Source organism: Urtica dioica, chromosome 4, assembly GCF_054948205.1.
Source record: "Urtica dioica subsp. dioica isolate 48M chromosome 4, U.dioica_male_clone48M_v1_H2, whole genome shotgun sequence".
Lineage (NCBI taxonomy): Eukaryota > Viridiplantae > Streptophyta > Magnoliopsida > Rosales > Urticaceae > Urtica > Urtica dioica.
The window spans coordinates 4,106,429-4,247,977 of NC_142759.1; the positions used below are offsets into that span (position 1 = coordinate 4,106,429).

General features: G+C 35.0%; 15 protein-coding genes, 1 long non-coding RNA gene and 2 pseudogenes across 17 annotated transcripts; 11 read left to right on the forward strand and 7 right to left on the reverse strand.

Moving 5' to 3' along the window:
- The first annotated feature begins 10,531 nt into the window (after nucleotides 1-10,531).
- Nucleotides 10,532-14,922, forward strand: LOC149399466 (protein DA1-related 1-like). 2 transcript variants are annotated; one of them, XM_089611255.1, is made up of 13 exons: nucleotides 10,533-10,643; nucleotides 10,926-11,074; nucleotides 11,587-11,738; nucleotides 11,834-11,921; nucleotides 12,003-12,264; nucleotides 12,540-12,660; nucleotides 12,774-12,857; nucleotides 12,945-13,064; nucleotides 13,259-13,471; nucleotides 13,568-13,630; nucleotides 13,725-13,843; nucleotides 13,929-13,987; nucleotides 14,317-14,922. In XM_089611255.1, exons 3-13 carry the CDS (start codon nucleotides 11,631-11,633, stop codon nucleotides 14,637-14,639), a joined length of 1,560 nt encoding a protein of 519 aa, XP_089467381.1. In that variant the 5' UTR covers nucleotides 10,533-10,643; nucleotides 10,926-11,074; nucleotides 11,587-11,630; the 3' UTR covers nucleotides 14,640-14,922. The 2 variants fall into 2 exon arrangements, with proteins under 2 accessions (XP_089467380.1, XP_089467381.1); XM_089611254.1 differs by having other exon boundaries at nucleotides 10,532-11,074.
- A 1,067-nt stretch (nucleotides 14,923-15,989) lies between these two features.
- LOC149399467 (Tetratricopeptide repeat (TPR)-like superfamily protein) lies at nucleotides 15,990-18,868 on the forward strand. Its single transcript, XM_089611253.1, has 2 exons — nucleotides 15,990-16,762; nucleotides 17,201-18,868. The coding sequence occupies exons 1-2, from the start codon at nucleotides 16,259-16,261 to the stop codon at nucleotides 18,647-18,649; spliced, it is 1,953 nt and encodes a 650-aa protein (XP_089467379.1). The 5' UTR covers nucleotides 15,990-16,258; the 3' UTR covers nucleotides 18,650-18,868.
- Nucleotides 18,869-19,565: 697 nt separating this feature from the next.
- LOC149399468 (transmembrane family 220 helix protein) lies at nucleotides 19,566-20,539 on the forward strand. Its single transcript, XM_089613117.1, has 3 exons — nucleotides 19,566-19,739; nucleotides 19,850-20,137; nucleotides 20,215-20,539. The coding sequence occupies exons 1-3, from the start codon at nucleotides 19,649-19,651 to the stop codon at nucleotides 20,292-20,294; spliced, it is 459 nt and encodes a 152-aa protein (XP_089469243.1). The 5' UTR covers nucleotides 19,566-19,648; the 3' UTR covers nucleotides 20,295-20,539.
- Nucleotides 20,540-20,560: 21 nt separating this feature from the next.
- Nucleotides 20,561-22,668, reverse strand: LYK4 (protein kinase family protein / peptidoglycan-binding LysM domain-containing protein). Its single transcript, XM_089613116.1, has one exon. It carries the CDS (start codon nucleotides 22,615-22,617, stop codon nucleotides 20,695-20,697), a length of 1,923 nt encoding a protein of 640 aa, XP_089469242.1. The 5' UTR covers nucleotides 22,618-22,668; the 3' UTR covers nucleotides 20,561-20,694.
- Nucleotides 22,669-25,287: 2,619 nt separating this feature from the next.
- LOC149399470 (cold-regulated 413 plasma membrane protein 4-like) lies at nucleotides 25,288-27,318 on the reverse strand. Its single transcript, XM_089612982.1, has 4 exons — nucleotides 26,884-27,318; nucleotides 26,228-26,338; nucleotides 26,095-26,165; nucleotides 25,288-26,017 (listed from the first exon to the last, which is right to left on the reverse strand). The coding sequence occupies exons 1-4, from the start codon at nucleotides 26,991-26,993 to the stop codon at nucleotides 25,788-25,790; spliced, it is 522 nt and encodes a 173-aa protein (XP_089469108.1). The 5' UTR covers nucleotides 26,994-27,318; the 3' UTR covers nucleotides 25,288-25,787.
- A 2,168-nt stretch (nucleotides 27,319-29,486) lies between these two features.
- CML41 (calmodulin-like 41) lies at nucleotides 29,487-30,418 on the reverse strand. The gene has a single exon (XM_089613650.1). It carries the CDS (start codon nucleotides 30,399-30,401, stop codon nucleotides 29,721-29,723), a length of 681 nt encoding a protein of 226 aa, XP_089469776.1. The 5' UTR covers nucleotides 30,402-30,418; the 3' UTR covers nucleotides 29,487-29,720.
- An 8,730-nt stretch (nucleotides 30,419-39,148) lies between these two features.
- LOC149399472 (PQ-loop repeat family protein / transmembrane family protein) lies at nucleotides 39,149-44,326 on the forward strand. The gene is made up of 12 exons (XM_089613874.1): nucleotides 39,149-39,577; nucleotides 39,673-39,715; nucleotides 39,905-39,931; nucleotides 41,103-41,204; nucleotides 41,308-41,447; nucleotides 42,164-42,341; nucleotides 42,779-42,883; nucleotides 42,963-43,061; nucleotides 43,200-43,220; nucleotides 43,346-43,404; nucleotides 43,854-43,944; nucleotides 44,042-44,326. Exons 1-12 carry the CDS (start codon nucleotides 39,354-39,356, stop codon nucleotides 44,147-44,149), a joined length of 1,197 nt encoding a protein of 398 aa, XP_089470000.1. The 5' UTR covers nucleotides 39,149-39,353; the 3' UTR covers nucleotides 44,150-44,326.
- Nucleotides 44,327-46,287: 1,961 nt separating this feature from the next.
- Nucleotides 46,288-61,356, forward strand: NRPC2 (nuclear RNA polymerase C2). The gene is made up of 38 exons (XM_089611583.1): nucleotides 46,288-46,500; nucleotides 46,586-46,679; nucleotides 46,789-46,910; nucleotides 47,040-47,132; nucleotides 47,280-47,352; nucleotides 47,431-47,521; nucleotides 47,641-47,693; nucleotides 47,866-47,930; nucleotides 48,163-48,271; nucleotides 48,538-48,648; nucleotides 49,278-49,337; nucleotides 50,662-50,700; nucleotides 50,826-50,876; nucleotides 50,956-51,054; nucleotides 51,809-51,868; nucleotides 51,946-52,038; nucleotides 52,990-53,091; nucleotides 53,955-54,065; nucleotides 54,221-54,346; nucleotides 54,777-54,893; nucleotides 56,114-56,194; nucleotides 56,300-56,404; nucleotides 56,480-56,560; nucleotides 56,645-56,776; nucleotides 56,881-56,925; nucleotides 57,112-57,189; nucleotides 57,263-57,402; nucleotides 57,539-57,629; nucleotides 57,747-57,865; nucleotides 57,948-58,083; nucleotides 58,201-58,331; nucleotides 59,002-59,127; nucleotides 59,221-59,276; nucleotides 59,822-59,892; nucleotides 60,288-60,372; nucleotides 60,479-60,582; nucleotides 60,722-60,850; nucleotides 61,023-61,356. Exons 1-38 carry the CDS (start codon nucleotides 46,469-46,471, stop codon nucleotides 61,071-61,073), a joined length of 3,462 nt encoding a protein of 1,153 aa, XP_089467709.1. The 5' UTR covers nucleotides 46,288-46,468; the 3' UTR covers nucleotides 61,074-61,356.
- Nucleotides 61,357-62,707: 1,351 nt separating this feature from the next.
- Nucleotides 62,708-63,261, reverse strand: LOC149399474 (small ribosomal subunit protein uS10y-like). Its single transcript, XM_089612790.1, has 3 exons — nucleotides 63,150-63,261; nucleotides 62,932-63,045; nucleotides 62,708-62,850 (listed from the first exon to the last, which is right to left on the reverse strand). The coding sequence occupies exons 1-3, from the start codon at nucleotides 63,259-63,261 to the stop codon at nucleotides 62,708-62,710; spliced, it is 369 nt and encodes a 122-aa protein (XP_089468916.1).
- Nucleotides 63,262-67,888: 4,627 nt separating this feature from the next.
- LOC149399475 (putative galacturonosyltransferase-like 2 pseudogene) lies at nucleotides 67,889-69,173 on the reverse strand (annotated as a pseudogene).
- Nucleotides 69,174-86,773: 17,600 nt separating this feature from the next.
- On the reverse strand, nucleotides 86,774-88,400 carry LOC149399476 (RING/U-box superfamily protein). The gene is made up of 2 exons (XM_089613520.1): nucleotides 88,156-88,400; nucleotides 86,774-87,740 (listed from the first exon to the last, which is right to left on the reverse strand). The coding sequence occupies exon 2, from the start codon at nucleotides 87,715-87,717 to the stop codon at nucleotides 87,016-87,018; it is 702 nt and encodes a 233-aa protein (XP_089469646.1). The 5' UTR covers nucleotides 87,718-87,740; nucleotides 88,156-88,400; the 3' UTR covers nucleotides 86,774-87,015.
- Nucleotides 88,401-90,456: 2,056 nt separating this feature from the next.
- On the forward strand, nucleotides 90,457-94,444 carry LOC149399477 (cysteine-rich receptor-like protein kinase 25). The gene is made up of 7 exons (XM_089613486.1): nucleotides 90,457-91,281; nucleotides 92,005-92,151; nucleotides 92,889-92,998; nucleotides 93,086-93,296; nucleotides 93,368-93,605; nucleotides 93,782-93,932; nucleotides 94,009-94,444. The coding sequence occupies exons 1-7, from the start codon at nucleotides 90,480-90,482 to the stop codon at nucleotides 94,315-94,317; spliced, it is 1,968 nt and encodes a 655-aa protein (XP_089469612.1). The 5' UTR covers nucleotides 90,457-90,479; the 3' UTR covers nucleotides 94,318-94,444.
- A 1,072-nt stretch (nucleotides 94,445-95,516) lies between these two features.
- LOC149399478 (cysteine-rich receptor-like protein kinase 25 pseudogene) lies at nucleotides 95,517-96,503 on the forward strand (annotated as a pseudogene).
- A 3,777-nt stretch (nucleotides 96,504-100,280) lies between these two features.
- Nucleotides 100,281-104,956, forward strand: LOC149399479 (cysteine-rich receptor-like protein kinase 25). The gene is made up of 8 exons (XM_089613568.1): nucleotides 100,281-100,675; nucleotides 100,762-102,212; nucleotides 102,730-102,879; nucleotides 103,224-103,333; nucleotides 103,422-103,632; nucleotides 103,705-103,942; nucleotides 104,119-104,269; nucleotides 104,348-104,956. The coding sequence occupies exons 2-8, from the start codon at nucleotides 101,480-101,482 to the stop codon at nucleotides 104,654-104,656; spliced, it is 1,902 nt and encodes a 633-aa protein (XP_089469694.1). The 5' UTR covers nucleotides 100,281-100,675; nucleotides 100,762-101,479; the 3' UTR covers nucleotides 104,657-104,956.
- Nucleotides 104,957-110,932: 5,976 nt separating this feature from the next.
- LOC149399480 (cysteine-rich receptor-like protein kinase 25) lies at nucleotides 110,933-114,794 on the forward strand. Its single transcript, XM_089611251.1, has 7 exons — nucleotides 110,933-111,935; nucleotides 112,450-112,599; nucleotides 113,192-113,301; nucleotides 113,391-113,601; nucleotides 113,673-113,910; nucleotides 114,087-114,237; nucleotides 114,314-114,794. The coding sequence occupies exons 1-7, from the start codon at nucleotides 111,038-111,040 to the stop codon at nucleotides 114,620-114,622; spliced, it is 2,067 nt and encodes a 688-aa protein (XP_089467377.1). The 5' UTR covers nucleotides 110,933-111,037; the 3' UTR covers nucleotides 114,623-114,794.
- A 2,069-nt stretch (nucleotides 114,795-116,863) lies between these two features.
- LOC149399481 (cysteine-rich receptor-like protein kinase 10) lies at nucleotides 116,864-120,107 on the forward strand. The gene is made up of 6 exons (XM_089611250.1): nucleotides 116,864-117,209; nucleotides 117,775-117,884; nucleotides 118,893-119,103; nucleotides 119,175-119,412; nucleotides 119,578-119,728; nucleotides 119,811-120,107. The coding sequence occupies exons 1-6, from the start codon at nucleotides 117,074-117,076 to the stop codon at nucleotides 120,105-120,107; spliced, it is 1,143 nt and encodes a 380-aa protein (XP_089467376.1). The 5' UTR covers nucleotides 116,864-117,073.
- Nucleotides 120,108-120,875: 768 nt separating this feature from the next.
- Nucleotides 120,876-126,404, forward strand: LOC149399482 (cysteine-rich receptor-like protein kinase 5). Its single transcript, XM_089611437.1, has 8 exons — nucleotides 120,876-121,558; nucleotides 122,268-122,794; nucleotides 123,731-123,877; nucleotides 124,066-124,175; nucleotides 124,814-125,024; nucleotides 125,105-125,342; nucleotides 125,772-125,922; nucleotides 126,038-126,404. Exons 1-8 carry the CDS (start codon nucleotides 121,518-121,520, stop codon nucleotides 126,344-126,346), a joined length of 1,734 nt encoding a protein of 577 aa, XP_089467563.1. The 5' UTR covers nucleotides 120,876-121,517; the 3' UTR covers nucleotides 126,347-126,404.
- A 4,378-nt stretch (nucleotides 126,405-130,782) lies between these two features.
- On the reverse strand, nucleotides 130,783-133,758 carry LOC149399483 (uncharacterized). The gene is made up of 3 exons (XR_016296447.1): nucleotides 133,368-133,758; nucleotides 132,538-132,651; nucleotides 130,783-131,100 (listed from the first exon to the last, which is right to left on the reverse strand). It is a non-coding gene; the product is annotated as an uncharacterized LOC149399483 (long non-coding RNA).
- Between the last annotated feature and the right edge of the window lie 7,791 nt (nucleotides 133,759-141,549).

Genomic DNA, 141,549 nt, shown 5'->3' on the forward strand with positions numbered 1-141,549 from the left:
TGGTTTTTTTTATTATATCAACAAATAGCCACGCCGTCAAATATAAACATTTCTCTGGGCAATGAAACACTCATATGGTCGGAGGATATCTTCTTTCGATAGAGTATGAATTATGATTAATTATAATAAATTTCTATTTCTAAAAAAAACATTTCTCACTTGGTTACGTTGGCCAATTATTGTTAGGATTCGACACACAAATTCAACCTGTAATCAGAAAATAAAATTCGCAAAAAACAAAAATAGCACACACGGATTTTTAGTGGTTAACTTTCAATGCGAAAGCTGTGTCCACTTTGTCGCTGCAGATTCTCACTAAAATCCAAATCGGAAAAAAATGTGTTAACAACTCTTTTGCGTTTTACAAATAACATCGACGCATAGGATATTTATAGATAAAACATTAGAGCTAACAGAAACCTGAAATTTCCAAAAATACTCTCAACTAATTAATAACCTCACAATATAATTTTTGCCTAACAAGCTCTATTCACTACGACCTTCAGGAATGGATTTTACCACCCTCTCTCCAACTCCATGTCAATCTGAACGAAGATCGATCCGCAAATTATCGTCGTTTTCAATCATCAGCTCGTCACTTCAACACCGATTAAGCTCCACATCTCTAACAATTATCGTGTCTATTCCATCAGATGATAATTGCTATTCGTTTATGAAGTGTTGCGACTCTATGCTATTTCTCCTGATGAACGGAAAATTTTCTGTATATAAACCCAATTAGGTTTGGGGAACTATTCACTTATTTATTTGAATATATATTCTTCGTAAATATATGTTTTTGTCTATAGCTAGGATTTCATGTTATCTTGTTGCTGTCCTATTTTTACATATCATATAGTATTCTTGTGTGTACACTATTACGAATATGAATATTAAAAGAGCGCACATATATGAAACTTAATGAGACTGAATGGAAATTTATTTACTGTTTACTCAATTTTGAAATATTAAAAATATAAATTAATAATCTATTATATAAAACATAACCACCGTGTCCCAAATGACTCACTAGAAGTGAAACGGGAATACTATTAGACGCGAGTCGCTTCTCGGTCACTTTTGGATAGTTAAAGAGCCCGTTTGGTTATGTTTTCTATCTCCGTTTTCTGTTTTCTGATTCTAAATTCTAGAAAACAGTTTTAGAAAAACTGTTTGGTTATAAATTCAGAAAACAGATTTAGAATCATGTTTCTGTTTTCTTTGAAATTTGTTTAGAAAACAGAAAACAATGAAAAGTTGTTTTCTATTTTATCTCTATACAATTGAATGAAAAACATAACCAAACAACATTTAAAATATTCTGAAACGTAATTCTAAATCTATTTTTTAAATTTAAAAATTAGAATCAGAAAACAGAATTTAAAAACAAAAAATGAGTTTAGAAAACTAAACCAAACGGCCCTAAGTTTTCAGTTGCTTCTAAAAGTTCGCTGATTTTAAACCTGACTTAAAACCGAATTTTAATATTTGAATAATTACACTATAATTTATTTTAATTGAGAGTAAGAATTTGACCATTTCAAACCGTTTTGGCGAGTGCCAATCTAGCTTTTATATATAATTATATTACTGCCAAACTGTACCGCTAAACTCAAGTAGTCATAAAATGTAAGATCTCTCAAAATGTGCTGTTACATCTTGTAGATAAACATGATCGCCATATTGAATCACTATTTATTCAAAACCTTAATTAATTAACACAGACACACAAACATAGTGTTTAAACCTACCACTGTTGGCGCAGTGAAAATGAGAGAGAGAGAGAGAGAGAGAGAGAGAGAGAGAGAGAGAGAGAGAGGCCCCACCTGCAAAACAAGAGTGAGGGTTTGATCAATCATGAACTCTCATTCATTCATTTCTTGATTCAGAAATCTGTTTGGACCACATTTTGCCAATCGGCCATCCAGTGAAGATAGAGAGATACGATAGTGGTGGTGGGTTAGTCACAAGCCACTTTGAGCTTTACATATATATATAATTATATATATATATATATATATATAAAGCTAATTTGTACATTTTTTTAATTGAAATGTGTTTGTGATAAAAAAAAAGCTATAATTTTGTTTCCTTGCATTATAAGCTGAAGCACAGTACTGTAATTATACAATTTTATTAATTTCACAAATGAAGAGAGTACTAAATGTTTAACGCATTTCTAATTTTGCCTATCATCTTTGTGTATATATTGGTAAGATGCATAAATTAACACTATTAGTCAAATCAAACTATACATCAGTATAAGATTTGTGCAGAATTATTGGAAAATTAATTTTCTAAATCCCTAACTTGATGCAGAAGAAAGAATTCTTATAAAAGATATATGAAAAGTGATAGGGAAAGTAAAAAAATTATATATATATATATATACAGGACGATTTAAAAAACTTAATCATATAGACACCCTGAGTAAATTACTTTCTGGAAATAAAAAGATTTTTTTTTCCTATTCTGGGAAATGAAATAGTGTGACAGTCAGTTATACTATGAATTGATTGAACTAGTCTTTCCACTGAAAGTATACAAAATCTCATAATGAATGAAAGGACTTTTTCTTGCTTTTTTACACAGATATCACTTATTTTAACATAATATATTGACCTAAGTCGTAGTGTTGCACAACAAACTGTGGATGAAATGAATATTGCCTTTTGAGGAGTCAATTCTCTTCTCTATATATAATGAAGTTGTACCAGATTGCATTTAAACACAACAAGTCTATTTCCAGTCCATCGCAGTGTCACTTATGCTTCACCGATCGAGGTTATTATATGGATAGTTGGAGATCCAAAGCAAATATATATTATATTTGTCTTGCGTGTGTGTATATATATATATATATATATATATATGCACATATACATATACCATGGAGAGAGGGACGTGAATGAGAGGGACTGAAGAAGCCCAGTGTAGTCTGTGTATGCTAAAAATGGGACGTACGTGTAAATGTGAGCATTTTCTAAAACTTGGCGTGCTTGGAATATTTGCATGAAACATTATGATCATGATAAATAAATTAAAATATTTAAATATAATAATATGTGCGAGCGAGACTAATACGGAACGGAGAACATGACATGTGAATCAAGTAATTGCTAGAGGGGTCGTCCGTATTTATTATTAAGGAACACTTGGGCGTGAAAAACATAGTTGTGTCAGTCTCAACATAGAGACAAAAACTGAGTTAAAAATTGTCTCTTAGCAGTTGAAGTTTTGATGAAGGAAAATTAGTAACGGTAAAGGAAAAGATTTTTTTTGGGTAAGATTACCAATTTGTAAATTGAAAAGTATGAGGAAATAGTTGATAATTGCATAATTTTTTTTTCCTACGAGCAGTAAATTGCATTCCGGTAGGTATTTTGGAAAATAAACAATAAAAAGATGGAATTTTCATAATGTATCTTAATCTTATGCTAAGACACAAAATTTATAACTGAATATAATTGATTGTTTATTGCATGATAAAAAAAAAAATATAAGGGTTGTCGACTGACAGACTCTTTTAATTCTAACGAGTTCACCCGTACCTATAGCCATATATAATCGGAGGATAAACTGATAACTAGTGAGTATTTGAGCTCTTGAACCAAAGTCCAAGCTATATTAATCTATTTCTAGTTAGTTTCTATGCAAATATTTCTTATTAAGAATAACCGACTGTTCATATCCAACATCTATTAGATTGGTCAGCGTTTACTTATTTGTTCTGTTGCTTCTTTTACTTCTTTCAGGTCTATTTAGTATGGGCCAAAACAAAATTTATTTTGGGCCTAAAGAAGAGAGTACAAGATATGTGGGCTTTGAATACGCTCTGCTATTAAGGGACATTACAAAAATAGCAGTTTTTAAGTATAACATTTCTAAAATAGCGACGATTTTAAGTCTTTCAAAATAGTTTTTTTTTTTTAAACAATTATATTTCTTATAAATTAAATTTACTTAGATCCCAAAATAAATACACAATATATATACATAAACGATAAAAATCAAGAAAAATAAATGTTTCACAACTTAAAAACGGCTATTTCCATAGAAAAACAAGTATACTATTTATGTGGTAAAGTACAAAAAATGGCTATTATAAGCAATTTTCACTTTGTTTGACGATATTACTATATGGGCGTATGTATAAGAGCGAGAGAAATTTCCCAAAATGAGAAAATCAGGTACTATTTTAAAAGTTCAACACTTCTATCCCAAATAGTTAGGTGTTTTAAATTCTTTAAAAAGTTTTTTTTTTTTTCAAATGGTTAAGTTATTTTCACGAAAACAGATAAATAAAGCCCAAGACACTAATAAATTCTAAAAAAAACTATATAATCATCAATAAAATTCATTAAAATTTTAAAACTATTTATGTGATAAAATTAGGCTAATTGTATATGCTACAGAAAAACAGTCCACCGCTATAAAGATGAAACCCTTTAAATGTGAAACAAACACACGTACGTATTTGCTACAAACTATAATGTTATTTTTATAAAATAATATTATAAAAAAAAAAAAAAAAAAAGACGAAACGGAGTATATCTACACATAGGGAAAGTATTACATATAAAATTGATAGTATCTCAAAATTTCAAAGTTTAAAATGGATGCTGACTCACTAGAACAAATATAGAGGCATCGTCCCACCCGATGCTCATAATGTCGCACCCGAAAGTTTTTCGGGTGTGACTTCGGGTGCGACATGTCACACTCAATGCCTGTTTAAGTGCGATTTTTAGGTACGATCGGATACCTTTCCGGAAAATAAAATTTGTAGTAGTGATTATAATTTTTAAGAAACTTAGATCATATTCTTTGGGAAGCCATTTATATATATAGGAATCTACACAAAAAAAAAAAAAAAACCCCCACACACACACAACAACTTCCCAACAAAAAATGTAACCGTATATATCATGGTTTCCAACTTTCAAGGAAGGAAACAACCAAAATAAAATTTGAAAAATTTATAAAATTATCAAAGCTGAAAACTTTAGTACTACGCATGGACTAACTAATCAAGATAAAAATAAAACAAAATAAAGTTACTGAGACGTACTACATACGTCATTAATTTTTTTTGCCTTTGCACATGACAAAAGACATCCAAGTCTTCTTCACAAAACATGAGGAATAACGAGCTAATTTGTTGTTGCTCTTCTTCTTCGTCAGAAGCTTTTTCATGGAAGCGATTCCCTTTCCGAAGCTACTCTCCTCTTTGGTCTCCACGGACGACGTGAAGGTATAGCTCGCCAGAACTTGCTTCCTCGAAGCTGCATAGTTTTCTCGGCTCGTACTTGCTCTCTCCGCCGCCAAATCTAACGACGATCGGAAATCTATCGTATCCATGAACGATGTCGTTTCGTTGCCGCAGAGACGATCGTGGAAGTAATCGAGTATTTAGATGCTTCTTCTACGTTGAATTTATTATTTGGACTCGAACTGTACGGGTTGAACTGGTAGAACAGAAGCATATATATGTTCTTATAGTAAAATACTATATGGGTATTATATATAATTCTGTTTTGTGCGTATTTAGTAACCCTAGCGCACTTAATTAGCAACCGTATAAAAAAGATCACTGTATATATATATATATATATATATATATATGTATATATTTTATTGTTACTGATTTTGTTGAAATAATCGGTTGAGATATAATACTTTAAAATCTAAATAAGCGGTTGATCATGAAAGAATTTTCTTACTTATTACTATTACGGGTAGTTACTGATACACTGAAGAGTAGCTGAGTATACTTTTTTTAAGTCTTTAATGGAAGAGCATTATTAATTTAATTATTTAATGGAGTTAATTTCGAGGGGAAAAAGTTAATCGTAGACCAAATAACGTGTATATGTATATTGAATATTTTTATATATAGATATATTAAATATTGATATTTATAGTTCTTGTTAATGCGATTTCTCGGATAACATTTGCGGGACACGTGTCGGGGTGTGAGCTTGCGACGTGCCTCGATCTTTTGTTGTCAGGGTCACGCTTCCTCGGCTCTCAAAAGGATTTGTGTTTTTTGAGGAACGAGTAGGGTGAATGAGGGGTGTGACCGTGCTCTTCGTGAGCTGCCTACGTACCCGCTTAGCGGGATCAGGTCATGACGTAGTTCAGGGCGAGTGTGTTTGCTATGTGAGTGGATTCTTGGATTTTTGTTTTTCTTCCTCCCGTCGAGAGGTGGCTCTCGGTATTTGTTTATGATCCGGGATAATTTTGAAGTTGAGAGAGTATTTGGCTGAGAGAATTCTGGGGTTGAGAGAATATTTTGAGTCGAGAGAATGACTTGAGAGTCAAGAGAATGACTTGAGAGTGAATTGAGTTTTGAGTTGAGAATGAATGAACTATTTATAGGAAAAAAATCGGTGCTTGGCGCTTGTCCCTTGTCCCTTGTCGCTTGTCGCTTGCGCTTGGCGCTTGTCGCTTGTCGCTTGCGCTTGGCGCTTGGCGCTTGGCGCTTGGCGCTTGTCGCTTGGCGCTTGTCGCTTGACGCTTGTCGTTTGGCGCTTGTCGCTTGGCGCTTGTCGTTTGGCGCTTGTCCCTTGTCGCTTGTCGCTTGGCGCTTGTCGTTTGGCACTTGTCGCTTGCGCTTGGTGCTTGTCGCTTGTTATGTCAATTTTTGCTATCCGGGTGTTACTTATACCATGTGAAAATAACGACATAACAGTTCTCGTTTCGGATCGTTATAACTTATAATATTTTCCAGACATACTCTATTTTCTATTGAGATTTTATATATATTTGTAAAAGTATTTATAACATATAACCAAAGATTTATTTATAGTTTTATACTACAAGTGACCCAAAAAATTGCTGACGGGCCTGAGGAGGCCCAGCTCTAAATTACAGGTTGGCCCTTCAGAGCTGATGGACGGACTTGGTCTGTATCCGAACTTAAAGGAGATTAGATTTGGTAATTGCCTATGATAGACGGGTGTTGTACTTTATTCCAAGAATAGCGTATTAAAAGGTTTTACTGCAACAATGCGTTTTTTAAGTTGTAAATTTTTGTTGATTTTTACAATTTTTTTTATTTTACTATTTTGATCTTTATTTAGCTTTAATTACTTTTTATAATTTCATAGAAGCTATATCCCCAAATTTTATCCCATAGAAGCTATTTTGCCACAAGATTCAAAATTGGTGACAGTATTTTCAGAATTGCATTTACGAAGACGTGCTTAAAAAAAGTTGGAATTTTGTGGCTAAACCCATACAAATATCAGCCACAAAAATATTTAGAAGCCAAACAACACGTATTTACAGTAGCTTTCTTGACCGACAATATTTTGCTAACCGCCAAATAAAGAGAAAATCCTACAAAATCTACAATAATTAATAAAATAAAATCATGATACATTTGAAGTTTCTCCCGAAATTGAAGAAATTTTAAATCAAGGCAGTCAATAGCTAAAAAGCGTTTTCCTATACATGATTTTTTTTTTTATTACCATCCAATTTGCTTTTTCCATTTCTTCATATTTATATAATATAAAAATAAAGAAATTCTTCCAAAATAGTTGTGTTTGGCATAACTTTGTTTTTTTTAAAAAAACGTTTTAGATTTTGATTTTGAGAAAAAAAGAACTGTTTTTTACAAAAGCTAACTTTTTTATTTTCTTCTATATTTTGCAAAAATATTTTTTAACTTTTATTAAAAACTACTTTTATCAAACACTTTTAAACTAAACAGGCTTAATAAACTAAACCAAACACAGCTAATGTTTGCCTTGTTCTTTCCCTACTTAAAAAATGTGATGTCCATAAAAAAAAACATACTTCAAGGATATTAGACTATGCCAAAAAAAAAAAATCAAAAGGTCAAACAAGTGCCCGAGGTAGTCATTGAGCTGATCTTCCGGCGGGATCCTCACTATACTTGGATCTTCGCCATCGTTGTGATCTTTCGTGCAATCTTCCACCGTTGCTTTCATCAACGATCTCCTCTTCAATAAAATGTAAGTCGTGTCTCACTGTGGCGAATTCAACGTTTATATTGTAGCAAAAATCTCCTTCATAAACAGGTAGAGCTTAACTCCTTTGATTGTTTGTTGTTGCAAACCTACAAACACATTTATAGAGTGCACTTAATCGGTAATCCTCAAAAATCCAATTTTTATAAAAAAAAAAAAAGACAATTTTTTGATAGAGTTCCCCTATAATATTTTTGTTTATAGGAAAAGTTGCGGACTTTATTAGCTCTCCTTGAGCATCTTAAAAAAAAGTCAATAATGCTTGTACTTTCCTTATAATATTAATAACTCAAATATTAGGGGATGAAACTGGATCTATTCGATTCGGGTTTTATCAAAATTTTGGACATAAATATAATTTTCTGGTTTCTAAAATCCAAAACCGAAATCGGTCAAGTTTGAGCTTAAACCGAATTTTGAAAAACCGATATTTTATGTTCAATTTCGGTTTTATTCAGTTATTAACCGACATATATGAATATAATTTAAATAACACTCAAAGTACTTGTTGGAACACCGGATGCTAGTAAAGTTTTTCTCAGCCGCCGCGTCCCAAGTCGAATCCCTTATAGATAAGCTTGTAACATATTTTAAAAATGGCGAGTAACTTAATAAAAATCAGTCGTTGCAGCCAAGAATCAAGCATGTAACACCTATGTGGATGTAGAATTGCTTACCGTGCTAAGCCAAAGACATTGTTATAAAATGGAAAAATCTCACGGATTAACCCACGTGAAACATTAGATTTGCAATCTAACCAATATTTTAAGCATGTTTAAAATCTAGCCATATTTGGTGACGTGGCCTCATTATTTAAATAACATTTTACATGATTGTCCCAATCATTTTTATACTTAAATTTTGGAAAATGGCTAATTTACCAAAATAAACGAAACGTTTGCTAGATAGCTATAGACACCTATAAAATCTGTATGGATAATATATATATATATATATATATATATATATATATATTTTGGTTCAGTTCGGTTAAAACCAAATTGAATATTTTTCAAACCGGTAATCAAATTTAAAATTTGACTTCCGTGAACCAAACCAAATGTTCAGTTGTTGACGTGGCACCAAAAATTATTTTCTGTTAGGCTATTCAATTATTGGTTTTTTTGTTCAGTCCTGCCAAATATACACAAATAAACATATAAAACAGTAGCAGTAGTAGCAACAACAACAACAACAATAATAGTCATAAATTATAACAACCTGAAAGGAACCGAGTATTAACCGAGCATTAGTCGATTGGTCTCAAAAATTCAATACACTAAACCAACTTTAAAAGTACCACCATATCAAAAAATTATAACTTAAACAATAAAACTACAGAAAACATAAATTACATAATTATTAATGATAAACGAATTCAATAAACATGTAAAACAAAAATGTGAAACAAAGAGAGAAATGGAGAGAGATAATAATTTGGTGAAGAGTGTAATGAAAAGATAATTAAGGGTAATTTCACGCGGCATTTAGGTGCGACAAGTCGTGACTAAATCATTTAATATGCGCGACTATAAAGTTTCAAAATGAAAATTAAAGCGGCAATTTAGGCTATTAATTCACTGAAAAATTCAGCCACGGCTTGTCTTTCGACTAATTAATTAGGCGTGACTTGTTGCATTTATTTTAATAATCTCAAAAGTCTAATTTGTTGTAGTACTTGGCCACATTGCCTCGGATCACGAGGGTCCGATCTCGGCCCATGAAGCTTAGATATGGAAGAGCAACTCCAACCTTAGACTTAGAAGGAGGACGTTGGCTTCAACTTCACGTATTTGGATTTGGATGACCGGTTCTCGCCTTGGATCAAGAGGTTCGACCCTAACCATCGACCACGACACTCGGCCCAGATCTTGGACATAGAAACCCGGCCCCGCTCTTGGATCTTGCTCATTTGATTTCCTCCATCTTCATCTTAGCTTTATGGCTCTTCCACAAGACTCTTTTTCAATGGCCACCAATAACTTCTCTCTTTTTTGACGAGTTAAGACCCTCACTTCATAGTTTAATCAAACTTATGTGGGGCGTCGAAATATGCATCGAGGAAACTTCTTCACACACGATAGTTTATCTTCTTTGTCCTTATAAAGATAAAGAGTTACAAATCACTTTTCGACGAGACAACAAGTACATAATAAAGATTGTTCTACCTTTTAGCTCACCTATGTTCAGCGGATTTTACCACATCGCTCTTAAGTGTTATGAAAGCGGTATCAAGTCAAAAATCATTTCAAAACCTGATAACAAGTGATTAAAATATTCGTAAGAGAAAAAAAAAATTAACGACGAGGCAGAATGCCATTTGTGGGTCGCGAAGCAAGAGAGTTCAGAAATCAGGAGTACTAAACAGTGTGATGAAAATAGTAACTCATAACTGCAACACTGACTTTGAGGTTCAGAATGGTAATGATAATATAATCTATCTTCATATGTCATTTTGTCAACCAGAAAGGGAAAGCTTTCATGGGTATTTTTTGACATTTAGTGAAAGTGCGGTTGATAAATTTGTTGATGACCCCACGTGAGAAAATAAATTAAAGTGGGAAGAGAAGAGTGTGAGAAGAGAACAATTGGTTACAGTGCTAAAAAGCCTTAAACACAACAACTCCAAAAACCAAAACTTGGGTAATTGTTATTCCCTTCCCTTCTATCTTCCAATCTCTTTTTATTCTATTTTTGGTGGCTTTAATATAACATTGATTAGGAAAAGAGAGCAATTTGATCAATATCAAAACCCAGGAAAAAAAGCATCTATCTTTTTTGGAGCTTTGGTCCTGGGTTTGCGTAGGATCCAAGTCCTTTACCATTATCTCTCTCTCTATAAATATTGATAACTATATATATAATTTATATTTATTTGTTTTCTTCTGCGCATTACCAAATGCTTACCTGAGATTTTTTGAAGAGAGAGAGAGAGAGGGGCGAGAAATTTTCAGGCTGATTCATGGAGGTGAATATATATACATGGGTTTTGGTTCTTGTGGGTTGACTATGAAGACATGGATTTTTGAGACTTTATCTGATCTGGGATTCATCCGATTCTCAATCTATTGCAGGTTTCTGACACTTTGCTCTTTTTAGTATTTATTATTTCTTCATCCGGTTTACAGTTCCTTATCATCAGTGAATTATATATATGTATATTATTGTATTATCTAGTTGGAATAATTGGGTTTGATGTCAATTTTTTGTGTTTTTTTTTTTCTTCTTTAGTATCATCAATTATGAAGGTAGGTGGGAGCTTTTTTTTTCTTTAATAATTTTATTCTTGTATACATGTTTGGGTTTGATGATATGTGAGTGATTCCCCAATAGGAGCTTTTTAAAATAAATTTTCAGTGAGTTAAGGAGAGAAAGTTGAAGCCTAATTGTCTGTGCCTGGGGTTGTGTGCTTACAATAAAGATTGCCTTTTGAGTTCGTTTTAGTCTTTAGACACACTTTTGATTCCAATTGAGTTTGAAGCTTCTGAAATTTAGATGGTCTACTTATTTTGTGACATCAAGAACATCCTTTTGAAGCAGTTTCAGCTTTCCATAGAGCTTATTTTTCTTGTTTCTTGATTTGCAGGAATAAATTGTGGAATTCGAGTTCGGGTAAAAATAGGTTGTTTCATGGGTTGGCTAACCAAGATCTTCAAAGGCACCAGCCATAGCTCACACGGCCACTACCACGAAAGGTACGGAGAGGATGGGTATTGGAGCGAGCATCGCAACTCCGTGGTAATTACTGTATTTCCTATTGTAGTCGATTTCAGGGGAAAAAAAAATATAGAGAGGATTTCTGAATAAGTTGATGTTTGTTGAACCTGAACCAGGACGAGCCGGATTTCGACAAAGAAGAAATCGATCATGCAATTGCGCTTTCCCTTTCCGAAGCGGATCACAAAGGGAAGAAAGTAGTGGGTAAGTTTTCTTGTCACGAAAAAAAAAGACCCTTCTCGAGATTGAGTTATCTGATCTTGTCATTCCGGTTCACTTTTTCAGAGGACGATAAACCCATATCCGAGTCTGATTCGGAAGAAGATGAATGTATTGTCGTGGTTGAATCGTCGGAGGAGGAAGAAGAAGAGGAAGAGCCGAGGAGAGTCGAGGCGGAGAAGGATGAGGAAGCTTCAAAGCTTCAGTTGGAGGAAGATGAAGAACTCGCGAGAGCTATTCAAGAGAGTCTAATCATAAACTCTCCTCCTCGGAATCCCAGCACCTCGTCTCAGCCTTATCCACTCATGAACCCTTCTTCTGGGTACAGGTAATCGAAGAACCAAACGAGTTTGCCATACGCAGCGATTGATTTCATTGTCCAAATCTGCATATCATTGCACAGTCATTGACATTTCGAGGAGTGTTTAGTTGTGATATACTTAATGTGCTAATTGGTTTCCAAGTACTGCCTTAAAGTGGCTTCATTTTGTAAAAGGAAGTTCCAACCAATATGGGAAACAAGTATAACACAACAAGACCTTGTTTGAAATGAAGTGCGAATTAATTAATCTTTTTTATTTATAATTTTTTTTATTGTTGCAGAACTTGTGCAGGGTGTCGCGCAGAGATTGGCCTCGGGAGATATCTGAGTTGCTTGAACGCAGTTTGGCACCCGGAATGTTTCCGCTGCAATGCCTGCAATCTTCCCATCACCGATTACGAGGTCAAAACAATCGGTTCAACTTCATTCACTTTTCTGCCCAAAATCACTATTTCTCTGAGAGAGTTTTTCTCTTCTTCTTCTTCTTCTTCTTCTTTTTTTTTTTTTGTTAACAGTTTTCCATGTCGGGCAATCGGCCTTACCACAAATCGTGCTACAAGGAGCAGAACCATCCGAGATGCGATGTTTGTAGTAGCTTTGTAAGTCTCGTCGTCATTTTGACTCTTTAAGTTACGGAAATGTGAGCTTTTTGAGGAGTTGTTTTTATTTTATTTTGTTCTACCCAGATTCCAACCAATTCAGCGGGCATGATCGAGTATAGGGCACACCCGTTCTGGCTACAAAAATATTGCCCCTCTCACGAGCGCGATCGTACTCCTCGCTGCTGTAGTTGTGAAAGAATGGAGGTCAGTTAAAGAAGAGAGAACCGGTTAACCAAAAACCAAAATTTATTATTTTTACCGGTTAACTGGATTTTAATGATTGGTTAAAAAATTGATTTCCCGATTAGCTTCAACTTTGGTTGATAAATCTCATCTTTAAGGTCAGTTGACGACAATAATTATAATTAAAAAAAAAAACATTTGGATGAAATTCTCAGGCTAGGGACACGAGGTATTTATTGCTTGACGATGGTCGAAAGCTTTGCCTCGAGTGTTTGGACTCTTCGATAATGGACACGCACGAGTGTCAACCTCTCTACCTTGAGATACAAGAATTCTACGAGGGTTTGAACATGAAAGTGGAGCAGCAAGTCCCGATGCTCTTGGTCGAGAGACAAGCTCTCAATGAGGCCATGGAAGGAGAAAAGAATGTATGTTAATTCTTCATATGATCCTCTCAACTTTGTACTATTCTCATTTTCGGGCTAGCTATAGTGTGAATAAGTAAATAAATAATTGTTTCTCAGGGTCATCATCACATGCCAGAGACCAGAGGACTCTGCTTATCAGAAGAGCAGACTGTTACTACTGTAAGAAAATTACTTCCCCTCCGAAAAAAGAAGTTGGAGAGTCTGTAATTTGGTATCGACGTGTTTGTAAAGCTCTTTTTCCATTTCTCAACAGATATCAAAGAGGCCAAAGATTGGAGCAGGATATCGGATCATCGACATGATAACTGAGCCTTATAGACTCATTCGCAGATGTGAAGTTACCGCGATTCTTATTTTGTATGGTCTTCCTAGGTAATTATTTCATTTCCAACCCTCTCATTGTTCATAAAGTAAAATATCATTCGAGAGGGTCTAATACTTAAAGCTTGTTATACAGATTGTTAACGGGCTCGATTCTTGCTCATGAAATGATGCACGCCTGGCTTAGGCTTACCGGTAAAATTCTCACACTTTTCCTCGTGTTATTTTTAGGCTATCTGGCATCCATGGTCGTGCTATTTTTTTTTCTTAGGCAATTTCTCCCGTAACTTGTAATTTTACAAATTGTAATTTAAGTTCTGTTTTACATGTGCGAGATATGAGTGAATTTAGTTTTTGTAGAAATATCAAAAACATAAAATTGAGTAGTACACGAACCAAGAATTCCAAATGTCCCATCACTTTTATCAAGATCTCGAATTTTAAAACATTCACAATGGTATGCTAATTATGTGTCGAATATTGCACTTATCTCCCGAATAATGCTTCTACGATGACACTGACAGGTTATCCGAATCTTAGTCCGGAGGTGGAAGAAGGTATTTGCCAAGTGTTGGCCCACATGTGGCTTGAAGCCGAGCTCTACTCCGGATCTTCCGGAAACGACGTCCCTTCCTCGTCATCTTCTTCTGCGGTCCCCGTTTCGTCCAAAAAAGGAAAGCGGTCCGATTTCGAGAAAAAGCTTGGTGATTTTTTTAAGCACCAAATCGAGTCGGACTCTTCGCCGGCGTACGGTGATGGGTTCAGGAAAGGCAACGAGGCCGTGCTCAAGTTCGGCCTCAGAAGGACGCTCGACCATATCCGCTTGACCGGGAACTTTCCGCTTTGACTTTTTTTTTTTCTTTATCCGCGGTGATATTTATACATGGACATAAAATTACTTGGTGACCTGAATATAGATACGTTAGGACCAAAAAGTGCGTTGTCAAGGGACACATGAAAGTTATATTATTACACACTAATATAAAAAAACGATTGAAATTGTTGATTCTGTGAGAATCACCAAGTACATGTTTGTAGCTCCATAAATGCACTCATTTGATATCGTACCTCTTCTGTCAGGGATATAATTTTACAGTGTTAAATTTTATCTGAGCACCTTTTATTTGGTAGTGTAATTCTACAGTAGCTATTTATTGAAACTAGGTTGAGTAAAGGCAACTTTGTTTCCCCTAACAATTGTACATTGGTTTGGGACATGGTTAGATTTTTAGAAGATAAATAATACAGAATTTCTCTGTGTGATAACTGATAAGTCCTCTAATTTGATTTATATGTCACTATTGTTCAAAATATTATGTTATTTTGACAAAAATACCCTTTAAAGCATATAAATCAAATTAAGATCTGTATGACAGTGTATAACTGCATACACTAAATTCTGACAGTATATGACCGCATCGTACAAAAAAATTACAAGTTGTAAGGGCGTTTTAGAAAAAATGCAAATCGTTTTGAAATTTCTCTATTAGAATGAAGGAATATTATTTTTTTACTGGGAAAATCAGATATTTACTTGATTAAGTACATTTTTTTTGTATGTGCCTCGAAACCTAGGAATAGGTGTTTACAAGTAAAAATAACGGTAGTTTTTAAGTGAATTTCTACCATTTACAAATGAAAAAGGAATTGAGTACAAAATAATAACTTCTAAAATGAAAAATGAGTATTAAATCCAAGTAAATTTAAATGAGTACATTTGGAACAAAAATTAAACTGTAAGTGGGTAGCAGGTTTATTTCTTAAATATTGATAAGTATCATGAGTTTCTTCTGAAACTCAATCAAAAATGAGAGAAAGAACACCCAAATACTCAATAAGTCCCCTAGTCTTTTTAAGACGCCCACTCAATATGGTGATTATGTATTGCAAAAAAAAAAGGTGATTATGTGAAATCATTCATCATCAAAATATCTCTTAGTAAAGTAATGAATGAGTGCAATAAAAAAATGGTACATCACTTTCAGCGTTCTTCATGATGGATCTTAGAAAAAGAACTCCAGACAAAATTTCACTTAGTCCAATAATACGTCATCTGAGTTCTGACCTTATGAAGGGAAGAATTTAGGCGCGCACACACAAAAAAAAAAAAAAAAAATTAACATTTACCATTTAACATTAAATCATGTCCATACGAAAAAAAAAAGTTTATTAATAGGAACTAAAATAACATTTACATTATCAACAAAAATAAAATTTAAAATTGACATTTACAAAATATATAGTGATTAGTGACATGATAGTCCGCTAAGAAAAAGTGGAATAAAATGCTACGTCACAATATTTTTAGCTGTGTATTAGATGGCATTATTTCCACGTCTATATAGCATATACTATTTTAAACCGCGAAAGTTTAAAAAGAAAATAAAAACACTCCGAGACAGTAAAACGGCCGTTATAGTTTATTATGCACACCAAGTGCTCGGCGTTTTGACTGAATGAGCACCAATGCGTTCCATCTCCAAACAGGTCTTCCTCGCACTGAACAAGCTCATCGAATCGCGAGCCTCGAAGCTCCATATCCGAACCTACGCTCGCAGCGAGAAGCCCTTTCCGAGCAAAGTAACGCACTACCTCCACCGAGCCAAGCTCATCGACTCGCTCCGTCTCGCTCTCCGCTCAAACCCCGACCCAAACACAAACGCCTCGCTCTCGCGCGTCCTCGCCGACCGATTCCTCGACGGCTTCGTCGTCTCCGCCGCGATCCGCTCGGCTCCCTCGGCCGACGCCGCTCTGTCCCTCCTCGGATCCCTCGAGAGGCTCACTCGATTCTCTCACAGCCAGCACACGGTTCACTCGCTCGCCACCGTCCTCGCCAAGTCCCGCCGGAGCGGCGAGCTCAAGGCATTGATCGCGGACGTCAATGGCGGGAAGTTCGGGAGAGTTCGCGTCAGTTACATGAATCTCATGCATTGGCACGCCGCTACCGGAGACCTCGATTCCGCTCTCCAGGTTGGTCTTCAAACTGTTTGATTTCGTGTGGCTTTTTTGGTTTGGGTCTTTGATGATGCGACTGATGTATAATTGGAATCCTTGTGGTTTAGAGCACAAGGCTCGATTCTTGTTGGCGATCACAGATCAAAAATATGAAGTGACCTAACAAAATTTATTGTCTCAAGACATTCAAGTCATGAGATACTTCTTATTGTTGCAAAATGATTTTGATATGGAACTCCATTATACTCGATAATTTTAATTATACCACAAAACACGGCTAAAATGGGTTCAAATTCGTATTTGAACGAGGTCCTTTCCGTAATACATATCAATTCAAACTCGATTAGAAATACACAAAAATGGGATGAGTATTTTAAACGTAATTTTTTTTTGTTTTGGAGTTTTGTACTTATTTATATGGTTTATCTTATACATATACACTTGTATCTATAGGTGTGGAATGAGTACAGAGTTTCAAGCGATCGTCGCGTTTGCACCGAGTCTTATAACCTCGTGATGCATCTCTACGCCAGAAATGGCAAAGACTCCGAAGCCCTGTCCACTTTCTATCGGATGATCGACGAAGGAGCGATCCCCAACAACAGAACGTACACGATCATGATCGAACACCTCGTGAGCTCTGGAATGTTGTCCCCGGCCATGGAGATTTTCACACTCCTTCCGTCGATGAGGATGAAGCGGACCTCTCGCCTGTACCTGGCGTTGGTCGAAGCGTTCGTCGCAGCAAGACAGTTCGACAAAGTCGGCGCTCTGCTCAAGGAAATGCAGACCGACGGGGTTTTGCCCGGTCGAGCGATGCGATTGTCGCTCGAGAAAATGAGCGAGGCGGGCTTCGTGGACGAGACCGCAGAGCTTCTCAGGGAAATGGTCCCCGACGAGCGGATCAAGGGCGTCGAGTATTGCAGCGAGGACGATGACGAGGACGAGGACGATGATGTCATTCGCCTGAAACCCTGGTTGGACCCGAGAGCATTGTATAGCGCCTTGTCTGAGTGGACCCCGGACGAGGTGTCGGCTCTAGAAGACGCCGGATTCGTGTGGACGAGCCGCTTGTTCTGCAAGATCGTGAGAAATTTCAAGTCGCCGGAGACGGCTTGGAAATTCTTCTGTTGGGTCGCCTGTCAGCCGGGATTCACACACGACATCTACACGGTGCAGAGGACGATGGCACTATTGGCCCGCCACGGCGAATCGGAGCTCGTCGAGAAGCTCGTGTCGAAGGTCCGGAGCGAGAGAATGACTCTCCCGTTCGCCACCGTCAGGCTGGTGATCGACTTCTTCGGCCTCTCGAAGAACGCCGACGCGGCGACGAAGATATTCCGACACGGAAGAGATCTCTGCGGGCCCGTGTCGGAGCTCAACGCGACGATTCTGTACTCGTCGCTCCTTCGCGCCCTGACCAAGTGCAACAAAGACTCGGAGGCCATGGAAGCGCTCGACGAGATGGTCTCGGAGGGGCTGAGACCCGACGTTCAGACCTTCACGGGGATGATGTGCCACTTTGCTTCACGAGGGGACATCGCGGCGGTCCAGAGGCTCTTTGCGTTGATGAGACGGAGCGGGGTCGAGCCCGACGGGTTCGTCTTCAAGGTTCTGATCGAGGCCTATTGCAAGTGCGAGAGGGCAGCGATTGCTCTGAGGGTCTTCGGCGAGCTGAGGGGCAGGGGATTGGTGCCCGACCCGGCCACGAAAGACCTTCTCGTCAACAGCCTTTGGAAGGAAGGGAAGCGGAGAGAGGCTGCTCTGGTGGAAGAGAGCTGTCTCGAGACGAGCACCGTTCTTCCGCTTCGACTCCGAGGACACGTTTGGTCGGTGAGCTCTGATGATCTCATCAAAGTTTTTACCGTCTATTCCAACAGCTTTAAATCAAATTCGGGTTGATAACGGATTGTTTTTTTACTCTACTTACGATTCAAAATACGAATGAGCACTGCATTTCATTTCCTTTTCAAACTCAGGTTTTGTTTCGTAATAATGCGAAGAAGATAAAAAATGATTTTGGATTTATTCGGAAATCTAGAGCCTGAAGCTTCCAAAAGCCCTGCACTTGACGATTTGGACTGCGTTGTTTGTCTCTATAGTTTAAAATTGGCTGTTGAAGTTTTTTTATCACGCGAATAAACAGAATAAACTCAGAAATCCTTGTGAGAACCTAACTAAAACCTTTGACTTAAATCATTTTATAAGCATTAGGTTTGGTATATTCCTGGCTCTTGTGCCGTCCCTAATTTTAATTTCTAATTTTAAACTGCCTCAAATGACTGGCAATTTGCACAATGAAAAACAGCAGTTTGATACAAAATACACGAAACCAGATATATTACAAATCTCAACTCATTGGTTCCGTTTTGAATGCAAAATTTTTATATTGGATTCTGAGAAGTCTAAATTTCTGATCAAACAAGGCAAGCTTCTTGCTGGGGTCTTGTAATATCCACAGGCTTGGATGGTCAGTGTACAAAGGCCGTGATTGATTTAATGGGTTAATTTTAGCACTGAAGAAGATGAAAGAAAACATTCAACCGGAGCTGAACATCTTGCAAAATTTCAATCATGGGAATCTAGCGAGCTTGCTAGGAATGTCTCTATAATACAAATTGGTCAAAAATAATACAAATTGGTCAAGAAATAATACAAATTGGTCAAGAAATAATACAAATTGGTGATACCAATTTGCGACCAAATTTACAAATAGTGCCAACCAATGGTACAATTGAATATCCCCCTGATGAAAAAAGCACTAATAGATCCAAAGAGATAAAAACTAAATTTTAAAAAGTGTCAGCTTCTAGAAGCCGTTGACTTTTTCACTTAATTTTCGAAGGAAAAAAAGAGAAAGTCCACATAATTCACAGCTCTGCTGAGAAAAGAACTCAAAATATGGCATCAAGAACGAAGACACACATCTTCTGCTCTCTGTTAATGTCTGTTCTTTTCGCTTACTCCGCATCCGTACAGTTGAATGACACTGGTATTCATACTTTACTCTCTTACCATATATATAACTTATTGAATATCTCAATAGTGATCGTTACAAGTTATATATATTATAATGAATCATAAACCACTCACACGAAATAGATTGGTACTTTTGGCTTCCACTCTACTCTGGTGCTTGTGCTGTGAATCTTCTTCTCGGCTCCAAGACAATCACAAGCATAGCCAAGGCCAATTTATGCCTCGGAGCTTTCCTCTTCGTCAAGGTCGTCCTTGAAGGTTTTGTGAATGGCGTCTCTGGATTTTGGTCGCTGGATATCAGCGAGAGAATCGTAAGAGAGAAGATCGGAAGCGGAATGGTCGTGGTGTCGATGGTTTTGCAGTTGATAGCGTCGAAGAACAAAGACAAGGTCCCAAGAATAGTTGAATGTGGTGAGAGTTTTAGAGCTTTTGTTTTGTTCATTCAATGAAAATATAGATCTTTTTAAGTTATATGTGTGATTTAACAGGAATGGTGATTTTGGTTGGTTTTAGTTTTGGGCTTCCATTTGTGTTCTTTGCGATCCAGAAAGGCCAAATGAAGTTTTGATCAAGCGCAGAGAGACAAGAAAAGCCTTCCTTGGCATTTAGGTGCAGATTTATCAGATTATCCCATATTTGTTTTTCACACACTAGCAGAATTTGGCATATGTGGCCATTTTGCTTATCGAAGAAATAGTTACCTCAAAAACAATTGGCTGTACCGAAATAATTATAGCTGAAAATGTTCATTAGCCACTACTTGTTCTTTAGGAAAAGTAGATCATTAGCAACTACTTGTCCAAAATTTTATTAGTGCAGAGACTTCACAATATATTCGATTGGAGGAAATTTATAATTAATCTACCGTAAAAGGAATACTATTACACTGCATGAAAATGGTACTTAAACATGCAAAAACCGTACGTTACAAATAATTTGGATTCACGCCTATGGAAAGAAACCAATGATCAGCCATGAGACGATTCCCAAGTGAGAGAGTTACTCAGAGTAATGGACAACGACTGAACAATCTCATCCATGGAAGGCCTAGCTTCCACATTTTTCTTCAAGCAACTATCTATGATTTTCACCACAAAGCCAACAATCTCACCGGGATATTTCTCCCCCAAAGAAACATCCACAAACCCCCCAAAATCACCACCGTACACGTCACCCAATTTCTTATTCTCCTCGTACAGTTCAGAGACCTCTTTCCCTGTGATCATCTCGAGCAAAACGACACCGAAAGCGTACACGTCAAGCTTTGTCGAGACCAGCCCGTGTTCCAGATACTCCGGAGCCATGTAGCCCACGGTCCCGACCACGTGCTTGGTCATCTCGAATTGACTATCTTGCCCCTCCGACGATGACCTGGCAAGCCCGAAGTTGGCGATCTTGGCCCTGAAGTCGGCGTCCAAGAGAACGTTGGAGCTCTTTATGTCCTTGTGCACGTGCGAGGGGTTCGAGAAGCTGTGCAGATAGTTGAGCCCCGTGGCGATATCTAAGGCGATCTGAATCCTCTGAGTCCAGGTCAGGGATCGGAGTTTGACCTCGCCGGAGCGGAAGAGATGATCGCTCAGCGGTCCGTTTGAGGCGTACTCGTAGACGAGGTACCAATGGCCGTCGTTGAAAGCCACTCCCGAGAGACGAATCACGTTGAAGTGGTTTATCTTCTGAAGCAGATTGAGCTCTTTGGAGATATCTCCGTCGAATCTCTTTACCGCCGCGGTGTCGCCGTTGATCGAGGCTCGGTAGACCGAGTTCTTGATCAGGCTTTTCGAGCTGAATCCGCTCGTGGCTTTGTTTAGATCCTCGAAGCTGTAAACCTTGATCGTCTGAGCTATGTCGGAAATGGCATCCAAGAAATCCCGGGAGTATTGCTCCTCTGTAGTTTTCTTAGACTCGAAACTCTCCGACGCGAGAATCGGATCGTTCCTCTCGTCGCCGAGCTTGTTCCTGTTGTTTCTCTTCTTCGGACTCAGGACTTTACAGTAAAGAACAAACACTAAAACAACCAGAAATGCGACTCCTCCGATAGCTCCGACGAGAGCATAAATCCATACCTTATTCTTGTTTTTGTTCTCATTTTCGTTCTCTGAAGAGCTCGGAGGACTCGGTTCCCTCGTCGGTGTAATCGGGACCGGAATTTCTAGGGTTTGGTTGCTCGTGGGAGGGTTTTCGAGCGGAATCAAAAGAGTCGTGAAGTCAATTATGGTGTCTGTCTCGGAGAGACTGTTGGCTTCGAGAACGGACTGAGCGCTCGCGCCGAACCTCGCGGCGATGGCGGAGACGGTATCTCCGACGGGGACCACGTAGCTCATCAAGTACTTGAAGCCGAGATCGGACTGTCTCTTCGTCGGACAAGCGCAGCGAAGAGGCACGGCGATTCTGCCGCCGACAATGAGCTCTGTCGCCGCGGGATTCCCGGGCTGGCGCTGGATCGCCTGACACGTGGACAGCCCCTGGAAAGTCCCGTTGGCGACGTTGTAGTACGTGTCTCCTTCGGCGATCGTGTACGACGCGTTGTGCTGGTAATTCCGGCCGCCGGAGCAGGAACAGGAAATCGGGACGAGGATGAGCCTGTTTGGCGGGAAAGTGGCGTCGGCGGCGACGGAGTTTGCGGCTGAGAGATCGGAGGCGTTGGAGGCGAGGAGGACGGAGATGGAGGCGACGGTGCGGTGGCGATCGGTGGGGCGGAATGTGAGGAAGGTTTGACACGTGGCGTTGAGGCCGTTGCAGAAGTAGCCGAGCGTTGAGGTTGAGTTGTGGTCGTTGGTGCAATCTGTTGTGGTCAGTCCCACGTAAGGCTGCTGTGCGACTGAGTTCCTAGGCGCGGAGATCAGGAACGCCATTATTGAGATGGCACTGATAAGGTTCAGAAGAGAAGCCATGGTTTTTTTTAGAGAGAGAGTTTTGTAATTTTGAACCTAATTTGTCTATATCTTCAATTCAATACTAATGGAATCGTTTATGGTTTGCGTGTTTTTGAGGGTTGACCGTTGACTTGGCTCAGTGCATTATTATTAAGCGGAAGAGTGGACTTTTCGCCGACGCGTAGAAGTTATTAATATTAAACGATTTGTTGCATTATCCTCAGTTTTCTTAGCTCCTCGATCGAGTTACATACAGTTGCGAATTTGTGTTCCTATTATTTGCTTCGTTCTATTGTTCCGCTTTGGATATTTATATTTAATAATAGGTTAATTGTTTGTTAAAATTATAAGTACATAAACTAATAATATCAAATGAAGGTTAAATCGTTTTATTTTATCATTTACAGAATAAAATACATATTATTTTTTAACCATGCTTATTATTTTTTAACCATTATCCCATAATTATTGTTTTTTATAACCAAAAGTCATAGATCAAAATATTCAAACCACAAACACCAAATTCGTCTAGGAAACTATTAACATTAATTATCACAACAATAACCATGGATTAATTTACTACTAACTGAGGCATAGAACTTAATTGATTTTTTTTTTTTTTTTTTAAGATGCCCAAAACTCACCAGTAAATTCAAAAAAAAAATTGCCAAAATTACGGAAGCAATTACATTATCAACATTTTTTTCAAATCTTGACGAATGTGCTCAATATCTGAAGATGAATACTTGGTCATTTTGGTTTGAAGCTCGAGTTTTTCACACACAAAAAAGTTGTCAAATTTTGTTAATATTGCCAAAATTTTCTATTATATAAACTATAGGCAATCAGTATCTCGAACATAAAAACCGGCGACAAATATGCACGGAATCGGTGAAATTATATCAAGGGGAACGATAAACATGATAATGAAAACCTTTCTTAAAACTCGTTGATTTTCCATGAATCTCAAACTTTGCACTCGTGTATTTTTTTTAATTAAAACAAGCACACGATGAAATTGTTCAATATTAAAATATAAATCAGCAGTAATTCATGAATATCAAACTTGAAATCAATGGTCTAAATGAATGAATTCAACGCAAAACAATAAATAAAATTTGAAGAATAATCTTTCATATGTCATAGATAAGGTCCATAATTTAGATAGGTGATATTCAGAATTTCAGACCTTACTCAATATACCATAACCTTTTGTCATTCATATAGTCTTGCGGGAACGTAGGTCAATTTGAAATGATCACTAAAATATTAAGGACAAGTCTTTGTGATACAGTTATTTTATGTTGCGTAAGATTATATTTCCAACGACTAGAAAATCACACATGTGATGTCAACAGTTATGACGCTAATTATACCTGGCAATACGTTAGAAGAACAAAAATATGTAATATTCTTTATGGTTTGTATTTACTATTCTTTCTTTTTTTTTTTTATAGGAGACAGAGACGTGTCTTTTATGAAATTCAAAGCCAGAAGCATGTCGCTGTACGCCATCTTTGACACGCTTTCCTTGTTTATAAATCATAATTTGTAAGCAGCCTATAATTGTATTATCCATCTTTTTTTATGATAAGAGAAGTATCATTCATAGTTCTTGCATTAGTCAATTATTGCATTCATACCTTACGTTTTCAAGCTTACCACAATCATAAATTTGTTTATTTTTTGTTAAATTTTCTCAGCTATTTTACTAATTTTTATAAACTTATTCTTTAATCAACATTTTAATTTACTTTAAGCATCTAAATTTACCAAAATTGACATAATAAAATAGTCACTATCAAAACAAATTTCTAACTAACTAAGCCCTTAAAAAATTTTGGATTGGTAAATAGCCAATTTTTCGTTAGTTATAGATAAATAGCCATTCGAATGATGCATCATCATTTGCACAATTCGAGTATTCCATATATATCATTTTATGTATTACGTAAATTTGGCCCTGTTAATAAAAATGCATTATTATTCACTTAAAATTAACGAAAAGTTGACTATATAACAATTTCATTGTGTTTATAAATCTAGCGAATTCCTATCAAAATTATTAAAATTTATCCATTAACTCAGACATTTTATTAAGTCTTGTTTGTTAATTTACCACAAATGAGTTCAATAAAGTTAGATATTATCATAATAAGTTAATTTAGCTTTGATCGGTTTGAATCTTCATTCTTAATCAACTTAACACAAGTAGTAACATGATATTGCATACTTTTTTTTTTTTTTTTGAAAGAAGATATTGCCTACTTTTACTTTACAAATCTTGGTAAACTGGCACACATCAACGGTTCATGTAAGTTCGTATTGGTTAAATCCGAATTAAATATATTTTGAAAACCGATAACCTAACCTTGGTTTGCTAACGTGGTACCGAATTTCGATTTCGAATCGGTAAAATTATCGGTAAAACCAAGTGTCGGTTAAATTTCGTACTCGCGTTGATACTGAGCCAGAACATGTCATTCAAATGATATCACCAATGCTTCAACAACCCATGCACCATTAACGTTGGCTCATTGTAATGAAACTGAAATGGGTACAAGCCTTTCCTAGGTGTTAGTATTATGCAAGAACCAGTACAATGGTTGAACTTGAACCGAGATGATTGATTTGTTTAAACTTATGGTTGGTCAAGAAGTATACTAAAGACAACTCAGAAAGAATATGAGATTAAGAAAGTGTATAAAAGCTCTTACAACAACAAGATCACCAATTCAACTTCAATAATACTTCGACTACGACAATGTGATGTGACTACTAACATTTTATCAAGACCACGACACACGCAAAAGAAAAAACCTTGTTTGTGGACCAACTCAAGGGCTTGATCGAAGTTTTCAAAAAAATAAAAAAAAAAGGGGGCTTGAGTGAAACCAATAGGTACAAGTAAGAGAGTCCTTCCAAGAGAAAAAAAGAAATAGCCACCAAAAAAAAAACATGAGCAAACAAACAAACAACTCTATCTCGAAACCATTTTTCTTTTTCTTTGTGGGTCAAGGATCTTCTAACTCTTACCTAATATCATGGAATATTGTTTCTCCCACGCAAATAAAAAGAACAGACAAGTGTGTTTCAGACAAGACCAGGCCAATCCAATAGATTTCACGGACTAACAAGCAAAGGAGAACGGTTTTCAATTGACCAAAACACTCCTTTCAATTTTCCTTTCATTCTAACCGCAATTCCATAATTGTGAAGTATATTAGAAATGCTATACATACATAGTAGCAAATGGAATGATTAATGTGCTCGTCATAGTGATCGTCGCAGATGAACCGTAACTTCAACAGCGCAAGTAAAACGCTGATCACAAGACAAAAGATCGCACCCGCTGAGGTGGTTCGGAGTCCCTTTGCGATCGAATTCGGAACCACGACAAACAGGACAAATCGCGCGACTATCGACATAACCAACACGAACTGATCAGAGCTATTGAAAACAACAATCATACTGAAGTTAAGAATATATTCGAACCTGGAACATCTTCGGGGAAGTAGAGATTGGCTCCGACCGCAATGAAGGACAACCATGAACCGAAAGCTCCTCTGACAATATAATGGCGATAAATTAGTGATATGCCATTTTTTTTAATACAAGGAAATCATACCTGACGAGATTGAACAATGCATTTGGTAGACTTGTGAAGATATAGAACACTAGAAGAGTAGTTTGCAGTGACAAACTTCGATTCGCAGTTCGATTTAGGATTAACAAAATCCTGCAGTGGAAAGAATGAGATATAACATAAATAAGCAAAACAGATGGCATTTCCGTAATATTTACTGGCATTGTTATAACCTGAATCAATTACGAAGAGCATATGAATCTTGAATCTGTAATAAATTACGCCTCAACTTACCTGTATTACTTAATTATTGAATTGTCATGTTTTATTGGTAAGAGTTTTCTTCTTAATTCGATTTTTTATGCCATTTGCCAAACTATGCATAATTGTTCTATCACTTAATCCGTATTGCTTCAACAAAAAATGAACATGAAAAATTCTGATTTTGTCCCCAAAAAGCACTTGCTCTAATATACCAATGCACAATTATATAAAGCATGTTAATTTGAAGTAATCTCGTCTGTTCATAATCTTCACAATACCATTACAAACCTAACTTTCTATCAAACGTAATTAGGCGTTGCAGTGAAGAAGAATAAATAATTTACAGAGTTCATACAGAAACTGTCAATGAGATATGGACGAAAGTGAGAGTAAAATTAAACATGAATAAAAACGAAAAATAGAAAAACTCTTACAAGGCAAAGGTTGTTGCACTCCATTGAAATCTGGTGCGAGAAATGTCGGTCAATGAACCCGTTTCTGCTTCATACCCCAAACTCGCTGATACGAACTCAGTGAGTCCCATTGACCTCTCTCGTCTATTAAGTACCGATCGTAATATCACTATTTCTGAGTTTTTTTTTTTATTTTTCTTCTCTCTTTTGTTCAATCAATCTCATAGAACTCTTTCCGTTAACCTCGTCTTCTCTATCAAAGACTCTTCGCTCGCAAGTTTGTTTACTTTTCTAGATTTATAATTTCTCTCACTAGCCAGCCACTACTACTAGAGCACCCACTTTTTGTTTTTGTTTTTCTCCCAAAACCTTTTTATTATTATTATTATAAACTACATTTGAAGAATTGCATGATCTAATGGAGGAGGAGTTCTGGCAATGACGTGGAGTACACGTGGCTGAACACCAACCCTTAGATTTTCTACGCATATAGGTTTATATGCAAACGTGGAGTTCCTCCGTAATTAATATCATCGTACTGAATTGTGACTTCGAAAATATAAATATTTGTGAGTAAGTAGGAATGTGGTACATGGGGACCCGCTTTTCCTAGATATATATTTTAAGGTTTTATTTAACTATTTTATTAAAGTTTTTTTTTTTTTTAAATCGCACTAAACATTGTAGTAGTATAGAACACGGCTGAAATGCTCGTAGATGCAAGTTTAGAACATTCAATATTTGGGATCAGATCTCATGTATTCTCATTTCCACTCTTTCATAAGCATTCCCAATTTGCAGAGAGGATGACTTATCCAAACAACTGCGGTCCGTTGATTATAACAAAATATATATATTTTTTTAATTTGTATAACAAATATTTAACTGTATTTTTATAACGGAATAATGATAGACGACTAATCCATTGTTAACAAAACAAAATATTCACTAAAATGTTGAAAAATGAAATACCCTTATGAAGAAAAATATAGACATCGACATTAATATGACAACTTAGAGGCATAAGTCATTAAATTTTTGCAGCATCGCCGACGGAGATCCACGTTGTAGAATCGTTGATGAAGACCCATGCTTCACCACCAATGACGATTTTTGCAGCACCAACGCAACAACAAGATTCTGTTTTTATTCCCATGCCGTCCCCGGCTACGTGGAGAAAAAAAAAGTACTATAAGGATGCATACATAATATAAGGTTAAAGTTTTATATTTAACTCATTAGAGAAGTTAATATGATGAGATTTAAAAAAAATTAATTAATTTCTGTATGCATATATGAATATGATCACTTCTTGTCCAAGTTATTTTTCTCGGTTTTCAGTTTGTCACTCCAAGTATTTTTGGAAAAATTGTACAAAATACCAATTTGAAACTTATTGATTAGCAAAATAATCAAAGTTTCAACTTTTCAGCAAAATAGCCAAATTTATGTTTTCCAAATTTTTTTGACAATCACGATTAAAATTTTTTACGATTATTATAAGCAATTTATCACTTTACAAAAAATTAATCTTGGTGTTAAATTTTTTTTTTAAACCAGATTGCTGCACATTTTTGTTATTTCACTAAATTAAGGTAAATTTTGACTATTTTACAAATTCATAATTTTAAATTGACTATTTAGCTACATCATCCTTCTTGAAAAGTATCACAAAATATGTATATCAACACAAACAAAATATATGTATCTTTTACCACACCAATGCTAGAAGTTTTGCTCGCAGAACTCATTGTCAGATTGATATGAAGCAATGCTAGTAATTTCTGTTGCCTGGAAATTGTTGGTCTTGTATTTGGCTTTTTTCTTTTCTTCTCTATACTTCAAATTGACGTCTGCAAGATATAATATGACTCACATGATATAATATGACACATGCGTGATGCGTCATACTTTTTTTTAATTATTGAATAATTAGGCGTGAGTCATGACCAATACAAATTGTATAACGCTCCTTTAAATTAACCTATTATCCTTGATTAAATTTATAGTCTAATTATTCAAATAAAAATACAGTTTAATTCATGTATAAGTCTCTCATTATTGATTAAGAAACCCAATTTCATAACTCTATGAGTCATATTTTCTCAAAATTTTCCATGGAAACTTACCTAACTAATATCAAGGTGGGTTACCAAATATATACGAAAACCCTTTAATTAACCGATGTTGCTAAGGTGGTGTATAAGTTCTCAAGATTTTCCTCCGGTAGATATCACGAGTCCCACAAACAACTCTTCGACGAATATATATATGCTTCTTTAATTTCCTTTTATTCACTTATTATTTATTTTATGTTAAAATGTACGTCGATGAATAATTTCAGCAAGATATATTCTTTATAATTAAGCTTTTCATGCTTAGCCTCTCAATGAGATAAAGTGTTTTATTCGTTTGTTAAAGAAACATTTCTTTATAAGTTGCCAACCGACTGACCAACAGGCGGTTTGAAAAATACGTCTGTCCTATTTTTTCCACTTTCCTTTCACTCTTTTTCTTCAAGCTTTCAAGCAAACGTAAATAAATGGGAGCTCTTATTTCAATTGTATTTAAGTAAATTTCATATACATATATAGTTGAGAATAAGATCGCCTAGTACACACTCATACACACATAAACGTAAACCATCAATTTCATTTTTCATATTGCAAATTTCATGCCGTGTTTTTTAGTACACACTCATATATTATAATGTTTTTTTTTTCTTTCTTTTTACACATATCACCAAACCAAGTGTTCTGTATGAATTTATACGTACTCCTCAAGTTTAATTTTCCCTAACCAAACTAGATCATATATCATATCAAATCATATTAATTACTTAGGTATGGTGATGAGGCTTAATTAGCGGTCATCATTTGGTGAAACTCGTCGAAATCAAGAACTCCATTACCGTCCTTATCGAACGCCCTTACCATGGCCTTGCACTCGAGGAACGATCTGGTGTCGCCGAGCCTACCGAGCATCCTCTGGACGCTCCTCGGAGTTATGCACCCATTTTCCAACTCGAACATCTCGAAAGCGCTCTTCAGATCACCGCTCTTATTAACATCGCGATCATCGTCCTTTTCTCTCTCCATGAGCTTCAGAAACTCCTGGAAGTCCAACGACTCGTCTCCGTCGGTGTCGAAATCTCCGATCACCGCTTTAGCGTGATCGTGAGACATGTACTCGCCGATGGACCCGAAGTACGATCGGAGCTCTATGGCTGATATTTTCCCGTCGTCGTTCGCGTCGAAACGGCGAAATACTTGCCTGAGCTCGTCTTCTTTGCTTCTTACGGTTTCCGAGCTCGGACTCGAGATCATCGGAGAGTTTATTGGAGAATTGAGCGCCGAAGAAGAAGAAGAAGATAACGAAGATGATGACCCTTTTGATTTTGTTCGGCGACGATTGTTGAGGCTTAGTTTGAGAGACTTGTTTGCGAACCATCTCGATATTGAAGATTTATTAGGCTCTACGTGGCTAGTATTATTGGCCATTATTTTACTTGAGAGTGTATCGGTCGATATGAATAACATGTAAGTGCACAATGTATTTATATACACACTGAATATAACAGTTTCTTTCTTTATTGGAGGAATAAATAATAGATACGTTATGTTCTATTGACACAGGGAGTTTCAATGAAGTTTCTATTTTTCTTTGGCTTTTGGCTATTTCTTTAAAATTTTCGTGTAGGAAATTGCTGTGTAGTTTCGTGGGGGACCCATAAAATTGACTGTGCAGCGTCTCTCTTTTGAAAATAACTTTGTAAAGTACTAAAATTAATAGCTTTATAATAACATATGAGGAAACTTGTTCCTTACAGATTCCTCACGAAGATAGGAATTTGACAAGAGGTTTACATTGTGTTTCTTCTAAATGATTTATAATTGCTCTAACTAAACTCGTCTTTGTCACGGTATCGGCAAGTGTGTGTATATATATATATATATATATATATATATATATACACTATATTAGGAGTTCAAAATAAATTTAGAGGGGTTAAAATGCAAAACTAAATTTTATAAGGGTCCTAGTAAAAAAATAGAGAGGAATGACCAAGCTAAATTTTATAAGGGTACAATTAAAAGAAAAATAGAGGGGTTCACTATGAATGTCTATTTTTTTTCCTCTACAATATATAGTTATAGAGAAATTTAAAGGAAAATCAGTTTAAGACTTTAAGCCATCTAGTTTATTTGGAAAATTACTTTATGTATAATTTTCTCTAAAACTATTCTTCTAGTTTTTCCCCTTTAATTGAGCACGGGCTTACATTAGGCCGAAAACAGTCGGATTTGTCTATAAAAAAGCATGGGCTTAGTTAGCATGTTAAGGCCCACTAGAGTCCTTTTGCCTTTAGTGAAAGTAAAGCCCATCTACAATTCACTTCCCATATCCTTTTTCCCCTCGTTTTCTTTCTCCTCAGCAAGCGAGGGCTGTCCTTTACTTTTCGGATTATAACACAACTATTAATTTTCTCAATAATTTTAGACTAAAATCCAATAAATTTATTTTAATCTAGAAGTATAACTACTCATTTATGTATTTACCTTTTTAATCATTTTCCTCTCTCTCTCTCTCTCTCTCTCTTGCATGGCTGATTTTCTTTTTGTTTTTCAGTTGCTAAATCATATCGATGTTCACTTTCGTTCTCATATAACCGTTTGAATTTTTTTTTTTTTAAGAATCTAAAAATTTGTGTGAAGATTTATTAACATAAATGTCAATAAATGTCGTACTTGTGGAATAATCAATTTCTTTTACTTATTTTCTTATTGGGAAATATACGGATCTATACTGATAATTTGGTCAATTCTATTAGTGGGCCCAGGGCAAAATTTTATTTTCCTTGTATCCTCTTTCATTGTTTCCCGATAAACTTTCAAACTCATCCCACGATCTCTTCTTCTTCTTCTTCTTCTTCCTATCTCTATATCTCACACTCCTTCTTCTTCAACCTAAAAAAAAAGCAACTATATCAGAGCTTACAAAACCTCGATTTCACTTGGCCCTCCCCCCTTTTCAATGCCCTCATCTATATCTGCGTGTCCTTTATGCCCGCCGCCGCTGACTCCGACTCCAACTTCCGGTCCATCATATGGCAGAGCGTCGAGGACGGTGCAGTGACTCAGGGGTGAGATATTCAACGCATCGGAGAGCCATATAGAGATCGTCGCGAAAGAGAGTTGGTAGTTTGCGCGAGAACAAAGGTCGGCAATTCGCAAGTCGGTGGAGACGGAGTCAACGACGAGGAGAGGCTCTGCAGCATGGAGGTGGAGTCGACGAGCGAGTCGAGGGAGGAGAGGAGCGGTGCGGCGACGGAATGGATGCGGGAGTTGGAGTCGGAGATGGCAGAGTTTAGGGACTCGACGTCGAAGAGGAGCGATCGAAGGTCGTCGACGGCGAGGATAAATTTCTCGTAGTGAACCTTGCAGATCTCTTCGATCTCCGACTCCTTTAAGCGGGCGAAGTGGCGGAGGCTGGCGATGAAGGCCTCGTGCTTGCTAGAGGCGAATGGGCTGAGGTCATCGCCGTTGGCAATGGCGGATGAGAGTAAGAGAGGAGGAGTTGGTCAAGCTGGTCGCTAGAGTTGCCCTTCTCTGACCCCCCATTGCTGTTGGGGTGACCTTGCGGCGTGATTTGGTGGAGTGCATCGCTGGAGTCACCATTCTCCGACGTTATGATCCCATGTAAGCCTTCTTCTTCTTCTTCACTAATTCTCTCCACTTCGCTCTCTGTCTAACGACAACCATTCCGAGAGCTCCAATATCGTCTCCACCACCACTGTTAGCGATGACGAACCAGATGAGTGTTGCAGTCTAAGAATCGTCGGCGGTCGAGTGTAGTAAAACGAGTATTTGAAGTATCACTAACTGTAGAGGTATAATGAAATAGAAAATCAAAGGGGAAAACAAAAGAAAAAAAAAATATAGGAATTGCAAAATTTTCCCTTTTTGGTGTGTCTTAAGTGTTTGTAATATTTTTTTACAAAATGTGTGACTTTTGTATGTAATTAACTGGTATGGTTTAGTTTTTGCTTTGTGGATTGTGGTAACTTCATCTGAATTATATTTAATGTTAATATATAACACAATGCTAAAATGGCTTTGTGACATGAGTTATACGTTATTGTGTATAAAAAATATAATGTATATATGCAAAATAAGATTGGGCTCGTAGAGAAACATGTCATTTGTTGATGTATATGTCAACAAATCATGACGATTGTTGATATATATATATATATATATATATATATATATATATATATATATATATCAACAAATTGTGTCGATTGTTGACATATATATGAGTACAAAGACGGAAATTTGTTTGACAAATTGATATGTAGACTCATATGTGTATTTATTTGTGAATATTATTATATAAAGACAAACTCAAGTGAATACGTTAAAAACTGGAAAATTATGTAAATATATCGTGTAATTTGTTGACATATATATAACAAAGTATGTCATTTGTGGACATGTCAACAAATTGTGTCATTTGTTGACATGTCAACAAATTGTGTCATTTGTTGACATGTATATGCTAATAAATCGTCAAACAAGCTCAAATTTGGTGACATATATAGAACTCGGAGAAAAAAAATAGAGAAAAAGTAAAAAAAAAAAGAATAAAATTGTACACAATATATTATCTCTCCTGAATTTACTAATAGAATTGTCTAAATTATAGTTTTGATTATTTAAAACAAAATGTGTTTATAAATGCTAATAAATCCGTCCATTTTTCCTTCTCGTTCGTCTCTTTTCTACTCATAATATAACACGAAATATAATTCAAATGTTGTCCATAATCATGAAAAAAAACATTAAATAAAAATCTAATGTTGATTATAATCACAAGACACAATAAATAAATTAACACAAAAGAAAGGAAAACAAAAATAATTGTGAGGTAAAAATATTACTTATCATATTTCCAAGCTTTCGTACACTACATATATCAAATTAAATTAAATTTAATAAGAAACTAGTAACATTTATAAAACGAAAATCAATAAATTAAAGTTAAATAGAATAAATTAATTAAATTTATAATTTATTAGGTCATTTCAAACATCACGTTTGAGATATAACCAAGGTTTAAAAACTTTTAAGAAAATGATATAACAGATGAGGTGGTACTTGAATAAGCCAGTCAAATTTTCTATTTTGTTCTTTCAGCCATTTTTTTTCTACAATGATTATTCGTCACTTTCTCTCCCATACATTTTTTTTTTCATCACTCAATTTCGAGTTCATATGAGGAAGATATGGATTTTTGAAGTTTTGTGGAGGAAAAAAACTTGTATGACAGAGAAAGTGACGAATCACTATAAAAAAAATTAGAAAAATAGCAAACTTAAACGTTTGATATTGCTAAATAGCCAATGTTTGGTAAATATTAGGTAAATAGCCATAAATGATGGCATGACTTAATATGACAGTGACTATTTACTTAATATTTACGTTTGTAAATATATAAAATTGGCTATTTACATAATATTTACCAAACCTTTGCTATTTAGCAATTCTCTATATACGTTTAAGTTTGTTTTGCTAAATTACCCTAAAAAAAACTGAAATGACAAAATAGAAAATTTGCCTGGCTTATTTAAGTGACACCTCATCTGTTTGTCTATTTTCCTAAAAGTTTGCAAATGTTGGCTACATCCCAATTTTATAGTTTAGTTTTGTCTACAAATCTACAACGCTCTAAATTAATTTATAAATACAACTTATTTAATTAATTAAAAAAACGAGGGATTTTGATCTATATCAGTTAATTGAACCAATTTGTTTTCAATTAACAGTTAAATATGTTTACAAAAAAAAAAGCTAAAAATTAACGTAAGTTGACCAAATTTTAAACCTTTCTCTTACTCTGAAGTATTTTCTAATAAAAGAAGTACGGGTTCAAACCAAGGTTCTAAACATCAACGATTTCGCCGATTTCTGACGACGCCACTGCCGGAGGATGTCCGATCGACGAATGCAGTTTTTTTCGTTTCGTCGTCCTTTTTCGTCGTTTTGTCGTTTTTTTGTCGTTTTTCTTTTTTGTTGTCGTTTTACTTTTTTTGCTATCGTTTTTTTTGCTGTCGTTTTTTTAAAAAGCTAATTATAAAAAATATTATATACATTACTAGTACACGTTTATAAAATATCATATATATACAATTTTCTATAAAAAAATATTATATAGACAATGTATTTTTTTTATATATGTTTAAAAATTGAAAAATATATGTATGTATTACATACAATGTATATATATTATATGTATATATTTTAAATATATTTTGCCACGTTTTTTCCGTTCGATTTTCCTTCGGTTTGTCGATTTTCCATGAAAAACGGCATTTGAAAACGACAAATCGAATAATATTTTTCACATTTTTTCCGTTCGATTTTCCATAAATCATGAGACTCTCGAAACGGCATTTCGAACTTTGGTTCAAAAAGATGCTTAAAGAAAGCTGTGTAACCATGACTTTCTCATAAATCTCAATTTTTTGTTTTGGGTGCCATTGTTATATTATAATTTAATAAATAGCGATAACACATCACATTCACACTCAATACCTTCACGAATCGCCGCATTACATGGGCCATGGCATGAAAATAACATCATAGATTATACAGAGACCGACAATTGGTCTTTTCCGTTTGATTATTTGTATGTTTACCCATTACGTGTCAAGATGATCATGACTTGTAAGCTTCCAGATCCAACTACATGCATGAATAGAATGAAGTCTATGTTAAGTGGCTAAGAAAGAATTTTAAGAAGCCAACAAACTAGTCATGATATCTGGGTAAGTTTTATACGAAATCTGAATTATTAAAGCTTCTTCCTGGTTTAAATGGTTTAAAAAAATGATTTCAATTAAATGACGTTGATGTAGTTTTTCACTCAATGGTGGTGGGACGAAATTCCGAATTACATAAGTAAATTAATTAATGAGCTTGTCACTTCGGCGGTTGTTTTCCAACTATGTTTTTCTTTTCATTTCGTAGAGTTCCAATACAAGCTATAACTCTTTGATTATAATAGACGACCATAAAGTATCTTGCAAAAAGAAAGAAAGAAAGGAAAATTGTTTCCTTTCATCTATTTTTCTTCGTTTTCCTTCTCATTTTTATTTTTAGGAAACAACCCATTTTCCGAAAGAGCTGCTTTTTGAAAAAAATTAGAAACGAAGATAATGTTCATCAGTGTATGAATGGCAATAAAAAAATAAAAATAAAAATAAAAACTATTCAGAATAGTTAGTTTCAGCCGTGCGATTAAAATTAACAAATTTTTTTTTTTCTTGTAACCGTTTGATTGACAAAAAAAATGTATTATTTGTTAACATTTTTAAAAAGAAAAAAAGGCATCTGATCCGACCATGTTTTTATCATATTTTAGAAAAAATACTTATATAATCATTTAAACCATCGCGGATCATCACAAATTAGCAAAAATAAGATTTAAGTACTTTCAGGGACATTTTTATAATAAAAAAAAAGGTAAAAGTCTAATTTCAAACATAAAAAACACAATCTTAATGTTTTGCTTACAAAATAAAACTTCATATTACTTATATGTTTCTTCAATCTATAGGCTATGTAACTCGTTCACTTAATCACTTATCACAATATCTTGTGGAACTAATTACTTCATAGGTCGAAAACTTACACCGTTTGCTAAAAGAGAAAAATACGGATAAATCGAGCGTAAAAGAGAAAAATAAATAAATAAATTAGAGGATTTTTAAGCACTATGGCCGACAGAGGATTGCATTGAGGATAAGCATGAAACGTACACGTGTGTCTACATGCTTATCTTCCTTCTCGAGGCGACTCGTCGCCGTTCCTACATTTTTATTTTGTCCTTTTGTTTCACGAAAGGCTTTGAGCTTTAGTTTCTATCTTGTTGTCATAATCTGTGACATAACCCTTCCCATTACCTGCCACGTCAGCAGCTTTTTTATATATAACGAGAGCGGACACGTGGTGGTTGTTGTCAATGTTAAAGATCTATGTAGACATGCCTTGCATGTTAGTTACTCTAATTTATTTCTCCTTCTAATTCTTGTTTTATTTTTGTCAATATTTTTGGTACTTCTTCTACCTGAGTTTTAGGGTTTCAGAATAATTTTGTTTGGAAATGAATGTGGGCACAATGAGGCCTAGATACAATTCGTTGAAGCTCTAGTGTCTAATCTTCTTAGTTATTTAATGAACTTCGCCACAATATTGGACTTGTTCACAATGATATGTATAGAGATTTGCAATATCGATATTCTGTATTCAATCAATATACGGACGAACTTGTCTCCGGCTACAAAATAAGTTAGTAATAATTTTGTAACAACATATATAACGCTAATGATCTTAAAGTTCGAAAAATAACAACTACTAAAACGCACTCCACATTAATATTTACATCAATGGTATCTTTAAATCTCTCGAAAAAAAATTGCTTGTTTTTTAAAAACGCAAAGATTAAAAAAAAATAAAAAAATATTGCTTCAAGTAGTTCAGTGACTTAATACCTATATAGCAAATAAGATTCAAACTTTGAAAAAATAATGGTATTTTTAATGAATGATACATGAGATCTTTTGGCTATAAATATTTAGCAATAATTTTTTTTATGATGTTTTCAATATGCTTGTATGATGACCTGATCTAATTGAACACACACAATGTTTAAAATTTTAAAGAAAAATTAGCAGAAATTATACTGTAACTATTCTAAATGCAAGAAAACAAAATTAACATCCCACATGAAAACAAAAATTATTAATCAGGTCGATATTTTACTTTTGAAAAAAATAACCAAATTTCCAACAACTTCACTTTTGTGAGGAAAGTTAGGATACAGTCATACAGATAAGATTCCATATGGACGATGTCCATTATAGTCTCCATAATGTTTCAGCCATATCTACTGGATATACGCTAGGAATATATACAAAAGGCCTTCCTTTTTTTTTTTTTTTTTTTTTTTTTTTTTTTTTTTATAAGTTTTCTCTCTTTGATGAAACAAAAATATGAAAATTTGAATCATAATATTTGGTGGTGTTCTCACACGTATGACACTAATTATCTATAACTACTTTATTCTTCAATATTAGCTTTTTATTTAGCTGTTATTATCAAATAAACCTTTACATATTTACAAAATAGTAATAATACATATTGATTGAAAGAATTTGGAAATCATAGAATAAAATAAAAACTTAAAATAAGCCACTAAAAATTATATAATTGGTTTGTCTTTAAAGAATAAGCTTTATTATTATAATAAAAGTGTATTGAATTGAGTGAGTTTTTTCTTAAAAAAAAAGTTATACGAAAAAAGGAGAGGAAAAAAAAAATCAATAATCGAGAGAGCTAGCTTTGGCCTTTGAGTTTTGACTTTAACTCACTAGTAAAGAGGCGGTGAAAGGAAAACATTTAAAGGATGACAATAAATATAGCGAATTGATATCACTGTAAAGGATGTCCACATGATTTTGACATTTTATACATCATCATCACCACATTAAGCTTGTAGTTTTTTTTTTTTTTTTTTTTTAAATAAACAGAATTATTTTTGACCATTGAATGCGATGTCAGGTAGTTCAGAACAAAATGGATCAATTTGTAAGAATATGCGAACCGCACAAACGATGTTTTGTATTGGTTAGTTCCATTTCTCCCTCTTTGAGACAGCCACAAGAAAATGAAAACGTAATATAAGGAATAAGCGAATTGGAGATAGAATATGCGTATGTACCACATCCACGTAATTCTTGTTACCATACCACATAATAATTATTCATCTTTTAGAAAGAAGAAAAAAAGTAAAGTATATATTTATATATTTCATTCTACTTCTATTTAAAAAAAAAAAAACATATCTATGTTTATATTAAAAACGAATTTCCGTACATTAAAAAATGGTCGAAATATTAAAAAAAAAATATACAGACGTTTTTAATGAAAAATAAAATAAAACAATCAAACATATAATTGAAATTTAAGTTTGAACGATAGCTAAGCTAATCAAATATAAGATAAAAAACATGTATGGATTCTAAATTAGAATTGACTAGTGATTTTTAAAACGTAAGATCTTGGTTATTTAGTATTTACCACAAAGTATAAAGTATAAACTATATTTACTTCTGTAATAGATAAATTATTTTTATTTTGATATGCTTTCTTTTCCCTTTATTGATTTTTATGATGTATATAATAATGTTATATTACGGGAAACATAAAAACGATATATAGAAATAGATAAGTGGATATCAATATTCAATATAACATAAATGAGAAATATATAGGGACTTACACTTCATCAATATATTCTGTATCTATTTGACAGCTTCGATATAAAACGTAAGGTTCGTTGCCACATCTCTGTAATACTACAAAAACACAATACAGAGAGAGAGAGAGAGAGAGAGAGAGAGAGAGAGAGAGAGAGAGAGAGAGAGAATGTCAGTCTCATATTGTGTTGAGCAAAACAAGGCGTGTGTGGGTTGGGTTGAGAAATACTTCAAGGATTGTCTTTGCAATGTGAAAGATGAATTCTCGTTCGGTTTTGGGCTCATAAGCTTGCTTTGTTGGGGTGTTGCTGAGATTCCTCAGATCTTCACAAACTTCCGTACAAAATCAAGCCACGGTGTCTCTCTCGCCTTTCTCCTCACTTGGGTCGCCGGGTAATTAATTAGAAAAATCATAATATGATAACTTATATATTTATCCATAATAAATACCATCTCATGTTTTCTTTTTATCCTTTTTGTATTTGTAGAGACGTGTTCAATCTAGTGGGTTGTCTTCTGGAACCAGCAACGGTGAGTGTGCTATTTCTCTAAATATTTTCCGGTGGTCCAGAAAGTTAAAAGTCCAGTTTTTTGTGATATAAATAAATTTGTCAGAAATGTTTTTTTTTTTTTTTTCCATCGATTTTTTCCGTCTATAATTATGAATGCTATTAACACATTTTTGGCTAATCGATCTTATATTTCCTTTTGTGGATGCAGTTACCAACACAATATTACACGGCACTGGTAATTTTCGCAATTTTTGGCTTCTAAATTATTTTTTAATGCAACTTCTATCCTTCCTTTTAATATAAATATTAAATATCCCATTCAAACTAGTTATGATCGTTTGTTTGAAACGAAGTTTAACACTCTGGCCCAATGTTCAAAATATCGGGATATATCGGTGATATATCGTCGATAAATCGTTTTTTGAAGAGTATCGATAAAATATCCGTTGTAATCGTTATCGTTTTATAAATATCGTTAAAATATCGATATTTTTTCGTAGTTAAAAAATCCAAAATATCGTTCAAATTTGAAAATATCGTTTTATTTGTTTTTTATTTTATTTTATTTTTTATTTATTATTTCTTATCATTTATATCTTTTACTTATTAATTTTACTTAGTATAATGATATTATCAATATTTCCTTATTTATATTTTATATACATATAAATATATGTATGACAAATAACGTATTATATATATATAATATCTATACTAATAGACTAAATAATTAAATATATAATACTATTCCTTTTTATTATTTTAAAGAATATTTGTACTGTAGTATAAAAATATAACAATTTCTTTGAAAAAAATTATTTTATTACATTTTTTAATATTGAGAAAGTAATTTAAATATTAATAATGTATATCTATAAGAAAAAAGTTATAGATATATTTTAAATTTTATTGTTTTATTAGAAATTTAAAAATATAAATAGTGGTACATATTTTATTATATTTTGTTATAAGATTTTTGTCGATATATCCGTCGATAATCGATATATCATCGATATATCACCGATATAATCGGTAGTCGGTATTAAAATTATTATAAAATATCCGTCGATATATTCGTCGATACTCGATATATCCGTAAAATCAGAACCTCGTTATGTATATTGCTATCAATATTTTAAACTTTGGCCCTTGGTCCGATATTTCCAGTAATTATAATTAACTAGCTACTTTTGAATATTAGTGGAATGTGAACTCAGCGTATCCATTAAAAAAAAAAAGAAAAAAGAGGAGATCTGCAGGACCAGGAATATTTTAAGACGTTGAAATTGCAAGTTGCAAAATCTTTGTTTGGCAATACATGTATCATAGTTTGTGGTTACTCGGTTATAGCATTAAATATTAAAGTTAAATGTGTCTTTGGATTTGTGTATTTCTATGTATTGCAGCTTTACACGATTAGTACTATTGTGTTAGTGCTTCAGAGTCTGTACTACGATTACATCAATAGATGGTTGAAACGCCGAAAGATCAACTACGCCAATCAAACGGTATTTCCAAACTTAATTGTAATACAGACAAATAAATGATTGGGTTATACATTTACTATAAATATTAGTGGTGATTATTATATGTGACATTAATATATATCAGGGTGAAGAAGATCAAAGAAAACCACTGAAATATTGTGACCCAAGTGGGCGAGATCATGATTCAGGAATTCCGATTCCAAGAACTCCTTCAACTAAAATTACGAGTTCAAGTGCTACTCCAAGAAGAGATTTTTACTATACGTATGTTTAATCCCTTCCATATTTCCATTTGTTAAATCATTTAGGGTGGTGTTTTTTAGAATTTAATTATTTGAAACTTAAAACTTTTTTTTTAAATGAAACTTAAGCTTTTGTAAAATAACCAAGACTTCAAGGAAAACCAACCACGTTAAACTAAATAAAGTTGCATTAAGCTTAAATATGTACTCAATATTAACTAGTTTACTATGAAAAAAATATGAACTTTATCGAGAAAAAAATATTCGGACTGTCATACTTTCACAACTCTAGAATGTATAGATTTTTATATAATTCAGGCATCAATAAAATTGATTTTAAATTACAAAAAAAAAAAACCATTTTATAGAATTTTTACGAATAAAAAAAAAATATCAATCCCCCCATTCCTTTTTTTATTTTTTATTTTATAATAAATTCCCCAATTCCTTGATGAATCAAGTAAAATCACAATTTTTTGTCTTCTGTATTTACTTTTTTGTGTGTGTGTGTGTGTGTGTGTTTTATTGAGGACAAACTGAAATGTGTGGGGTATGTTCGAGGGAGAAAAATATAATTGACCAAAGAACGTAAGAATTGGATAATATCACTATTAATAATTTATTATACATGAGATGGGATGATTTGAAGTCACACGTTGTGTGTAGGATGTGACAAGTTTCTCTATATCTGGTACGGACTGGAAAGTGGAAGTAAATCTGAGCCGTTGATTTGTACAGGTCAGCAAGATCACTGGCTGGTAGTGGCACCCCGCCGTTTGGGACGTATATGAGGGCAGCGAGGAGCGGACCTTCAGCGCTGGGCGTGGACACTGATTCGTCTTCTTCGGATGATGACGTCAGCGTTCGTGTTCGCTCCAACAAATCTCTTACCCAGCCTCGTCCTATTCCAAACTCGGTAAATATTCTTATTTACTAATTAAACCCCTGGAATCACAGAAATACTTGATTTATTCCTTAAATTGTAAGTTATATATGTTAGAGAAGTGTATATGCTATTACTCGTGGATCCATTTAATTACAGTAGGGAAATTTCATAAAATAGACTTTCTAGGCTGTTTTATCCGGGATTAGACTTTTGTTCATCATTTAGAAGAAAAAAACAATGCAGAGTTTATGTGGAGCTAAACCTTAATTCTGAAATTCATTTTAAAATTCAAATGTCTATTTTATTCTTTTTCACTCTATTGTTTTCATTGAATTTAGTATTAAATTTCCTAAGTAAACTATGATTTGAGAGTTACGCTGTGAGAGATTTTTTTTTTTTTTTTTAATTGTTTTTTTTAAACAGAAGTTTCTGGTAAAATCTGACTAATATTCTCTCAAGTTTTTTAGACAGCTAGCTATGGAACATTTCTAGCAGCATCACTTAATTTGCCAAAAAGCAACGCATTGACTCAAGCGTACATAGGACTCGCTACAAGGAAATTACTCTCACAAGTATGATAAATACATATCACTTTTTTTTTTTTTTTTTTATTAATTGTTTATATGGTGACTAATATCATATGCAAATCAGAATAATGTTGGTGAAAGTCATACCGTATATGGGCAATGGTTAGGATGGATGATGGCTGCAATATACATGGGTGGTCGTCTTCCTCAGATATGGCTTAACGTAAGTCTCTTAAACTATATATATATATATATATATATATATATATATATATATATTGTTAATTTTTTCTATTTCCAAAGTATTTATGTCTTTTCCCATATATATACTAACAACTTTTGGCTTATATTTTGGCCATAGATAAAAAGAGGAAATGTTGAGGTACGCACTTTATAATTGTTTATATACTTTTTATTTTATTTTATTGGACTCTACACACGTGTAGTAACAATATCATGAGTATGTTATGTTAATGGTTCTATGATTTGATATTTATGGTCATTTAGGGCTTGAATCCCCTCATGTTCGTCTTTGCTCTGGTTGCAAATGTCACCTATGTGGCTAGGTAACTAATCTGTCTCTCCTCATGTCTTTGGGAATAATTACAGAAAACATAGATTTATTTTAATTTTCAGCAAAATTATACTTTTTTTTTTATTAAACATATAAATGTATGTAATTGAACGTTATAATTCCTGTAAATTTAAAATATGGAAAATTGTATTATTCTGGGAGTTGCTCAAATAATTGGTGGCTACATATTATTCCAATATTTAAAATTACGGTCTAAATTTGCGTAACTTAAAAATTATGGTCTAATTTAAAAACTAAGAATTATAGACTGAGAGTATATGGAATGGATGTTAGCATATTTATTAAAAAAAATATAAATGTACGTAGCAGTGAGAAGGAAAAAAAATCTGGACAACAATTTCTATATTTTTTAATTTTAACCTAATCTTACGTTTTCTATATTTGATACAACATATAATATGTCCGCTTATTACATTACAGCATACTTGTGAGAAGCACAGAATGGAAAAGAATCAAAGCCAACATGCCATGGCTGCTTGATGCTGTCGTTTGCGTCGCACTCGACCTTTTTGTATCCTTTTCAACTGCTTATTTATTAGCGTTTTATTTATCAATCGATTTCATCTTTAAATTACAAGTTTGTGCCTTAATAAAGAAATGTTAAACAGATCATACTTCAGTATATGTATTACAAGAATTATTTGCGGACGACGAGAAGTGGACAGGACTCTAGAGACTACTGCTACAAGGAAGCAAGTAAAGCTGAAGAAGCTTGAGAGAGTTATTAATTAGTAATGTGTTGGCAATTTTAGATTGTTTAACCCGATTAATTAATCTCCTGAATTAGTGCTATTGTTGGTCTCTCTACGGATGCTTGGTTTATAGTATCTTGTATGTAATGAACAAGTTAATTAGCCAGAGTGTATTCGAACATTAATGCAGTTTTTTTTTTTTATATTTGACATATCACCCATGGATGATGAAACAAACACGCTCGATTAAAAAGTCCACCTTCCCTATGTGATACAACGATAAAGAATTTAAAGAAAGGGGAATCCATTTTTTTATTTTTATTTTTATGATCATTAGGACATCATGTGTTTGGTAGTTAACTCAAAAAGTTTTTGTTTTCTGTTTTCTAATTTTTGTAGTTGTACTGAAAAACTGTTTTGTAGTTGTTTTCAAAAAGCTGTTTGGTACAGTTTTCATTTTTGTTTTTGAGAAAGTGAAAAAACTGAAAAAAGTGTTTGGTATAGTTTTCATTTTTGTTTTTGAAAGAATGAAAAGAGAAGATGAGGAGAAAGAGGAGAGAAGAGAAGAATTTTTTTTTTCAAAAACACATTTTATTTGTTTTCAGTTTTCTTTACTTTTTTTCAAAACAACTTCAAAAATTTTTGAAATTTTTTTCAAAAAACTTAAACCAAACATGTTTTCAATTTTTGTTTTCAATTTTTTCAACTCAAAAACTAAAAAATTGTTTTTGAGAGGAATACCAAACATGGCCGACAACTCATGAGCTAATACCAATAGAAGACTCTTCTGAGTCTTGAAGAGAGATTAGATGATGAGCTAACTCGAATTCTCGTGAGAGGTGGTGAGAAGTAAAAGTCACACCACGCTAGTAAACAACGGAATGGAGGGTTAATTCTTTCTAACTTTTGGCTTGACGCTTATGAGGCTAAAATGAAAATAAAATATGAGTGAAATTACCCATAACGGATGGTGTTATACCGATGTTTTCATATGGAAAAAACGACATCCTCAAAGCAAAAAAACGACATTGAGCTTCCACCAAAGAGAATCTAAATGGAAATACTTCTCCGTACGAGAGTTGAGCTCCAGCCAAAAGGCATCCGGGGACTCATTCTCGTGACGAGAGTGGAGTTCCCATCAAATGGCACCTAACGAGCCACCTGACAACGAGAAGCACTAAGATAAATAAGACTTTTGAATGCAACTTTTCTCGCATCCAAAAGTTTAAATATCGCATCCAATGATAAAAATGGATGTGACATTAGATACGACATAGTCGCATCCAATAGTCCGCATCAATTAACCATAGATGCGACTAGTCGCATCCAAAAGTCCATGTTTTTTTATGCAACTTTTTGGAAGCGATAAGTCGCATCCAATAACGCATAAAAATTATTCCACTTATTTTATTTGGCGGGATATTAGACTATTGGATGCGACTAGTCACATCCAATACTCGTCTGAAGCCAAAAGTCTTATTTGTAGTAGTAAGACCACTCCAAGCAAGAGTTTCTCGGCCGGGCCCACCATTATACCTACATTCAAGCACACCAACAAATTTATAAATAAGACCTCAAGCACTGCTTTGAGGTAAGTGACTTCCCACCAAAACAAACTTATGCCAAAATCACAACTCAAACTCCCTCTTTCTCTTTTTACCACTCAAATACACAATGATTAAGAACCAAGATCCACTTCATATTATCACCAAAATTAATTTTAAGCGTTGGAGCGCGTGTTGGGAGAAAATCACCCGCGTCCCAGTAACTCTATGTTTCGTGTTTTACTTAGGTGGACGATCGTATTTTATCTAACATATTAATTAAAGTTATTTTACTATATCTTATCTAAGATATTGATTAAGGTTCTTGAAATTTATATGAGTTTCGAGTACATTTCTTAATTTTTTTGGAATTTATTTGGGCTAAATTGACCATTAATTGCTGTTAATAAAATAATTGAAAAATTAATTATATCAATACAAAAGTTTCATGGCTCAATTGCTTATAAATTTCAATTTATAATATCAATACCGAGAATTATGCAGTAGTTAAATGCCATTTTAAAGTAGGTGTCGTGGGTTCTTTCCCGTTAATAACAAATGCTTTAAAAAAAAAAACCTAAAATTCTGAAATTTTACCAAATATATATTGTTAATCTCTACGGAGGTTTATGTCATAAAATGGTCAATTACCGCACAGGGTTTATGAACCCGTATGTTTGTTCAGTGTAGCCAAGCCGACAATTAAATTTGCACCCGCTAGACCACACTCACTCCACAATCTTCCCTCCGCCGCCGCCATCGCCGACGCTTCCTGTAATTCTCCGGCTGTCTTAGAACGATGCCTCTCTCCACGGACTCCTTCGACAAAAGGTCTCTTCTTCGTCTTCTTCCCCTAAAGATTAATCAGTAACTATTGAGTACTAAATCTGTCTATTTGATTACTATCTGCGCTCAGGCACAAAGTCGCCGATTTCATTGACAAACAATTTCTCGCCGCGCCGATAAAATCGGCCGTCGATAAGTACCAACTCCTTCCGGAATTTCTGAAAGTACGCCGTTTTTGATGCCTTACTCACTCACTCACGGCCTATTTTCTTTCTCACTTAACTCTATTCCTGTACACTTTCGTGTGATATCTCATTTTATTTTTCTTTCTAGGTCAGAGGTCTCGTGAAGCAACACTTGGACTCCTTTAACTATTTTGTCAACACAGAAATCAAGAAGATTGTTCGCGCCAATGATCGAATCGAGTCCTCCATTGATCCTAGTATCTATTTAAGGTCTCCTAAGACGTTTCATACTTTTCGTTCACGTTTGATATACATCATATGTGATTTTAGTACCTTTACAGCTTATGAATTTCGAAAATATGAAGTCTTCATACTCGTTGGAATTTTTTTCTGTTGCAGATTTTTAGATGTGCGAATCGGCGAGCCCTCGGTGACCATGGACGGGGTGAGCGAAAAGCTTAATCCACAGACATGCCGTCTCTCCGACATTACGTAAGATTTTATGATCAATTTGTTTTTTATGTTGCCAATTCATTTGCGGGATGTAGTTTCTTGTGAGGATTCATTGCAATGTTTGAATCGTATCCTTAAAGTCACGATTCGATTGTGTTCGTTATTTTACCCTTCGATTATATTTAGGTACGCTGCCCCCATAAAGGTCGATGTTGAATATATCGAAGGAAGTCACGGTCAAAAGAACAGAGTAATAAAGGTACAATGATGATGATGCTATTGTTTTGGAGCTTAGCATGTGGGATTCTGCTAATATATATATGACTCTTTGTCACAGTCCGATGTCATCATTGGAAGAATGCCGATTATGCTGCGCAGTTGCTTTTGTGTCTTACACGGAAAAGATGAAGCCGAGCTTGCAAAACTTGGTATTAGAGCATGACGTGAAATATTTGTTTTAAATGTTTATATATCATTCTTGTACACATGCTTCTATGTGTTTTCCTAAAAAAATGTTGTTTACATGTGTGTCTCTTGTCGATTCCAGGTGAGTGCCCTCTTGACCCTGGCGGTTATTTTATCATCAAAGGCACAGAGAAGGTAATTGAGGGTGTTATTGTTTGTTTATATTTTTATGAGATATTGGAGATCTCCTGGTTTGCATTTATTCTAATTTGTATGTATGGTTAATGGTTGTTGAATCTCTTTCTTTTTCAAATTACCTTTTAATTTTGGATTTTGAATATAATGCACAACAATTAAAATCATCTAGGTTGTCCTGATACAAGAGCAGCTCTCTAAGAATAGGATCATTCTTGATACCGACAAAAAGGGAAAGTAAGTGTTTGGCATGGTTTTTAGTATTTTATGCATCATTGAAATATTTGTTTGTCTGATGGACTGTTCTTTCAATTATGAATTGGTAATCCCATAATAGATTGAGCAACTCTTGCTCTCTATTCATAAGTTAAACACACTGAAGAACCTAAAAGACAATGAAAAATCTTGGAATAGGTCTCTTGACTCATCAAAATGAGTAAAGAACCCCTGTCTAATTTTTTTTCTTCAGCATAAATGCATCTGTTACGAGCAGCTCCGAGACTATAAGGAGTAAAACTGTTATTCAATTGGAACATGGGAAGTTGTATTTGATGCTCAATCAATTTTCTACGAAAAAGGTATTCATCTTGCTCTCCCTGCTTTTTTTGGTGTTTTTTTTTTCGCCCATTAAACCCTACAGTTTTCGTGAGAAGAAAACAGTATACTGCTTGGTTTGTGTGTACCGCATGAGAAATCAAACACCAGACCTCATAGGAGCAAACAAGTATTCATTTCACTTGTTTTCCTCAAATCTAATACGGATTAGAATTGTAACACCAAGTCCGAAAATTCCTGTAAAAAAAAAAGTTTGTGAATGATTTTCAATTTTTGTGTATTTCTGTAGATACCAATCATGGTTGTCATGAAAGCAATGGGAATGGAGAGTGATCAAGAAGTGGTACAAATGGTTGGAAGAGATCCTCAATATAGCGGCCTTCTTTTGCCATCCATGGAGGTAGGTGGCTACTAAGACAAGTGAATCTCTTTGTTGGGAAGTTAAATATATACGATACAGTATGATCCAACATGTCATTGGCTCCCGAGAATGGTCAATGTCAACGACACATATGTTTGAGATGAGATTACAGGCATAGATTTTATTTTATTTTATTTATATTATAAGGTCACCCTGCTGCAAATGGATAAGTCAAACGGGGAAGAATCTAAAATATAGCAGGCTTTTTAAATAAATAAAAAACTTGTCTTTCTCTCTCTCTACCATTCTTGTAGACTTCTCAAAACTGAAATATATAATGGAATTTTTTTTTAGAGTATAAAAATATGAAATAGTTATAAAAACATTAATTTGAACATTGAAGTACCTCAGAGGTCGAATCCGTGATTGTGTGTGCATTTTCTCACTATTTACGGGGTTTATTCCGTATAAGGTCTTACTAGATTCTCGGAAACCATCTTTTAGTTTCTAGTAAAACACCATCTCCTTGAGAAAATAAAATATGAAAAAAATAAGTGAAAACCACGACAAATGTGCACTGAGTTTTCTGTTTTATTTATTTTTTGTTATTCCATGTTTTATCACATATGACAATGATCTAATTTTCAATCTTATTGCTCTGAGTACAGGAATGTTCGAAGGAAGGCATATGCTCGAAAGAGCAAGCATTGGAGTACCTTGAATCAAAGGTGAGATTAGATTTTTCACTCTAATAAGTCATATGTAGTTCACCCGGAATCTTGCACTGAGTTGCGCCGAGTATGAAAATCCAAAAAAGAAAACAAGAAAATTATGCAAGATGTTATTTTCAGGTTCAGCAACGGAACTAAAAGTGCAGTGTTTTCATTTTTTATTTTTAGAAGAAACAAGATTCTTTTATCGATGAAAAATACAAAGTAGAATACAGCAAAATCAAGTGAGTACTGCCTCGTGAGGTTACCAAATCCACCTCCACCTTTTTCATGCTTTTTTAATATGGTTGAATGATTTGCATTCTATAGCTTCGTTGTATTTTGCAGTTAAATTTTTACTGTAAAGGTGACAGGTAATGCTAATATTATGCCACAATTTACCCAAATTAGGAGACAACATGAGCAGGCTAGAAGGTCCAAGAATGGTGTTTCTAGCTCTCTAACTATCCCATTTTGCTCCTGAAATTCTGCGATATTCGAGGGATTTTTTTCCTTGAAAAGTGGGAGAATAATATTATCCTAGTAATGAAGAAAACAGTGCTAGTTAACGAAGTCATTCCGAAATCAAGAATTGGTGACTTCAACAAAGGATTTCATGGTCTTGTCTAAGAAGAGTAAATCAAGTATAAAGCTTGGGCCAAACATTCTACATTGCATATGGGGCTGCCTCAATGCAAATGAAGTCCAATTTAACTTGTGAGACTTTGAATTCGCCCCTTGAAAACTTGCTAGACCGTTGGAACAACTAGGCCAGACTTTCAATTTTTTTTCCAAAGACTCTTGGAATTAGAACAACATAGTCAGAACCTCAAAAATCGTGCCACACCTGTCAAAACAATTTTTCAGACATTTTGGGAGCAAAATTGAAAAGTTGGAGAGTTAGAAACACCATTCTGTTTCTTGTTGTCTCCTTGATTTGGGTTATTTGTGGCAGAACATTTACCACAATATTTGCATCACAAGCTCCTAAGTTTTTAAAAGAATTTTCTTAGTATTTACATGGAGATTTATGTTCGAATCAATTTGTTTTTTTCTTTTTCGTGACCATGTCCAAATATGGTATCCAGTCTAAGACAAGGGAAGCCTAAATGCCACCTTGTTGAGGTGACATATTAAGTTTCCGGCATAGAGACCTAATAAGTTCTACAAGGTCACTGACCACTCTTCTTGATGGTAATTGGTTTTAAGATTGAACCCCAAGATACTTATCAGACATTTCTTGTGAAAATCCTAGTACAGCAACATCCCATCTGCAAGCCGTTTATTGTTTTTTATATGGACCTCTTATGTCAATCACATTTGGTTTGCATTCTTCTTGTAGGTGAAAAGATCCATGTATATTAGTCCGTCGTCTCAAAAGGTATGCTTTCATATTTGTGAATATAGCAAGTGCACTTTGTGGTTCATGATTCTTTACTGTTTGTTAGACATCATTTGCTCTAATAAATGCCAACAACTGTTTTTTTTTTTTTGCTACCTAAATAGGATGGTAGAGTGATAGCAATCCTTCGAGATGTGTTCCTGGCTAATGTTCCGGTACATTTCCCCTTTTATTTTTAATTTTTTTTCTTCTACAGGAATGTGATACTAATTTTTTTTAATCGCTGCTCTGCAGGTGCTTAATGGAAACTTCCGACCAAAATGTATTTATGTTGCCGTGATGCTAAGACGTATAATGGATGCAATTTTAAATAAGGATGCAATGGACGATAAGGTAACTGGTTCATGAAGCGCACTCCTTCCCACTTAGTACTATTTCCTTTTCATGCATGAGATATTGCAGTGTTAGAAATTTGACAAAATGAAGAAAGCGATCAAACTATAAGAGAATATGGTGTTAACTCTATAAAAGAAAAAGACAAGAGAAAAGAAAGAAAGAAGAATAGAAACAGATTCCTAAATAAACCTCTAAAGAAGATTTCAAAAATTCTCCAAGAAATGTGCAGGCACGAAGCGTAACCATATTATTAAATTATGGTTCAGGTTTCTTTTTATGGTTAGAAAGCTATTGATCAGCAAAACGGAATGAATTTTGTGATAAATGCCTCAGTAATAACTGTCAATAAGTAGCAATGCTCGGTTGAAAACCCCTAGTTTTTTTTTTAATCTCTGACAACCCCTAGTTCCATTGTTGAAATTCTAAGATTTTGGTTTTTCATTTGGTACAGTTAGAGAAATATCATTGTCAGTTGAACAATATCTATGCCTCGACTTGTTTAAAAATTGATTTCTTGTGAATTCTCAAATGCTCTACTTCTATATGAATTTTCATAGAATTCCTTCACATGGTTAATCATATTTCTTGGTTTTTTATGATCAGTTTGTTTAGGCACATTATTACTGATTCATTTTTAGTGGATTGAACGCTTAAAACTTTGTTTACACTGATATAGTACTGTTGCATTTAGTGTTGCTTTGAAGCTGTTGTCTTGTACATGTATAATGAGGTGCCTGTCACTGGTTTATAGGATTACGTGGGAAACAAAAGGCTGGAGTTATCTGGTCAACTTATTTCTCTACTCTTTGAGGTATGCTTGATTCTTATTTCTTTCTGTCTGTCCATGAGAAAACTTTCACGTCTGTATGCATTTTTCTGTTTTTTTAGGATTTATTCAAGACAATGATCAGCGAGGTCAAGAGGACTGTAGATATTCTTTTATCAAAACCCAGCAGGTCGATGCGATTTGATTTTGCTCAGGTTAGTGCTTGTTAATACTTAATTGTTGCAATTTCTTTATATTTTAATTGGCTTAAATTTCTAATTTATGAAATGGTCTCAAAGAGTTCTCTTTTGTTTTTTATTTGATTTGTTGCACAATGGTTTTAAACCTTTGATTGTATGGGTATTGGGTAGGAAAGTTGTAATGTATGCATTCTGTAATATTTTTTAAAAAAGGAAACGTAAAAAACGGGCCAAGTGCTTAGTGGGCTGGGACTCACAGTGCGGTCCCAGTGGGCTTCAGTGACGAGTTTTATTATCTGCACTTATGATTTATTTCAGCATTTGATTTATCTTTCAGCAAATTAGAATTTTAATTAGGCAATTTAAAATCCTAGTAGGATTTTGATTGTAAGCGACCTATCTATAAATAGGTATTTTCTATCAATAAAGAAGACATCTTTCAACCAATTTAACTTAATCTCTCTCAAATGAGTGGAGCTTAGGTTAATGGGAAATTTTAGTAACCGAGATTTTGAAGATCACTGCCAATACAGCTTCGGTCACACGATCCTTGGCTGTATCAAAAGTCTGTTGTTGAAAAATGCACCAATGGAAGTCCTGAATTACACTCCTCATAACAGAGAAGCATAAAGAAAAAAAATATAAAGTTGAAAGCCTTAAACTTTTTTTTAAGTACTTCTAACTATTAATAAACCGTAAGCAAAATAAAAGAATAAATCTCAATACCCCTCTTAGTAAAAAAAAAAAAAAAAAAAATACCGAAAAACATTCTTGAAAGCCACATCTTCAAACTTTTAATAACGCTGTCAATTGTGATTTAATCTTGAGAATGTTTTATCCTTGCTCCGTAAGGAGCTTGAATTCTTCAGTTCAATTTTTTTCTTCAGCTGAGTAAATATATTATTGGTATTTTTGTTATTTACAAATGACCTGTTCTGCTCTGCTTTGTTTATCTTATTATTGCAGTATATTATGAGAGATAGTATTACATTTGGTCTTGAGAGGAGCCTTTCTACTGGAAATTGGGATGTTAAGCGTTTTAAGATGAACAGAAAAGGCATGACACAGGTCTTTACTTCCCTTGAGCTTTACTTCTTTTGTTCTATGTTTTTGGAAGCGTGGAACTCTTTATATTTTATTGATTTTTTACGTCATATATACCATCCATACAGTACATCCGAGTGACGATTGCTTAGGGAGTTTTAGTTTGAGAAATCTTTTATCATTTTTTCCTCAAGTTTTAACAAATATGATAAAACGGTGTATTCCACCGCAATCTGGTAATTTCTTTCACATAATAAAAATCAATCCCAATGATATGAACTATTGACGAAAATTTATTGTGTTTTCTTTGCATCACGTGATTATTATGCTTGTTAAGATTCAGAACTCTATAAAACACTAAATTGTTGTTTTTGAGGACCACAATACTTTAATAGATCAGTTAGATCATGGCCTTCCTTCAACCCCTTTGAGGAAGGACAAAAATTTAGGTAACTAGCCAACTTATACGTTTGTGATTGCTATATAGCCAACGTTTGGTAAATAGCCACAAACATGACGTGGCATTCCTGGTGAATGTGGCTATTTGCCAAATATTTACCAAACTTTGGCTAAATAGCAATCTCAAAGTGTAAATATGGCTATATATCTAATGGACCCATAAAAAAATGTAATGATCCCTTACGGAAAGAACTTGGGTTATTCAACGAGGCAATTGATATATTTGTTTTCTTGATTATTTTCAATGAATTGAAGAAACTGGTTAAGCTAAAATATTTATTTCCTTGCGGTCTTCCTACTAATCTTAGTCATGGTTTTCTTACATTATGGTATGACATATTTGTGAAATCTCTATATGCTGAATATCAGTTCCTCATTTGAATTTATGTTGTTAAGCGTACGGGCATATATTTAATCTTTTATCATAGGTGTTGGCTAGGCTATCCTTTATAGGTACTTTAGGCCATATGACCAGAATCCTTCCTCAGTTTGAGAAATCAAGGAAAGTAAGTGGTCCAAGAGCCCTGCAGCCAAGTCAGGTAATTTTTTTTTACCAATGTTGTTTTCCCTCTGATGTTATTCGTCTAATTGCAATTTTTTGTATTATTCTCTTTATTACCATGGCACATCTTATCTTATTTTAAAAAGTGGTTTACTTTTTCCAATTAATTAAAAAGTTTCTCTCTGCTTTCAGTGGGGCATGCTTTGCCCCTGCGACACTCCTGAAGGTGAAGCTTGTGGACTTGTGAAAAATTTGGCCCTCATGACTCATGTAACTACGGATCAAGAGGAAAAAGAGGATGCCGATTTACTTGAAAGGGTACGTAGATTTCTATTCTCCAACTGAATTTGTTCTTTAGTTTTAGCAGATGAGAAACACTCATTGTCATTTGGCCGGTTCATGGTAATCATGTAACTACCAGAACGACACTCTGCACTTATATTCAATTGCAAAGTAAATGATATAGTTACCTGTTGTTTTCCTAAAATAGATACACACAGGGTCTGTGCTACAATACAGAGCTGAAAGTAACTATTGCTTGATGATTTTTATATTTTTGTTATATTTCCTATGGAGTCGATAAAATAAACAATGGAATGGTACAACACTGTTTTGATTCAATATCTGCCATAAAGAATGATCCTATATTAATGCTTCTTAGCCGAGTGTTGCCGTTCATTGGTGTATATGCTTGTGCTTTAGTTTCTAATTAGTTACTCAGTAATTCTTTTTTCCCTTTTTGGATTAGCTTTATGGCCAGGGTATTGAGAAATTTGAACTGCTCTCTGGGGAAGAGCTTCACTCTTCGAATTCATTTATTGTTATTTTCAATGGGCAAATACTCGGTAAGCATTGCAAACCACAGGTACGGGGAAATTTCCATATAAAAGTTCTGTATATGTTACTGTCTAATTTCAATTTTGTACCATCAGTAGGTAGCTTCTTAAGAAGAAAAACAAGTATGATTAATAAGGCTAGAATTCGGTGTTATAACCAATGCCCTGTTCTTGATGCAAGCTTCCGAAACTGAATTACCTTGCAGTGCAAGCAAAGTATCATAAAGAACACGATATTACAAGATTAACAAAAACTAAGGACACACAAGAATTATCCTGGTTCGGACATTAACGACCCACTCCAGCCTTAGGGTTCTTCTACTATCATCTGCGAGACAACCTCAATCTTTCAAAGAAACAAAATAAAAAGTAGAATCCGATCCTACACCAGTTTCTTCTCTCAACTGTATTCTCTCTCTCTCTCTCTCTCTCACACACATACACACACACACACACAATATCTCTGATAATGTCTAATATCAAATACAATAATTGAATACATTTTACAACGAGATCCTATTTGTAAGCAAATAGCACCGGTGACGTGTAACTCAAGTAACTGCGTATGAGCTGAGTCAACTGTGCAGAAAACTATTTTGAACCTGTAACTGAATCTTAGCTGCCTCATCTGATCCTTTGATGATTGAAATCCACTTGTACAACACTTTGGAAAACCAAAATGGAAGTTACTAATTAAATGGCACTAGACCAGCCACGAGCTATGTTGGTAAAAGAAAAAAAATGCTAAAATCATACCATGACACTGAAAAGGCCCCGTGCTTCTCCCACTCAAGAATGATAGTTTCTTTCCTCTGCAAATCTAATAATATTAACATCTCAACCGATGCACTATCTCTCGCCAACTTACTATCTCATACATAAATTCTTTCCTACTCATCATTCTACATGTTTATTTAACCACCATGATCAATGCTCATCCACGATCTAAATGGAGATAGAAAACTCTCGAAACAGATAATCAACTACTGTTCCGTTTCTAGAATCCCATATCACGAGTACAACCTACTGTTGTAGGAAAGTCTATTTCTTAAAGCTTGAGCTCCATACATTTCCAATGACAAGTCCATCCACCTGAGAGTTTATCACCTCCTGTAACACCACGGTGTCCGAGTTCTCTTTCTTAATAAGAGATTAGATACTCCTCTGTTAATCTTTAAACCTGACACCCTTACGTTCCAAGACAACATCTTCATTTATCAAATTTAATGTTTTGTTTACCTCCACACAGGAATTCACTGCTAACATTAGAATGTTACGTAGAGCAAGGCTAATTGGAGCATTTGTGAGTGTGTTTGTCCATGAAAAGCAGGTAATATTATCTTGCATTCTTTTGTTACAACAAAAAAATTTATTTCTACTATTTTCATCGCGTCTGATGTAAAATGTCGCTGATATCGACAAAAATCTCTGTTAGCGCTGTGTATACGTTGCTTCTGATGGAGGTCGAGTGTGTCGTCCACTGGTCATTGTGCGGAGAGGTTTGTCATTGGTCAAAGAACATCATATGAAGGAGTTAATGGTAAGTCTGTGTTTTTATGTTAGGTTTATGTTATTATATTTGTTTGAAAATCTGACGTAATTTAGCTCATTGAAGGATGGAGTCCGTACATTTGATACGTTCTTAACTGACGGGCTGATTGAGTTTCTTGATGTTAATGAAGAGAACAACACTCTGGTTTGCCCCTGTATAATTTCTTCAGTGATTTTCTGTGATCGTAAATTTCATAGTTAAGCTAATGTATCGCATACTTCATGCTAGATTGCTTTGTATGAAAAAGATATTGGACCAGACACAACCCATCTCGAAATAGAACCGTTCACCATTTTGGGTGTCATTGCGGGGTTGATTCCATATCCTCATCACAACCAGTCTCCTAGAAATACTTATCAGGTCTATGCCAAGCCTTATGTTCTTATCTGATATAATGTGCATCATAATTATTCACTTTGTATTTAGTGTATGTTAAAAATTACTGATGTATCCCCTTTTTACAGTGCGCTATGGGTAAACAAGCCATGGGAAATATTGCATTCAATCAGGCAAGTATATATGTTTTTTATTCCGCAATATTTATTCATGCTGTAGGGGGGTTATTTCTTGTCTTCCATGTGGGGTTTTCATATATTCTTGTTCTTTTACATTAGTCATATATTAAAAAATTATCCATCTCAATCTCCTTAATGTTTCTTTTGGGATTAACTTAGCACTCCATCTTGATTTAATAGCTCGCCCGGATGGACACATTGCTGTACCTATTAGTGTATCCTCAAAGACCATTATTGACAACAAGGACGATCGAGCTGGTTTGTAAAAATAAAGTTCTCTAGATTGTCTTGCATGCTATTAAGTATGAATTAATAACCGATTCACTTTTAGGTTGGCTACGATAAGCTTGGAGCAGGGCAAAATGCAACTGTTGCAGTGATGAGTTACAGTGGCTATGATATAGAGGATGCTATAGTCATGAATAAGGCATCTCTGGATCGTGGTTTTGGCCGTTGCATTGTCATGAAAAGGTTTGTTATCATTATTGTTGATAATTTACTATTTTTCCTTTATTGAAATTGAAGGGTTATTTTTTATAAAAGCTATTTGATCTTTTTCCTATTAGTGATTGGTGGTTGCTTACTTTAAATGTGTTCTGATAAACAGGCTTTCTGCAATTAACCAAAAGTATGAAAATAACACACAAGATAGAATAATCAAACCCGATAGAGAAGGACATGATGCCGGAAGGATGCAGGTAACGCAACTTTGTTGTCTCCGTCATTTCGTACAATTTCACCCATCTATTTCTGAACAAATATGATTCCGGAGTTTATTTTATTTTGTTTGGTTAAAGATATTATGAGTTCTGTAGGTTTTGGATGATGATGGACTTGCTGCACCTGGAGAAATTATTCGAACCAATGATATCTATATCAACAAACAATCACCGAAAGTTACAAAGGGCCCAACAAGATCTGGAATGAGTGATAGGTTAGGCACTTTCATCATTACTGTGCTGTAATTTCCAATATTATTATAATTCTTACCTACGTGCCCTTATATGTGCATGCAGTGATTACAAGTCTGCATATCAAACCTTCAAAGGTACTGAAGGAGAATCATGTGTTGTGGACAAAGTGGCTCTTTATTCTGACAAGAACAATAATTTATGCATAAAGTTCTTGATACGCCATACTCGAAGACCAGAGGTAACGATTTATGTTTTTGTTTTCTGGAGTTTTTCCCTAGTGGTTTGTGAAATTTGTAAGTAAGCTGTACTTACATGAGCTTTTTTATTTTGATACCAAAAAAAAAAAAAAAAAAAGCTCGGTGACAAATTTAGTAGTAGACACGGGCAAAAAGGTGTTTGTGGCACCATTGTGCAGCAGGAAGACTTCCCTTTTAGTGAACGTGGCATTTGCCCTGATTTGATCATGAACCCTCACGGGTTTCCAAGGTAACTGTCTTTGCTTCTAGAACTTGTCCCTCGATTAAATGGATTTATACGTTTGTCGAATGTGCAAATAAGACCACATGTTGTCATGTTGATATATACTTTAGTAACATTTCCCATACAAAGAGAAAGAATAAGTGAGCAAAATTACGTCGGTAGGGATATGTATGTCTTTGATTATGACTGAATTTAGTATATTTTAGTGGAATTACTGAAAAAGCTAATGGTAATTAGTGAGATTTCAACTTTAGAGAGGCTTAGCTTGAAATATTTGCATCCATCATGGCATCATGTATATAGGGCCCACTCCCCTTAATTATGCTAATACACCAGTAAGAAAGAATTTTGTGATCTTTCTTGATCTCAGTGTTTCCCAAAGCTAATTATTATATTTACCTTTCACCTATTTTAAAATTGTACATTCACAGTTTAGAATACAAGAGCATGTTGAATGCTCTTCTTAGTAAGATATTAAAACCTCATACAGTGAAAATGGGAAGTTGACAGTAAATATGTAAAGATGTTCTTTTTCTTTCCCCTGATGTATCACTTGAGGATTTAGTATTATTATATAAACAAAAAACTTATTTATCGGGAAACATAGCTATAATTTTTTTTCCTGGATTTGCTATGGAGAGTACTGATATCTGTATATTTAATTTATTATTACAAGTCGAATGACTGTTGGCAAGATGATTGAGCTTCTTGGAAGCAAGGCCGGCGTTTCATGTGGTCGGTTTCATTATGGTAGTGCCTTTGGGGAACCAAGTGGTCATGCGGACAAAGTGGAAGACATAAGGTGTTTTGGAATTCTTACCTTCTTTCTCAGACACTCTTTTATGTGTTGCTTTCCTATTTATAATTTATAATTTATTTTTTGTTTCTTAACCAGTAAAACACTTTTGGAGAAGGGGTTTAACTATAGTGGGAAGGATTTCATCTATTCAGGTTGGTTTTTCTGTTTGCAAAGTTCTTCCACATGGAGGAAATAACATGTAACATTATGGCCATAAAATATAGAATTTATCTTCTTATGAACCATTATTTAACTCTTTTTTTCTGAAAAGAGAGAATATGTTGGAAAAGTTTAAAAGATAAGTCAGGTATGATTGGGCGACTGGTTTATCACCCAATAAAGAAAATTTACAATGAGGTATAGAATAACAGACCCTACTAGTTGCAATGCAAATTGATAATGTCCACGTTATGTCATCATTTTAAGTAAACGATCTTCTATACGAGAGTATGATGTATGTTAGATTTGTAGAGAAACATGTAAATAGCGCAGGGGCACGTATTAAGTCTGTCTACTATGTTCCATTAATTCTGCAATTTTAGCTTTTATAAATAAAAATGATCAAATAATTTTCTTCAGTGGCACCTTTTTTTTCCTTGATCGTTGGTATAGAGTAACACTGAAATCTTACCATACTCTTATCCACTGTCCTTTTTCATCCAGCTTATATATACATACATATATTTTTCTCCTTCAGGTATCACTGGTTGCCCATTGCAGGCGTACATTTTCATGGGACCCATTTACTACCAGAAGCTAAAGCATATGGTGAGATATTTCATTTTGCCTTATACTTTTGAAACCGAGTAATCAACTGAAAAAAAAAAAAAACTGTTACATTCCACTGCTCAAGCATCACACTTTGTGATGACACTTATAGAATCTTTGTTCTATCATGAGCCGATAGGAGTTGCCGAAAGTTGCTTGGAAAAAATAATAAGAAAAGAAGTGTTTGTGGCATATATATACATACATATATATATATATATACACATACATATATATATATATACACACACATACATACATATATATATATATAGCGATTAGTTGTGCATGAAATCCAAAGTAACTGTTTGCAGATGAAATTCACAATCTTCAATTGAGACTTGCAATGTTGTCATTACTGGTTTTTTGTTCTGATACCCAGTTTCCATGTTCAGGTTTTGGATAAAATGCATGCCCGTGGTAGCGGTCCTCGGGTTATGCTAACAAGACAACCCACCGAAGGGAGGGCTAGAAATGGAGGTGTGTACTTTATTTTAGTTTCTTTCCTGAATACGAACATTTATTTTATATAATTTATGCAGTTTTGATAGGTTCTAACATCCTGGTCATAATCTTATTTTCTTAGGGCTACGTGTGGGAGAGATGGAACGTGATTGTCTGATTGCTTATGGTGCAAGTATGTTGATTTATGAGCGACTGATGATATCCAGTGATCCCTTTGAAGTTCAGGTATGAAAGAATTGATGGTACCTTCGAATTCTGCTGGTTCTGAGAAATAAAAACATGCAAAATTTCACCAAATTTATAAATGCTGAGCTACCCAAATTTATTGAAAAACTAAGATATATACTCGATCATATATACACAGGTCTGCAGAGTTTGCGGGTTGCTCGGATATTACAGCCAGAAGCTCAAAACAGGAGTTTGCTCGTCGTGTAAAAATGGAGATAATATATCCACCATGAAACTGCCATATGCATGCAAGCTCTTGATTCAGGTAAATCATATTAATTCTTATTTCTCGAAGGTCTGGTCATATATAATTTTGCTTGCTATGCCAGAGAAATGCTTTCTGAGCTGAGATACTTTAACTAGTTTTGCGTTATAAGTCAAAGAAATTAGTCTTTTGCTTGGACCTAACACCTTCATGTCTTGATATGTTCCTCCAGGAATTGCAGTCGATGAACATTGTTCCGCGTTTGAAACTAGCTGAGGCATAATTTTGATTAGCTATTGATTGTAGGTGCGCCAAAATAGAATAAATTGCTTTCGCTGATTTAGCTTTTAATATATGTTTGTATATTATTGTGAATAGAAGTAGCAAGGCCCAAGATGTATTGCAATTTTGAAATTTTGTTTGGTTATTTTACATGAAATTGTAATATTAATGTATTAGTTATAAATTATAATATTAAGAATATTTCCGACAAGAGCTGAGAGCTCTTGAGAGATTGTATCTGCGATGTAGCAATGGTTTTGAGTTTTAGAAATTTAATTATTTTTGTTTTTGATGCCATATAGATTTTCAAGACAAGTACATACAAGTGTTTGGTTATTTTACATGAAATTGTAATATTAATGTACAAGTTATAAATTAAAATATTAAGAATATTTCGGACGAGCTGAGAGAACGTATCTGCGATACACAAATTTTAGAGTTTTAGATATATAATTATTTTGTTTTTTTTGCCATATAGATTTTTCAAGACAATTACATATAATTGCCAAGGATTTTCAGGCTGCTTCTCTGATAAAGGTTTAAGATATAGTTGGCATTTCTCTAAAGTCTGTGTGTAGTGTTGAAATTAGAGAAAATACATAATAAGGATATCTGGGTGTCTTATAATTTTGTTTTTCCCCATAAGATTACTATTTGGATCTTTGCGTAAAGTGAAGAAGTACTACTAAAATATTTATAAATATTTATTATTTTTAGAATTAATGATATTTTTGCCCCCTCAATTATGTCGCCTTTAACAGGTTGCTCCCTGAACCAAAAAAACTGTATTTTCACCCCTTTGTGATAGTATCAAATTGATCTTTAGTCCTTCTGGTACTTTTTTCGTTAAAATAGACGGAATTTGACCAGGTGCCCATCACGTGATGATGGAAATAAGGGTATCAGTCAAAATTACAAAATAATAAATTAATAAAAGGATAAATTACATAAATGCCCCCTGAACTTTTGACCATTTAACAACGTGGTCCCTACTTTTATTTTTCTTACAGCGTCGCCCTTGAACTTTCATATTATTACAAACTTAGTCCTTCCGTCAAATTTTGAGAGTATATTCCGTCTATTTTAACTTGTGTAATAACTTGAATATTTAAAATTACCTATATATCCTTTATTTAATTATTTTATATTTAAAATTAATAAATTAAAATTAAAAAATTTCATTTTTCATTTTGTTTGTTGTCTTTTTTTAATACATTTCCATTATACTTTTTTTTTTCACGATAAGAGAAAATTAATAATAAATAATAATTCATTTTTACAATTCATTTTTATTAAAAATTCATATTTTACATAATTATTTTATTTTTATTTATTTTTTTATATAATAAATAATAATTTTTAAAAATATTAAATAATTATAAAATCAATATTTTTTTTGTTATTTTACAATTTTGTCCCTGTTTAAATAGTCACATGCCAATCACATGGGCAAAAATGGATGGATTGTTGAGAAAAATAGACGGAAGGACTAAGTTTGTAAGATTGTCAAAGTTCAAGGGTGACGCTGTAAGAAAAATAAAAGTAGGGACCACGTTGTTAAATGGTCAAAAGATCAGGGGGCATTTATGTAATTTATCCTTAATAAAATTATCAGGAATAATAAATTACAAAATTTTAAGAGTTGGCGATGGTGACTTCAACCTCGACGCCGGGCTCGATGGTGATGGAAGTGATTTGCTTCACAACGTCCGGCGAGCTGAAGAGATCGATCACACGCTTGTGAACTCGGAGCTCAAACACGTCCAACGTGTTTGTACCTTCGAAAACGAATACGAATTCAAAAGATTGAACAACAATATTATGTACTCGGAATTATCGAATTGATAATCGATCAATACCTTCACCGCAAAGAGATTTTCTGGTGGTGATGTTCAAAACCTTGGTCGGCATTCTCACCGGTCCCTTGACTTTGAGCCTCTTGTCCTTCGCTCCCCGAACCAAATCACCACAAACTATCCACATGATACACACTAATTATAACCTAAATCTCAAATGGCCTATTCGATCCGCTATGTTTGATTTGAAGAGGACAAAAGTGAGTGTGTGAGAGAGAGACCTTTATTAAGATTCTTGACGTTTATGGAGGAGAGAGTGATTCTGATCCTGTGGACGAGTTCTTGGGGGTCCTCAAGACCTGGCTTCGTCGGCTTCATCGCAGCGTACGCCATGGTTAGACCTTCTGTGCTTTATTTGGCGGCTGAGGGAAGGAAGAGGATGATGAAGAAGCTTTAATACTCGAAGTCGTGATGGGCACGTGGTCAAATTCCGTCTATTTCAACGAAAAAAGTAACAGAATGATTAAAGATCAATTTGATACTATCACGAAGGGGGTGAAAATGCAGATTTTTTTGTTCAGGGAGTAACCTGTTAAAGGCGACATAGTTGAGGGGGCAAAAATGTCATTAATTCTTATTTTTATTTAAATGATACGCTTTGATAACGGTATCTCGGTGAAATAGGTATTAGTAAACACAAAATTTAAAAGAATTTTTTTGTCAAGACTCGAGTCACACCAAAATAACGGGAGGGCTAATATCTTAGTATATCGAGTACTAGGGTTTATGACTTTGCTCCAATTTCGACCCCTGAGCTCATTAGTATTTGGCATATGAAAATGCATATAGGGTGTTGACCATCGTTGGATTCTGAAGAATCAACCAAATAGGCTCACAATGAATCGAGCACATAAATAACTCTATCAGAAGAAGCACCTCTAAAGTTGAACCATTACCAAGCCACCAAGATCATACAAGAGAGACGAACCCAAAATAAAGACTTAAGAAACGTTGGTTATATAACAATCTCAAACGTTTTAGCTAGTTACCTAATTTTTTGTATTTTTAAAGGGTAAATATTAAATTATCGAAATGGACATGAAATATCAGTATTAAACCATAAGGTAAAGTCTAGCGTAAAACGAGTTTCTCAGCACACCTCACTTTAGTAGGGTAATAATTTAGATATTAAGTTATTTGTTTACTTTCAACTTTCTTATATATTGGAGTAAGAATTTGAAAATTAATTTATTTGTTCTGTAGAACATATTAAGCAATAATCAGTGTGTAATGTGGTTTTAATATTAAGTAGATAAATAAAAACAGGGATTTGTTTACTTTAAACTTTCATATATACTGGAGTAAGAATTCGAAAATTAATTTATTTGTTCTGTAGAACATATTAAGCAATAATCAGTGAGTAATGTGATTTTTATAATAAGTAGACAAATAAAAACAGGGATGTATTTATATGTATATGCCCGTTCGCCTTCGTTCGATTGCTTGTTTCTCTCATATACGAGAAAGAAGGGATTAATGATGAGTGGACTACGGAGAATCTAGATTGATGTTTTAATAAATATTATATAAAGTGTTTACTAAGATAAAATCTACAATATTGTACAAAGTCGACCTAATTGAAATTTCTCTCATGGATCACCAAACACGCCAGAGATGTCGCAGCAAATAGTAACTGGATTGTCGGGCTCCTAAATTTTATCATGCCTATGATTTCTCCGAGACAGTGGTTAATGGACAGATCTATAGCTGATTATTTATTTATGTATTATTAATATATAGTATAACTCATTAGTTTTGCTTCATGATTCCAAGGAGTATTAGAAATTCTTGGATTCATCTAGGGACCTGAAGATTGCTGCCCCAACATGTACACGCGCGTGTATAAAGAAGAAATTAAGCAATAATAATAATAATAATAATTTTCATCCTAAACTATAGTAAACAAATTACAGCTGTGTAACGACAAAATCAACGTTTGTAAACTAAATAATTAAGATAAACAGATATTAACGAGTTACGCAATTTAAAGTTACATACTTCTTTAGGGGTTGGTAGTAATTTGTACATATATGATACATGAGATATCATTGATGAAATGTTACCGACAATAAACCACTCAAAATTATTTTGTCAAAATCTATGCATGTATCACCGTCAAAATTTCATTAGATAATTTAATTATGAATCCACTAAAAAAATAGCCAAATTAAACGTTTAATATTATTAAATAACCAATGTTTAATAAATCTTAAATAAATAGTCACTTTAAAATATAAATATTAAGTAAATAATCACTTTCATATACCAAACGTTAATTGTTTATTTAAGATTTACGTCTGAAAGTGGTTTTTTATCTAAAATTTATCAAACGTTAACTATTTAACAATGTTAAACGTTTAAATTGACTATTTTTCTCATTTTTTGTTTAATTATAATAAATAGATAACTATAAATTTTGTAATCTCAAAAGTTTCCAAATCAGAAATAAGTTTTGTAAAGCTCTTCTACTCGCATAAAATTCAATCATAATATTAAAGTAAAGCCATGGCCCATGGTGGAGTTTGAGTTAAGTTAGTTAGTCACACTGTTTGCCAACGAGCTTACTTACGAAATCATATGAAATAAAAACGAGCTTACTTACGAAATCATATGAAATCCCCAAGAACGGAAATTTCTTTACTTTCTTTTTATATTTATATAGATATTGTCATGTATCTATTAGCTACGCTCTAAGCATTTATAAAGACAAGAGAGCTCAAAGACTACTGTATTTTTGCATGTTGTAATGCTTTTTGGTAATTGTGATTTAGATTTTATTTCAAAGAGGCTAGTATTCTGATCATATCAAATATACACGCAAAATTTGTACTCAATTTTAATTTTCCGACAGTGTGTGTGTGTGTGAGAGAGAGAGAGAGAGAGAGAGAGAGAGAGAGAGAGAGAGAGAGAGAGAGAGAGAGAGAGAGAGAGATGAGAGAGAGAGAGTATTTAGAACTATATCGATTCCAAAAATACAGTTGAATATATTTGGAGTTTTCCACGTGGAGAACTACGTAGGCCGTGGTCATAAAAGAGGACTCACCGACAAAATAGAGTTTCTATTTTCTTTTGCCTTTCCAACAATTTTAACGTGTCACGACTCACCATCTTCTTCTTAGCCATAATAAATTTTCAATTTTTTTTTTCTGTTAGACTTTTATAGCCCTCAAATTTCGGTTCAAATTGTGAATATTTAAATTCAATGATTGAACATGCACAGTGAAAACAAAAATACAGGGCAAAAGATCATCAATACACTTAAAAGGAGAAATCAGAGATTTGTTGCAGCTTGATTGGTGTAGAGTTAATAAAATTAAATATTTGATGCTTCCACGATTTGAGCTTCATAATTTTAGGAGACAAAAAGTAAAGCTCATTAACGAATTGTGTCGGTTCCTTATTCGTTATTGGCCAAAGGATTGAAAATAGAAATAAAAAGATGAATAACATATCCTTTTCTGTTAAACGTTTGAAATAAACAGATAAATTTTTTATTAGGAATTTGTTTAGGGATTAGTTTCAAGGTTGAGAACAAATTAAAAAATTTATTTAGTACTTTGTTTAAGGTATTCCAAATATTATACAAGTATATTTTTTTATGTATCGTATATATATATATATATATATAAGTATATATAAGATGAAAATGCCAACAACTGATCAATATATATTCTGGTTAAGATGAAAATATCTGCCACCTGATGTTTAGAACAAATTTAGTAATAGATTTTTTTAATCCCCATATTATAGATTATTTATGTGATGTGAAATTGAGAACTTTTTTAATACTGATAAAATAATTTTTTTGATGATATTTTATTCATATATTTATATGATATTTTATATTAATAATTTTCGGTCACCCTTTATTTGAATTTGATTAGGAGTTTCCAATGTTTGTCTAGTTCAACTTTATGCACAAAAAGTAATAATTTCACCATACGCATCAAATTTATTTCTTTACGCTTATCACTTTTGAAATTTAACTTAATTAGTGTGCCCTTAAAAGTAATAATAACAATCATCATCATGTTAATATAATCTAAAAAAAAATCGAATTCATGAAATATAAAACGGAGCAATAAGATGTGGTCAAACCCCAATAAAAGCTATGTTTGGCTTTGACAAGACAAATATATACGCAACGATGACTCGAAATATAAATTAACTAAACATGCTTCACATGGATCGATACCAAAAGAAATGCATTTAAGTAGATCTCTACGATTCTATTTAGCAGTCTTAGCAAATTATAACACTACTGCCTTTAAAAAAAATTATAACCCTAGATACATGATACATGTATGCAGGGAGTTTGAGAGGTTTGTTAGGGTTTAAAAATCTTTTTCTTAGATAAATAAGATGAGTATTTTTGTGTGAATGAATGAATACATGTGTTAAAGAAATAAATATAAAAGATAAATATAAATTATTTGTTTCACTCAACAGCTAACGTAAAATAGAATTCTGCTATCCGTAACTTTTAATAGCAGTTAGGTATTGATTATATATATATATATATATATATATATATATATATATATATATATATTAGCATGTATATAGGTATAGCCAACAGAAAAAAGAAAAGTAAAAAAAAAAAAATGGTGAGAAATAATAATTTATTCACAACTATCGTCGGTTACTAGTTCATCACCAAATCGAAAAGTCTCATAAAGGTTTGGTTTTCTTTTTTTCTTTTATATAGATAATAAAGCTGTTAATTTTCTTCTAGAGTTTCTGTATATCTATAGACTATTTAGAAGATTTATTGATGCAAAGTTTCTGTATATCTATAAACACACATATAATACGTTAAAAAGGAAAGAAAAACTTGGGATATAATTAAGAAGAGTCCTCAAAGCAATTATAATGTACTTGCATTCATCATTTCATTTCATGTAGTACGTTAATGGCTATATAATAAAGGGAATAAGATACAAAACGATCTCAGTAGTCGTCGTAAACCATCTCTTCTCGTCGGAGGATGCTAAATTAAACGCCAAAATAGTGTATACATACGCCATATAACCAAAAATATTAAAACAAAATAAAAATAAAAAATTAATATAATCATCAGTATCCGTAAAAACAAAAATATAAACCTAATAAAGAGTGAGTGAGTGTCTAAATCACTACATGATAGAGGAGTCAAATCCAAACCCAGATCTTCTCGTGTCTACTTTCTCCAATAAATCATATGGGGCCCACAAGGCGTCAAGCGGGCAGGGCCGACCCGAATCCAATCGGGCCCACGGTTTGCCCTTCCCGCTCCAGTGAAGCAGACTTACTGGGCCCGGGTGTAGATCCCGGCAAAGCCCCCGGAAATTATCGCCGCCGAGCCCGTGCTGATTCCACCGGTGATCCACCGGAGCGATGTTCCCGGCGAACACCAGCAGAAATGGCGGGAGAGACCCGAGCTCGTAGATCCGGATCCTCTTCTGGAGCTCCATCCAGTCGACGATCCGCTCCGTGTACGCGCCCACGCGCCAACGCGCCAGGTCCATCACCATCACGCCGGTGTTGAAGTAGCACGCGCTTCGGCCCGCGAAGGTGAGGGACAGCGACGGGTTCGCCCAGAATGTCGGGGTGAAGTAGGAAGTGAAGTTCGCGTTGCAGTATTCGGGCGCGGCGAGGACCACGCCCTCCGGTAGGCGTGTGGAGGCCAGCTTCGACACGTCGTCGACGAGGATCACGTCCGAGTCGAGGTACACCACGCGCGTCACGCGCTGAGGGAGGATCTTGGCTAGGTAGTTGCGCGCGTAGTTTAGAGGCGAGTCGAGCGCGGAGCGGATCGAGGTGGAGATTCGGCCCGACACCGTGGCAGGGTCGAAGGGGTAGATTCGGAATTTCAGGTACGGAAACGAACCTGATAAAAGCGACCGGAGAGAGGACGACTCTTTGTCGTTTTTGGGCAATGCGACGAAGTGGAAGTTTATGTCTTCGGGGCAAGATGAGTGTTGAAGGATTGACAGAATCGCGGCCATTGAGCCACGGAGGTACGTGGCGTCCAGAGTCATCGCCACGTGGACCTCCTGATCGCCGGAGACGGAGGGGCAGTTTGGGGAGTTGTAGAACTTGGGGGCTTCTTTGAAGACCTGTTGTTGATCGTCATGGGATTGGACGGATTGGATTGATAGGACGAGAATGATGAGAATATGGAGAGTTTGGTGTTTTGAGTACATGTTTGGTGTACAGATTATAGAGAGAGAGAGAGAGAGAGAGAGAGAGAGAGAGCTATGGCCAGTGTGTTTATTGAGCTTTTAAAGCTTTAGAGAAAGAGAGAGTTCTGGTGTGAATATCATTATTTGAAGACCCACGTTGGGTTTGAAAAAAAATAATACTACGAATGTGAGGGTCAATGGTCTCCTTCTATGTCATTGGGAAAACAATGCTTATTGATGACTTTAATTATATCAAATATAAAGTATTGCTACTCTCCAATTGAAATTTTGTAGAAATGCTTTGAATTTTATTGATTTTTTCCATATTTCTAATTCCAACTGTTGTGTGATACTATGAACGCTCGTTGGGAAGATAAGTTTGTGGGAATAATCTTATATTTGACAGCTATAATACTAAAATGTTCAGTCATTTACTGATGGCCTTTCCTAATTTATTAACCCAGTGTGAAGGGTGAGGAATGTTTATCTGCCAACTTTTAAAATTATATCCAAGGGAATTTCTAAAAGACAACAATTGATTTAATGTCTTTTCAATAATTTAAAAGGGAAGGGGACTCTAGCATAATCTAATTATTAAATTCACATCACCTCTAAAATGGAGATCGTGAGTTCAATCATCACTGATAGCAAATTTATCCTTCAAAATAAATCATTTAAAAGCGAATTGTTTACGCTATAAATTTTTTACAATTTTACACACGATAATTTTTTTTTTCCTTCTATTTGATAAAAAAACATTCACATGTAATAAATCAGTTTTGTTTTGTTTTGTTTTTTTTTTTGTTTTTTTTTGTTTTGTTTTTAAGTAGTGTTAGGAATATGTTGTTTAAATCGGATTGCCATAGTATTATTGATAACAAACTTAGTTGCAGAGTACCATTTCCATAACTCTTGACAATGTCACAAACAACGACGCGACGCCATAATTATTAGAGTTTTACGACTTAAGATATATAGTCAAAAATTCCTTTTACACCAAAGATGTTTTGGCCATATCATTAACATTATAGAGAAAATCGGGTTTGTACATTTCGACGAAGGAAAAACTAAGATTAGATAATCCATAGTTTGAATAAACAGTTCTAACCCAAGAGTGGACGAATTAAAGAGGCGTTTCTTATTTAACGACTTTGACGAGAGAACCTTCCACATCGATAATAGGATTATGTGGAACTCAACATTTTTAATGTTGACAACCTTCTTGACCGATAGATAAGTATATGTTATTAGATAATATGTGAACATGTTCGGAGGCCATAACATAACCTAAATAGACATTGAAGTGCCTAAAACTTTTTGTTGTTTTCTTAATTTTTTTTTTACCATGAAACATATGTATTGTTGGCTGTTTACACACACACACACACACACACACACACACACACACACACACACACACGTATCTTATTTAGCAATCCATAGTTTTACAAAAATTGCCGAGCATCTTCATAGCGCACACTTTGAAATATTTCAATCGTGTGTCTCATCTATGAGAACAAAGTTTGCAAAATAACGGAATACATGAAAGATTCCTTACTTACATGATTTTGCATACATTTTAGACTCCCGAATGAAATTTGGAGATTATCTTACATTTTAACAATATTTAAAACTTATAACTGGACAAAATTACGTTGCACACGATCATGGAAGGGTCGTGGACGAGATTTACTCATTTTTCAGGGTGTACCAAGGATAACTACCAACTCTTCCCATGGCGAGTCCACCACGAAACACCTCAACAAGTAAAAGAATGTATCATGAAATGTGGCGTTTTGTACGAGGTAAGAGTTCGTCTCCAAGATCGTCACCACATCCATCAACCTCTCAAGAGACATCTGAACATGACAAGATCACGTTATACAACTCTCAACAATTCGCCTCCATGAACCAAGTCGACCCCAACTTGCTGGCATGCTGGAGGCAACACCAAAACATATTCTCAAGATTGTTCAAGATGGTGTGGGATATACATTTAGTAGCTCGGGTCGCATCATAGACGATCGAATGCAAAGTTAGAAACCGAAAATGGTCGAGACATTGGTCATTTACAAAGATTGGTGTCAACTTGAAGACCGTGCCCAAAAAACATTTGTGAACATTAATATTGTTGATGACTTTGATGTAATTAACTTTCAAAACATTACTATTCATGAGTAGAATTGTAATGTCTTACTTTTTTTTAAGTGATTAATAAAGATGCAATTCATTTTATGTATTAGCACCTTTTTTTTACAAGATTATTATTTTAATTCTTTTTTATTTTTCATTTAAAATTATTGATTTTTTTATTTTTTATTTATTTAATATACCGGAAATTATCGAAAATTAAACTGTTTGTTTAAGCTTAACGGTAATACTGTTATCGTCAAGTCCCGAAGGTTTGATTCGTGTCTAACGGAAGTGTCATTTCCGTTAAGCAATGGTTGACACAATAACGGTAACGACACTACCGTTAGCCACCGTTGCGTTTGAGTCGTTTTTTAGTTCGATTTTTTTTTCTCTTTCATGTTTTCTAAACACATTAAAAAAAGATGAAAAACATAATGATGAACCAACTTAGTCTAATCGTAAAGAAAGTCCTATATCGCGGCCGCAAATATAGGAGCATTGAGTTGATATCCGTACAAAAATGACCATCCTCGCAAGCGAGTAGATCAAATGGGTTGGGAAAAGGGAATTGAAAGTAATGGTATCAAAAGGACAACCCAATTATCAGAGACTCTGACCATAAAAGACTCAAAATGAAAAGCATGGTGGTTGTGGTGCAATGAGATGAAACCCTAGGAATAGTAAAACCCGCGCTGAAACCAATTTTGTACGTATACGTACATTATCCATAGTTGAATATAAACGTAAAGGCGGTGATCGAATCATTTTATAAATGGCAAGGTATTATGTGTGTGTATACTGTATAGATATACTTAAATTCATATATATGAACATGAAGATTGACTGTAGTTATCATAATACTAGAGGTATATATCAGCCTTCAAAAATCTTGGTGAGGTTTCAATCTCAAGGATAGCTCCATTTCAACTTATTTTTGTGCGTATACGTATGTATCTAAACTTCTAATAAATAAAACCGAAAGAAATCAAGGCCAGTTGATATCAAGGAAAATAAGTAATTGCTTTAGGCCTCCAAATAGTTGGGTGCCCAGTATTTGTTTTCTTAAAAAAAAAATCAAAATTAATTAATAAAATTTCAAAGGACATATTTCTTTATATTTTTAAACAGTTAGTCTATTCAATCATAAAATCCCCCTTCAAACATTTGAGTTTGGAGACCCCATTTTTTTTTAACCCGAATTGAATAAAATAATTAAACATATAATCATAAATAAAAGAAACTTTGTGACGTTAAGCAGTAGAAATTAATATGTTCAAAACTAAGATGTTTGAATTGTAAATGTGCAACTAAAATAATAAATAATACAACCTTCAAAAAAATTGATAAATAATAGTTGGTCTCCTTAAAAAAAGGAAGAGAAAAAACAAATCAATAATATTAATTCCTTGTCATAATACAAAACTATTATATAGTTGATGTATAAAAAATATATAACAAATTAAGGAAGAAAAAAAACACTATTATATAGTTCTTTGATAAGTGTTCACCAACTTGAATGTAGGGGATCCTCGTAAAATCTTATACCTCTTCATTTATAATTGGACATGTTCATATCAAACCTACAATTCCCTGAAGCATATGTATATCCATGCTTGCCAGTACTATCACCATCTTCAACGATATTGGCCCATCCTACCAATATTGTAACTATAATTAAAATATTTTTCTTATTGGAATTAGCACTTATTTTTGCGGTTTTGAACTTTGATGTAACATATCCGAATCGCAAATATAACAAGAAATGTAAACGAAGTCCGGAATCAAAGTATGTCATGAATCTCCCTACCCTGAAATAAATAATATCGTCCGAAACAGTTCACTTGCATCATTCAGTGAGTTGTAATAATATTTGAATCTAGACACCTCCTTTTGTTTTGTCTATATTAAATTGTCTATAAAAAGCTAGTTTTCTTTCCCCGTACTCGTAATGAATTCAGAAATTCAAAATAAAAAGAGGCCACCCTCACATTTATTATTATTGGCTTTTAGCTCCGGATATTTTGTAGAACATTCAATGGGGAACCCAGCAAACTTTATCTTTCATGAGGAAACTACCCTTGTTTTTCAACAAATCCAATATGTCTTTAAATGAATAAATAATAACAAACCGAGATGATATGATATGATATGAATACTTCATGTAATATATTGTAACATATACAACTTAAATATGAATTAGTATCAAATAGATAAATAAGGATGACAATTTTACTTCTACGAAACTGTTCAAGAAAAATTTGCATATGCATTTCAATAGGTAATTCGTATATCCATTGTATTTAAGAAAGAGTTTATACAGTAACTCGTGCAGTATACTAGACGTTAATGTTATAGAGAACTTTTTTTTTTTTTACCTTACTCTTTGTAAGATCATAAATTTTATCATAATTCATTTCAAGTTATACTCATAGCAATCTCATTTTTAATGTCGACTAGGATACCTTGGTGAGAATACATCATAAATCATCACCGCTTTTAATATTGACATCGATAAAGTCGGTAAGCTTGATCATGATAAGGTAATAATGTGCTCAAGCTAGACGAATGCCAGGTTTGTGACTATTCAATTGCATAATAGACTTATCTTTCTTCAATATAATATCTCTCGAAGCCGCTTGACGCAAACATATTCCTAAATTTCCGACAATGATATCTAGATTGACACGAATCGTTTCTTCAAATTGGCTTTGATCCTGAGATCATACCAATTTATAAGGGTAATCATCTTAATCTCTTCTCTATAAAAGGGCATCTTAAAGGTAATAGAAGCAAAGTCATAAACCCTAGTTCTTAATATACTAAGATATTAGCTCTCCCATTTTGGCCCTATTCCCCGGTTATTCTCTCTTAATTTAAGTGTGACTCGAGTCTTGACCAAAGTTTTCTTATACATTTTGGGTTTATGCGCTTGTGACAAAAAAAAAAAAAAAACTTTAGCTACGAAGGATCTTTGGGGTCATTCGCCATCCATTTTATAGTATCAACGCGTAACAATAACAAATACTCAATGTAATATGATAACAACATAATATTACAGATAATAAAGTTCTTATATATTTTTAATATTACATATATTCTTATATTTTTAAAAAATATTACATATATAATTTTATTAATATTTTTCATTGTGTATATAACTGCGTACATAAACATAAAAAGTTATTGTTAATATGTTAGCTGCTTTAGATAATAATAAAACTGATATAATAATAATAATAATAATACTAGTTTATTTATTTTAAAGTATATTTGTTATTTATTTTTTGGTTATAATAATGTAGATTACGTAATAATAAATTATCAAAATTGAAAAACAATTTCAAATAAAAGTTCAAAGCATTAAATGTGGCGAGGAACTCAATCCACAAAATTTAATGTGTGGAACTACTATTACTCCATTTTAATATGTGAAAAAGATTTGGACGCGTAGGCAATCAAATCGAACTTACATTCCCCCAGATACGTTTCTCTCCTTGGTTCAAGTAGGTGTAGATATAATAAACTTAGTGGTCAAGTTTAATAGAGTTATATCTATTTATATGTGAGAGAGAGAGAGAGAGAGAGAGAGAGAGAGAGGGAGAGAGAGAGAGAGAGCAACAGTGGTTCAACGAAAAAGAAAGGTGATGAAATGATTGTTTTGAAAACTTAAAAGGTCTCGATATGATCATAAACCATGTGAAATGTAAATTTATGTTACATAATTAGCTTAAAATTTTAAAGCAAGCTTCTTCTTCTTCAAAAAAAAAAAAAAATTTAAAGCAAGCGTGTGTGAAGTGTGAACCTATATCACGATAAATAAAGCGCACAAGAAAATATTTCACTGATTGTCACTACAATCACAACGTAAGATATAAAGATAGCCTTTAAATTGATGAGTCCATGTCGTGTAGAAGCTAGTACTCTTCATAGTCAAGACAATTCTCTAGTAAGTCAACAAACCAAGTGAGTGTTAAAAAGAAAAAAAAAAAGAAAAAAAAAAGCTTATAACTTCGTGACTTACCATGATATGGTATTTAATTTTTACATATTTTGATTTTATCAATTTATATAGGCACATCAGTAAAGTACCCCAGAAGCTATTTCATCAACCATAGTTAATGCATTTATATCTTGCTCCTTTAGGGTTATTTATTGCATTACCTAGGTGGTTGTTACCTGTAGAAAGTTTATCAAAACTGTTGCTTTTGTTCACTTGAGGAAAAGAAAATTCTGTTTCTCTGCTTAAAATAATACCTGTGAGAGAAAAGTCTCACACAATTGAGATAATAATCTCACATAAAAAAAAAAAGAAGAATAGAGGTAGTACTGATGAGAATTCTATATGATATGTAAAATAACAAATTTGCTTTCAAGTATGTGAAAACTTAGATAGTGTCACTTGACGTTCTTTCGCATAAAAGCGTTACAAACTTCCGATGGATGCACTTTTAAGCATGAATGTATGATGTCGTGGATTTAGCTGGAGACTTATTATATCTTATAATATACTTATGCGAGACCTTGTTTGAGAGGAAATTATAAGAAAATAGTTTCATGCATAACTCAAGCCCAATAATGGCTAACACCATGTTCGATCTTGATGTAAAATTTTAATCGATATATAGCAAAATGCTCAATATACAACTACTAAATGAAACACAAACTGTTTATATCGTGGATAGCTACATTATAGTCAAAACAAAGAAATTTTTTAATGTTGAAAATTAATTATATAGCCACTTCTATTAAAATCTTGTGCCCCCGAGTTAATTTTGGGCTTGTAGAAAGAAATCGAAAAATCTATTTTCACTAGACACGAAATTCCGTGTTTGACTGAAAATAATTATTCTTTTTAATGTTGATAAAAACTCCACTCCCTTAGGAAGGGAAATTTTCATTCCATTGGTAGAAATTTCCATTCCCATACATTAAAAAATATAATTAAAATAAATATTTTTTCAAATGATTAAAATGTAATTTTTTTTTAAATAAGGACTAGAATGTAAAAATGAGAAAATTAAAACTAATTTAATGAAAACGGTCTCCTTAAAACTCTCCGAGGGTCGGTAGAGAAAAAAGTAATTTTAATTTATATTCATAATTATTCAAAGTTATATATACAAATTTAATCATCAATATTTTATACTTGAAAGATCCAAATTGAAATCATCCACGAGATCGAAGTTAACAAACGTGTCTTGAGCTCGTTTGTCACGTAGAAGCCAATATTTTCCTATAAGTCAATACCTCCACCATTTCAGGAATTAGACTTACATCTTCTATCATCGGTACGTACTACTACCAGAGCTACTGGATACGGCCTCTGATGAAACAGTCGAGACATGTATTGAGAGCATGTCACGAGCTATTCTTGACAAGATGAGAAATAAATTTACGTGTTACCTCCACCACACTAGGACATCAAGTGTATCTTGTTTCATGGAAACAACCCGTGATGCGTTGTATAGTGCGATCTCCTCGTTGCTGGCCAAATCTTGAGACGTTCTTGAGGAAGTTGGCAATGGACTTAGAGATCTATGCACACCTCATACTTGTTGAACGAGTTGTTGAAACATGCATGTGCTTGTTGATTGGTTGAGTGGTAGGCTCGGCTCGGGTTGTGGTCATGACCTCGATTGATAGGTCCCAAAAAGAGAATAAAAATCTTCCACCTCTGGCGTGATCGCTTAAAATGTAATTTTTACTAGTCATAGCAACTTAATATTGAAAAAAGTACCTAAACCCTGTAAATTTGATTTAGGGGTCTAAAATGCACCAAAATCCGTATCGAAAATGAATTTTGCTTGAACCTCAATAGTTGTTATATTTTTCTTTCATGGCTTTAATGCATGGATGAAAAATGGGAAAATGGTTGACATCATGAAGATGTTGTGCTATTTTTGTTATGCTATGAATTGCTAAATGCGAAGTAGGGGTACACATATCAGAAAATGTATAAGTTTCATTTTAGAAAGTGAGAAGGAACTCACAAAAAATTTAGCCATAGCAATGTCGTTCTCGTTAATGTTAGCATTACTCGTATTGTTGTCAAATGATATTGTGACCCGTAATAACCCAGAGACAAAAGTTCATCAACATTAAGTACGTTGAATTTCATCTAATTTTGTTGTGAAGATGGAAGGTCCTCTCATTTAGGCCATTTAGTAAAAAAAAAAAAAAACGTATCTTAAGCTTGTCTACCCTAGAGTTAGAACTATAGATCCGGGTAATGGCTTCCCTAATTTTCATGATGCGGTCATATGCTTTGGAATCGGCTTTGACTATGAGTTTTATAATATGGGTTGCACATCTTTGGTGAAGAATGTTGTCCTCCCAAGTTATCTCTCGTCTTAAGCCTGACGTTGTTACTTGTGGCATTGTCTAAGGTTATGGAAATTATTCTATCACGTATACGTCACTCTTCCATCACTTGTAGTAGGAATTGTAGGATGCTATCGGCCGTGTGGCTTCTCTCAAAATTCTCTTAAAGGCTGTGATTCTTTTGCGTAAATTCGAAGAGTCGTCTATGTTGTGAATTATCACACTCATGAAATTCATCTTACTATCTTCCGACCATATGTACGAGGTTTAAACTTACTTTAAACGAGCCCGACATAAATATGGCTTTCATTTTTTTAGTTTCTTCTCGAAAAAATTTCATTATGTCTCTTCGTAATTGACTCATCTTAATCATCTGAATATCATGGACTAAATAATATATGAATCTAAGAAATCCCTCGGATTCTACATGTCTAAATGATTGGTCTGTAGAAACAATGTAATGAATGTTGTCTTCTAATCTCGTTGGGATCGTGAAAAGTTACCTGGTGAACTTTGGATGTGATGCACTTCTTGTAGTGGTGTATTAACGATGAAGTCACATGCTTGTTTTTGCCAACTTTCACGATTTTTCCATATTTCCCCACTTTATCCTCCCATTCACCAATTTCTTCAAAGGATTTCCACACTTTTTATCTCGCTCTTTTTTTGGTGGGTGGCGGGCCTCCTTCATGGGGCGGAGGTAGGTCTTCTTCCTCATCTTGTGGTGGTGATGGTGGGTGTCCTTCCTCATCCTTCTCTTCCTCTTCGTCTTTTTTATTTTTAAAATTTTGTAGTTGCTCTTGTTACACTTGGTATGGATCTTGATATGTTGGTTAGGGTTATGAATAATAAGGTTGGAGTTGTGAATAATAGGGTTGTGGTGGATATTGAGTTTGTGTATAATATGTATATGGATAGTATGGTGGTGGATTATTCGGAACATATGGAGATATTTGGTCAAATTGGCATTCTGTTTGATGGAAACTTAGAGGTGCGTATGAAATTGATGGTACTTGGGTTGGGTTGTATTCGGTGTTTTCAAAATTAAGAAATTGAGATAAATCGAGCCAATTTTGAGGGGATTGGTTCACGAGAGAGTCGTGAGTTGGCTGTGGATTTTCGGACGGTGGTATGTTTGAAGAACTTGCTCGTGAGGAACTTCGACGAGAAGTGCTTCGATGAGATCCGGACATTTTTTTAAAAATTAAAATTATATCTTAAAAATATATTTGATAACTATATAAGAAATTTATATATGAAAACACTATATAATAAAAAAGAGATATTTGAGAAGATTTTACGAAAATATGAGTAGTGAAAGAGAGTATATTTATTGTAGGGTGTGAAGAAATATTATGAATGAAGGTGAAATTCATAGGAGAATGAAAAGATGGGTTAAAAATTAAATAAAAAATTTATTCAGTCCAACTACATTTCTTACGGATGCATAATACCTCCAACGTTACATTCAATCAGGTTTATTTATGGCCGTTGGATTTACAATGGTCATAAATCCAACGGCCGAGTTTTTTTTTTATATAAAAAAATTAAAATCAAACGTCAGATAATACATGAAAGGAATGACTTCCACTTGCTTCTATGTTTTACCGCGTGTCCAGCGGAAGGAGATCCCGCCATTCACATGTAACATAAGAATTCCTTGCACTCGAATTTTAAAGCCGGAAAGATGGCATTTCCAAGTCCCTTCAGGTCAAAATTAGTATAAGCCCATGATTACTCCGAGTCAAAATTTGAGATGGAAATCTGTTTACGATTTTGTCTCAATTTAAAAGTTCGAATTCAGATTTCAATGAATTCTTTTGTAGGCAAATGTTTGAAATTTTTTTGTATTTCCGAATTCATGATTATTTAAATTGGCACTCCAAGCAAGTTTTTGTATCACGATGTGGAAATATGGTAATCAATGAAAGTTGTTGTTTTTTTTTTTTTTTTTTTTTTTTTTTTTTTCACAAAGTGGAAATAATATTTCAATTCTACCTGTTACAGATTAATTAGTTTTTATTTGTTTATTTATTTATTTTAATTTTTTTATCCTTATTACCATATTGATGAGTGACTCACCTTACATAAATCTTTTTTTATGCTCTCAAGATAACGCTTTTATTCAGTGATTTTGGGCTAAATTTTATTATTTTTGGATCTAGTATCAAAGAGAGAATTAACCTACTGCTATATCATTCATTTTTTTTGACGTGGGATCTTTAATCTTATTAGATCCAAAGATTGAAATTTCAAGAAATTACTTGAATTTTAAATACTATATATATATCTATGTATATATGTTGAACACGCACATCATTAAATGGCATGTGCAGATAACATGCCCTACATAGACTCATCCACATGCCCTACATAGACTCATCCATTTTATTTAAATTTTTATTTTTTGGTCCATGAAACATAATAGTCTAGAAATACACCTCCCTTTCCACCCCAAAACCTGCATTTATCCATCAGGTAGGCTGATCTCTATCATTGTGATTTGTTATTGAAATTGAGGTAACCATGTGATTGTACACATGGCTAAATCGTAAAGCCGCTATAACAAATATGAAATACTTTCTTCTCTCTATATATGTTTGCTCATCATCATTTATACATTCTTTTCTTCCTTTATTTTTGTTGCTCAATATATTCATCATGCTTCTTCTCTATCACGCCTTGTTGTAATTCTTAACATATTATTCTTATTGGCTACGTAAAAAAATACTATGAAAGCATGATATTAAGATTCCTAGTTATGTTTTTGGGAACAAAAATGTTGCCAAAATAACCAATCACTTGATCCGTCACGATGGAGGAATTATTCGTATAATATGATTTTGGATTAGTTTTAATTTATAACGTTTAAATAAATAATATTTGTTATTTGAGAGTTTTAGTAAACACGTACGTAAAAAAATCCAATAATAAAATGTTCAACCACATAAATTTTTTAGTTATGATATGTTAAACTGAAAAACAATTCGAAACACACATTTAATATCTTATCCTGTTAATATAACATATCATATTGAAATATACAAGTATATTGAAGCATGTTCTGGCCATATGCGGATGTTCGTTATCTAAAATATGAACGTAATTATATAAAACGTTGCTGATACGAAGAATGAAAATGTAACTTAATTACACAACAAATTAAGAGAAAACTTAGTTGCTTTAATTATAAATCTATTAATTGACGGCGAAAGAGTTAAAAAAAGAAGAAGAGTGCTAACCTTGATGGCTTAAACGGTTTTGCCACAATTGTGACATTTTGTCACAATTGTGACATTTTTCGGCTTTTTCGTCGTTCGCAGTCTTCTCTTTAAAGAACGTGTTGAGGTGATTGTTGTTGTTGTTGAGGTGGTTGTTGTTGTTGTTGTTTTCATGCTCGTCGTTGTCGTCGTTGTTGTGTCTCCTCTTGTTGTTCACGTTGCCGAGGTCGTGGCACACTAACGGCAGGATCGCTTAGACTTTGACTTCGACGTTGAGGTGGAGGTGGTGGTAGGTCTTCTTCTTCCTCCTCCTTCTCTTCTTCATTTGGATTTTGGGTTTCATCGTCATCTTCTTCTTCATTTGGATTTTGGGATTCACGCATATGTTGCTCGTATTCTTGAAATGCTTCATAAGCCACTTCGAATGGCGGAATTTGAGCTTGATAGGCTTGCTCGGGATCCATTTGAGGGTAGTATGGCACTTGGGTGTTTGGAATTTCGGTGAATTCAAAATGGGTGAAAGTAGGAGCAACATAATTTGGATCGAAACTGTATTCGGTGTTTAGGTCGGGGGCGTTTTGAGACAAGTGCAACAAATTTTCTTCAAATCGATGCATTTGTTGACCTCAGGAAGCTCTTCCCCTTCGACCTCCTCGGTTGTGAGATGAAGATGCCATGGAAAATTGATATTGAGAGCTTGAGAGTTTGAGATTGAGATTGAGAGAGTTTGAGATAAATATGTGAAGAAAATGAATGAAATGAGGGGTATTTATAGATTTTAGAAATAAATGGATTAAAAAAAATTAAAAATTCGGCCGAAATAGCCACCAACGGCTATATTCAAACGGTAAAAAATAAAACGACTCTTTTTTTTCGACAAAAAATAAAACGGCCGGACTAACGGGACCACCGCGTCCCGTTAGTCAAGATAACGGGACTCCCGCCCCGTTACTATTTCGGTAACGGGAGTCCCGCTTCCGTTACTGTGTCTAACGGTAGTGGGGATTCCGTCCCGTCCCGCTACCGTTAGGCCACGTTTACTTAAACCCATGATAATATCGTCGTATGCTTCACATTCCTAGTTTGTCTGTGTCCTCTATATAATATTTTCTTTTTCTAATATTCTGCGAAAAGGTCTGTACAAAAATCATTGTATATATTTATTAAATTAAGTAAATAAAAAAAAAACTCCGTTTATAAGTACTACATGTGGAATTGAAAGCGAGAATTCAACGTATGGGCATCACCGACACATCAGTTTAGGAAGGCAAACTCGTTGTCTTAGCTTATGTACGTAGTTTCGCACACGTAGTTTTGAATATTTATTATAGCTATATATATATGTATATGTACGAAATTGACAGTACGTGTAACGTGTTTAAGAAATTAATTGTTTGCTGTGTCATCGGGGAGAAAAGACACTATCTGACAAATAATATTTACATAATTCAACTTTGACTATTCAATATTCCATTCCGCTGATCAGTGCTCTATATTGAACTACTAGAAGATAACTAGTCCTTTGCTCATTTAATGGCTTAAATTCTTTTTATATTATTTCAATTTTATAAATCGAGTTCACAATCACATTGATTTAAAATCAGAAAAGAAGAAGACGATGAAGAAGAAAAAAATGGCCATAATTTCTATTATAGGTGTGACATGTCATCCACATCAGTAAAAGAGTCGGCTCAGTTGGTTAAAAATCGTCAAAGCTAATTAGACGTTAGTAGGATTCTTTTGTTATTGATATTCAAGAAATACGGAAAAAGAAAAATGTTAATATCTTCCGGACATTATTAGTATAGCTTTTGTACGAAGGTTCATTTAAATCAACATGAAATACACACACACACACACATATATATATATACATATATATATATATATATATGTGATAAATTCTATCGGTGATAAATTCACTCAATCACCCTAAATCCATGACATTCATTGAGTGCCTCAAGCCTCCACTCAGTGACATCAAAGAATAATTCAATGCGGTTCTCAGATTACTTCACCATTGATTGTTAATCTATCACCAGTCACGATTGACCCAGAGATGAAAATTTGGTTTGCCTTGCCTTTAAATATATATAGTTTTTAATCTAAGTCAACTTCATCCAACTCATATTTCTTGTCCAAATAACCTAAAATGTCTTATTTTAAAAATTTATTTATCTTAATCCAAATTTTTGGTTAACAGTTAAGAGCGGTTACCCCTCTTTTTTTCTTCTTCTTTTATTCTTCTTTTAGGGGATTAGAAGAATACGTTACTTCTATTTGACAGTATACTTCTATTCGACTCTTATTTTTCTACTAGGGGCATAACACAGTAGTTGTGATTTCGCAATCACTATTTCAATGGCTATAACTTTCGTTTTATAATTTTATCACAAGTTTAAACTAATTCTTATCTTCTGGAAAACTATATGGACTTTCTAAGAAAAACTCTAGATCACTAGGACAAAAAATGCTTTTAGATGCGACAATTGTCAAGGTCCGATTGTTGATAAAAATTCTCTAAAATATGTTTCTAGAAAATGTGCTTCCTAATTCGGACTCTAAAATTCTGGCTTCTTAGATCAAAGGACAAAGAATCGATAATTATTCGGGCTTCAAACAACTAAGACCCAAAATATAAAGAATTTTTCTAAGATCAAAATTGTGTGTCCAGCTAAAATCTAGTTGCATGGAGTTGAAAACTAAACCAAGGGGCCTTGTGCCTTTATAAGTATCTCAAGAGTTTCTTCCAGGCAGACCAATGATTTGCACTATCACCAAGAATATATATTTTATTTCGACAAATTGTTTGTGGGGCTGGTTTTGACATTGTCATGTTGGCTCTCACGAGAAGGTCACCAATGTACTTGGTTTGTATGAGCTTGGTCTGAACATCTTGTAGCTTGAAAACAAATAATAACTACCAATCCGTACAAAAGTTTTTCATACCCTATTGAGTGTTGGGCTCGCCTATGATCTTGCTCACAAAGTCAAATTCTCCCTATACTAAGCAAGTAAAAATATACCACCAAACTTCAACACAAAAATTGAGTTGTCTGAGGCATAATTTGAGAAGCCTGATGGGTAGTTTTAAACCATACTACCCATTAGGCTATTAACATAACCATCATGTTGTGTTGTCTAAATATCATCAATATGTTGAATGAGTGACCAACCAAAAAGGTAACAGCAAGAGTGAACACACCTATAGTACGTAGTTGGTGTAACTTAATGACTGAAGGTTTCAAAATGGTCCCAAGTTCTTTTCTTAAAACCTAGTAATTGGTATATATCAAAGACTAATTAAACTTTCAGTCCTTACAAGATTTCAACAAGTTGCAAGGTTTAATAAGCCACCAGACATGCTATATGTATTTTATCTATATGAAATCATTAGATATATATATATATATATATATATATATATATATATATATATAATTGACGACATGCATGTGGGAGTGGGAACAAGACTCGGATTTCTTTGGCCGGCTTATTTTCATTTGGGATGAAAAGCTTGCTAGGGTTGATTAAATGATAATAGTTCACTCGGAGGGAGAGTTGAGTGTGTGTCGAAAGGTGGTTTAAGAATGATCGATGGTTGATTTGTTCATGAACATTTGATGCTGGATAATATATGATCACGACAAGTTATGTTCTTTTGCTGTAAAAGCTTTGGACGAAAATATTTCAAATTTGTTATATGCCATGCTGTAAAAGCGGTGAAATTCCTCGTCTTTGAAACAGTCTTAAACGACAAGGACATGTAAACTGAATTCACATTACATAAACCATAAACAGAGCAGAGCTCAGACTGTGGAAGTTCTATTGGGAAATTATCATATTACGAAATTTCCCTTGTTCTTTCTCGGCGCTATCAACGTCGTTGCTTTCAACAATATTAGGTAGCTCAAGTAGTTGATTAATACTTACATCCACGTCCTTAATGTGAGGTCGTATCACGACTTAAATTAAATTTCACTTAAAAAAGTTTGTTGCTTTTAAATGAAAAAAATTAGAAGAAAATATCTGGTGTATTAACTTTTTAACTTTAATCTCAACAATACTGTCTTGATCATATGAATAGCAGAAAACCACAAGCATATGAATAGCAGAAAACCACAAGGAGAAGCATAGATATACAAAAAGAAATGCAATAAGCTATTACCGCCGTAATAAAATAATGCATAGTATAAAGAACGAAAAAAATTATTTTTAATTTCATTTACTTTTCAAGTTAATATATCGGACATAAAAGATTGGCCGGTCTACCACAACCAATTTTTATTAATTGTTTATTACAATGCTTTAAACGGATTCACATTAAAAAGAACTAAATATTAAGCTGATAATAGTGCTAGTTTGTTCACAATGAAGTCGTATATAAAATTATAATTTATAAATAAAAAAATTAGAAGTATTAAAATTTATGTGTATATTCTAATCACTCTAACACATTGTAGTTGCTGTCTAACAAAAACTTTAACTTCTTAAAATAAATTTAACAATTAATGAATCTAGACATTGTATTGAGCTACAAATACGAATACAAATAAATAGGTACTGGGAGAGGGGAAAAACAAAATTGGCAGCCATAAGTGGTGAGTGAAACTTTGACTCACTTTACAAACAGGTAATGAACCATTTGTCGGCAAAGTAAAAATAAAATAAAATAAAAATAAAAAATAAAAAAAATTGAACCGCCAAATGCAAGAGGTGAGATATTGTCCTATTTGTGTCTCTTTCTATACCCCTCAGATTTAATTATAGGGAAAATATCAATACTATCCTCGTGTTTAATCGAATTGCGAGATTTATCCACTCTATTTTTAGAAATATCAGACATATCCCTTTAATTTAATATAAATGACATATACCTTCCCCTAAAAAATGTTATATTACAAATATCACCCTTTTCGTTTATTGTTTACAAAAAAAAATAATTTGAACTCCCCAAAATACCCTTAATAGAATAAATATTTATTTACTATTTTATTAAAGAAAAAATCAAAATCTCTCTTTATAAAAAAAATCCTTAACTTTTTATAAAGAAATTTTTTAATTTAAACTTTTTGTATATAGTATAGAAAATAAAATTATTTCATTAAGGGTATTTTGGGGAGTTCAAATTATTTTTTTGTAAAAAATAAACGAAAAAGGGTGATATTTGTAATATAACATTTTTTTAGGGGATGTATATGTCATTTATATTAAACTGAAGGGATATGTCTGATATTTCTAGAAATAGAGGGGATAAATCTCGCATTTCGATTAAACACGAGGGATACTGTTGATATTTTCCCTTAATTATATAACTTCGTCACTTTTGTTCTTACGTGACACAGAGAAGCATAAAAAAGATACACCAAAAGGGCATATCTTTTTCCATATACAAGATTACAAGTAGCCAACTGTAAATGACTTGTAAATTTGTATATGCACAAGCAAAGCGCCAAAATTCAAAGTTCAAACGCTCTTGTCCGTAAAAGTTAAAACCAAAATCATGCTGCAAATAAACAAGTTGATCCCCCTAAAGATCCTTCTCTCCATAGTGGCGCTACCAAACCAAAAAGTCCCCGAAACTTTATAAATATGTATGATATACCAATATATTAGAAACTTTATGGTCTTGAAATATCTTCGTAATGTGAACATAAGTGTCGACTCATAAATTTTCCAATTATTAATATCTCTGATTGGGTAGTTGGGCAGGACCTAAAATTGCTTGAGAGGTAATCTCTTTTGCTTAAAGTCTTTCACCCACCAATATGGTGGCCCAGAATCAGCAAATAAATGCATTAAGATTGCATTTAACAACACGTATGCATCGAGAAAAAAAAAAGAAAGCAGATATTTAGTCAACTAGGAAGGCCTAATAAAAAGTCAACAAAGAAGATTCAAACGCACGATGCTTCAGTCAAAGAACAGAACCCATGAACACAGCTACTAGAACATGCTAACACATGTTAAAAGACCCAAAAAAATGGACTGAAGTGCTATTATGAAGCTCGTGAATTGAAAAGCCATTTATTCCCCAAAAATAACACTCACACACAAGGTTCCATGCAGATGCTAATAATACAATTGATAAGGCCACAAACAAACAATAAAAACACCATGGAAACATTATGTACAGGTAGACAAAGTTCTAAATACCACCAAGAAGCTTAGTAAGTAGAAACATCTAAACAAAAAAAAATGTAAAAAAAGAGGGACTCTTTTTTTATTTATGATTTATTTAATTACATTTACCAAAAAAGCAGCGCGATGACGACGAAGACCCCGATCACCATAAGCAGATTCTTCAACACCGTGTCGGCCTGGTGGGCCCGCCCCGCGGGCTGCGGAAACCCGTGGGCGTGTCCACCGTGGAATGAGTGGAACCCGTAAGGATACCCCGATGCCGAACCGTACACCGTCGGATCAGGAAACCCGTGGAGCTGAACGTTGAACAGCGACGGAATAAGCCCGCCAAAGGCCGTGGAGAGCGTGAAGTTCCCGATCCTCGCGCTAGCCATCGGAACGAACCCGCCCATGAAGCCGAACCCGTAGTTCCCAAACGGGTTCTGGTTCGGGTTCGGGTTCGGGTCTTGGGGCGCGGTCTGGGGTCTCTGGCCGGCGGGTCGGTGAGGGATTTCAATCCCGGGGTAGGACTTGGAGCGCGGGTCGGACTGGGTTTTGCCGCGGCCGTAGAGAGGGACTAGTCTGTCCTCTTGGACTATGGCTTTGCAGACCGGGCATTCTTGGGAGTGAGAGTGGTGGTGGAGCCACCTGTAGAGGCACGGCCAGCAAAACAGGTGGCCGCACAGAGTCACGATCGGGTCTTGCGCCAGATCGAAGCAGATGTTGCACTCGAAATCTCCGGCGTCGTTTGAACCGCTGTTGCCGGAGATCGACGGGCTTTGTTGTTGGGGCGGGAAGCTCGTCGATTCTCCGAACTCGCTTGACATTTTTCTTGATTTTTTTTTTGCCTCTGCGAATGGGTAGAAAGCAGGAACGCTAAATCGCAGAAGAAATAAGAGGCCACAGAGCAGATACGAAAGGAAACGAAGCGATACTAAACAATTGAATGCTTTTCAATCCATTTCGTGGAGTTTGACTGTGTTTTTCAGCGATTTTTTTCCTATAATTTCTCGTGCGATCAGGAAATTAAATGCCGTGATATGATCGAATCTTACAATGTTCAGCGATGATGATTCTAGGTGATGAACCTTAACGCATTTTTCAACAATTATAAAGTAAAAAAAAATATTAAAAAAAAAAATCCTCAAGCAATTGATTCAGATAAGCATTAAGACTATGAAGTATATCAAATTATTTGAAGAGGTTTTCTACGATCGGAGAAAATAAAATTGGATTCAATAAAAGAACTAGAAGAATTCACGAACCTGTTGGAAGATATCGGATAAACGAGGTCAGAACTGAAAGGAAAAGCTCTGGAATTGCCAATCCCAGGTCCCGCGATTCGAGAGCTATCTAGGAATTGTGAAGAAAATTAATGGGGACTTCAAATCTTCATGGAAGATTCTAGGTTTTTCGGTCTTTCTATATTTTCCGTAGAAATGTAGATATGTGAATTCACCGGGGTGAGTTTAGAATTTTGTGAAACCTTGCCGTGCTTGCATTAAATTATCGCATTTATCAGACGATTCCTTAGGATATGTACGGTTGAGATTAATTACCCGCTCCACATCGAGCTGATAGCTTATATTCTGGGCTGACATAGTCGAGGCCCAATTGGCCCATCATATATAATAGTATCAAACAGAAAATAAAAACGACACTCTATAGTAAAAACGACATCGTATAATAAAAAGCTAAACGACAGTAATACATCAAACGACAAGAAAAATAACAGAAAATAGTATCAACATAGAATCAAACGACAGCAACGTATAATAAAATGCAACAGTATTAAAACGACAAACGACAAAAATAACAGTAAAAACGACAATTAAAAATTCTAGGAAAATATTACACAGAAAATAAAACGACACGTTATAGTAAAAACGACATCTCATAATACAAACAAAAACGACAGTAATAAATCCAACGATATGACAAGGAAACGACATCATTTAATGCAAATGACGACGACAACAGTATCAAACAGATTTTAAACGACATCATACAGTGGAAACGACAATAAAATAAAACGACATTAATAAAATGTCAAACGACAAAAAAAATAACAGAAAAACGACAACTAGAAAATCCAAGACAAATTTCATAAAAAAACAATATTTCTTTATATATAATTAAAAAAATAAAGATATATTCCATTTCAGCAGAGTTCGAGTTTCATCACTTCACTCTCATCAATGGCGTCTATAACAAGAACCACACTAGGAATTTGACGGCGACCGATTAATCTCCGCCGTCTGTTACTTCTACCCTCTCTTCGACGGAGTCCAGTAACGTCCTCACTCAATTCCCTCTCATCCAGACCGCCGTATCTCCCCTAATCCCCGCCATTAGAGTCCTCAAAAGCTTCCCTCTCAAAGGCAAACTAGGAATTTGAAGTTTTGATTTTTTTTTCTCTCTCTCTAATTACTGGAAGTTTAATGGCTTTTTTGTGTGCGTTATTTTGAGCCAGTCGTTGTTTTAATATGCTTAGCTTGTTGTGAGAATCAAACATCTAAACTATGGCAAAATAAGAGATCAGAAGTGTGAAGAAGGAAAATATTATGTAGACCAAAACAAGAGCGGTAAGGATAAGTATAGAGTTGGATTATTGGCAAACTCGTTGTAAGACTCATTCCAACCAAATGAGTTCATAAGATATATTCATATTGGAATACGTTGTGATTCTTATGTTAAATAGGCCAACCATGTCATTTGTGATTCTTATGTTGACAACAGAGACTAGTCTTCCGGTACCTGAACGACCAGCTTTCTCCGTCGGGAAACTTGGAAATAATCATCATCTTGAAGACTTGCTTGTGCTGACCCTTGTGACGTATTTTTGTTTTGTTATTGCCGCCATTAACTCAAGAAAGAGAATAACATCGTCACAAGATGGTCGTCGCATTTCTGCGAATAACCTTGTGACGACTTTTCAACCCATGGGCACCGAGTCAAACTGCCGGGCCATTCGATCATAAATAGACGAGTATTACACCTATAAGTGTAACCATCATAAATTTGTCAATTGACCCACTAAGCTGAACGGAAAAGCAGCTCATTTTGACCTAGTCCACGCCGGTTGCTACTTCCTGAATGATATGATAGTGTTAAGACTGGAATCACATTTGTTTCACTCGACCTTATTATGTTTAAGAAAACAGTAAAAGTTAGAATTGATTTGTTACACCAACTGCTACAGTTTTATTTTTTTTTTATTTTATATATAACTCTTTCTAGATTGAGATACTTATGTGCCAGTGTCACTCGTTGTAATATTCAAGAAAACATTAAAATCTGTGTGATACGTCTTGGCTTTATACTTTACAGCTTCAAAAAGCATTCGGACGTAGTCGCAACTCGCAATTATCTTTTATTTCTCTTTTATCTTATTATGGCGAGTCGTATGAATTGATTAATTCAACAAGTATATAATATCTCGGAAGATAGTTTGGAATGAATTACGATGCATACATTATTATTAAAAAAGTATTGTTGCGTTTGCGAGTCCCTCGGTAGACTTTTCAAAGCGTGCTTCATTATTAATCAGCTACCAATGCTCAAACGGAAGCTTTTCTCTAAGTTTCCAATGACTTGGTTAAGCAGTAACACAACTGTTATCCTCTCCGTTCTAACCTCCTTTGCGATCCTCACCGAGTCTTTTATCGAACCTACCTATCTACACCACGACTGCCCAAACGTGACCACACTCTCTCCGAAAACCGTGTACCGCTCCAATCTCGACAGTCTTCTCTCCAACCTCTCCTCGGAAGCAAGCCGAGGACACGAGTTCTACAAAAAGATCACAGGCCATGGAAACGCAACGGTCTACGGAAGCTATCTCTGCGGCGGACACGTCAACGCGACCGTTTGCAAGGACTGCGTGTCGTTCGGGGCAAAAGACGCAACGAAAAGATGTCCAGTCGAGGCCGATATGGTGCTGTGGTACGACGAGTGTGTGTTGCGATTCTCAAACCGCTCGTTCTTCGACACGGTGAGCTACAGACCCGGAGTGTTCCTGATAATGGACGAGGAAGTGAAAGTGAACGCAAAGGAGGATTTTCGAAAGCGGCTCGAGAAACTGATGGACGAGTCTTCGAGGGAAGTCGAGAATTCGGCCAAGCGTTTCCTGACCAAAGAGATCGAATTCACCGATTTTGAGACCATATACAGCCTCATGCAGTGCACTCCGGATCTTTCCGGTGGTGATTGTACGGCGTGCCTCGCTGAGGCTATCGAACGTCTGTCGATATGTTGCGCAGGAAAACTGGGTGGTAGAGTTTTGTTACCCAGCTGTGCCGTTAGGTATCAGTTTTACCCGTTTCACGAGAACGACACTAATCGCTCCGCTGATGTACTTGAACTACCGCCGCCACCGCCGCGCCCCACAGGTCAGTAGAACAACGAAAAGGTTATCTTTTAAGGCTTATTAATTGAGTCAAACAAAGTTCTAGATTGCGTTTTGAAGTTGTGAAATGTTTTGTGAGAAAAAGCAGTAGTTTTTTTCATGATTTTATTTATTTGCTGTAATGGAAATTTTAATTAAGGGAGATTTAAAAAAAAAAAAAAAAAAAAATTATACATATATACCCAAAAAAAAAAAAAATCAGTAAGTTTTAGGCTAAAAATTGGTAAAAGTATGCGTAACAAATTTAATTGTTCTAGAGATATTTTCGTGTCGCTCAGACTTTTTTCGACGTTGTAGTTTTTTTTCCGGGTCTGTGGCCTAGTTTTTCTTCACGCCTTGCTTGATCTAGTTCGGCTGCCAAGACACCACGCAGTTTCGTTCTTTGTGATTGAGCTGATCTGTTGATGCTGCGTCGAGGAAAAGCCTAGCTCAACGTTGGTCTCTGGCCAACTTTCACCAAAGACACAGAGATCTGACTCTGAGAATATAAAAACATTGAGAGTGCCGAAGTCCTTTTTCTCTAAATCAGCACACGCTAAATTCTTTAGTTTGACCAATCATTTATGTTCACCACTATTGATCTTCATCTAAACGAGACACAGGCATAGCTTATTTAATATATTTTTTGGAGGTGATAATTTTGATGAGTAACGGTATAAATTAATAAAACTGTGATCTTAATGTAAGTTTAAACTTGGTTCTGTAGGAAAGACCAATGGAATGTCAAAAGCAGCGATTGTTGGGATTACATTAGCTGGATTACTTGTTTGTTTGGCTTTTGGGTTATGCTTATATCATTTACACTCGAAAACATCAAGAGTTAAGAAGTACCACAGTCTTCGTCGACAAAACGGTAAAGGAACTCAACTTCAGCTAATAAACTATATAGTAAAGATCAAGTATTGTTCCATCATTTCTCTAGTGCTGACATTACTTATTTGTATGCTGTAGCATGATTATTACAAATCTCAAGCTTTCAACACCAATTTTATATTTTTAATTTACAAAACATTCTTTCTCATACCAAACTAACATTTTGACATGAGTTTATACCATAAACACATAAGACTGTAATGTAGAGTTTAGATTGCTTGAATGATAAAATTATTATGATACAAAAGCCAGCAAAATTATTATTTTTTTGCTATATAAATGGTAGTGTAAAATCATTGAATGATCAAATTATTCATGATGGGAGTTAAGAAAACTACGAGAACTTTGAAAACATGGAAATTATTGGACTGTAAGGAATCTAAACTTCAGCTAAAATATTGAGTATTTGACTCCAGTCTTCAAATCACTTCTTTGCTAATATAAAGTTCTCTGTAAATGTAAAATTATTTTGATGGGAGTTTTTATTTTATTTTATTTTTATTAGTGAATTGGAGTTTTAATATTATGGAAATATTGGATTGTGGGGCTTGGTCTCTTTAAGAGATTTGATCAATGGCATTTAGTTCATTGGGTCTTTTGAGTCATCATATTAACTTGAGTTATTGAGTTTGACCTATTTAAATTTTGGGTTTAACAACGGTAACTAGGAGAAAAAAGAATACAAGGTCTTTAAGAGTTATATCTTTGTTGTTACAGATACCGGAATAGAGTCGTTAAAATTCAATTTGGAAACTATACAAATTGCCACTAGAAACTTCTCTATAGAGAACAAGCTTGGCGAAGGAGGATTTGGTGAAGTGTACAAGGTAGGCATAAATCATGGAACAGTGATAATCTAGTTAATCATACTGCAAGATTTATTACCTTGATATGTCTTCTTTTTTTTTTTCCAGGGGGTACTTGCAGAAGGTCAGGAAATAGCAGTAAAGAGACTATCAAAAAGTTCTGGACAAGGTGAAAAAGAATTCAAAAATGAAGTTGCCTTGGTGGCCAAGCTACAGCACAGAAACTTAGTGAGGCTTTTAGGGTTTTGCTTGGAAGAAGGGGAAACACTTCTTATCTACGAATTTGTGCCCAACAAAAGCCTCGACTACATTCTCTTCGGTATGCCTTCATTTAGTTGTTTGGCATCAATTATATCTTGATCCTTTATTAAATATATTTTTCTGTGGCAGATGTTGAAAAGCAAAGATTAATGGATTGGCAAACTCGTTGTAAGATAATAATTGGCATCGCTCGAGGAATCATGTATCTTCATGAAGATTCTCGTCTTAGGGTTATACACCGCGACCTTAAAGCGAGTAATGTCTTGTTAGATGGAGATATGCAACCAAAAATATCAGATTTTGGTATGGCTAAAATGGTTAACATTGATGAAATCCAAGGGAACACCAAGAGAATCGTCGGTACTTAGTAAGTATTAATTTGATAAATTCTTCGGTATGAAATTTCGCACTACATATCTGTATTACCAACGAGTAAATAAAGATTAAAAGAAAGATGCATTTTGATGCAAATCTTAATTGGTTTTTTCTATATTCATTTAAATTGATAGAAATTAGTAATTGAATCATTTAATTTTGGTACAGCGGTTACATGGCCCCAGAATACGCGATGGAGGGATTATATTCGGTGAAGTCAGATGCGTTTAGTTTTGGCGTAATTTTGCTTGAAATCCTCAGTGGTAAAAAGAACTCCGGATTTCATCTCACAAAATTAGCACCCAGCCTTCTTGCATATGTAAGTTTATTGCCTAGATATACAAGTTAACAGACTTATATCTTATTAGTTTACTCTTATTTTCTTGACAATTTAGGCTTGGCAGCTATGGAATGAAGGACGTTGTTTGGATTTAATGGATCTATCTCTGATAGACTCGTTCCAACCAAATGAGTTCATAAGATATGTTCATATCGGATTACTTTGCGTTCAGGAAGATGGGTATAATAGGCCAACCATGTCGTTTATGGTTCTTATGTTGACTACAGACACCATTAGTCTTCCGGTACCCGAACGACCAGCTTTCTCTGTCGGAAAACTTGGAAATAATCACCATCTTCAAGACTCTGCTTGTGCCGAGGGCTCAGACAATGGTTTGACAGTTTCTACCTTTAGTCCTCGATGAGGATTTACATAAGGTGTTACCTTGGACTGAAATTTTGTTTTACTCTAATTTATTTAGTTTTCTTATACATAATTAACGTTGTCATTAACTTGTGTCATTTTTGAAATTATGTCCACTTGTTCATCAATATATGTTTGCTGAAATAATTAGGATACTTGGAAAATTATTACATGTTGTTGAATCTTTTTTAATTTTATATATAGATTGTCTACGAATAATTGAATTACTTGAGTTCTAGATTGAGTACATTAATGGATGGATCATGGAGTAATGTGGTCGTTAATTATAGATACCACAAGAAGGATGGAATAATAAATAAGCCCAAATAACAATGGGAAAACTACTACGGATAGTGATAAACGAGAAATAATGTTACCAACCACATAAGCCATTATATCCGAAATCAGATTTGAGATGGTGTTGATGTGCTACGAGGGACGAAGTAGGTCAACTTTGGTATGAACAAGTAGATAGCCTTGAAAAAATGAGCTCCACTTATTTAGCACTGGTCCTTTGAACATATCGGATCAATTGAAATTCGATTAAACGGAGACAGAGCAGTAATTGATATGTCAAATGGCAAAGCGTTCGGCTTTCAAGTTCAACTACTGAAAAGACTGAATAACATCTAAAAAATCCCAAAGATACTCATCACTTTTATTTTTATCGATACAATTCTCAACCAATGGCTCTAGTCTAACTGCAGGACCAATTCTTTTTTTTTTCTTTGATTTATTTTCTCCAAATACCGAGTCAAACTGCCGGGCCATGCTATCATAATCAGTCAACTATTACAGCTATGAGTGTAAGTTGTAACCATCAGACTAGTACATAGTACATAGCAGCTCATTACTTGGATTTTTCTTTGCAACATCAATTAGTACATAGCAGATCATCATTAACCTACAGTTTTTTTTTTTTTTTTCATGCCTTTTTATGTGCCACCCGTTATAATATTCAAGAAAAAACATAAATAAATAAAAAAAATTAAAACTCTTTTCTGATAAAACTTCCCTGGCTTTATGATCAATTATTATATTTTCTTTCCTTTTTAGCTTATTAAGGCTAATGCTGTGAATAAGTATTCTTGCTGACTAATTTACTTTCCAAAGATGATAGTAATATGAATAGACAAGATGTAACTATCGGAGTCCCTCGGTAGACTTTTCAAAGCGTGCTTCATTATTATTCAGCCACCAATGCTGAAACGGAAGCTTTTCTCTAAGTTTCCAATGACTTGGTTAAGCAGTAACACAACTGTTATCCTCTCCGTTCTAACCTCCTTTGCGATCCTCACCGAGTCTTTTATCGAACCTACCTATCTACACCACGCCTGCCCAAACGTGACCACACTCTCTCCGAAAACCGTGTACCGCTCCAATCTCGACAGCCTTCTCTCCAACCTCTCCTCGGAAGCAAGCCGAGGAAATGAGTTCTACAAAAAGATCACAGGCCATGGAAACGCAACGGTATATGGAAGCTATCTCTGCGGCGGACACATCAACGCGACCGTTTGCAAGGACTGCGTCTCGTTCGGCATAAAAGACGCAACGAAAAGATGTCCAGTCGAGGCCGATTTGGTGCTGTGGTACGAGTGCGTGTTGCGATTCTCAGACCGCTCGTTCTTCGACACGGTGAGCTACAGACCCGGAGTGTTCCTGGTAATGGACGAGGAAGTGAAAGTGAACGCAAAGGAGGGTTTTCGAAAGCGGCTCGAGAAACTGATGGACGAGTCTTCGAGGGAAGTCGAGAATTCGGCCAAGCGTTTCCTGACCAAAGAGATCGAATTCACCGATTTTGAGACCATATACAGCCTCATGCAGTGCACTCCAGATCTTTCCGGTGGTGATTGTACGGCGTGCCTCGCTGAGGCTATTGAACGTCTGTCTATATGTTGCGCGGGAAAACTAGGTGGTAGAGTTTTGTTACCCAGCTGTGCCGTTAGGTATCAGTTTCACCCGTTTTACGAGAACGACACTAATCGCTCCGCTGATGTACTTGAATTACCACTGCCGCCGCCGCGGCCCACAGGCCAGTAGAACAACGAAAAGGTCATCTTTAAAGGCTTATTAATTGAGTCAAACAAAGTTCTAGATTTTGTTTTGAAGTTGTGAAATTTTTTGTGAGAAAAAGCAGTAGTTTTTTTCATGATTTTATTTATTTACTGTAATGGAAAATTATAAATTAAGGGAGATTTAAAAAAAAAAAAAAAAAAAAAAAAAAAGTGTGCTTACTAACAGCTAAGAGATAATTTGAGTTGAGGAGAATGAGATGGTTATGAAGACTTTTTTATTTTTTATTTTTGCTCATCAGACTTGAAGCGCTATGGCGAGCCAGGATTTGCAGTTAGAGGGGCAAATTTGATGTAAAAATACTTATTCTGAACTTTGTAGTGGGTGTGTAAGAATTTTTTTTTATCATGAGTCATATATATCCAAACAAAAAAAAATCAGTAAGTTTTAGGCTAAAAATTGGTAAAAGTATGCGTAACAAATTTAATTTTCAAAAGTTCAGTGGGGCATATATTCCCTTGGTCCTTACCTGGCTCCGCCTGCACGCCTTGCTAAAGATTTTTTCATGTTGCTCGGACCTTTTTTCGACATTGTAGTGTTTTTTTCCGGGTCTGTGGCCTAGTTTTTTTTCACGCCTTGCTTGATCTTGTTCGGCTGCAAAGACACCACGTAGTTTCGTTCTCTGTGATTGAGCTGATCTGTTGATGCTGAGTCGAGGAAAATCCTAGCTCAACGTTGGTCTCTGGCCAAGCTTTCACCAAAAACACAGAGATCTGACTCTGAGAATATAAAAACATTGAGAGTGCCAAAGTCCTTTTTCTCTAAATCAGCACATGCTAAATTCTTTAGTTTGACCAATCATTTATGTTCACCACTATTGATCTTCCTATAAACGAGACACAGGCATAGCTTATTTATTATATTTTTGGAGGTGATAATTTTGATGAGTAACGGTATAAATTAAAAAAAACTGTGATCTTACTGTTAAGTTTAAACTTGGTTCTGTAGGAAAGACCAATGGAATGTCAAAAGCAGCGATTGTTGGGATTACATTAGCTGGATTGCTTGTTTGTTTGGCTTTTGGGTTATGCTTATATCATTTACACTCGAAAACATCAAGAGTTAAGAAGTACCACAGTTTTCGTCGTCGACAAAATGGTAAAGGAACTCAATTTCAGCTAAACTATGTAGTAAAGATCAAGTACTATTCCTCCATTTCTCTAGTGCTGACATTACTTATTTGTATGCTATAGCAGGATGATTACAAATCTCAAGCTTTCAACACCAATTTTATATTTTTAATTTACAAAACATTCTTTCTCATACCAAACTAACATTTTGACAGCCTGTTTAATGAAAAACTGGCTGGCTCTGGCTACCTTGCGGAGTAAAAGATCCCAGGTAATCGATATGATATGTTGGATAGAATAATGAGCAGTTATGATAAGTTGTTTCCTTAAAAACGGGCATGGTTATACCATAAACACATAAGACTGTAATGTAGAGCTTAGATTGCTTGAATGATAAAATTATTATGATCAACAAAAGCCAGCAAAATTTTTAATTTTTGCTATATAAATGGTACATTAGTGAAAAATCATTGAATGATCAAATTATTCATGATGGGAGTTAAGAAAGCTATGAGAACTTTGAAAACATGGAAACTATTGGACTGTGAGGCTTTGACTCTTTGAAAAATTAGATCAATGGGATTTGGTTTTGTGGGATGTTAAGACATCATATTAACTCAAATATTATTGACAACTTTTTATTAATATTAAAAAAAAAACATTAAGGTCCTAAACAGTTGTACGTGTTTGTTATTGTAATTACGCAATCTGTGCGTATGTCACGGAATATGTTGTGACGGATTCTGTGACAAACACTAAAATTCGAGTGATCAAACAGAGAAATGCTGAAGTGCGAAAGTATAAAGAACACAGGGATTGTTAACCAGTTCGGCAATTCGTGGCTACGTCTGGAGGGCCTTTACCCGGTGGAAAGCAATTTACTATGATAACGTGGTACAATAAGGATTTACACTCAACGACTCCCTCACTAGTTACCCAACCTACGTCTATCCTCTTCAACAGCAACTTAGGCTCCCCCTAAGCTCGAGATCCCCTCGATTCCCACAGAATATCTCTCCCGAGACTTCTAAATGTGTTTTCCAACAAAAACAATTGAAAAACCTAACCTCTAGCTTCTAATACAATCACCCGTATATAGGCAACAAAACAGAGGTAAAAGACACATTAAAAGCTTGAACACAGATCGTTCTAAGCTATCATAAAACACTCAAAATAAATCTCTCAATAGGCGTAAAAGAGTTTATGAAAGGAGGACGCCACATATAGTCTTCGAGGCGAATTAGGGCGTCACAATTCAGTTGCTGGCATCAAGGATATCATATCTTCTGACTCCTGGAAAATCTCGCGGATATTTTATGACTCCGAGAATGTCGTAGAATACGTCGCTACAAAATATGCAACAAATCAAATATTCTCTACCGCGTGAAGACTTCACATCAGCAATAGATATCATTCTTTTATGAGCAATTTTGCCAGTTAAACATCGCCAATAATTGCATTAATAGTTATAACAGATAATGGAATAGAGTCGCTACAATTCAAGTTGGCCACCATACAAATTGCCTCTAAGAACTTCTCTAAAGAAAATAAGCTTGGTGAAGGAGGATTTGGCGAAGTGTACAAGGTTTTTATAAATCACGGAACAGTATATTATCTAGATAATCATTCTGCAATAATAATTACCTTGATATTGTTATTAACATCTTTCGTGTTCTACTGAAATCATATACTCGTATCTTTTATTTTCAAGTAATCAAAGAGATTATTCAGTTCTAAATACATATCAATAGTAGCTGTTATCGACATTTTAACATTCATAGACTAAATAAGCTTTACATAAAAATTTATAAACAAGAAATTACTCTGTTTTTTCTTAGATTTAAAAAAAAAAAAAAAAAATACTTATCATCGTAGCATTTTTCTGATAAACAAGACCAATTGATGAGTTTTTATTATTTGAGGTGCAGAGAATAAATACGATCAACTTAAAAAAAAACGAACAATTGTAGCATTTTGTTAAGGTACAAGGCTTTTTTTAAGGGTAAAAGTTGTAAGGTACAAGACTTATCTAAATAACCTTTGCATAAAAATAAATCAAATGAAACAAAATAAAAAAAGATAAAAAAAAAAATATTTTGATTATGGTGATCTAGCTATGAGGAGTTTTCGTTAAGACACAATACATGTCTAGCAGAAGGACAAGAAATAGCAGTGAAGAGACTATGAAAAGGTTCAGGACAAGGCACAAAAGAATTTAAAATTGAGGTTGCCTTGGTGGCTAAGCTACAACACAGAAACTCAGTGAGGCTTTTGAGGTTCTGTTGTGAAGAAAGGGAAACAAAAAACGACAGTCTATAGTCAAAACGGCATCGTATAAAAAAAAAGCTAAACGACAAGAAAAATAACAGAAAATAGTATCGACATATAGATCAAACGAAAGCAACGTATAATAAAATGCAACAGTATTAAAACGACAAACGACAAAAAATAACAGTAAAAACGACAATTAAAAATTCTAGGAAAATATCACAGAAAATAAAACGACACGTTATAGTAAAAACGACATCTCATAATAAAAACAAAAACGACAGTAATACATCTAACGATATGACGAGGAAACGACATCATTTAATGCAAATGACGACGACAACTTTATCAAACAGAAAATAAAACGACATCAGATAGTGGAAACGACAATAAAATAAAACGACATTAATAAAATGTCAAACGACAAAAAAATAACAGAAAAACGACAACTAGAAAATCCAAGACTAATTTCATAAAAAATATATATATATATATATATATATATATATATATATATATATATATTTCTTTATACATAAAAAAAAAAAAAAGAGAAAAAGAAGATATATTCCATTATAGCAGAGTTCGAGTTTCACTTCGCTCTCATCAATGGCGTCTACAACAAGAACCACACTCCTCCAATCGACCTTCCCCCTTTCCCCAATCCGCCACCAAACCCACTGTAAAACCCTAATCTCCCTCCCCATACGAAAACCACCAGTCAAAACGATCAAATCCAAATCCAACGGCGACGATTCCTCCGCCGACGTCGGCGACCGATTAATCTCCGCCGTCTGTTACTTCTACCCTCTCTTCGACGGAGTCCAGTAAAGGCCTCACTCAATTCCCTCCCATCCATCCCCTAACCCCCGCCTTGACAATCCCCGCCTTGTTTGGATTTAATGGATCTATCTTTGAAAACTCATTCCAACCAAATGAGTTCATAAGGTATGTTCATATTGGATTACTTTGCGTTCAAGAAGATGCGTTAAATAGGCCAACCATGTCATTTGTGATTCTTATGTTGACAACAGAGACTATTAGTCTTCCGGTACCTGAACGATCAGCTTTCTCCGTCGGGAAACTTGGAAATAATCCTCATCTTGAAGACTTGCTTGTGCTGACCCTTGTGACATATTTTTGTTTTGTTATTGCCGCCATAAACTCAAGAAAGAGAATAACATCGTCACAAGGTGCTCGTCGCATTTCTGCGAATAACCTTGTGACGACTTTTCAATTGACCCACTAAGCTGAACGGAAAAGCAGCTCATTACAGTTTTTTTTTTATATTTTTATATGACTGTCTTTTAGATTGAGATACGTATGTGCCAGTGTCACTCGTTATAATATTCAAGAAAACATTAAAATATGTGTGAATACGTCTTGGCTTTATACTTTACAGTTTACAGGTTCAAAACGCATTCGGACGTAGTCGCAACTCGCAATTATCTTTTATTTCTTTTTTTATCTTATTATGGCGAGTCCTATGAATTCATTATTCAACAAGTATATAATATATCGGAAGATAGTTTGGAATGAATTTTATTATTAAAAAAAGTATTGTTGCTGCTGACTATTGCCATTTTTCCACAGAAGTAAAGTCTTTATATAGACTGGTGTATTTTTCTGAGGTCTAGCGAGACTTTTCAAAGTGATTCATTATTAATCATTACCTTTGCTCTGTATGTACATCTCGGATTGTACGTGTTTTCAATAAACAAACTGAAATTTTCTCTGGCTACCATTGATATCATGACTTGGTTAAGCAGCAAGACGGTTATCCTCTCCGTTCTTCTGACCTCCTTTGCGATTCTCACCAAGTCTTTTAGCGAACCTATATACCGTTTCTGCCCAAACACGACCACTTTCGCTCCAAAAAGCGAGTACCACTCCAATCTCGCTAATCTTCTCTCCAACCTCTCATCGGCAGCAAGCCGAGGACAGGAGTTCTACAAAAATACCATAGGCGGTGGAAACGCAACGGTCTATGGAAGCTATCTTTGCCGCGGAGATGTCAGCGCCACCATTTGCAAGGACTGTGTTGCGTTTGCGACAAAAGACGCAATGGTAAGATGCCCGGTCGAGACCGAGATGGTGGTGTGGTACGACGTGTGCATGCTGCGCTACTCAAACCGGTCATACTTGATGAATACGGATGACGTAAATGCAAAGGAAGAGTTCCGAATGCGGTTAGAAGGGCTGATGATTGAGTCTTCGAGAGAAGTCGAGAATTCGGCCAAGCGTTTCCTGACCAAAAACCTCTCATTTATCGGCTTAAATACCATATACAGCCTCATGCAGTGCACTCCCGATCTGTCTGGCGGAGATTGCACGGCGTGTCTCGGCCAAGCCGTTGGCAATCTATCAATATGTTGTGCAGGAAAACTGGGTGGTACTGTCTTGTTTCCGAGCTGTAACGTTAGGTATGAGTTCTACATGTTTTATTACAATCCCTCGGCTATACCTGCACCACCGCCACCGCCAGGTCAGTAGAACAGCTGGATAGTTCTCTTTAAAGGCTTGATTAAATTCTAGATTGTGTTTTGAAGTTACGCAAAATTTTGTGTGAAAATAAATTAGATATGAATATTCATGATTTCATTTATTTATTGTTCTGGAAAATTAATAAAACAAGGGAAACACGTGCCCATAATAGCAATTAAAAGACAATTTTGAACAAGAGTCGGTTGAGAAGAATGTGATGGGTATGGATAGATATCAGTATGTCACCGAGTCGAGAAAAAGCTTAGCACAACCATCAGTAGCCACAGAGAGAGAATTTTTTTTGGAGTGCTAAAGTAGTGTCAGAGTTCAATGTCTCCTTTTTTTTTGTTCTCTTCATCAGCACACGCTTTATTGATCTTCATCTAAACAAGACACATGCATATAGCTTATTGTGTGCTTAGAGAAATAATAAATTTTTGGGGTGGTAATTTTGATGATTAACGGCATCAATAAAAAAAAAATGTGATCTTACTGCAAGTTTAAACTTCGTTATGTAGGAAAGACCAATGGAATGTCGAAAGCAGCGATTGTTGGCATTACAATAGGTGGATTGCTAATTTGTTTTGCTTTTGGGACATGCTCATATCATTTCTATCCTAAAATACCACGAGTTAAGAAGTACCGCAGTATTCTTCATCGAGAAAACGGTAAGGAATAACTTCAGCTAAAATATTGAGTCTTTGACTCCAGTCTTATAATGACTTCTTTGATAAAATAAAGTTTTTTGCAAATGTAAAATTATTTTGATGGGAGTTTTTATTTTATTTTATTTTTATTAGTAAATTGGAGTTTTAATATTATGGAAATATTGGATTGTGGGGCTTGGTCTCTTTAAGAGATTTGATCAATGGCATGTAGTTCATTGGGTCTTTTGAGTCATCATATTAACTTGAGTTATTGAGTTTGACCTATTTAAATTTCCGGTTTAACAACGGTAACTAGGGGAAAAAAGAATACAAGGTCTTTAAGAGTTATATCTTTGTTGTTACAGATACCGGAATAGAGTCGTTGAAATTCAATTTGGAAACTATACAAATTGCCACTAGAAACTTCTCTATAGAGAACAAGCTTGGCGAAGGAGGATTTGGTGAAGTGTACAAGGTAGGCATAAATCATGGAACAGTGATAATCTAGTTAATCATACTGCGAGATTTATTACCTTGATGTCTTTTTTCTTTTTTTTTTCCAGGGGGTACTTGCAGATGGTCAGGAAATAGCAGTAAAGAGACTATCAAAAAGTTCTGGACAAGGTGAAAAAGAATTCAAAAATGAAGTTGCCTTGGTGGCCAAGCTACAACACAGAAACTTAGTGAGGCTTTTAGGGTTTTGCTTGGAAGAAGGGGAAACACTTCTTATCTACGAATTTGTACCCAACAAAAGCCTCGACTACATTCTTTTTGGTATGCCTTTCATTTACTTGTTTGGCATCAATTATATCTTGATCCTTTATTAAATATATTTTTCTGTGACAGATGTTGAAAAGCAAAGATTAATGGATTGGCAAACTCGTTGTAAGATAATAATTGGCATCGCTCGAGGAATCATGTATCTTCATGAAGATTCTCGACTTAGGGTTATACACCGCGACCTTAAAGCGAGTAATGTCTTGTTAGATGGAGATATGCAACCAAAAATATCAGATTTTGGTATGGCTAAAATGGTTAATATTGATGAAATTCAAGGGAACACCAAGAGAATCGTCGGTACTTAGTAAGTATTAATTTGATAAATTCTTCGGTATGAAATTTCGCACTACATATCTGTATTACCAACAAGTAAATAAAGATTAAAAGAAAGATGCATTTTGATGCAAATCTTAATTGGTTTTTTCTATATTCATTTAAATTTATAGAAATTAGTACTTGAATCATTTAATTTTGGTACAGCGGTTACATGGCCCCAGAATACGCGATGGAGGGATTATATTCGGTGAAGTCAGATGCGTTTAGTTTTGGCGTAATTTTGCTTGAAATCCTCAGTGGTAAAAAGAACTCCGGATTTCATCTCACAAAATTAGCACCCAGCCTTCTTGCATATGTAAGTTTATTGCCTAGATATATATAAGTTAACAGTCTTATATCTTATTAGTTTACTCTTATTTTCTTGACAATTTAGGCTTGGCAACTATGGACTGAAGGACGTTGTTTGGATTTAATGGATCTATCTCTGAGAGACTCGTTCCAACCAAATGAGTTCATAAGATATGTTCATATCGGATTACTTTGCGTTCAAGAAGATTCGTATAATAGGCCAACCATGTCGTTTGCGGTTCTTATGTTGACTACAGACACCATTAGTCTTCCGATACCCGAACGACCAGCTTTCTCTGTCGGAAAACTTGGAAATAATCATCATCTTGAAGACTTTGCTTGTGCTGAGGTCTCAGACAATGGTTTGACAGTTTCTATCTTTAGTCCTCGATGAGAATTTGCATAAGGTGTTCCCTTGGACTGAAATATTGTTTTTACAGTATTTATTTTAGTTTTCTTATACATATCATTATTATCCCTTGCTTGTTTCATTTTTTAAATTGTATCCACTTGGTCATCGATACATGTTTGCTCAGATAATGACTTTGAAAATTATTATATATTGTTATTGCTTGGACCTTCCTAGGCAACACCAATTAGTCCATAGCAGATCATCATTGGCCTAGTCCACACCAATTGCTACACTTCCTGAATGATATGATGTTGTTAAGATTGTAAGCACATTTGTTTCACTCGACCTTATTATGTGTATGAAAACATAAAAATAAAAAAATAAAAAGAATTCAGTTGTAACACCAACTGCTACAGTTTTTTTTTTTTTTTTTTTTTAATAAATATAAAACTTTTTTGAGATTGAGTTACCTATGTGCCGCTTGTTATAATATTCAAGAAAACATTAAACTATGTGTGGATACTTCTTGGCTTTATACTTAACAGGTTCAAAATGCATTCAAACGTAAGTAATTTCTCGGAAAATAATTTGGTATTAATTACGATGCATTCATTATAATTAGAAAAGTATTGTTGCTGACTATTGCCATTCATATAATATAGATCTTTCCGAGCCTACCAATAGACTTTTCAAAGTGCTTCATTATTAATAAACTACCTTCGCTCTATATGTTATATGTATACATATCTCGGATTTTCAATAAACAAACTGGAATTTTTTTCTCTCGGCTACCAATGATGATGACTTGGTTAAGCAGCAAGACGGTTATATATCCTCTCCGTTCTTCTGGCATCCTTTGCAATTTTCACCGAGTCTTTTAGCCAACCTAGCTAAATTTTCCATGACTCCCCAAACGCAAGCACTTTCGCTCCAAAAAGTGTATACCACTCCAACCTCAATAACCTTCTCTCCAACCTTTCATCGGAAGCAAGCCAAGGAGAGAAGAAACGGAGACGTCAACGCCACCGTTTGCAAGGACTGCGTGGCGGTTGCGACCGAAGACGCAATGAAAAAAATGCACGGTTGAGACCGAGATGGTGGTGTGGTACGACAAGTGCATATTGCGATACTCAAACCGCTATTACTTCAGCACCGTGAGCTATGTACTGACCAGAGAGAGCTCAACTTTAGCAGCTTTGGAACCATATACAGCCTCACATGCAGTGCACGCCGGATCTCTCCGGCTCTGATTGCTTGGCGTGCCTCAATCATGCCATTGGAAATCTGTCCTTCGTTCCCACCGGGGACAACGACCTAAGTAAACGAGTGTTGCTAACGAGCTGTAACGTAAGGTACGAGCTTTACAAGTTCTACAACGACGACACTAATCCTTCCGTTATGCTTACACCGCCGACAATTTCTAGGCCTCCAGCCCCAGGTTCTCTACTGCCCTCAGGTCAGTAGAACATCTTTCTTTTGAGGCTTATTTGACTCGAATACAAATTTTTTTACAAAAAAATGGCTACGTAAGCCACAGAATCTATAGCAATTTGAATTTGGCCAATGTTTTGTAAATAATCTGTAAATAGCCAAGTTGCTTACGTGGCAGCATATTAATGACGGATTTTTTACAGCTTTGGCTTGAAATATTCGGATTTGTAACTGTAATGTAGGCATTTTTTTTTTTTTAAAAATTTGAATCAAATATTTTAAACCAAATTGGTAAGTATTAACTGAAATTTCAAATTGGAAGTTTCAGCGCTGACTTTATCTAATTAGTTTATATTTTCGTGGCAATTCATTATGGATAAAATCTGTAAATATAATCTTCATTTATTGATATTATTTTATCTTTCATATATTCATAATTTTAGAACGTTCAAAATATTTTCCAGAACTTTTTTCAGATTATTTACAATGAATATACTGTAAATATGTTTTGTATTTACAATGAATATACTGTAAATATGTTTTGTATTTACACGAATATACTGTAAATATGTTTTGTATTTACACAAATATACACCATCCGAACAAAAACGAATCATCTTATTCTGTACGACCAAATAACCATTGAAACTCATCTTCCTCATCACGCAAATCACCGACCCATCTTTCTTGGGCGTCGGAGCCTTCTCGCAGGCCTTTTGCAATCCCGGCCATGTTAACATATTAACATATTTATGTACTGTAAATTTCTTCCTTGTACATTTACAATACTCATTTACAATAAAAACAGTAAAAAAAAATAAAAAAAAAATAAAAATAAAAAAATAAAAAAACTCTGCCGCCTTGAAAAGGAAAAAAAAAGTGTTGATCGATCGATCGATGGCAGCGTGCGAGCAAGTGTCGGGCCTTTCTTCTTCCCGACGCCGACACCTTCCCCAACGGGTCGAACGGCCCACTCGGGTGAAGCTCGCGCGCTCCTCCCACAGCGATCTCACCGTCGGCGACCTCAACGCCCTCCTCGACCGCCTCGCCGCCGCCAAGTTTCATCTTGACGCTGAGACGCGACGCCGCGACTTCCGATTCGTGACGAGCCGCGGTGGTGGTGGGGGAGTCGGATTCGTGACGCGCCGCGGTGGTGGTGGGGGAGTCGGTGAGTTTTTTGGGTTGTTTTTTTAATAGGTTTTGGGTTTCGGTCGAGAGTTTTTTGGGTTTTTTTTCCTTCAATTATTAAATGATTGCGTGTTGTGTGTGAAAATTGGTATTCGGTTTTAATGACATTCCTCGATTTACGCGATTAGTTAAGGCCGAATATATGATTCCGATTTTCTAATTAAGCGTGTCCAACAAATGGGCGGGAATTTTAAAGGGTAAATGGGTATTTTTCAATACTGTTAATAAATCTAATTGACTATTAACAATAATTAACATAATGTGGGTTAAAAATCAATTCCTTATATTCAGGTGGTCATATACCTTAATAACCCATTTTTTTATTTTGCTCTTAACTTGATGAGAAAAAAAAAATAGATTGAATCTTGAGTATTTTCTTATCGTTGTTTGGATGTGTTATGAAAATTTGGAGAGAAAAAAAATGGAACATTAGAAGTCAAGAAAAACACACGCCTGTGCACCATAAGAATTTAAGGAACATTTTGAATGACAATTAAGTTGAATGCTTTAGGTATGAATCTTTGCACAGATTCTTCACATTATTTCCACAGAATACTTAAAATTTTCCCGAGAACTTCAGCGTTAGAGTTTCGTTCATAACAGTTTATACTTATTCTGTCCAGGAATTGTGAAGAAAATTAATGGGGACTTCAAATCTTAATGGAAGTTTCTAGGTTTTTCGGTATTTCTATTTTTCCCGTAGAAATGTAGATATGAGAATTCACCGGGGTGAGTTTAGAAGTATGTGAAACCTTGCCGTGCTGGCATTAAATTATCGCATTTATCAGACGATTCCTTGGGATATGTACGGTTGAGATTAATTACCCGCTCCACATCGACCTGATAGCTTACATTCTGGGCTGACATAGTCGAGGCCCAATTGGCCCAGAAAATAAAAACGACACTCTATAGTAAAAACGACATCGTATAATAAAAAGCTAAACGACAGTAATACATCAAACGACAAGAAAAATAACAGAAAATAGTATCGACATAGATCAAACAAAAGCAACGTATAATAAAAATGCAACAGTATTAAAACGACAAACGACAAAAAATAACAGTTAAAACGACGGTTAAAAATTCTAGGAAAATATCAAACAGAAAATAAAACGACACGTTATAGTAAAAACGACATCTCATAATAAAAACAAAAACGACAGTAATACATCCAACGAAATGAGAAGGAAACGACATCATTTAATGCAAATGAGGACGACAACAATATCAAACAGATTTTAAACGACATCATATAGTGGAAACGACAATAAAATAAAACGACGTTAATAAAATGTCAAACGACAAAAAAATAACAGAAAAACGACAACTAGAAAATCCAAGATAAATTTCATAAAAAAAAATATATTTCTTTTTACATAATAAAAAATAAAATAAAAAGAGAAAAAGAAGATATATTCCATTTCAGCAGAGTTCGAGTTTCTCTTCACTCTCATCAATGGCGTCTATAACATGAACCACACTAGGAATTTGACGGCGACCGATTAATCTCCGTCGTCTGTTACTTCTACACTCTCTTCGACGGAGTCCAGTAAAGTCCTCACTCAATTCCCTCCCATCCAGACCGCCGTATCTCCCCTAATCCCCGCCATTAGAGTCTTCAAAAGCTTCCCTCTCAAAGGCAAACTAGGAATTTGAAGTTTCGATTTTTTTTTTTTCTCTCTAATTACTGGAAGTTTAATGGCTTCTTGTGTGTGTGTTATTTTGAGCCAGTCGTTATTTTAATATGCTTAGCTTGTTGTCAGAATTAAACATCTAAACTATGGCAAAATAAGAGATCAAATGTGTGAAGAAGGAAAAAAAAATTAAATAGGGTCCTGGCTAGCTAACAGATTGACAATTGAATATTATGTAGACCAAAACAAGAGCGGTAAGGATAAGTATAGAGTTGGATTATTGGCAAACTCGTTGTAAGATAATAATTGGCATCAACGCTCGAGGAATCATGTTCGACTTAAGGTTATACACTGCGAGCTTAAAGCCAGTAATGTGTTGTTAGATGACGATATGCAACCAAAACTATCAGATTTTGGTATGGCTTATACGGTATATTGATGAAACGCAAGGGAACACCAAGAGAATCGTCGGTACCTAGTAAGTTATCTTAATTTGATAAATTCTGCAGTTTCAAATTTCTCATAACTTATCTGCACCAACGAATAAATAAAGATTAAAAAAAAAAGATGCATTTTGACATGCAAATCTTAGTTGGTTTTTTCTATATTCATTAAAATTAAAAAAAAAATCGTTAAATTTTGGAACAGCGGTTACATGGCCCCCAAAATACGCGATGGGGGGATTATATTCGGTGAAGTCAGATGTGATTAGTTTTGGCGTAATTTTGCTTGAAATCCTCAGTGGTAAAAAGAACTCCGGATTTCATCTCACAAAATTTGCACCTAGCCTTCTCGCATATACAAAGTTAAAGTTCTGTCATATCAAATTTTATAATCTTATTAGTTTACTTGTATTTCCTTTACAATTTAAGCTTGGCAACTATGGAATGAAGGATGTTGTTTGGATTTAATGGATCTATCTTTGAAAGACTCATTCCAACCGAATGAGTTCATGATATGTTCATATTGGATTATGTGAAAGTATCATGGGGTTCCATCTCAAAACCAATTGATAATGAGAGGAGTAACTCATGACCTTTATAAGCTCTTGTTAGTTCTCATTCACTTTCGATGTGGGATTCCTAACAGATTACCTTGTGTTCATGAAGAAGCGTTAAATAGGCCAACCATGTCATTTGTGATTCTTATATTGACAACATACACTATTATTAGTCTTCCGGTACCTGAATGACCGGCTTTTTCCGTCGGGAAACATGGAAATAATCATCATCTTGAAGACTTTGCTTGTGCTGACCCTTGTGACATAGTTTTTGTTTTGTTATTGACGCCATTAACTCAAGAAAGAGAATAACATCGTCACAAGATGCTCGTCGCATTTATTATGCGAATACCCTTGTGACGACTTTTCAACCAATGGGCACCGAGTCAAACTGCCGGGCCATTCGATCATAAACAGACGAGTATTACACCTCACATTTGTCAATTGACCCACTAAGCTGAATGGAACAGCTCATTACTTGGAACTTTCTAGGCAACACCAATTAGTCCATAGCAGATTTTGACCTAGTCCACGCCGGTTGTTACACTCCCTGAATGATATGATGTTGTTAAGACTGGAATCACATTTGTTTCACTCGACCTTATTATATTTAAGAAAACATTAAAAGTTAGAATTGATTACACCAACTGCTACAGTTTTTATTTTTTTTTATTTTTTTTTATATACGACTCTTTTTTAGATTGAGATACTTATGTGCCAGTGTCACTCGTTGTAATATTCAAGAAAACATTAAAATCTGTGTGAATACGTCTTGGCTTTATACTTTACAGGTTCAAAACGCATTCGGACGTAGTCGCAACTCGCAATTATCTCTTATTTCCTTTTTTATCTTATTATGGCGACTCCTATGAATTCATTAATTCAACAAGTATATAATTTCTCGGAAGATAATTTGGAATTAATTACGATGCATACATTATATATTATTAGAAAAGTATTGTTGCTGCTAACTATTGCCATTTTTTTCCTCAGAAGTAAAGTCTTACTGTCAAATGATATAGACTGGTGTATTTTTCAGAGTCCATGGTCTAGCGAGACTTTTCAAAGTGCTTCATTATTAATCAGTTACCTTCGCTCTGTATGTACATCTCGGATTGTACGTGTTTTCAATAAACAAACTGAAATTTCCTCTCGGCTACCAATGATATCATGACTTGGTTAAGCAGCAAGACTGTTATCCTCTCCATTCTTCTGACCTCCTTTGCGATTCTCACTCAGTCTTTTAGCGACCCATCCTATATATACCATGTCTGCCCAAACACGACCACTTTCGCTCCAAAAAGCGAGTACCACTCCAATCTCGCTAATCTTCTCTCCAGCCTCTCATCGGCAGCAAGCCAAGGAGAGGAGTTCTACAAAAATACCACAGGCGGTGGAAACGCAGCGGTCTATGGAAGCTATCTTTGCCGCGGAGACGTCAACGCCACCGTTTGTGAGGACTGTGTTGCGTTTGCGACAAAAGACGCAACAGAAAGATGCCCGGTCGAGGCCGAGATGGTGGTGTGGTACGACGAGTGCCTGCTGCGCTACTCAAACCGGTCATACTTCGACACCGCGAGCTATAGACCCAGAGTCGCGATGCTTAATACGTCTGATGTAGTTGAAAAGGAAGAGTTCCGAAAGCTGTTGGAGAGACTGATGAATGAGTCGTCCAGGGAAGTGGAGAATGCGGCCAAGCGTTTCCTGACCAAAGAGATCGAATTTACCGGCTTTCAAACCATATACAGCCTCATGCAGTGCACTCCCGATCTGTCTGGCGGAGATTGCACGGCGTGTCTCGGCCAAGCCGTTGGCAAGCTATCAATATGTTGTGCAGGAAAACTGGGTGGTAGAGTCTTGTTTCCGAGCTGTAACGTTAGGTATGAGTTCTACCCGTTTTATGACGTCCCAGCAGAGTCTTCTAATCCATCGGCTATACTTCCACCACCGCCGCCGCCACCGCCAATCTCCAGATCTTCTACCCCGAGTTCTCTACCGCCACAGCCACCGCCGCCGCCAATCTCCAGATCTTCTACCCCGAGTTCTCTACCGCCACCGCCTCCCCCAGGTCAGTAGAACAACTGGATAGTTCTCTTTGAAGGCTTGATTAAATTCTAGATTGTGTTTTGAAGTTACGCAAAATTTTGTGTGAAAATAAATTAGATATAAATATTCATGATTTCATTTATTTATTGTTCTGTAAAATTAAAAAACAAGGGAAGCACGTGCCCATAATAGCAATTAAAAGACAATTTTGAACAAGAGTCGGTTGAGAAGAATGTGATGGGTATGGATAGATATAAGTATATTAGAAAGCTTAGCACAACCGTCAGTGGCCACAGAGAGATCTGACTCGTGAGAAAGAATCTTTTTTTAGAGTAGTGTCAGAGTTCAAATTCTCCTTTTTTTTTCCTTTCACTTCATCAGCACACGGTTTATTGATCTTCATCTAAACAAGACACATGCATATAGCTTATTGTGTGCTTATATATTTAATATATTTTTGGAGTGGTAATTTTGATGATTAACGGTATCAATAAAAAAAATGTGATCTTACTGCAAGTTTAAACTTCGTTATGTAGGAAAGACCAATGGAATGTCGAAAGCAGCGATTGTTGGCATTACAATAGGTGGATTGCTGATTTGTTTTGCTTTTGGGATATGCGCATATCATTTCTACCCTAAAATACAACGAGTTAAGAAGTACCACAGTATTCTTCATCGAGAAAACGGTAAGGAATCTTAACTTCAGCTAAAATATTGAGTCTTTGACTCCAGTCTTGTAATTACTTCTTTGCTTAAATAAAGTTCTCTGTAAATGTAAAATAATGGTCCATTAGGTAAATAGTCATATTTACAGTTTGACATTGTTAAATAGTCAATTTTCGTAAATCTTAGATAAATAAACACTTTCATATATTTACAGACTTAAGCCTTAGGTAAGTAGCATTTTCATTTATTAGGTTACGTCACTTTTATGGCTATTTACCTAAAATTTACGAAACGTTGACTACATAACAATTTCAAACGTTTTTGTTGACTATTTACCTAATTTTTTGTAAACTTATTATGATGGGAGTTTTTATTTTATTTTATTTTTTATTAGTAAATTGGAGTTTTAATGTAATGGAAATATTGGATTGTGGGGCTTGGTCTCTTTTAAGAGATTTGATCAATGGCATTTAGTTCATTGGGTCTTTTGAGTCATCATATTAACATAACTTGAGTTATTGAGTTTGACCTATTTAAATTTTGGGTTTAACAACGGTAACTAGGGGAAAAAAGAATATAAGGTCTTTAAGAGTTATATCTTTGTTGTTACAGATACCGGAATAGAGTCGTTGAAATTCAATTTGGAAACTATACAAATTGCCACTAGAAACTTCTCTATAGAGAACAAGCTTGGCGAAGGAGGATTTGGTGAAGTGTACAAGGTAGGCATAAATCATGGAACAGTGATAATCTAGTTAATCATACTGCAAGATTTATTACCTTGATATGTCTTTTTTTTTTTTTTTCTAAGGGGGTACTTGCAGAAGGTCAGGAAATAGCAGTAAAGAGACTATCAAAAAGTTCTGGACAAGGTGAAAAAGAATTCAAAAATGAAGTTGCCTTGGTGGCCAAGCTACAACACAGAAACTTAGTGAGGCTTTTAGGGTTTTGCTTGGAAGAAGGGGAAACACTTCTTATCTACGAATTTGTGCCCAACAAAAGCCTCGACTACATTCTCTTCGGTATGCCTTCATTTAGTTGTTTGGCATCAATTATATCTTGATCCTTTATTAAATATATTTTTCTGTGACAGATGTTGAAAAGCAAAGATTAATGGATTGGCAAACTCGTTGTAAGATAATAATTGGCATCGCTCGAGGAATCATGTATCTTCATGAAGATTCTCGTCTTAGGGTTATACACCGCGACCTTAAAGCGAGTAATGTCTTGTTAGATGAAGATATGCAACCAAAAATATCAGATTTTGGTATGGCTAAAATGGTTAACATTGATGAAATCCAAGGGAACACCAAGAGAATCGTCGGTACTTAGTAAGTATTAATTTGATAAAATCTTCGGTATGAAATTTCGCACTACATATCTGTATTACCAACGAGTAAATAAAGATTAAAAGAAAGATGCATTTTGATGCAAATCTTAATTGATTTTTTCTATATTCATTTAAATTGATAGAAATTAGTAATTGAATCATTTAATTTTGGTACAGCGGTTACATGGCCCCAGAATACGCGATGGAGGGATTATATTCGGTGAAGTCAGATGCATTTAGTTTTGGCGTAATTTTGCTTGAAATCCTCAGTGGTAAAAAGAACTCCGGATTTCATCTCACAAAATTAGCACCCAGCCTTCTTGCATATGTAAGTTTATTGCCTAGATATACAAGTTAACAGACTTATATCTTATTAGTTTACTCTTATATTCTTGACAATTTAGGCTTGGCAACTATGGAATGAAGGACGTTGTTTGGATTTAATGGATCTATCTCTGATAGACTCGTTCCAACCAAATGAGTTCATAAGATATGTTCATATCGGATTACTTTGCGTTCAGGAAGATGGGTATAATAGGCCAACCATGTCGTTTGCGGTTCTTATGTTGACTACAGACACCATTAGTCTTTCGGTACCCGAACGACCAGCTTTCTCTGTCGGAAAACTTGGAAATAATCACCATCTTCAAGACTCTGCTTGTGCTGAGGTCTCAGACAATGGTTTGACGGTTTCTACCTTTAGTCCTCGATGAGGATTTACGTAAGGTGTTACCTTGGACTGAAATTTTATTTTAGTGTTTTAATTGATTTTCTTATACACAACATTGTCATAAACTTGTTTTATTTTTCAAATTGTGTCCACTTGTTCGTCAACATATGTGATGTAGAGTGATATAGAAAAGAGAGAAAAACGCAAGGGTTGTTCAAGCAAGAAAGTTCGAGTTTTTTCTTCTATCAAAAAGCACTCGAAATACCTCCATGGAGAACAATACATAGTCATCTAACTGGAAATAAACCCAAAAAGGAAAACCAAATACACCTTTTAGAATCACATTGGAGATATTGTTTCAAGATGCATAAATTCACGAGTCATTATTCAAATATACCCACTGACTAACTTGAAACTCTCTTATACTAAACATTAATATTTAATCCTAATAATTTTCAATAGGCCAACAGCACAATTCTTAACCAACGTGAGTTGACTATGAATACTACAATTCTAACCGTTGAATCCAGATCGTAGGTCTCCTGATATGATAACATAAAAAGGCGATGACGTGGTATATCTTACTTAGACGGACATAAAAATTAAAAAATTAAAAAAATGGAAAACAGTACTAGTCTTAAGAGACTTTCATTGCTTGCGCATATCGGCCAATACATCATTAAGGAGGGAAAACACAGAGTCCTCAAAAGAAAAGAGCTCTTCTAGCAACACTATTTAGTAAAAAATAAAAAGTAGACAATCCATCAGTGACCATGTTCTTGCCTAAATGATCCATCGAATTTACCGGCTTGCAAACCTTATACAGTCTCATGCAGTGCACTCCCGATCTCTCCGGCGGCGATTGCACGGCGTGTCTCGGCCATGCTGTTGGCAATCTATCAATATGTTGTGCAGGAAAACTGGGTGGTAGAGTCTTGTTTCCGAGCTGTAACGTTAGGTATGAGTTCTACCTCTTTTATGACGAGTCTTCTAATCCCTCGGCTATACTTCCACCACCACCGCCGCCGCCGCCTCCCCCGGGTCAGTAGAACAACTGGATAGTTCTCTTTGAAGGCTTGATTAAATTTTAGATTGTGTTTTGAAGTTGCGCAAAATTTTGTGTGAAAACAAATTAGATATAAATATTCATGATTTTATTTATTTATTGTTCTGGAAAATTAAAAAACAAGGGAAGCACGTGCCCATGATAGCAATTAAAAGACAATTTTGAACAAGAGTCGGTTGAGAAGAATGTGATGGGTATGGATAGATATTAGTATATCACCGAGTCGAGAAAAAGCTTAGCACAACCGTCAGTGGCCACAGATAGATTTGACTCGTGAGAAAGAATCTTTTTATAGAGTGCTAAAGTAGTGTCAGAGTTCAATGTCTTCTTCTTTCTTCTTCTTTTTTTTTTTTTTATTTCAACGCACGCTTTAATGATCTTCATCTAAACAAGACACATGCATATAGCCTATTGTGCTTAGATATTTAATATAGTTTTGGGGTGGTAATTTTGATGATTAACGGTATCAATAAAAAAACTTTAGGGTGAAACGGCTATCTAGTCTTTTTCAAGTTTGGTTTTGGCAAAATAACGAAAGTTTTCAAAGTTGAAGTAAATTAGCCCAAAATTTAAAAAATTCTAAAAATACCCTTGTGTTATACCATTCGTCTCCAAATCCATGTCATTCTCTTCCTTCTTCAATGAACTCAGAGTCAATCTTGAGCTCTTAGACAGTCTGATCCACGTCGAGCGAAAACTTTCACACCGCAAGCCGAGCGAGTTGGAATCGTGGTCTTCGACAAGCTTAGCGACCGAGTTTGGAACGAGCTTGAATCGCGGCTCACGAGGATCAAGAGCCACGACAGTTCCGAGGATCAGAAGTACACATGGACGGCGGAGAGCAAATCGTCGGAGGAGGCGAAGAATGGCGTGGATCGGAGCTGATGGTGGAGATCAACATTCGTCTGCTTCAGATCTAGATCCAGATTCTCAACACCACCGTCACTTTCTTCTTCTTTTTTTGCTTCTTCTGATTTATCGAGCAGTTGATTAAATTTTTGGAAAGCAGGAATGAATTTTTTGACACTTTTTTAACAATGAATTAAATTTTTGGAAAATATGATTAAATTTTGTGACATCTTCTTCTTTTTTTTTCTTAATTTTAGTTTATCGAAGAGTGGAATAAATATTTTGAAAGTATGATTAATTTTTTTGACATCTTTTTTTTTTTCTGGTTTATCGAATAGTGGATTAATACAGAAAGTACCGTAGATTAAAACTTTGGAAATTTAGATTAATTTTTTTTAAAATAATTAAAGGTATATTAGTATTTTTACATTATAAGTTGCTAAAATACACTAATTTATGAAAACTTGACTATGTTGCTAAACACTAAGTTTGAAATGACTAGTTCATACAAAAAATCCATAAAAAAAAATGTGATCTTACTGCAAGTTTAAACTTCGTTATGTAGGAAAGACCAATGGAATGTCGAAAGCAGCCATTGTTGGCATTACAATTGCTGGATTGCTTATTTGTTTTGCTTTTGGGATATGCTCATATCATTTCTACCCTAAATTACCACTGGTTAAGAAGTACCACAGTATTCTTCATCGAGAAAACGGTAAGGAATCTTATAATCAGTGACGGAGCCAGCTAAGGCCCAGGGGGGGCTTAAGCCCCCCCTCAAAAAAAAATTTTTGCACTTTTTGACCATTTTAAAAAAAAATTACATTTTTTTCCCTAGAAAATTTATACTTTTGGCCCAATTTTTATAATTTTTTTATAATCAAGCCCCTCCTGAATTTTTTTTTTCAAATTAGCCCCCCCTGATGGACTTTTCTGGCTCCGTCACTGCTTATAATGACTTCTTTGTTAAAATAAAGTTCTCTGTAAATGTAAAATTATTTTAATGATAAAATAATTATTAAGATGGGAGTTTTTATTTATTTTATTTTATTTTTATTAGTAAATTGGAGCTTTAATATTATGGAAATATTGGATTCTGGGGCTTGGTCTCTTTAAAAGATTTGATCAATGGCATTTAGTTCATTGGGTCTTTTGAGTCATCATTTTAACTTGAGTTATTGAGTTTGACACTTTGACCTATTTAAATTTTGGGTTTAACAACGGTAACTAGGGGAAAAAAGAATACAAGGTCTTTAAGAGTTATATCTTTGTTGTTACAGATACCGGAATAGAGTCGTTGAAATTCAATTTGGAAACTATACAAATTGCCACTAGAAACTTCTCTATAGAGAACAAGCTTGGCGAAGGAGGATTTGGTGAAGTGTACAAGGTAGGCATAAATCATGGAACTGTGATAATCTAGTTAATCATACTGCAAGATTTATTACCTTGATATTATAAGAAACATATTCTGTGTTTTACTGCATGCTATATTTATATCTTATATTTACAATTCGATCAAAAGAGATTCTTGAGTTCTTACTAAATATTAATACTAAAATTGAATTAACTTTTTTTAGCATAATTACTCATAGATTAAATAAGATTTACATCAAAATAGAATAGCATAATAAATGTATATATATATATATATATATATATATATATATATAATTACTCTGTTTTTCATAGATATAGATATATGAAAAAATTAAGAGTAATTTAGTCTCTAAATCTAAGGATTCAGTTCCAAAAGTGTGTTAACTTAGAGTTTAGGGCTTTGGGAAGTATGTGTGATTCCGGTGATCGATATGAGTTTTTTTGTTAGTGTTTTTTTCGTTATTTAATACGAGTAATTTATTTCAAAAGTAAGACATCAAATGTCATGAAAAAGATATTTGATGATAAAATGTCATGAAAAAACTGTTTTTAATGAGATTTGTTGTCATACTTTTGAAATAAATAACTCGTATTGAATAATGGGAGGACACTACCAAATAGTCATACTTTTAAAATAAACCTATATTTAATTTAACTGTTAATACAATAATATTAAAGAGGAGTTAGACATATAGTTTATTCAAAACCCCTATGTTAAAATTCTAACCAAATTATCTAAAAAATTAAGAAAGTAGCCAAAATTAAGGTATGCCGCATACTCCATATAATGGAGACATGAGCATACGTTGAGCTATTTCTGTAAGTTTTTGAATAATTTGACTATAATTTTAATTGAGGATAGCCATTTCACTAGTTCACTTTTGATATAGTTTCTTCTAATATCAGTCCCTATCTTACCGTCAAACAATAGATTATTGTGATATTTGATGGAGACTTACCAACTATTGATATTATAAAATATAAACGCTACCAACCATTATGTCTTTTTTTTTTCCAGGGGGTACTTGCAGATGGTCAGGAAATAGCAGTAAAGAGACTATCAAAAAGTTCTGGACAAGGTGAAAAAGAATTCAAAAATGTAGTTGCCTTGGTGGCCAAGCTACAACACAGAAACTTAGTGAGGCTTTTAGGGTTTTGCTTGAAAGAAGGGGAAACACTTCTTATCTATGAATTTGTACCCAATCAAAGCCTCGACTACATTCTTTTTGGTATGCCTTCATTTACTTGTTTGGCATCAATTATATCTTGATCCTTTATTAAATATATTTTTCTGTGACAGATGTTGAAAAGCAAAGATTAATGGATTGGCAAACTCGTTGTAAGATAATAATTGGCATCGCTCGAGGAATCATGTATCTTCATGAAGATTCTCGACTTAGGGTTATACACCGCGACCTTAAAGCGAGTAATGTCTTGTTAGATGGAGATATGCAACCAAAAATATCAGATTTTGGTATGGCTAAAATGGTTAATATTGATGAAATCCAAGGGAACACCAAGAGAATCGTCGGTACTTAGTAAGTATTAATTTGATAAATTCTTCGGTATGAAATTTCGCACTACATTTCTGTATTACCAACGAGTAAATAAAGATTAAAAGAAAGATGCATTTTTAATTGGTTTTTTCTATATTCATTTAAATTGATAGAAATTAGTAATTGAATCATTTAATTTTGGTACAGCGGTTACATGGCCCCAGAATACGCAATGGAGGGATTATATTCGGTGAAGTCAGATGCGTTTAGTTTTGGCGTTATTTTGCTTGAAATCCTGAGTGGTAAAAAGAACTCCGGATTTCATCTCACAAAATTAGCACCCAGCCTTCTTGCATATGTAAGATTTTTGCCTAGATATATATATATAAGTTAACAGACTTATATCTTATTAGTTTACTCTTATTTTCTTGACAATTTAGGCTTGGCAACTATGGAATGAAGGACGTTGTTTGGATTTAATGGATCTATCTCTGAGAGACTCGTTCCAACCAAATGAGTTCATAAGATATGTTCATATCGGATTACTTTGCGTTCAGGAAGATGGGTATAATAGGCCAACCATGTCGTTTGTGGTTCTTATGTTGACTACAGACACCATTAGTCTTCCGGTACCCGAACGACCAGCTTTCTCTGTCGGAAAACTTGGAAATAAAGACTCTGCTGTTGCTGAGGTATCAGACAATGGTTTGACAGTTTCTACCTTTAGTCCTCGATGAGGATTTGCGTAAGGTGTTACCTTGGACTGAAATTTTATTTTACAGTGTTTCAATTAATTTTCTTATACATAACATTGTCATAAACTTGTTTCATTTTTCAAATTGTGTCCACTTGTTCGTCAACATATGTGATGTAGAGTGATATAGAAAAGAGAGAAAAACGCAAGGGTTGTTCAAGCAAGAAAGCTCGAGTTTTTTCTTCTATCAAAAAGCTGTCGAAATACCTCCATGGAGAACAATACATGGTCATCTAACTGGAAATAAACCCAAAAAGGAAAACCAAATATACCTTTTAGAATCACATTGGAGATATTGTTTCAAGATGCATAAATTCACGAGTCATTACTCAAATATACCCACTGACTAATAACTTGAAACTCTCTTATACTAAACATTAATATTTAATCCTAATAATTTTCAATAGGCCAACAGCACAATTCTTAACCAACGTGAGTTGACTATGAATACTACAATTCTAACCGTTGAATCCAGATCGTAGGTCTCCTGATATGATAACATAAAAAGGTGATGACGTGGTATATCTTACTTAGACGGACATAAAAAAAAAATTTAAAAAAATGGAAAACAGTACTAGTCTTAGAGACTTTTCATTGCCTGCAATGCCTGGTCATATCGGCCAATACATCATTAAGGAGGGAAAAGACACAGTCCTCAAAAGAAAAGAGCTCTTCTAGCAACACTATTTAGTAAAAAATAAATAGTAGACAATCCATCAGTGACCATGTTCTTGCCTAAATGATACCTCGTTGAGAGAAAACATAAAAAATTAGAATTCGAAAACTTCTTTGAAAGCTTATAATATTGGTTTACAATACATTGATCATTTATCTCGTTAAATAATAAGAAATTAATTATTGCCGAATATATTTCCATTTTTCCACAAAATAGACTTCCAAAGATTGTATTAATATGATATAGACCGTTGTGCGTATCCTTTGGGGTTTACCAAGACTTTTCAAAAGTGCGTCATTATTATTCAGCTGTATTGTATACTCTCCCTCTCTCTGCATTATTTTATCGACATTATATCAATAAACAAACTGAAATTTTCTCTCGGCTACCAATGATATGACTTGGTTAAGCAGCAAGACTGTACTTATCCTCTCCGTTCTGACCTTTTTCAGCTTTGCGATTTTCACTCCGTCTTTTAGCGAACCTACGTACGTATCCCATTTCTGCCCAAACGTGACCACATTCGCTCCAGAAAGTGTATACCAATCCAACCTTAATAAGCTTCTCTCCAAACTATCGTCGGAAGCAAGCCGAGGAGATGAGTTCTGCAGATAGACCACAGGCTATGGCGACAGAAAGGTGTACGGGAGCTATCTTTGCCGCGGAGACGTCAGCTCCGCCGTCTGCAAGGACTGCGTGGCATTCGCGATTCAAGACATGATCAAAAGATGCCCGGTTCAGACTGAGCTGGTGGTGTGGTACGACTTAAAAAGTTGATTTTAATTTTTAATTATTCTGAACGCTTAACAGTCCACTATTTAGAAACGGTTGACCAATTAATGAATATTTTCAATATTTTATTTTCTTGGTAGTTGATTAAGTATGGTTAATTATGAAATAATAAGTTAAGGCTCCATTAAGTAAATAGTCATATTTACGGTTTGACACTGCTAAATAGTCAACGTTGACCTAAGGCGGTCAAGGTTTGAGCCTTGGGCCCCCAATTGAGTTGGGCCCAAAAAAAAATTATTTTACACTTTTTGCCTATTATTAAGAAAATTTACATTTTTTTACCTTAAAAATTTACACTTTTGGCCAATTTTCTAAAAAATTTACATTTTTTACCTTGAAAATTTAAATTTTTATTAGTATTATAGGGCCCTAAAATATTGAATCACCTAGAGTCCCCGGTGAGTTTGAGCCGGCCCTGTGTAAATCTTAGGTAAATGGTCACTTCCATCTATTAGGCCACATCATCTTTACGACTATTTACCTACGATTTACGAAACGTTGACTATTTAGCAATTTCAAACGTTTTAATTGACTATCTACCTAATTTTTTTATAAGTTAAAACCTATTGTTTGGTTAATTTGACCAAAAGACCACGGTTAGAATTAACCAATCAGCTAATTTTAACTGGTTAAAATGTACGGTTAATTTTGAGCGGTCAAAATGCTCATCTTTAGGTACGAGGAGTGCATGTTGCGCTACTCAAAGCGGTTGTTCTTCGACACAGCGAGCTATAACCCTAGAGTATACATGTGGAATAACAACACTGAGAACGTAACGACGCTGGAAGAGTTCGGAAAACAGCTCAAGGAAGTGATGGACGAGTCGCTGATGGAAGTGGAGGACGGGGCTAAGGATTTCCTGACAAAGAATACGACGTTCCATGGCTTTGGAACCGTGTTCAGCCTCATGCAGTGCATGCAAGATCTGTCCGGCGGGGCTTGCACTAAGTGTCTCGGCGTCGCGGTGGAAAATCTGTTCATGTACCGCGTAGGTAGACTTGGAGGTAGGGTTTTGTTTCCGAGTTGTAATGTTAGGTTTGAGTTATATCCGTTTTATGGCAAGTCGGAGTCAAATCCCTCGCGTATCTTTCCACCGCCGCCGCCAATTTCAAACACTTATGTCTGGAATTCTTCTCTACCGCCACCGTCATCGCCGCCTCTAATTCCAAAGCCGTCTGCCCCGGATTTTCCGCCGCCCCCAGGTCACTAGAATAACTTGATGTTTCTTTCCCTCGTCAAAAACAAGTATATAATATATATTGTGTTTTGAAGTAGTTATGAAAATTTTGCGAGAAAAAATAACTTTCATTAAATTTTTTTTTTCTTTTTTGGGGTATGATTTTATTGATTTATTGCTATTAAAAATTGAAAATCAATGAAGAAAAAAATAAATCAAGAGATGCCTCGGCGACTGTTCTTTTCCGGGTCTGTGGCCCATATTTTGCATGTCTTGTGTACCCTTGACTACTGCGTGTAGAGATTTTGACTATATGTCCTCTTATCAGGATTTTTTTTTATTTGACTTGGTCACGTGCCACGTCTCACGTTTTTATTCTTTAATTTTACTATCGTTTATGTTCTTTAACGTTTTTATTTTACTACACTTCATTAAATTAACTCACAGTCCATATATATATATATATATATAGTATTAAAAACTATTATGTATAAACTCATAAATATATATATGACTACTGTAGACTATTATGTTTACATATTGTATAAAAACTCATAATTATATATATATATAAACTTTTTATTTTCTATCGCTCCAACATTGGATTTGGATGTAATATTATTAGTACAATTATCAACTAGTCCGTCCTTATTTTTTTTTCTTCTTTTAAAATTTTAATCAAAGTTTCATTTTATTAATAAAATAGTTCACCAAACCGAAGTAAAATAAAATAAAATTTTGACTATTTTTTTAAAAAATGTTGATTTATTAAGTTGCTGACCTAATTGTCCCATTAAAAAGTGATCATAGGATTTTATTTTACCAAAAAAATAAAAATCAAAACTAAGGGTATTATTTTGTAGTTTACTCTATTTAATATTTGGAGGTGCTAATTTCGATGGGTAGCGGTATCAATAACAAAAATTATGATCTTACTATAAATTTAAACTTCACTGTGTAGAAAATACCAATGGAATGTCAAGAGCATTGATTGCTAAAATTACAATAGCCGGATTGCTGGTTTGTTTTGCTTTTGGGGCGTGCTCATTTCTGTTCATGCGGAAAAAATCTAAAGTTAAGGACTGCAATATTCTTCAACGAGATAAGGGTAAATGAATCTAAACTTCACCTCTATTTAATGGAGATAACTCATTCATTTGCCTTGTATATTAGCAATGTACTTCACCCTATAGTCTATTAAAGGACTGGGCTTATTTTGAAGACCATCACTATCCCTTTATTAATTTCATAATATACAGTCTATTAAATGACTGGGCTTATTGTTTGTTGTAACAGATACTGAATTAGAGTCCTTGCAATTCAATTTGGCCACCATACAAATTGCGTGTAAGAACTTCTCTAAGGAAAATAAGCTTGGTGAAGGAGGATTCGGTAAAGTGTACAAGGTATATATATAAATCATGAAACTCTCTACTTTCCAGCTAATCATTATGCAAAATTTAACTACCTTGATGTTATTATTTTCAAGTGATCATATAGATTCTCGAATCCTTCCAAAAATATCAATATTAAATTTTCTTGACTTTTTAGCATAATTAGTTATTTGTAGACTAGATAAGCTTTGCATAAAAATATCAACATATCCATAAATAATTAAATATTGTGTGAATATACAAGATATGATTATGATATTTTATTGAGCTGCATATAATATTTATGATCAACTCTAAACATAATTTACATTGTAACATTTTGCTAATACACAAGACATGAGTTTTTGGTAATTTTTTATTTTAAAAGTTACCGGTAATTTTAGGGACTTTGAAACTTAGAATTCAATTATAAAAGTTTGTAAATACAGCATATGATTGTTGCATTTTATCGAGGGTGTAGAATAATTATGATCGACTTGCAAAAACTAATTATCCTAGCATTTGGCTAAGATACAAAACTCGTCTCAATAACCTTTACGTAAAAGTGAATCAAATTAAACACAATAAAAGATAAAAATTGTGATTATGGTGATCAGTATGATGGGTTTATTTCGCTAAGACTACTATTACAAATCTCTTTTTTTTCTAAGGGGGTACTTCCAGGAGGACAAGAAATAGCAGTAAAGAGACTATCAAAAAGTTCAGGACAAGGTGCGAAAGAATTCAAAAATGAGGTTGCCTTAGTGGCCAAGCTACAACACAGAAACTTAGTGAGGCTCTTAGGGTTTTGCTTGGAAAAAGGGGAAACACTTCTTGTGTATGAATTTGTGCCCAATAAAGGCCTCGACTACGTTCTCTTTGGTACACGCCGTCATTTGATTATTTGGCATGATGGCATCAAATATATCTTGATCCGTTATTAAATATATTTTTGTATGCAGATTTTGAAAAGCGAAGATTGATGGATTGGCATACTCGTTGTAAGATTATAATAGGCATCGCTCGAGGAATCATGTATCTTCATGAAGATTCTCGACTTAGGGTTATACACCGCGACCTTAAAGCGAGTAACGTCTTGTTAGATGAAGATATGGTACCAAAAATATCAGATTTTGGTATGGCTAAAATGGTTAATATCGATGAAGCACAAGGGAACACCAAGCAAATCGTCGGTACTTAGTGAGTAATTTAAATATAATTAAATATTTTGTTCTATATTTGGAAAAACATATCTGGAGTACCAACGAGTGATTAAGGATTAAAAAAAAAATTTGATATTCAAATGGAATGCAATTAGTGCATTTAAGTTATAGTAGTTAAAAGGGAAAATATCATAGATTTCCTCCGGCTTTGTTAAATACGACCATCTTACCATCGGCTTTAAAGTCGATCACATATGTCACAATTAGTATGTACCCTGAGTACTTAATATTCAAAAATTAACTCTAATGTCATTAGTTTAGCTTAGTTTTTTTGTTTTTTATTAGTTCATTAGCTTTGATAACGTCTTATTTCACTAAGACAAATAGGAATAAGGTATACAAATTGTTTTTTCTATGATTAATATATACTTTATGGAAATAATTGAGTCGTTAAATTTTGGAACAGCGGTTACATGGCCCCAGAATACGCTATGGAAGGATTATATTCTGTGAAGTCGGATGTGTTTAGTTTTGGCGTAATTTTGCTTGAAATACTCAGTGGTAAAAAGAACTCTGGATTTCATCTCACGAAATTAGCACCTAGCCTTCTTGCACATGTGAGTTCATAACCTATAATCAAATACTCAAGTTAGTCAAATGACTCAAATCAATGTTTGGTATTATATTAGTTTTACTTGCATTCCCTGTGACAATATTTATATGAAAATGTAGGCTTGGCAACTATGGAATGAAGGACGTTGTTTGGATTTAATGGATCCATATCTGAAAGATTCATTTCAACAAAATGAATTCATAAGATATGTCCATATCGGATTACTTTGCGTTCAAGAAGATGGGTGTGATAGGCCAACCATGTCATCCGTGATTCTTATGCTGACAACAGAAATTATTAGTCTTCCAGCACCAGAACGACCAGCTTTCTCTGTCGGAAAACTTAGTAATGATCATCATTTTAAGGAATTCGCTTGTTGTGACATGTCCGAAAATAGCATAACAATTTCTATTTTTAGTCCTCGGTGAGCTTGGATTGAATAAATCTGCTTTTTTTCACTTTTACATCAATATATGTTATGCCAAATAATTAGAACTAGAAAAAATTTATTATTTTTAATGCTTCTTCTTTTTTAATTATTATTACATAAGAGTTTAGAATTGGATGAATATTATTGACTATGAAGTGTGCTGTTTATAGATACCACTACAAAGATTGAGTAGTCAATAAGCATAAATAACAATAAAACACCAATATTAATAGTGATAGAAATTGAAGAACCTGTTCACTAATATGCACCTGATTTTTCTTCGTCTGCGATCATTAGCGTTTTAGGCGATCAACATAACCTGAAATTAGCATTATGTGATTTTGAATAGGAGCAAATGTTTGTCATAAAAGATAGTTTCTAGTGACAAATATGTCATTAAATTTAGTGTTCTATGATATGAATATCATCAAATACATTATTCAATAACATACATGTCATTAAATACACAATTTAATGAAATGTTTCAAAAGTGTGTTCATGAAAAGTTTCATAGATCTAAGACCACCAAGTACCTTTCTAAAAATGTGTGGCTTTCAAGTTTAATCCACTATAAACACGCCACAAAATTTCAATAAGAAGGTTTAAGAAAACAACCAACTTTAATAAGAGAAAAAATAAAAAATCATTTGATGACAATAAGGGGAAATATAATTTCACCGACAAATTCCAATAGTAGCCATTTAGAAAATCTGTCACCAAGTGCTATCAGAGGAAAGTGTTTTACAGTGCACCAAAAGTGTTGTGTTCACCAAGTGCTATCAGATAATTTTGGTACTTTCAGCAGACTAGTTCTAAACTTCAGTAGAACACAAAATTCAGTTTTAGGCCTCCTCTTTTCTCTTCAAAGTGGATAACAATATTATGATGATTGATGAGCACTGGATGATAGTCTCTCTTGAGTTTCATACCTGAAGTTGGAAATATTTTCTCTGATATGAGATTCCAAAGTTGTGCATCTGTATCCATCAGTTGTGATTCCATAAAAGATCTAAGAGGGAAAGCTTACAAGCGTCAAATGTTGAAATTAGCGACTTGAAAGAGCATTTATATTTCATACCATAAACTGTAAACCACCACTTTTCTGTCAAGTGAGAAGCTTTTTTGTCCCTGAAATATTTGCAAGTGTGATAAAATAAGCACAATGCAAAGAGCTGAATTCCATAAAACAATATATATGTGTATAATACATATCTGACATTCTGATTATAAGCATGCTAAGCAGAGCACACTGGCTTCATAGAAGGTGTGATGGCATAAAAAAATAAAGGTCCCAATTACAGGATGAAGAAATACGAACAGGAAACATGAAAGTGTCGGAGTAGCTGTACGACACTAAATCTGCGGCACAATCTTGCTGGCCATGAATCTGAAGTCTACCAATTTTGTGTACGACGACGGCGACGAGTACTCCGGCGAGCTTACTACTGACCGCCATGATCTGGAATCATGTTCAATATCAATGATGATTCCCTTCTTCATTCCCACTCATCCTTCTCTTCTTCGTACCTCGGCCCATTTTTAATATCTCAATCAATTAACTCTTCGCTTCGCAGCTTCTTTCTTCTTCTTCTTTTTTTTTTTTTTTTTTTTTTAGGGTACAAGGTTTATATATTAACTAAGAACTAGGAATCCGACTTTGCCTATTTTGATTTCCCGGTCAAATAACGATAGGTTTATGTCATTCTGAAAAAGGGGACCTTCTGAAAAGGACCCAACTTTTTATTATTTATTCAACGGTATTTAAGGCTTTGTTTGGTACGAGAGATTATTGTAGGGATGGATTAAGTTGGAGGGATTTGGAGTGATGGATTATACATTTCCTTTTGGTACGAAGAGAAAAAGATGGAGGGAATAATTTGTTTCCGTGGGACCCACCAAAAAACTTTCCTCTCCATTTTGGAAGGATTGTAGAAATCCATAGCATTTTATTTATGAAAATTACATTTATAATATTTATTATTATTTTATACACGTGGTACCTAGGATAGCCTAGTGGTAATTCCACACTACCTCATGTGTGGAGGTCGTGGGTTCAATCCTCACTGCTGCCTTCAAAAAAAAAAAATTATTTTATACACAATTTATTTTTTAAATTATTTTGGATGTGAAACAAAAATGAGTAAAAATTAAACATAATTTTAAAATTAATGTTATATACTTTTATTTATGTACCTTGATTATATATTTTATATGTAGACAATACAGTTATTTTACTCACATATTTTATAATATATAAATATTAATATATATATTAAATTGTTCAAATTATTTTTGGATAAATTACACAATTTGATCTCATATAATAAAAGAGTTATTAATGTCATTAGTATAATAAAAAATAGTCATGTTTTTTTCTTTATTATTTATACCAAACAACAAGTGGATGAATTTTAATCTTTCCTCTTAACATATCAATCAAGTTTTGGGAAAGATACAATCCATCCATTTATTTTCCTTCCATTTCCCTCTTCGATGAAAAATAACTTCTTCTTTTTTTACTATATACAGTTATTTGAAATAATTTTTCTTGCAAAAGGAACATGTAAACCATAAACAAAGTTGAATACAGAGTTCAAAACTTTAAACATAAAAATGTATGGTTTAAATATATATAATATATTGAATCTTGGTTTACTCTTGTGCTAATGTTAAAATATATTAATGTCAAAGGTCGAGAAATTTTGGTGTTTCGTGACCAAGCTATCACGATTTTGTGACCATTGTCGTCACATATTCTGCATATTTATTGACCACATCATCACGCAACAGAGATTTCATGGTCACAACGCTCACGAAATTGATTTTTTTTTTTTTGTCTTTTAAAATTCGACCAGTACGAATTGATTCGAATAAAAGTGATGGTTTCAGCCTTGTGACGAGTGGTGCTTAAATTTTTAAAAAAAATATCTTAATGAGATCATGAAATAGTGACTTGTATTATATTGTCCAAAATTTTGGGATTTCATGATAACAAGATTGTGAAATTTATTGATATCCAGACCACCCTAAACCCTAGACAATGTTATTACATGATTTAGCAGTTTTTCGTGAGAACATGATCACGAAACTTAAGCTTAAATAAAACAAAAAATTGGCTACGTAAGCCACCTAAACTATACGAATTGTAAATTAGCCAAGCTTTGGTAAATACTTTGTAAATAACCAACTTGCCTACGTGGCAGCCTATTAACTACCTAAAATATATGTTTGATTGTGTTAAATAAGTCTTTTATTAATCTGTTAATAAGTTTACTTGGTTATTTACAAGAAATTAATCAAAAGTATGCTATATCTCACATTACGTACGTGGTTAAGGAAAGGATAAAAAAAAGAAAAAGAAAAAGGGAGCGATAGTTAGCAGAGAATGGAAGAACCAAGGCATATAGTGTACAAGCTATTCAACGACGGAGGCATTAACGAAAACTGGATCGAGGGTGAGAGGTACTGCGTTTCTGCGGTGGCGAGAAAAAGGGCGGCGCGCATTGGGGATGGGGAGGCGGAGGCGGTAGTGGCGGAAGACGGGAAGGAATACTTGGCGATGACGGGCAAGTACATGAACTACGTGCGGGGTGCGGAGAGGACGCATGTGAAAGGTCTGTACAGGCGGGAGCAAGTGGGTGAGCGCCAGAGTTTCGACTTCTCGACGGTGGCCGAGATGTTCGCTGCTGGCCCCGATGGGGGCGTGGGTGCGCGACTGCGTGGGCGACGCCGTGCTGCAGCTCCCGAGCGAGAGGGTACTCTATTTCGAGGTGTGGATCATTGGGCCGTACCGCCCCGGCGGAGACGAGTTTTTGGAGACAGAAATCAGTGAGCCCAGCGCGTACAATTCGTCGATGCATGCCCAGCTCCAGCGCGTGCGTGTCAAGCCCCTCCCCGTCGACGAAACGTGCGCCATTTGCTGGGAGACATTCTTGGGCACTCGCAAGCACGTCGTCCGCGCCCACTGCTCCCATCTCTTCCACCGCCGCTGCCTCGTTGCCTGGCTGCTCTCTCGTAACTCATGCTCTTCTTGCCGCCGTGTCGCCGTGCAATAGTTTATCTTTTCTTTAACTATATATATCGGAAACTCTTTACAACAAAATACTATAAAGTCGATCACATATGGGAAAATATCATAGATTTCCTCCGGCTTTGTTAAATACGACCATCTTACCATCGGCTATAAAGTCGATCACATATGTCACAATTAGTATGTACCCTGAGTACTTAATATTCAGAAATTAACTCTAATGTCTTATTCGTTTTCATGTATTTTTTGACAGACCCTACATGTCACGACCCGCGAGCGTCGTCACCTCGCCCGCAAGCCGCGACTCGACGGAACCAACATCACGTAGCGGGAGCATATCATATATGGATAATATAATGTAAACAAAACATTTAAAGTAAATACATAATTTACAAAACATATAATATACGAAATACGATATTATTAAAAGTGCGGAAACGTTTACAACAAAAGTGGTTATCGGAAATCTCGGGAAATTTTTCGTTTTTCTTTTAGAACTAGAAGTCGTATATCGACCCTTATACATACATATATATGTACATAGAAGCTCCCGACTTTACATATATACACGGGATATTATTTAAGGAAGAGTCGATATTATTCAAAACATTATATATATAGAGGTCTACTTCCCGAGCCAGAACTCATAGCCCGTAGGTCAAGAGATACGCGTTCCGTCTCAGTTTCCTTCTCGGTCGTCTACATTGCCGCCTTGCCCTTATCTACATTACCAAGGGACATAAAACTATGAGTCGAAAGACTCAGCAAGCGGGAGTCTAGCCTATGAAAGAAAAGCAGCTAATGCAAAGCATATGACGTGCGAACAAGCAAACAAGAATGCAGGATGCAGCTATCACCTAAAAGTGACTAATGAGCGCGCATCCTAGAATACTAGCCGTCCCGCAAGGTTATACACTCTTCACTGCTATAACCTCCGGTCCGACTAGAGACCAGTTTTCAACTTCGAGCAGCAGTCGTCAACTGATCTAAGTTTTAACACATGTCTGGGATCCACTAGTGGTACTTCCTTCATCATGACGTCAGCGCCACTGGTCTCTGGCATAGTGAGCTCGCGAACCGCGACCATCACCCACTACGCCCCGGTGTGCTCAAGGCAGCTTCCGGTGAGTCTTCCAGCAAGCAATGAGCTCGCGATGCGCGACCTTCACCCATTGCTTCGAGTACTCGGCGCACGGACCGACATGGCCCGCCAAGCACAAGTCAGGGACTTGTGAGTACCACCGACACGAGTTTAAAGTTTGGGTACACTGCAGCTAGCAGCGTACACGTTAAACTTATATACGGAAGAGCGTGACGGGATAAACCCCGAGAGAAGTTATTGTTTCCCTTTGAAGCTCGTTTAGTGTTTTAAGTTGAAAGCTCGAAATGTGACTTTCGAACTCTCTACTCTCGATTGAATTTGAGAGTCTATCGCTCTTCCGTCCTCTCGATTCTAACCTACTTCCTAGAGTTAGAAGAGAAGTCTAACCACACACAAAGCAAACAAGGCTGGTTCAAGTTAGCGTTTGAACCTAACGAGCGAACCCGAGCTAAGTTTTCAAGCAAGAGTGGCCGAAGCCTTAACTTTCGAGTTTATTCATTTTTAGGCTTATGCCTACTCTTGTTTACTAGCAAGCAAATGCACAAACAAGCAGGATTATACCCTTGGTAAGTAGTTGACTTATGTCTCCACACTTACCCGGAATTGTTCGACAGAAAGTTTGACGATCCCTGAAGATGTCTTGCTTCACACGTTCTTCGAGACACTTGGCACTTGTCGAGACGTCGAGAGAACTAGCATCCGGAGTTGAACATCTGTTAGTTAATGGATTCGAGTTTACTTAAAGATAATAGGGTTCGTTGTCGGGATTAGAGTCGGTTCGGAATTCGAGAATTTAATTTATTATTCCCCGGTTTTTCGGAGGTTTATTCAAGACTCGCGTATCCCATATCGAGAGTGATACGAGATAATGTTCAACGAGTAATCACGAGTCTTAAATAAATTAAATAATCCGAAATTAAAAATAACCGAGAATTCCAAAGGAATAATTAAATTAAATTCATGAACATTATTAAATAAATAATTCTAAATTATTTATTTAAATACTGAGAGTACATATATAAGAGTATTTAAACGCTGTAAGCGATTTAAAACTCACGAGTTAATCGAGCTTTATTTCGATAACTCTATCAACTTGAGATCTTCAGAGGCTAATCTCAACGCTCTCGACTCGTCTGGTTCCCGTCCGTCCGTCAATGTCTGTAAATCAAACCTGGAACCCAACGACGAGTTAACATCTTAAAATCAAATTCCGATATCACATAACTCAAAACCCGAACCCAATCAAGCGAACTCAACATAAATCCAACTGACCGGAAACGACCACAAAACTCAAACCGAGGCTCAGACTTTATCATCACAACTCAGTCAAAATAAATCACACAATCAAAATAGGTCACACGACCATGAACAACCACACGGCCAAAGCAACAATGCAATCCAATTTTATCCTGATATTCATCATAGCCTCAACACAATCAAAACATCAACAATTCAAATCAGTCTTAAGAATTACACAGCCAAATTCCATTCTCACGGCCAAAAACTACTCACGACCAAGCATCAAATCCAACCAAACAATCTCACGGTTAAGAAATCACTCAAACAAGTATTCAGAGTCTTAAATTCATCATCACAGCCTCAGATACTAACAACAAACAAATTCATATATCCAGAAATACCAATTAACTCGCAGAATCAAAAAGCCCCAATATCAAACCCTAGTTCATCATTTTCGGCCAAAATCAAACAATACCCAGAAATCCGAATCAAAACTTCAAATTCAGGTTACAAACAACATCAATCGAGTTCAATGAACGATAAAAACCAATCAATTTAACCGAAATCAACTCGGATTCAGAAATCCCCAATTCAGAATTTCAAACCCTAATTTCTCAGAAAAATCAATTGGGTTTAGCTTGTTCTTACCGAAATTCTCACGAATTCGGTGTCCTCGTCGCTCGATTGTGTGTTCCCGGCGTCTACTTCCTCGGCGGCGGTCACGGCGAGCTCGCGGCATCGGTGTGTCCCTCGGTCTACGCGCGCGCGGTGGCTCAGCGATCGGTGACGCGCGAAGGAGAGGGAGAGAGAGGAAGGCGAGTGAGAGGTGGCGGTGGCGACGTCGGGGGCTCGGCGGTGCTGTGCTTCCTCGGGCCGGAGCGCGCGGTGGAGCTCGGTGCTGGGTGATGGCGCGCGAAGGAGAAGAAGAAGAAGAGAAGGAGAAGAACGAGGGTGATGGCGGTGATGATGGCTCGGTGACGAGCAGAGGAGCGGCCGAGAGAGAGTTCTTTTTTTTTTCCTGGTTTGCTTGGTGTGGGTTTCGGCCGAGTGAAGGGTGAGGAAGAAGAAGAAGATAGAGAAGAGAGAGAGAATGGTGAGGTGGCAATGATTTAAGGAGGAAGTGGCCATGTGGCACCCTCACTCTTTGCCACGCGTGCATACGTGGACCAATCAGGACACACCACGTTTCTCTCAATTCAACCCTTGTTTCTCATTTTCTTTCACTTTCGTCCTTCAGAATATTGCATATAAGTCCTTTCAAAATAAACTCTCACAATCCTGTCCTTAATTAATTAAAAATAATCTTGAAAAATAACCGAGAAAATTATTATTATTTCTCGTTATCTTGAATATATTTAAGGGATTTCGGAATTCATTCCTACTCTTGAGATTTTTAAATCTCCGAGTATGTTTCGAATAATAATATTGGATTACTCGAACATTTTCATTCCGAAATTTCATCGACCTTAAATATTATCATTTTCCAAGATATTTAAAATTTAAGGACGTCTCATATGCAACAAGAATTTGAATTAAAACTCGTCCATTTATTCAAATTCACAAGTAGAGCGTTTACAAAAGTTTATACATTACACTACACGACCCATTTATTAATCTTGTCTATGAGTAAAACTCAAACACGACCCACTATTTTTTTTGTCAAACCCAGACTCAACCCACTAAAACCCATTTATTAATCGTGTCTCAATAGACTATGTAACCCACGAAGCCACTTAGACCCACAGACCAATTTAGACCACTAAACCCATTTGAACACGCGAATCGGTTTAGGCCCATAGACATGTTTACTTCAAAATATTGAAATTCTCTTAATCAAATTAAATAACAAATTAGTCAGAATAAGTAATTAATAAAAAATACTTCATATAATCAACTAAGCCACCAACATAATATTTTTACTACAAAAGAGAAGTTCAAACACAATCCATTGGGTCATTATGGGTCTTTATCGTGTTTACCCATTAACAACCCATTTAATATTCGTGTCTAATTGGATCTCAATGGATTGTCGTGTTCGTGTCGTATTCACCCGTTATTTAATCGTGTTCGACACGGATGGACCCAGATCCATTTTAGGTCGACTCAAACTCATTTACACCGTGTCGTAACCGTGTCGTGTCTCGTGTACGGTCTCAAATTGCCACCCCTAGTTTCAACTCCTGAAAAGACTGAATACCATCTAAAAAAATCACAAGATATCACTTATTTTTATCGATACAATTCTCAACCAATGGCTCGAGTCTAACTGCAGGACCAATTCTTTTTTTTTTCTTTGATTTATTTTCTCCAAATACCGAGTCTAAACTGCCGGGCCATGCTATCATAAACAGTCAACTATTACAGCTAAAAGTGTAACCATCAGACATGTTTCTTCTTCTTCTTCTTATGTCAATTGACCCACTAATCTTAATTGAAAAGCAGCTCATTACTTGAATTTTTCTTTGTAACATCAATTAATTCATAGCAGATCATCATTAACCTACTCAAACTCAATTGCTACAGTTTTTTTTTTAATGCCCTTTTATGTGCCACCCGTTATAATATTCAAGAAAAAACATAAATTAAAAAAAAAATAGAACTCTTTTCTAAGAAAACCTCCCTGGCTTTATGATCAATTATAATCTTATCTTTCCATTTTAACTTATTTTGGCTACTGCTGTGAATAAATATCTTGCTGACTAATTTACTTTTCAAAGATGATAGTAATATGAGAATAGACAAGATGTAACTATCCGAGTCCCTCGGTAGACTTTTCAAAGCGTGCTTCATTATTATTCAGCCACCAATGGTCAAACGGAAGCTTTTCTCCAAGTTTCCAATGATTTGGTTAAGCAGTAACACAACTGTTATCCTCTCCGTTCTAACCTCCTTTGCGATCCTCACCGAGTCTTTTATCGAACCTACCTATCTACACCACACCTGCCCAAACGTGACCACACTCTCTCCGAAAACCGTGTACCGCTCCAATCTCCACAGTCTTCTCTCCAACCTCTCCTCGGAAGCAAGCCGAGGACACAAGTTCTACAAAAAGATCACAGGCCATGGAAACGCAACGGTCTACGGAAGCTATCTCTGCGGCGGACACGTCAACGCGACCGTTTGCAAGGACTGCATGTCGTTCGGGGCAAAAGACTCAACGAAAAGATGTCCGGTTGAGGCCGATATGGTGCTGTGGTACGACGAGTGCGTGTTACGATTCTCAGCCCGCTCGTTCTTCGACACGGTGAGCTACAGACCCGGAGTGTTCCTGCTAATGGACGAGGAAGTGAAAGTGAACGCAAAGGAGGATTTTTGAAAGCGGCTTGAGAAACTGATGGACGAGTCTTCGAGGGAAGTCGAGAATTCGGCCAAGCGTTTCCTGACCAAAGAGATCGAATTCACCTATTTTGAGACCATATACATCCTCATGCAGTGCACTCCGGATCTTTCCGGTGGTGATTGTACTGCGTGCCTCACCATAAAATAGCAGCGGATGTGGATATTAGTGGTAGATCTTCTGAGTTATGACTCTTTCCAAAATCTAGAAAGATGAGAGTGAACGACTCTTGCTCTACTATCAAATATCTTAAAGAACCTATTTACGTGCAAAAGGTACTATTATGATATTTTCACCAATGATTTTGTAATCAAGAAGATCATAGTGCTTTTAATATGCAAGACAATGAATTCTAACAAACTAAACAAGCTTTGACAACCACCCAGTACAGCTAAACAATAAAAGAATTTTTTCATATGAAAAATACACTAATTAGTAGTAACATTTCAGGAATCACATACAGAGAGAGAGAGAGCAAAATTAGAGGGACAAATGAAAAATCAAACCTGAAATGAGGCGGAGGTGTGGACAGTGAGTCTGAGCGGGCCTGAAACACTGTAGCTGTTCGTACAAACATACAGACACACGTAAAACTCAGATGACACACACAGAAACAGACACACACACACAACACAGAAACACACACACACACACAACACAGACACCACACACACAAGCAGGGTAATGAAGATGAGGGAGAGAGAACAAGCCAGAGAAAGATAAAAACAAAGGGAGAGAAATCTGGAAGTCGGAACGATAAAACTTACTGGCGAGCGAGGTGGTCCAGGCGAGGTCAGCGAAAGGCGTTCTAATTCGGAACTCACCTTTAACCTTATCCTTAAGCCTATAGATCCTCCCCTTCCCCTAAAAACAAACAAATATAAACAAAAAAAATACTAATTAACAACAACAAAATCATATGTTAAATCAGTGGGGGTTGAGAGAGGTGTCGGCGAGGTGCGGAGTTTACGAGGCGCACAGTGGGCCTCAGCGCTGGTCCTCCATAACAGATCATAACAAAGCACTCAAAAACAGAAAGGAAAAAAAAAAGATGTACCAGCATGGAGTTCTTAGAGAAATGTTTCTCCACCGCTGTCTATCACCAGCATAAAAAATGCATGCCGAGATACCAGAGTCAGCAAGCTTTACAGTCCTATTCGTATCCAGTAACGCTTTGAAGGTTTCCTTGAGAATATAGAGGAAATAGCTGCTTCCTCAAAGCTTTTTTTTTTAGGTTTCTACTATATAGCTTGATGAAACTCATATTCACCGGAAATATCTCCATACATGTTCATGCGATCAAAACGTAGTATTTGCATACCATTCCCTTTCTAAAGTATTATTGTTATCGCATGAATTAACAAGAGCTCAAGGAAGAAAATAAACAAACAAAAATGTATGTCAAAATCGCATTAAATAAAGTGAAAAACAAGAGTGATACCTGGACAGAGGACGACAGAAAGACCTGACGAGTCTTCACGGAGATAGGTTCTAATTGCGGTTGTCGGAGGTAGGCGCCGGTGGAGCAGCGTCGAACGGCGGAGGAAACACGAAACATGCATGAACTGAGTACAACATTGTGAATAAAACAAAGTCTTTGAAGGATAAATAAGACCATTATAACTCTTTCCAATTCATTATTTAAAATAAGAACACAAACTCCGAGACGGACCAAATCAAGCAAGCATGTAAGATTCTAACACATTGTCCGAATATGATAATTCAAATATGAGTACAAGCTCAAGTAGCAAAACCCAAGAGTTCATGTTCAATAACTTCATAATTTGAAGTTTAGTAATCACTCAAACACATAATCTCAGTACAAAAACAATTAAAAAAAAAAAAAAAAAAAACACTCACAATTCGGCTTGTCACGAATGGGCGACAAGGATGAGAGGAAAACAAATAAGCGGGCTTCGATTTGACGACATAGCTTCACGGAGGCGGCTCCTCATAATCTCTGCTTCTCATCTGCGTGACATTCCTTAAACATTCTTAGCCGCCCATATTAAAAAATAACAACAGAAAAAATAAAATAAAATCAGATTCATAATAGAAAAATTCAACGAGGCTTTGCCTTCTCACTTGATTTTCTGAAAACTGGCTTGAGTCCTCAACTCCACCTTCAAATCCCTCAATTCTCATCGATTTTTTATTTGAAGCCCTAAATCAAAGCTTTGGTTCTGATACGAAGCTCTCAATAAGCTCTCATTTGTGATTCAAAAACTTAAATAGAGAGATAGAGAGAGAGAGATAACGCTTACGATTGATGATGGCAGAGGCATTTGAGCAATGGAGTGATAAGAAAATCGATTTAGGTCAAATGGGTTTATTCTGAAAGAGCATAGAAAGATAGAGAGAATGGGTAAATAAGATAGATAGAGACACTGACTGATAGAGAATGAGAAGGACGGACTTACCTTCGCAGCGGCGAACGGCGACGGATAGCGGCGGCGAAAGGCGACGGAGATCAGTGGCGGAGAGAGGATTTGCAGGAGGAGCACGACCAACGACGGCTAAAGTAATATTTAGTAAAAGTAATATTTAAGTTTTCATTCAACCGGTCGTATTAAATATTTAGAGGGAAAATTTCTCTCCCCTACACTAATTGAAAATTTGATCGTTTTATATGTTTTTAGTTTTACACTACGTATTTGTTTTTGCAGTGACCGTAGTGGATGTAGAACCAATGTTTAAAATATCGATACCGATATCCATACCGAGGTTCTGATTTTACGGATATATCGAGTATCGACGAATATATCGACGGATATTCTATAACAATTTTAATACCGACTACCGATTATATCGATGATATATCGATTACCGATGGATATATCGACAAAAATTTTATAACAAAATATAATTGAAAAACTCAAAATATATATGTCTTCAAATCCTAGTATATTTAAAAATAAAAAATTATGATAAGTTATATGCATATATATATATATATATATATATATATATATATATATATATGTATTATATAAAATATACATAAAGAAATATTGATAATAAATAAGTAAAAGAAAGAAATAAAATATATATAAAAAAAAAAAAAAAAAAAAAAAAAAAAAGATACAAGTAGCAACTAGCAACTACCGTGTGTAATTTTTTGGCTGGCAAAATAATAGGGAAATGGGAAAAAGAGTAGTCCCACATTGCTTAAGCATGAGCAAATTTGGATAATGAGCCCCTATAAAACTAGAAGAATCGCATGTAAAACTAAGCATAGAGGCTCATAAAATGGGCTGCATTGCAATTTGGGCTGGCACTAAAGTTTGGCCCATTAAATGTTAAAATTTTAATTCGGACGATATTTTTAGATATTGGACGATATTTAGGCTGTGATAGTAGAAATTTTACCGAGACTTCACTGTGTAGAACTAATCACTAAAAGTCTAATAACGGTAAAATAAAATTTGATCACCGTAGTTTACTTCAACAAATTCAATTTTTTTTAATCAAAACGTAGTCTTTAAAAAAGAAAAAACAAAACACAACAAAAATAAAAAAGAAAAAAAAACTGTAACTGATAAATAGTTTTGTATTAGTGACCTACTATCTTCTCTTATCTTCGAAATTTTACTTGATAGGATTCGTTTTTTATTTATAAACATATCGTTCATGAGTCTTCGGACCTATTTGACTTGGACTCGATACCGGATTCTTTCCGTTTTCGGAGCATTCGAGCATGTGCTCGGACTTATGCAATTTATATGAGTAAACAACACTCTTCCAATTTCTTGATATTTTAGTAAAAATGGTAAAGAAGTATTATATGGTATGATCTTCAATTTAATTTACATCGCACATTTTTACTAAATTTCTTTCTCGTATGTTCCGAATATAATTTTGCTCTAGCCTTTTTTTAGGTCGAGTGAACGACACGGCATCGTTTTGATTATATTGTTTCAAAATGTATAAATTCAGGAGTCATTACTCAAAATATACCCACTGACCAACCACCGAACGACTCTCTGCTTATACTCGTTGTTTCTTCCAATTCCTGGAAATAAAAGGGAAAAAAATGAAAAAACTTGGGGGGAAAGAGAGAGAAAGAGAGAAGACACGTGGAAATCTCTCTAAACAAAAACCTTAAAATATTAAACATCTCTCCACTATTTGCATTTTAAGTATTATAAATACGTAATTCATGTGCGCTCAGATACTCTCTCTCTTTATCTCCTTCTGTTGTTTCTTCAGACTTATCTATCGTCATGGTCATATCCGAGAAGGTATCGTCAGAGTTCGGCGACGGCAAGGTAATCTTCGCCGGCGGAATGAACACCTTGGAGACTGACGCACGACGGCGAACCCAATCAACACTCCGCGTCGCCGTTGCTCCAACGCAGTCGACGGAGAGAAATGCACAACGACGGCGAAGAAGAACGCCCACTCTCTGTTAGGATTTTGACCTCGTCACTCTGTCGTCGAGTTCGTCACCTCGTCCAGTCGAGCTCGTCACCTCGTCCAGTCGAGCTGGAATGACTTCGTTACTTCGTCCAAACGTCTTGGATTCAGTTCGTCAGTTCGCCCAACCGTGTTGGGTTAACTCTGTCAAAATCTCTCTCTCTCGAAACAGAAAAACGAAAAATGAAAGGAGGAACACAAGATTTATAGTGGTTCACTTTCAAAGAGAAAGCTACGTCCACTTTGCCGCTGCAATACTATAAACCCAATTGGGAAAGGTTACAAATACAAGTGTTTCTATTTTTTGGTACATAGGAATACAACACATAGCATCCTTTATATATACTAAGGAAATGTACAAAGTTACTATCCCTAACCGATGTGGGACTTTTTTTCCAATTCCTTAGATTATGCTCCATCACTTGACATCCACCATCAACACTCTCCGCGTCGCCGTCGCTCCAGGGTCGTCTCCGACCATCTCACGCCCAAGAAAATCCTCGGTCGCCGCCGCTTCAGGGTCGTCTCCGACCATCTCACGCCCAAGAACCTCCGTCGCCGGCGCTCCAAGGCCATCTCCGACCATCTCACGCCCAAGAACCTCGGTCGCTGTCGCTCCAATGCCGTCTCCAAACATCTCACGGCCAAGAACCTTCGCTGTCGCTCCAAGACCGTCGCCGGAGATACCAGTTCGGCGAAACCCACCAAGGGCAGCCAGAAGAGCAGCCTCATGGGTCTCCGAAGCAGCCATGGTGGCTGACTTCGGAAAATACCCACGCCTCTGTGCTAAGGCCGTTTTGGCCTTATATTCTTCTCAAACCGACGGCGAGAAGGCGAAAATGCAATCTCTTATCACGAATTATCGTGGCTTCAGCGCCAGCGATGCAAACAGGTACGTCTAACTTTCTTTTTCTTTTTCTTTTTCTTTTTCTTTTTCTTTTTATGTAAGAATATAAAATTCAGCTAATCTCATATGTAAAACAGGGGGTCAAAATTATCTGTAGAGATTTTGAAAGGAGATCTTAACCATGGACGTGCTAAATTGGCTGAAGAATTATCATTTACTTACTCTTCCCA

Bases quoted from the DNA above. Each gene is read 5' to 3' on its own strand.
- LOC149399467 (XM_089611253.1), top strand. From the start codon at position 16,259: ATGCGTTCCATCTCCAAACAGGTCTTCCTCGCACTGAACAAGCTCATC. The intron at 16,763-17,200 runs GTTGGTCTTCAA...TTGTATCTATAG, and splicing joins ACCTCGATTCCGCTCTCCAG to GTGTGGAATGAGTACAGAGT.
- LOC149399466 (XM_089611254.1), top strand. From the start codon at position 11,631: ATGGGTTGGCTAACCAAGATCTTCAAAGGCACCAGCCATAGCTCACAC. The intron at 11,739-11,833 runs GTAATTACTGTA...AACCTGAACCAG, and splicing joins GCGAGCATCGCAACTCCGTG to GACGAGCCGGATTTCGACAA. The intron at 13,472-13,567 runs GTATGTTAATTC...ATTGTTTCTCAG, and splicing joins CCATGGAAGGAGAAAAGAAT to GGTCATCATCACATGCCAGA.
- LOC149399472 (XM_089613874.1), top strand. From the start codon at position 39,354: ATGTCAGTCTCATATTGTGTTGAGCAAAACAAGGCGTGTGTGGGTTGG. The intron at 42,342-42,778 runs GTAAATATTCTT...CAAGTTTTTTAG, and splicing joins CTCGTCCTATTCCAAACTCG to ACAGCTAGCTATGGAACATT. The intron at 43,405-43,853 runs GTAACTAATCTG...ATTACATTACAG, and splicing joins AATGTCACCTATGTGGCTAG to CATACTTGTGAGAAGCACAG.
- LOC149399476 (XM_089613520.1), bottom strand. From the start codon at position 87,717: ATGTCAAGCGAGTTCGGAGAATCGACGAGCTTCCCGCCCCAACAACAA.
- LOC149399468 (XM_089613117.1), top strand. From the start codon at position 19,649: ATGGCATCAAGAACGAAGACACACATCTTCTGCTCTCTGTTAATGTCT. The intron at 19,740-19,849 runs GTATTCATACTT...CACACGAAATAG, and splicing joins CGTACAGTTGAATGACACTG to ATTGGTACTTTTGGCTTCCA. The intron at 20,138-20,214 runs GTGAGAGTTTTA...GTGATTTAACAG, and splicing joins CCCAAGAATAGTTGAATGTG to GAATGGTGATTTTGGTTGGT.
- LOC149399477 (XM_089613486.1), top strand. From the start codon at position 90,480: ATGACTTGGTTAAGCAGTAACACAACTGTTATCCTCTCCGTTCTAACC. The intron at 92,999-93,085 runs GTAGGCATAAAT...TTTTTTTTCCAG, and splicing joins GATTTGGTGAAGTGTACAAG to GGGGTACTTGCAGAAGGTCA. The intron at 93,933-94,008 runs GTAAGTTTATTG...TTGACAATTTAG, and splicing joins CACCCAGCCTTCTTGCATAT to GCTTGGCAGCTATGGAATGA.
- LOC149399480 (XM_089611251.1), top strand. From the start codon at position 111,038: ATGACTTGGTTAAGCAGCAAGACTGTTATCCTCTCCATTCTTCTGACC. The intron at 111,936-112,449 runs GTCAGTAGAACA...TTCGTTATGTAG, and splicing joins ACCGCCACCGCCTCCCCCAG to GAAAGACCAATGGAATGTCG. The intron at 114,238-114,313 runs GTAAGTTTATTG...TTGACAATTTAG, and splicing joins CACCCAGCCTTCTTGCATAT to GCTTGGCAACTATGGAATGA.
- LOC149399470 (XM_089612982.1), bottom strand. From the start codon at position 26,993: ATGGGACTCACTGAGTTCGTATCAGCGAGTTTGGGGTATGAAGCAGAA. The intron at 26,339-26,883 runs GTAAGAGTTTTT...TTTCCACTGCAG, and splicing joins AGTGCAACAACCTTTGCCTT to GATTTTGTTAATCCTAAATC. The intron at 26,166-26,227 runs GTATGATTTCCT...TTATATTGTCAG, and splicing joins GCATTGTTCAATCTCGTCAG to AGGAGCTTTCGGTTCATGGT.
- LOC149399474 (XM_089612790.1), bottom strand. From the start codon at position 63,261: ATGGCGTACGCTGCGATGAAGCCGACGAAGCCAGGTCTTGAGGACCCC. The intron at 63,046-63,149 runs GTCTCTCTCTCA...TCATGTGGATAG, and splicing joins CGTCAAGAATCTTAATAAAG to TTTGTGGTGATTTGGTTCGG. The intron at 62,851-62,931 runs GTATTGATCGAT...TCGTTTTCGAAG, and splicing joins AAAATCTCTTTGCGGTGAAG to GTACAAACACGTTGGACGTG.
- LOC149399482 (XM_089611437.1), top strand. From the start codon at position 121,518: ATGATCAAAAGATGCCCGGTTCAGACTGAGCTGGTGGTGTG. The intron at 121,559-122,267 runs GTACGACTTAAA...GCTCATCTTTAG, and splicing joins CAGACTGAGCTGGTGGTGTG to GTACGAGGAGTGCATGTTGC. The intron at 122,795-123,730 runs GTCACTAGAATA...TTCACTGTGTAG, and splicing joins GGATTTTCCGCCGCCCCCAG to AAAATACCAATGGAATGTCA.
- LOC149399481 (XM_089611250.1), top strand. From the start codon at position 117,074: ATGTCGAAAGCAGCCATTGTTGGCATTACAATTGCTGGATTGCTTATT. The intron at 117,210-117,774 runs GTAAGGAATCTT...TTGTTGTTACAG, and splicing joins TATTCTTCATCGAGAAAACG to ATACCGGAATAGAGTCGTTG. The intron at 117,885-118,892 runs GTAGGCATAAAT...TTTTTTTTCCAG, and splicing joins GATTTGGTGAAGTGTACAAG to GGGGTACTTGCAGATGGTCA.
- LOC149399479 (XM_089613568.1), top strand. From the start codon at position 101,480: ATGACTTGGTTAAGCAGCAAGACGGTTATCCTCTCCGTTCTTCTGACC. The intron at 103,334-103,421 runs GTAGGCATAAAT...TTTTTTTTCCAG, and splicing joins GATTTGGTGAAGTGTACAAG to GGGGTACTTGCAGATGGTCA. The intron at 103,943-104,118 runs GTAAGTATTAAT...ATTTTGGTACAG, and splicing joins AAGAGAATCGTCGGTACTTA to CGGTTACATGGCCCCAGAAT.
- LYK4 (XM_089613116.1), bottom strand. From the start codon at position 22,617: ATGGCTTCTCTTCTGAACCTTATCAGTGCCATCTCAATAATGGCGTTC.
- CML41 (XM_089613650.1), bottom strand. From the start codon at position 30,401: ATGTTATTCATATCGACCGATACACTCTCAAGTAAAATAATGGCCAAT.
- NRPC2 (XM_089611583.1), top strand. From the start codon at position 46,469: ATGCCTCTCTCCACGGACTCCTTCGACAAAAG. The intron at 53,092-53,954 runs GTCTTTACTTCC...CTTTTATCATAG, and splicing joins ACAGAAAAGGCATGACACAG to GTGTTGGCTAGGCTATCCTT. The intron at 57,190-57,262 runs GTTTGTAAAAAT...ATTCACTTTTAG, and splicing joins CAACAAGGACGATCGAGCTG to GTTGGCTACGATAAGCTTGG.